General features: G+C 41.8%; 2 protein-coding genes and 1 pseudogene across 7 annotated transcripts; 1 reads left to right on the top strand and 2 right to left on the bottom strand.

The window, feature by feature from the left end:
* Positions 1–25,914: 25,914 nt before the first annotated feature.
* LOC308242083 (peptidyl-prolyl cis-trans isomerase A-like) lies at positions 25,915–26,409 on the bottom strand (annotated as a pseudogene). Its single transcript has one exon. The product of its transcript is annotated as a peptidyl-prolyl cis-trans isomerase A-like (transcript).
* A 20,165-nt stretch (positions 26,410–46,574) lies between these two features.
* On the top strand, positions 46,575–66,742 carry BTG3 (BTG anti-proliferation factor 3; the record flags this gene model as incomplete). Of its 2 annotated transcripts, XM_080655022.1 has the most annotated exons (5): positions 46,575–46,777; positions 50,952–51,129; positions 55,645–55,782; positions 61,310–61,517; positions 66,072–66,742. In XM_080655022.1, exons 2-5 carry the CDS (start codon positions 50,957–50,959, stop codon positions 66,312–66,314), a joined length of 762 nt encoding a protein of 253 aa, XP_080511148.1. In that variant the 5' UTR covers positions 46,575–46,777; positions 50,952–50,956. The 2 variants fall into 2 exon arrangements, with proteins under 2 accessions (XP_080511148.1, XP_080511147.1); XM_080655021.1 differs by lacking the exon at positions 55,645–55,782 and having other exon boundaries at positions 46,587–46,777; positions 66,072–66,314.
* On the bottom strand, positions 65,618–124,179 carry CXADR (CXADR cell adhesion molecule). Of its 4 annotated transcripts, XM_080655018.1 has the most exons (8): positions 123,632–124,179; positions 96,975–97,141; positions 92,119–92,323; positions 85,826–85,981; positions 84,869–84,991; positions 83,583–83,721; positions 81,853–82,036; positions 65,618–67,441 (listed from the first exon to the last, which is right to left on the bottom strand). In XM_080655018.1, the coding sequence occupies exons 1-8, from the start codon at positions 123,672–123,674 to the stop codon at positions 67,400–67,402; spliced, it is 1,059 nt and encodes a 352-aa protein (XP_080511144.1). In that variant the 5' UTR covers positions 123,675–124,179; the 3' UTR covers positions 65,618–67,399. The 4 variants fall into 4 exon arrangements, with proteins under 4 accessions (XP_080511144.1, XP_080511143.1, XP_080511145.1 ...); XM_080655017.1 differs by lacking the exon at positions 65,618–67,441 and having other exon boundaries at positions 80,549–82,036; XM_080655019.1 differs by lacking the exons at positions 65,618–67,441; positions 83,583–83,721; positions 84,869–84,991 and having other exon boundaries at positions 80,556–82,036.
* Positions 124,180–144,179: the final 20,000 nt, after the last annotated feature.

The raw sequence follows: 144,179 nt of genomic DNA, 5'->3' as shown, positions 1-144,179 counted from the left end.
CTTAGGTGACCCAGCTAGTGGTTCTCAACCTGTCGCAACCCACAGGTTGAGAACTGCTGCTGTAGAGCCTAAGACCATCGGAAAACACAGATATTTACATTACGATTCATTAACAGTAGCAAAATTACAGTTAGGAAGTAGCAACGAAAATAATTTTATGGTTGGGGGTCACCACAACATGAGGAACTGTATTAAAGGGTCGCAGCATCAGAAAGGTTGAGAACCACTGCTCTAATTCATTGTTTCCCCACAACTGTGCTGAACTGGGTATAGAAAAATTCCGTGGAAAACTTAACATACATATTTCTGGGGGTCAGACCTGGATAATGTGATTCAGACCATTTGCAATGGATCCCTGGAACCTTCCCGAAAAATCCAGGATGAGCTCAGGCTGGGAACCCTGGCTGTAGAGAGTCTTGCTCTTCTTAGTCTTGCTCTGCTGGTGTCACCAAGATCTAAAATTGGTCTATTCCGCCTCGGAGAGTTTACGAACAGAAAAAGAGGTAGTTTGGTTACCCCATACCCATCGGAGAGTGGGCTCTGGGTTAATCCTGCTGTTATTAGCCATGGTCCAGTGTGCCTGGGCACTCAATGTCCACTAGGCCTCTAGCCTTCTCCCACCTTCCCCCTCTGCCCAGTGCATAGAGCTGGACTTCTGTCTCAATGTCCTCCTCAGCAATGCAGTTTTCCCACAGACTTACAGTTACTGGGAGAATCCACATTACCTGATTGAGGTCTGACAACCTACCAACCCTGAAACTCGCTTCTCTGTAGGGCTGGATCCTGACTGTTATGAAGGTCACACGTCCAAGCAAAGAGAACTCCAGAGACCCTGGTCCTCCCCGGAATCATCAAAGCTTGGCAAACAAAGGTTTTCAGCAGGAGGATTGCATAAGCTGGTCTATGTTTCAAGAGGATGGATTCCAAAAACGAGGGGCATAATGCAGGAAAACTTTTAGAAGGCTGTTGCAGTAGTTTAGGGGTTGAGACAGTGAGGAATTGTGCAAACAGTGTCAGAGAAAATAGAGAGGAGGGGACTGAGAAGGTGGTCACAGATTAGGGGCGGAAAGAACAAAACCAAAGATGATGCTAAGGTCTCTAGTGTTATAAAGTGATATTCTAGCTATATTAGCTATTTGCTTCTAAATCACTTCCTACCTATTTTTAAATCATATTCAAAGTTTTTACTGCGGGAAGAAGCACCACTACTAAAAGATGTCACAGTGTGTCACAACCCATTTGCAAAGAGCACTGTAAGTACCACAGCGTTGAAAGCCCATCTCCTGGCTTGAACTAATTTTCTCCGCCACAAATATCGGAAGTTCCTGGAAACGTACAAAGTGATCATTTTCAACCACTAGAAGTAATGCTATTCTCCAGACCCCCAAGTAATCCCTTGAAATATTATTTTGGAAAAATAAAAAGCATTCATAGTTGACTTTCGAGAGGAGATTCTTTTTGCATTTGAGGCTGCGAACCTGAAAAGAAAATAATATGAGTGACAGGCCACTCTTTTTTTTTTTCTTTTCTTTTCTTTTTTTGTCCTGTGAGTATTTTAGCTTTATTTAACTATTTTACTTTTGATTAATTTTAACAATGCGGTGCTCACTTTGGTAGCCCATTTACTAATTCGAACAAATGTGCCCTGCCTTGGTTATTTGGCTTGAAGAAGATTTTTAAAAAAAAAAATGTAGTCATGTTTTGTTTTTGAACAAACATTTTGAAATATTTGTTTTTCCAGAGATTCTGAGAGATGTTCATAGATTTAAGAGAGCAAGTTAAACTTTAGATTTACTTATGGACCTTAGAGGTGTCATTCAATTTACAGCACCCTAACAACCACTCTCTAATATTCAAATGCCGTCCAATTGCCATATCTTGGTTCCTTGAAAGATTACAGCTGCCTCCTTTATTCTGATGGAAGTTGCTAAGTAGAATCCATAGTGAAATGAAGCGGTAAACCGCTGATGTAGGATTCTTCCTTCCTAATTGGGCTAATGCCCAACTCTAAATTAGAATACAATAAAACCCCCAGGCTTACTTGAGAAGAACTTGACTCAAATGTTGAGTCCACACACTCCTGAAATGTCGATCTGCCTTCCTGACTTGCCAGACACACACACTGGAGAAGCCACCATGAACTAGTAAATTACAGCAAGATAACAAAATGATTGCCAAACTCCACTCTGTTCTACAAATCCTTCCCGACCAGGCAGGGGAACTTTAAAAACACACACTGGGGAATTACTTTCCTCCTTAATGCGTTTGTTTCAGCCTCCTGTGTTCAGGAAGGAGGCACAACCCCTCTTCCCAAAGAGCCCATGAACAACAGCTTACAAGTAAGGATGGCGTTCCTGGCCAGAGGAAGGGAGTTGCCAGCTCCCTCCTTTGCACCAGGTCCTGCTTGCCAAGTAACAATTGGTAGGCTGCCTCATGATTTTCCACACTCCGGACTCTGAGGAAGGGCTGTTTTCTTTGTTCAGATAAACAGGAGAAAGGGGGAAAGAAATAAAAAATAAAGGAGCAGCAGGTGTGGCCCAATTTACTGCCACCTGAACTTCTAACAGAGAAGCAAAACCCTCCTATACCTGCATGTAAGAACAAAGCTCAACATCCTTAGGAATTTGGAAGGGAAAGCCAAGATACCAGCAGCAAGAGCCTGACGTTGCCTTAAGCCAAGCAGCAAAGAAAGCCAGCCCAGGCGAGAACATGATGGGGCACCCCCTTGGTCCTTCCTCCCCTGCTGCTGTGCAGGAGTAGAGATGACATGAGCTGAACCCAGGGTTCTCAGGAAATTTGAGAAGAAAACCTTCTGGGGAGCAAAACTGAACTTACATATCTTCTTAAAAATGTTCTCAAGCCCTGGCAGGTTTGGCTCAGTGGACAGAGCATCGGCCTGTGGACTGAAGGGTTCTGAGTTTGATTCCAGTCAAGGGCACGTGCTTTGGTTCGGTTGCAAGCTCAATTCTCCAGGGTGGGTGTGTGAGGCAACCAATTGATGTGTTTCTCTTACATCGATGTTTCTCTCTCTGTGTCTCCCGCCCCTCCCTTCCACTCTCTCTAAAAGTCAATGGAAAAATATCCTCGGGTGAGGATTAACAAACAAACAAAAATGTTCTCCCTTTTAGTAAAATTCTATGTACTGGTAAATGGAGCAAATCCAGCTATATTGTCCCATGAAGAAAGGGGAGAGAATGTAAAAGAGCTGTTGAAAAGAACTCTCTAGGCCCCAGAGGGAGCCAATCCTGCCCCAAGTGCATGTCAGCAAACCAAAACTTAGACCATTTTCAGGTCCTTTAAATGTTCCTGTGAACAGAAGCAAAGGATATCCTGTCAATCAGTCCCCAAACGCCAAGCCAACTCTGGGCCTTTTCACCTCAAACAAGGGTGACTATGTGGCCCCAGCCAATCAGGTATTTTCTGTTTGTCTCTTCCTTATTCTTTATCCTTCATTGCATAAAAGCTTCCTGATTTCAGCTCCATTTTGCAGTTCTCTGAAAGGAGCCTGTCCACTTAATGAAGAGTTAAATAAAGTTTGTTTGTATCACCTAACTTGTCTTCTTTAATCGTATTTTTCATGGAGCCCAAAACAGACATACTCCAAGTCTGACAGAGTCACATCGGATGTCCAGTCCTTCCTGCAGGGGCGAACCTTGCCTCCGTGTAATCGGCACTGTAGCTGAAGTTTGGGAATGTTACATCACCAGCTCAAGGACTTATGTAAGGCCTGAATTTGAACCCAGCACGGCCAAACTTCAAACCCAGAGTTCGTTCTTTGGCCTAGTGGTTCCAAAACGCCAGACCATGGTCTGATGCTCACAACACCCACTGGGCCGTGTTGTCAAAATGCTTGGGCCACAGGCTTGAGAAAATCCAACCCAATAGGTCTGGAATGAGACCTGAGGAACTCTTTTTAAATCTCCTTGATAATTTTCTGGAGCCTTGGAAACCACGGTAGTGTAAACTCCTCTTAGCTTTTCCCCCAGCAATTAATTAATTGATGTCATGGGAATCGATTTGCTCATTTCACAGATCAAAGTATGTGCATCAATCACTCTTAGGGATTGCATCTGATCTTTCTAGGAACCGTAACATATATTTTCCAAATACATAAAGTGTTCCTTGAGTTGGGACTTGAGATGGGCTGCTTCTTTATGTTCAGACAATTAGGGTGCATCCTTGGGGCTAATCTATCACCCACAATTGTTCTGTTGCAAAACTCTCCAGTTTCCTGCAGGGTTCAAAATTTTTCTTCTTGGTGTTTAAGAATGCCAGGGCTATAGATGCTCAGGGCAAACACCCCATCTCTTAGACAGTTTTTTATTTTCTGCACCCTCTGAGTTTTACTTATTTTAGATGTTTCAATCAATTTTCTAAAATACACTTTTTCTCGACAGTTTTTCTCTTGGCTCCTTGCTAAGGACTCTATTGAGCATCTCTTGAGACCTGAGGTGAAGCTTTTTATATCCTATGCTCTCCAGTCAGAGATTTCTTGTGTGCCCCTATGTCCAGGTCTCCAACAGTTATTTCTCCTTCTCACTCACCCCTTTTCTGTGAAGGGGTCCACAGCTAGACTGAAGCAGGATTCAGCCAACTACAGTGCTGAGGCCAAACCTAGCCTGACATCAGGTTTTGTAAACAACATTTTATTGGAACACAAGCAGGCCCATTCATTTGCAGCTTGTCTATGGCTGCTTTCACGCCACAGTGTCAAATCGAGTAGCCAGAAGTAGATAGAGACCATATGGTCTGCAAAGCCAGAAGTATTTTCTGTCTGGCCCATCACAGAAAAAGTTTGCCAATCCGCGGACTAAGGGAACATTTCCAGTGAAATTATTTATAAATTTTCCTCTGACCTTAGAAGTATCACCCCAAACCACATATGCTGAGTGGATTTTGTTGTTTACCTATTTTTCTTTATTTTTAATCTGTAGCTTTAAGGCACAACATTCTTTTTTCAATCTCATGCTACAGTCTAAAAATCATAGATAGCTTTGTAAAAAAAAAAAAAAAAAAAGGCCATGCTTCAATATATAATAAATAACCTCATTACATGTGTGAGGAGATGAAGTACGGAGATTATTTGAATCTATTAATTTGTCATAATTCTCTCCACTTAAACTTTTCTCCAGCTGCTAAAATGAACCCCAATTTCACCAATTTGTAACTTGCATTATTGCTGGTAAGAAAAGTTTTTCTTTTAATTTTCCCCAAATCAGCATAATAATTGGTGATGGACAAAGTATATATCTAATAGAATATTAACCCAGAAAAATGAATTTTTAGAAAAAAAATTCATTCCTTTCTATGAAAATAAGAAGCAATGTGCCTGAAAAAACCCTCATTACTCTTTTCAAATCCCACAAAAGCTACTAAGAAAACCCTCCGGATTTGATATTTAATGATTGCAGGAAAGCAACTGGCTTGGAGCTGACGTCCACATCCTGTCTTGAATTGTGGTCGCTGTGCCGGCAGCGTCATTGATATTTAAAAGTACCAGCGTGCCCTCTTGCGGTGCATTGCAGTTACTGTTCTTTTCTACTGAGAACTTAGGCGTTTGGATCCGACCATTAAATTTTATGCAATTCATTTTACAAGAGCCCACTCTGTCTTTCATTTCATCTGTGATTGATTCATATGGAACAATAATCAATAATATATGCTGGGACTTGCAGAATGAACTGCTAAAATTGTCCTGGACTGTAATGAAATATGACTATCACTGCCTGACACCCAGGCTGAGTTCCCAGGAGCAGTAATAAATCTGCCATCCTTCTCTGGTTCATAGGACTACCTTGTAAAAGAGAAAAACATAAAGTCTAATATTATCATATTCTTGCATATAAGGTGTTTTCAAGAATTTCTACCTACTCTGCTTTCCAATTTGAGGATATGGATATACACAAAGGGCACATGAAAATCCACCTACATAGAACAAAAAGGGTTTATGAAAATCAAGTCTACATCCCCATTACTGGTTGTCTCCTTTCCAGGGGAGCTTTGGGTACCTGTTCTGGCCACTTGACGTTGTGAATTCATTGGACCACAGTGCAAGCCCCATGGATGTCCTAGATTGTATTTTGGCACTTGTGAGACCAACTACCCATTATAAATCGATCCTCTTGACTTCTTGGGCATGTTGTGGTGGTGGCTGTTTTAAAATATATACAAGTCCCACCGCTATACTAGCTTAATTGGGATCCCCTGAGCAAGTTACTTTAATGCTATCAGTCTGTAAAGTGGGAAGATTAATAATGACAACCTTAATATAGTTGTCATGACAGGTCACATAGGAAGAGCTTAGTACGTGTAACTATTAGTATGACTTTGAAGTTCCTTAACATACTCTAACACTAGGATCTCTTCATATTCCCTCTCTCCTTTTGTCACTCCCCACTTTTCTGGTGTATTTTTGGTCTGTTTTATGACATTTTTTGTGTGTTTATGTTTACTTTGCTTGCTGTGTGATAATGAAAAAGCTCGGCTTAAAAGTGTGTGGCTATTTCACAACCCTGCATGTCAACGGACTCATGACTATTTCGAACACAGGACGACGGCCCTACAGGGCCAATACCTAGAAATGTAAATAGTGGACTATCTCTGTGGAACTCAGGTATGAGTCTTTGGACACTGTTTTTGTTGGAGAGCTGGAATAGGCCTCCAGAAAAATATGTTTTTTAAAAAGCCTAAAGAACAATATAATGAAGTGCTATACTTACTGCTTGTCCTTTCAGTGGTCAGGGGGTTCTTCTGCATGTATCTGGAAGTTTTGAATGCAAGCTTTCATGAGAGAGAGAGAAAAAAAACAACAACTCCCAATTATGGATCTGTCCATTTTAGAAAAAGAATAAACATTGACTATGAGCCATTGGACAGAACAGATGCTCCAACTACTGAGGGTATTTTTTGTCCACAGCTTCATTAAACATCAAGAGTGATTTTCTGGGTCAAATCCAGCTGAAAGTACTTATTTTAGAATCCTCATTTTTTGTTTCCCTAGCAATGCTGTGACATCATGTCAAGGTTCTTACACTCCAAATTAGGGCCTAAACATGCTTATTGATTCTCCTTGTATAACTTGTATTTGAAGGCATTTCAATCTCCTCATTCACTGTAGCAAGCCTAAAATACGCTGGGGGTGGGGAGCTTTTCAAACAGATAATATTTAATAAATAGAATTTTTACCTATGCCCACCCTGGTATCCACGATTGTTGTCTGTTACCTAGGGGTTAAATGTTGAGTTGCAAGGAATGATCACTATAGTAACTAGAAGGACACAGGGAACGTTGGAAATGTGGGAAGATGTTAAATTTAGATCAAAGTGAGTATACGTGACATTATCAATCCTATTTCTAGGTGCTAATTTTCTTCAACAGATCTTCCTTACACATCACATGAAAGGCCCTTTTTGGTCCTTTGTGCCAATTTTCAAAACCGTTTAAATTAGCAAAAAAGAATTTCTTTGGGTGTTCAGAAAAAATTGTTTTTGTTTTTTCAAACTATAACTTAATCATGTCCCAATTCTATTTAGTTTTCATTGGATCATAAATAGTACAAATGTCTTGTGTTTTCTAGATACACACTTTCAAGTAACCCTTTTATTTATTTATTTTTTAATACAAGAAATGTACCATCTGACCTGCATTGTGACTGCTGTGAATCACTCAGAGCTGGCGTAGTATAGATTCCAGTGCTTTTTGTGGAATTAACTTCCCAGCCCACAAACAAACAGCCTTGAAAAGACCCAGATGAGATCAAACGGTGGATTTTCCTAGGCATCAGAAAGAAGAATTCAATCTCACCACATTAAATGCCTTTAGGAGAAAAAAACAGTTACCCTGTCTATGTTTGACATCAAAGACAGAAATATCTTCCATCTCTGTGTAGTGTTCCCAAACTCCAGGCAGCTTTTTTTTTCTTTTTTTTTTTTTCTTTTTCTCTATTCTCTTTCCCAACTTTCTGTCTGAATTATAATTAGGAACCTGGAGGAGAGATTTGACCTTCACTTGTGCTCATTTTTAGTTAATATACAAAGTCTAACGAAGGACTGTTCTACTTCTTCACAAATGACTGATTCTGCTTCTTTGGTGTTCCCGGCACAAATCTGTGGGGTGTTGGCAATTGTCTCACCAACGGTAAACTCCAGGACTCCGTTCCAAGTGGTACAAAAGTTTGTGTTGTTAGTTACACGTCCTGCTTTGTCCATCATCTATTGTTGTCTAAAAATAACAAGTGCTCATGACTCAGCTTTTTACTAAAACTTTCAGGATCAGTTGACCTTCCTTGGATTGGTTCTCTGGAAGAGACTGAATTTTGCTTCCAACCAGAACCCATGATAGACCAGGCACCTCCCATTTGTCTGGACTGAGGAGTGAGTGAGAGGTACAGTGTTTCCATGTTCCAACATGACCAGCTGGATACAGTTCATAACAATGAAGATATATCCCTCTCTCTTCTGCCCAAAAGTCCGAGGAGAATGAGGTATAGTTCATTACCAAAGAGAAACAGTTCTTCTAGTAACTAGTCCAGACCCACAAGGAATCCAGAGAATGTCCAGAGGTGAAATACTCATTTTCCAGTGAGTTGCCAGGAATCCCTTTTCTCTCAGGCTCCTTTCCCTCCTTCCTTCCCCAATGATGCCTAATCCCCTTCCCGGGGTGCTGGCTCCATCTTGGATGTGGAGAAGACAGTAAGATTCCTTGAACTCATGATGACCATTTCTCCTACACAACTCAAACTTGGTTATACTTACATTCTCCCTCATAAGAAGAGCCTTGGAGTTTCAGAATCTTCTGATTGGAGCATTTAAAACAAAAACAAACCCTTTTCTTATAATATTGGCTATTGCCATAGCATCATGTTCAATGTGCTTACAATTTCTTTCACTTATATAATAAGTCTATATTACAAACCGCCCTCCTCCATCAGAGGTAAAGAAAGAAGAAAAGATTTAAAAATATATATATATCCACTCAAGAAGTTTAAGCATCAATTAATGCCTTCTTTGAACCAGGAATTGTAGTAGGGGCTGGAAGTACGGAATGAATAATTCATAGGCATAATCTCAGTATCCAAAAATTAACAGGGGGTGGGGTAGGAGTGGTAAACAGACATATAAAAAATTAATGGCTGTGCAATCCTGTAACAACTTGCATCTAGATATGAACAAAGTGTTGTGTTAGCTCGGAGGAAGACGCTCGTCTCTGGGAAAGCCTGGATGTGTGGGAGGCAGGCACAAGAACACAAAGGAAAGCACGTACCTTGATTCATTTTCCTGGACTTAGCCTCCCCAGAGCCTTTTCCAAGGGGGACACATGTGGGTTCACATTCCACACTGCTGCTTAACTCCAGTGAAACAGCCACAGCCACAGACTGCCGAGTGGAGATGCCAGGAGGAAATGGTGACAGGGGTTTGAGTAAACTTTTGAGGCTCAGAACACTGTAAGGTATATTTGTTTGCTAGAGCTGCCATAACAAAGTAGCACTGACTAGAGGGCTTAAACAACAGGAATTTATTTCCTCCCAGTTCTCAAGACTAGAGGTTTAAGATTGAGGTGTTGTCAGGGGTGGTATCTTCTAAAGGCCTCTCTCCTTGGCTTGTAGATGACTGTCTTCCTCCGGTGTACTGATATGGTCATCCCTCTGTGTCTTAACCTGCTTTCTTATAAGGAAGGACACCAGTCAAAATGAATGAGTCCAACCATAGGACCTCATTTTACCTTAATCACCTCTTTAAAGGCCCTGTCTCCAATACAATCACATTTTTAGGCATTGGGAGCTTAGACTTGACAAAGATTCTTTCTTTGACCAACCGTTGGTCCAGCTCTTCTGAGCTCTCTTTTGACTAGCCCTGACCTTGGGCTCTCATGCTCTTCCTAGTAAAGCCTATTTCTAGCAAGAATCCTGCTAACTCCATTTGGGCAGAATCCTCCCTTTCCCATGATGTTTCCTCTTACTAATTTTCCATCTACTGACTCCCCCCTCCTACTTCTTGGCTACAAATTCCCATATTTCCTTGTATTTGGGGTTGAGGCAATCTCTCTCCCCTAATACAAAATCCCATCATAGTGGTCCTTATTATCTATTGTGATAGTCCCCCTGAATAAAGTCTGCCTTACTGTTGTTTAACAAGTGTCATGAATAATTTCTCTTTAATAGACTTCAACATAGGAATTTGGGGGAGGGGACAGAATTCAGACCATAATGTAAGATCTTAAAACTTAAGGAAAGGTATGGTAAGGAAGCTCCAGCCATAAGCTTCTCCTTCAGAAAACAGGGAGAGAGAGAGAAAGAGAGAGAGAGAGAGAGAGAGAGAGAGAGAGAGAGAGAGAGAGAGAGAGAGATTCCTGCTTCTTAGAGCTCTGTAGGAGAACATCGATTTGTTGAACAACCTGGAGTTCTGCATTGAGGAGTAAGGAGGGGAGAAGGGAACAAAGTATTTGTTTGTCATCCTATAGGATGACACTTCTGTTTAGATTAGGAAAAATAAACCTAAAGTAAAAACAAAATCAACAAATGTTATGGCGTTATGCCATATGTATTTCATAGCAATTGAAACTCCTACTACCATTTCACCACCAAAGAATCATTTTTGTAATTATTATTAGTTATTGATTGCCTACTCGTTCAGCCCAGCAGAGAAGTTAAGGGCAAGGACACTAGAGTCAGAAATTCCTTACCATGTGACCTTAAACAATTCAATTTCTCTGCACCTTAATTTCTCATCTGAAAAATTTGAATGACTGTGTCTTCCTTAGAGGGCTGTAGTGAGGGGTATATGAGACCGTAAAAATTATTGTTATTAATCTTTTTCAGGGACTAGATATAGTAGGTGTTTTATATATTTTATCTGTTTTAATCTCCTAAAAAAGTCCTGTGGGGAGACAATAGGACTATCACCAGCCCCACAGCCTCCCTGTATCCCACCTACTCCTACTATCAGTGACGACAATTTCCATGAGGAGATTCGTGAGAGCTTTGCTCCCCCGAACTAATGAAAAGAGTAGCTTCACGATGATTGCCTTCCTCTCTTCTTTGGATGGTGCGTTCTATCCTGTGCGTAGCTGCTCTCCTGGCACAGTTTCTATGACAACCTGTCTCTGGGATATTTTTCTGCTCATCCATAGTACTCATGGCTCTTCTTGTTACAAAAATAAATAAATAAATCCATCAATAAAGCCTTATATCGAGGTTTTGCTCCTGGGGAATCTCAGAAAGGATCCATGATGCTGCATCAATCAAGGAAGTAATTGCTTTCAATTGTTCTTGTGTAAATGTTATAAAGCCCCATATACTCTCACTCTCTCCAGACAATAACTGGAAACATACAATTAGATCTCATAGTTACTAATACAACACAAAGGAGAGGTACAGTTTCATTCTGATGTTGAAGCTTTCTTAAAATATTTTTCTGGATGTTTCTTTTGGTTTTATTGTTTGTTGTAATATATTTTACAACACCACAGAATGTAAACACTGGGAACTTGGTGCCTACAATTTCACTCTAATCTACACCCTAGGAATCAATAAGCATATGAAGTGGCTTAATACAGTTAACACCCTAAGAATTGGCCAGGTGGCATTCAAAAGTATTCTTGGCAAAATCAATACCAGAAGTTCATTATTTATCATGTTTCAGGCCAGTAATTCATACCAGAGGGACAGCTCCTAAGACCCTGTACCTCTCCCCATCAGTGGACAATCTTGTGATCTGGTCTGACTAAAAGGCCCGATGCTCCCTCTATCAGCACACGCCTGTCTTCATCTTGGAGAGAGCCTTTCATAAAGGGCTGGATATTGTGTCAAGTTTTGAGACTGAAAATATTCCAAGTATACACAGCAGGATGATTGTTTTGTGCCTGGCTGCTAACAAATATTTGTCTGCTTAGAACATTATGGTCTGCAATGTGCTTTTGCTACAACTGCCTGATAGAAAGATGGTAGGTTGGAAACACAGAGTTGTCACCCCCTCTAAGTGCTGGAGTGTTCTGATGAAGTCCCAAAGGATCTGACATTCATGGAATGGCAAACTGGGTTAAGTTGGTTCAAATTCTCATCCTCTGTTCTTTGATATATACCTCATAATAATCCTGTGTACTTGAATTGCCTCCTGCCACACTAGCATCTTCTTCATTAACAGGCTCATTGACCTTTATACAAGTACAGTCTACTGGTTAGAATACCATGTTCAGGCAATGCGGAAATGCTCTGGTTTCCATAACCACCACTCAGGTACTGAGTCATAAATCCTCATGTTGGCTCCCAGATTCATCTCCACCCCCCTCCTTTAAATAGACTTTATTTTTTAGAGCAGTTTTAGGTTCATAGCAAAACTGAGTGGAAGGTCCTAAGATTTCCCATTACCCTCTGTCCTGGCATATACATGCAACCTCCCCCACTATCAACATCCCTCACCAGAATGGTACATTTGTTACAGTTGGTGAACTTACATTGATACATCATTGTCATCCAAAGTACACAGTGACAATAGGGTTCAGCCTTGGGGTCATATAGTCTATGGGTTTTGATAAATGTATAATGACACATATCCACCATTACAGTATCATACAGAATAGATTAGATTCAATGGCCAAAAAGCTTCTGTGTTTCACCTATTTATCCTTCAATATATGAACTGGGACAGGGGATGACCTCCCCGGACCCCCTCTCCCCAGCAACCACTAATTTTGTTGTCTCTATAGTTTTCTCTTTTCCAGAATGTGATGTAGTTGGAATCACACAGTGTTTAGCCTTCTCAGATTGACTTTTTCCACTTAGTAATGTGCATTTAAGGTCCCTCCATGTCTTTTTATGGCTTGATAGCTCATTTTATTTTAGTGCTGAAAAATATTCCATTGTCTGGATGAACCATAGTTTGTTTTTCCATTCACCTACTAAAGGACATTTTGGTTGCTTCCATTTGTTGGCAATTATGAATAATGCTGCTACAAACATTCATGTGCAGAATTTTGTGTGGACAGAGTTTTCAGCTCCTTTGGGTAAATAAATTCTAAGGAATTAAGGAATTTGATTGCTGGATCATATAGTAAGATTATTATTTAGTTTTATAAGAGAACTAGAGGCCCGGTGCATGAAATTTGTGCACGAGAGGGAGGGCCCTCAGCCCAGCCAGCACCCTCTCCAATCCAGGACCCCTCGGGGGATGTCCGACTGCCGGTTTAGGCCTGATCCCCAGGATCGGGCCTAAACCGGCAGTCGGACATCCTCTCACAATCCAGGACTACTGGCTCCTAAACGCTCACCTGCCTGCTGACCTGATCGCCCCTAACTGCCCCCCCTGCCAGCCTGGTTGCCCCCAACTGCCCCCCCCCTGCTGGCCTGGTCACCCCATGCAGCCTGCTTGTTCAGTCATTTGGTCGTCCCTCACTAACCCCCTTTGCCAGCCTGGTGGTAGGCAGCCATATTGTGAGGGCATGAGGGTCAATTAGTTATTGACTGCCTACATATTACCTCTTTATTATATAGGATGCCAAACTGTCTTCCAAAGTGTCTTACCCTTTTGCATTCTGACCAGTAATGAATGAGAGTTCTTGTTGCTCCACATCCTTGCCAGCATTTGATGTTGTCAGTTTTATGGATTTGGGCCATTCTCATAGATAGGTAGTGGTATTTCCTTGTTTAAATTTACATTTTCCTAATAACATATAAAATAGAGGATCTTTTCTTATGCTTATTTGCTATTTGTATATCTTCTTTGGTGAGGTGTCTACAAGGCCTTTTGCAATTTTTTTTTTCAGTCATGATGTTTGTTTTCTTATTGTTCAGTTTTAAGAGTATATTTTGAATAACAATCCTTTATCAGATGTGTCTTTTGCAAAGATTTTTCTCCCAGCCTGTGGCTTTTCTTGTCACTCTCTTGACAAGACTAATTTATTTTTTATTTTTTTTATTAAATCTTTATTCAGATTACAATTATTTCTCCTTTTTCCCCCCATAGCTCCCCTCCACCCAGTTCCCACCCCACCTTCTGCCCTTACCTCCCCCTCACTGTCCTCATCCATAGGTGTATGATTTTTGTCCAGTCACTTCATGAACCCCCCCATACCCTTTTCCCTCTGAGAATTATCAGTCCACTCCCTTTCTATGCCCCTGATTCTATTATATTCACCAGATTATTCTGTTCCTCGGGTTTTTAATTCACTTGATTTTTAGGTTCACTTGTTGATAGATATGTATTTGTTGTTCATAATTTTTCTCTTTACTTTTTTCTTCTTCCTCTTCTTTAAGAATACCTTTCAGCATTTCATATAATACTGGTTTGGTGGTGATGAACTCCTTTAGCTTTTTCTTATCTGTGGAGCTCTTTATCTTCCCTTCAATTCTGAATGATAGCTTTGCTGGGTAGAGTAATCTTGGTTGTAGGTTCTTGCTATTCATCACATTGAAAATTTCTTGCCACTCCCGTCTGGCCTGCATAGTTTCTGTTGAGAAATCAGCTGACAGTCGTATGGGTGCTCCCTTGTAGGTAATTAACTATTTTTCTCTTGCTGCTTTTAATATTCTCTCTTTGTCTTTTGCTCTTGGCATTTTAATTATAATGTGTCTTGGTGTGGTCCTCTTTGGATTCCTTTTGTTTGGGGTTCTGTGCGCTTCCTGGACTTGTAAGTCTATTTCTTTCACCAGGTGGGGGAAGTTTTCAGTCATTATTTCTTCAAATAGGTTTTCAGTATCTTGCTCTCTCTCTTCTTCTGGCACCCCCATAATTCTGATGTTGGTACGCTTGAAGTTGTCCCAGAGTCTTCTTACACTATCTTCAACTTTTTGGATTTTTTTTTTTTTTTTTTTGCTTTTTGCTTTTTCGGTTGAGTGTTTTTTGCTTCTTTGTGTTTCAATTCTTTGACTTGATTTTTGTGTTCCTCTTGTCTGTTTTTGGGTCTCTGTATAATATTTTTTATTTCAGTCAGTGTATGTTTAATTTCTAGTTGGTCCTTTTTCATATCTTCGAGGGTCTCGTTATATTTATCAGCCTTTTCTAAGATATTCTTAAAAAGCCTTATAACCGTGGTTTTGAATTCTATATCCAGTCGTTTGTTTTCCTCCATTTCTTTCGTTTGTGATCTGATTCTTGGACGCCGCATTTTCACTGCTTCCCTGAGTTGGTAAGGTAGATTTGTGTGCTAGGTTTCCAATATGGCCCAGTGGGTCTGCCTCCCCAGTTAACCTGAGGTGGACACTCTTGGTGCACCCCTTTGTGGACTGTGTGTACAGCCTTGTTGTAATTAAGTCTTGATTGTTGTTGGTATCACTGGGAAGAATTGACCTCCAGGCCAGTTGGCTGTAAGGATCAGCTGTGTCTATGCTGGGAGAAGTTCGGTGCTGGAGACAGCCTTATAGGATTAGACTTGCCAAATTGCAATAGCCTCTGTGCTCAGCTTGGATGGGGTGGAGTCTCAGTCTTGGCTTCCTGTCAGCCTTACCCTTGCGCGCACGTGCGCGCCTTCAGACCTCCACCTTCCCTGGCTCCTGAGTCTCTGCCCGAGAGTCCAGACTCCCCCCACAAGAGCGTGGGTCCCCAGGGGCTCGCCTGGAACCGGGGTTCAGTGCAGTCAGAACTGGGGCCCAGTGGAGTCAGGAATCTCCGACTCCCTTCCACTAGGGAAAGCCTGTGGCAACCTCCGCAGCCTTTGTGCGCACTGGCACATGCGCACTTTCAGTCCTCCGCCTTCCCCGGCTCCGGAGTCTCCGCCCGAGAGTCCAGACTCCCCCCGTAAGAGCGTGGGTCCCCAGGGGCTCGCCTGGAACTGGGGTTCAGTGCAGTCAGAACTGGGGTTCAGTGCGGTCGGGGGCTTCCTTCCCCCTTCCGCCAGAGAAAGTCAGCCAGGCTCTCAGCCGCCCTTCCTCTCTGCGCTCACAAAGACCCTTTGCCGTACCTCCAATTCTCTGTGAGCTTTTATCTTTCCTTCTAGTTGTAGAATTTTCACTCAGCCAGCTTTCCTGTGGTTCTAGATGGTGTCCGTTCTGTCTTTTAGTTGTAGTTTTGAAATTGTGCCAGGCAGCAGTTTAGGTGCTTACCTATGCTGCCATCTTGGTTTCTCCTGTCAAGACTAATTTTTAATGTAGTGAAAATGCACATATTTGCTTGTACATGAAACTTACATACATTTATTCACTCTTTTATTCATTCAGCATGTATTTGTTAAGCACCTGCTAGAATGAGCACTGTGCCTGGTATGAGGTAACCAACATGGATATGGGGTTGCATATGCCTCTAAGACATAACGGCTTATATTTAAATCTTCAAACTTGTATTCATGTCCTTTGTAATTTAGCCTCTGAAATATTGTGGAGCCTGTCCTCTCCTCTTTATTACCAGAGACCATCCTGATTATTCTCCTTATCATGGCAGATGATCTCACCTAACTGGTCACATTTTTCAACCAGGTCTCCCCCTTCCAGTTCCTCCTCTACATAGTTGATAGTTAGCCTTCTAAAATTTAGATACAACCAGGTTATATTTCTGGTTAAAAATTGTATATGACCCACAGTTGTAGCGGATATCAGTTTTATTCTGCAACAATAGAGTGCAGAATACATCACTTCTCATAACTTCTCTAAAATAGTTAAATTATACTGAGTCCTCTTCTATTTAGTCAATGAAAAGCCCAATTTCAGTCTTTTTATTGGGCTCCTTCCATCCACCAAGGATCTTCTGAAATTTAGAGGAATCTTATTCAGAATATTCAAGAACAGGCTCTCGGGTCTTAGTTTACAATGCTTACCTCTGATCTTCACCTTGACTGTTATCCAGGTGGTCCTATGAAAGTAGATAATGCCAAGCCTGCCTCTTTGGAAATATTTGGTTTCTGGCCACCAAAGCAAAAGAAACTGAGACATGGAAAAGCAAAAGTTAGGCACCTTCTATAGTGGTAGAAGTTTAAAAATATGTATAAAACAAGAGAAACAAAACCATTAGGTAATATTTCAAATTATCCTGCTTCATGGAGAGAGTCCAATTCCTTAGCATGGCTATAGGACACAGCTACACTTCGCACTTTCACCTTCATCCCATGTTGTGCTGCAGCCGGTGCACGCCAGCTCATGAGAGCCAAGTGCTAGATTTTTAGAAATGTCGTGAGTCAGTTGTTAAGCATAGCTCTTATTACAAATTAAATAATATACATATCACTTCCCATCTCCCTAGAGAGCCTTGCCATCCCCATTCAAGCTCCCAAAGCACTTTGTAAGTATTTGTATTACAACACATCTGACATTGTTCCGAATTCTTGTTTTTACTAAAATATCCCCAGACTATGAGCTTGTCAGTAAGGTATTTCATTAGGAATTCAATAATTGTTCGGTGAATGAATGAGAGAATGACTCTTGGAGGTTAAAACCTAGTTCCTTCCTGATATCTTGGGATTACCTTCTGCCTAGCATCACTCACAGTTTCCCAACGCAAGCTTTACGTACCTAGGACTCAGAGTCCTTCCAGTTTTTGATCACTCATCCCAGGAAAAGCTTGCTTTCCCTCCACGAGATATGTGACTTTCATTCTCCAAGGCTTTTACTCTTGGGGAGGATCAAAATGTGATAAAAAATATAAGTAGTAAAGAAACAAAGAATGTTTAACAACTCACTAACGTAGAGAAAGCAAATTACAAGTCTCCACATGCATATATTAATGCCCTGTGGTATATGAGTCTAAAATGAAATGTCCATGTGGCTGGTTGGTGAGCCGGCACAGGGCTCTCTGCAGCCCAATTGGTATTTCGGAGGCACAGAGCGGATATGCTGAAAACTGTGGGACTGGCTGACAGGCAGGTGGTTGGGCAGGGGTGTAGATGGACAAAATGGCCAGAAGGGCTGCTCGTCACATAGACATACCTGGGAAACATCCTTTAGAAAAGAATGTCATGAACAATCTGGAAGATTTGGGTCAGAAATGTGTCAAAGACTGGACAAAACAAAGGTTGAGAACCATTGCTTTTGATTTTAGGCTACACCACCTCGAGTGTGGAACCTCTTAACCTAATTTCTGATGCCACAAACAGCTTTGGGGAAATCGTCGTTGCTTTGCCCTAGTCTTCCCAGAACAAGAACCAAACGTCCCTGGGGACACCAAATGACACCGGCACCCCATCGCCAAGCTGGCACCGGCAAAGATGAAGACTATTTGCAGAGAGCACACCGCCTCTGCTGTGAGTGGGCAATAAACTACCAGGAGATGCATGCTGCCTGCCTGGAGACAGGGTTGCTAGGTGCCTCTGAAGTAGTGAGACCGAGAGGTGTACATTATTTCCCCCACACTTCTTATTTTACACAGTGACAGTGGTAGCCTGGAAACAGGAGCGAGCAATAGCATCTGTGGTATTAGAAATAATGGCCAGCCAAGGGCCCTACGGGGCAGAAGGAGCAGGGCTGAGGCTTTTATCAAGAGCAGGAGAAAAAAAAGTAATGTGATTTGGTTTCACCATAATTGCTTAAGCAGCCTGGGTGAGAACTAATTATGAGTTCATCTGGCTCCGGAGAAACCCCCCTTTTCCCTTCTCCAGGATGGTACTAAAATATCAGCATTGCGTCACCAGAAAACACTCCCATTGGTGGCCTTTCTTAAGGAGAGCGGCGGCTCAGTGTCTCTGAAAGTCACTGGAATCTGAGTAGACCTGGGAATTTATAGCTTCCCAAGGCAAAGAAAATAGTCCTGGCACTCACTTGTCACTTGGAAACTCAGAGTGCTTACCCATTATTATGTCATAGAGGAAGTTTTGCTTTAAAAATGTGGGAGCGATGAAATGCAGAGAAGAAAAGGAAGAAACAAGTTCCAGGCCCCACGTCACTGCAACAGCCCTGCCAGCATTAGACTAGGGGGAAGTACTGGGTTTCAGAACCAGGCTGTTCATTGATGATATCTTGACACTCCAGGGCTCTCGCCAGGCTCCAGTGGCCCCAAAGAGACAAATATGTCTGCTCAGAAAGTTGGTCGCCTGCTTCTCAAAAGTGCAGAGCTAACATTGGAAGTCAGCAGGACAGAACTTGAATTCCACCTAGGTTAGTAGTCCAATGACAAACCTAGATGAAAGCTAAGTAATGATGCTCTAATATGTTCATTTGGACTCTATGTGAGTTCCGAGAATAAGGTGAGTTGAATTGGGGTAGCAGGAAGAGCATGGGTCTAAATCCAGGTTTAAGTTGGGTTCAGACGCTTAATAGTTATTTGTAAGTTACTTGCCTTCTCTGAGTGTCTGATTCCACTGAGAAATGAGGTAAAAATATCAGTACTTTTGCAGTATCTATGTAAGGATGAGAAATATTATGTAAAGTGTCTACATGGCACTTGGGACAGAGGGTGTACAAGATAATGGCAGCATATGTCTCAATTCTATCTCAATGAGAAAGCTAACCTGAGTGTCTCTACAAGAGTGGGCATGTGCAGGTTACAAAGACATACCAGCCCTGGTTGGTTTTGCTCAGTGCTTAGAGCATCACTCCCCGTGGACCAAAGGATCTTTGGTTTGATTCCCGGTCAAGGACATGTACCTCAGTTGCAGGCTCCATTCCTGGCCCCTGGGTAGGGGTGCATGTGGAGGCAACCAATTGATGTGTCTTTCTCACATCGATGTTTCTCTCTCTCCCTCCTCCCTCTCCCCCTCCCCCACCAACTCTCTCTAAAAATCAATGGAAAAAATATCCTCGGGTGAGAATTAAAAAAAAAACAAAAAACAAAAAAATAAACATACCAAACATGACTTTTGTCTTCTGAACCATCACAATTTAGTTAGATGAGGAGGGCAGTGGAGGTGGAGGGGAATTAAAAACTGTCTGAGGCAAGCAGCAGCAAAACAACACTATAGAATTAGATTCTAAATCATGCGGTGCAAATTCCACGTGGGGTAGGAGTTCAGGGAAAAGGAAGAACAATGTGGGTGGAGCAATAACTTCAACCAGAACTTGAACAGAAAAATAGACACAAATGGGATTTCCCAGCCGCTAAGATTTACACACAAATCAAACTGTGGATTTAATAAAAACAGAAAACCAATCCACTGAGAAGAGACTCATTTTAGCATCCAAAAGACTGTCTAGGCTCACCTGAGGAGCCGTCTTTATTTTGCAAGAAAAGTCAGCTACCTACTGTTAGGAAATGAGGAGCAGAAATAAACCATCCAACTCCATAAAAAGCCCAAACTGTAATACAAGTTTAAAATGTATGACTTTATAACTAAGTTAAATGGCTTACTCAACCCATGACTGTGTTGATCTCCCTTGTCATAGATTCCTTTAAATACATATTGGGCTTATGCCCAATTCTATCTAAACATGGATGAACAGTAAATAGCACCTGATTTTCTGTAATTCATAGTAATTTGAATTTGCACCCCCAGGAAAATCCAACTTTCATAGTTTGAGAAAAGGAGGGAAAACACAATAGCACTGATTATGTATTTAAGTTACACCCATGCTTTATATTTTGTACAGATTTGCCTAAATACCATCTGAACTTGAATATAAATGATATTTTCTCCAAAAGTTATGCCATAGAAATAAAAATAATTGCCCTATATTTGAATCTTTATAAAGTCTCTCTTATAGGAGGTCTATTCAATTATTTTGAAAAGCTAATTGCATATATCTAAATAAAAGGTATAATTGTTCTCCAACTTTTTCTTAAGAGCTAAAAAGGCTCACCTTATATTTGAACCTGTACGTCATCTCTCCTGTTATGAAAGGCCTATTCAACTATCCAGATTCAGTCTCAATAAGTGCAAGTTCAAAAGCTTGTAGAAGTCAGCTAAAAAAAAAGACAAAAATATTTTATATAGATTTGAAATTATTGCTAAAGGTATGAATTCTAAATAATAACAGTTGGGTGACACTGTAAATAATTCTTTTAAAAATCAACTTAAAAAGTAGTGTAGTAGCCCTAACCAGTTTGGCTCAAGGGATAGAGCCTCGGCCTGAGGACTGAATGGTCCCAGGTTCGATTCTGGTCAAGGACATGTACCTTGGTTGCGGGCTAGATCCCCAGTAGGGGGCATGCAGAAGGCAGCTGATCAATATTCCTAACTCTATCCCTCTCCCTTCCTCTCTGTAAAATGAATGTTTAAAAAAAGCAGTGTAGTAAGTAATTAGATTGGAAAGATTATAAATGTAAAACCCATGGTATGGACTGAATGTTTGGGTCTCCCCAAAATTCATATTTTAAAATCCTAACCCCAAACATGATGGTATTAGGAGGTACAGCCTTTGGAAGGTAATTAGGTCATTAGAGTGGAGTCCTCATGAACAGGATTAGTGTCCTCATCAAACACTAAATCTGCCAGCACCTTGTTACTGAACTTCCTAGCCTCCAGAACTGTGAGAAATAAATGTTGGCTGTTAAACCATTCAGTCTAAAATATTTTTGTTATATCAGCCTGAACAAACTAAGACAACACACATATGAAATAAACTAACTGTGAAGTAAAGGTTACTGAGTGACTGAAAAATAGTCATTTGTTTTTATACTTTTCTGAAACCCCATAAAAACATGGTAAAGAATTTTTGCCCCCAGGACATCAAATAATGACAAAAAAAGAGGAAAGACAAGACAGCCTGAACATTTGAAAATTGGGAAGATTAATGAAAGGTAACTGATGTGCCAGAACCCAGAGTGATGGGTCCCAAGGTGGCAGAGAAGCTGAGAAGCATTTGATTACACAAGTCTTGAGAGCTGGATGTACTAGGCAGCTCAGGAAGTGGACTGAAGGTAGAATAGAAACCAAGAAGCAGTTAGAGCCTCAGATCTCCTCTCTACTCCCAGCAAAAGCCTAGAAGTTTATTTTTTGAAAAAGCTAAAACAGAGGGCTCTAGGAGAGCTGAGGGGTGGCAATACAGGACAGAAAATTAAGATTAGGTGGGTGTTGGCACATTGAAAATAAAACTTATCCCTGCCCCCTTCTCCTCTTCCTCTACCTGGTTCTCAGAATGCTAGCAATTTGGCCAGAAAGCAGCTCAAAGCTATTTCTCTAATGAATTCAACCAAATTCACACACACACACACACACACACACACACACACACACACACACACTTCAAAAAGAAAGCCTGGACTTGCATTGTTCAATATAGTAGTGAAAGGAATTTTAGAGATAGGACAGGCAGTATCAGGAGATAAGGAGGGTCCATGGGAGAGGAATGCATATGTGAAAGGCAAAAATAGCTCTAAGACACCAGAATATTTTAACAGAGGATAAAGAAAAGTCACAGGATACCGGGAAGAGGGAAACATGTTTTCACAGAGGATAGAGGAATGTTGCAAGATAAGGGGGAGAGAAAGATGAGGGCACCACATGAGCTTTGAGCTTTGAAATTGATACTATGTAGCAGAGTGACCAATGAGGAAAGCATGGGGATCCTAAATTAAGGAAGGGTCCAATTAGAAAGGGTCATGTTCAGACAAAGAGCTACAGCCTTTATAAACCCGGAGACAAAGAGACAAAGAAAAACTTTTGGATTTAGATTTTTTCCCATTAGAGAGAGAGAGAGTAGGTTTTTCCCATTTGGGGACCCTTCCCCAGAGAGTTTGTATACACTTACAATAAACTTCTACATTTTTATTAAAGAAGCCTTTAGTCCACGAATTTATTATTTAACTTCATTGGACAAGGACCCACAAGAAGAATCTGCACCCCAAACCCTATGTTTCAGTAGCAACTAGCTACCTGTAGTGATTTACATTAAATTTTGGATTAATTAAATTAACTAAAATTGAAGCATCAGTTCCTCAGTAGCACTAGCCACATTTCAAATTATCAACAGACACATGTGCTAGTGGTTATGGTATTGGATAGTGTCAATATATAACATGCCCATCATTGCATACAGTTATATTAACACTGACCTAGACAGATCTCCCTACGTATAGCCAAGTCAACAATATCCATTCTCACACTCTAAGCATGCCACATTCCTAAATATGTGCAAACACAGAGGATCACCAGATATCTTAGATACCGTTTAATACAAAAAATAAAGAACTGAGTTACAGTTTAAGCAAACTAGAATAACCAGAGACAATACAGAAAGAAGAAAATATATTATCATTGGTATATTTATGGAGGTATGAGAAGATATTGTTTCTATGAAACAAGTATAGCCTGTTGTAAAAAAAAAAAACCAATCAATCCATAGAACTGTTAAAAATGCAATGGCATAAATGAAAATGTCAATAGAAGTGTTAGAAGATAAAACTGGAGAAATTTCTCAGAAAGTAGAGAAAAAAAAAGGATTCAAAAAATGGAAAAGAGGAGAAAAAAATCAGAAAATTAGAGGACAAGTTCACAAGTTCAACATTCAATATAAGAACTCCCCAAGAAACACAACAGAGAAAATGAGGGAAGAAAATTATTTTAAAAACATTTAAAGTAATTTCCCAGAACAAAAATGACCTAATATCCAGTGTGAAATCATGTCCCAGGTAATGTTTGAGAATGAACCACACCAAAGTCACATCATTGTGAAATCTTAAAACACTGGGACGAAGGCAAGCTTGAGAGTAAGGATGCAGGAGAGGGGTGGGGAGATGGTCACCTGAAAAGATAATCTGAATAGCTTTGGATTTTTCAACAGCACACTGGGAATAGAAAAGCAATACCTTAAAGATTATGAAGAAAGTATTTCTCAACATATATGTCTATATTCAGCCAATCTATCAAATAAGTATGAGGGAAGAATAAGGACATTTTCACACTTTCAGGGTAGCAACATTTTTACATCACCTGCAGCCTCTCAGATAGCCACTTAGAAATTGTGCTTCACAGTGATCAAACCAAGAAAGTGGAAGACAAGACCTTGGAGACAGGAACTCCACAGGGGAGACAAGGTGGAGAGAACCGCAGAACTCTGGTTAAGGGCAAGTCTATGGTCACAGCCGTGTGGGGACCCTGAGGATAGCCTTTCTGGAGTAGGGCAGTTTAGCGTGCTTCAGGAAACGCCAGAATGCCTTATGTGACTGGACACAGCAATAAGAGATCTATGCAAATGGCAAAAAGTTTCAATTAGGAATATGTAGAAAACTAATCAAAAAAAATTTTAGGACAATTATTTAATCCAAGAAAAACACATTTGAGAATGAGAGGAATAATCTTATTGTATAAATCACTGCATTCTACAAGGCATAGCTATGAATAGTATACACCGTATTTTTCCATGTATAAGATGCCCCCATGTATAAGACACCCCCCACTTTTCCAACCCAAAATTAAGAAATCAATATTTTAAACATTTTGCTAGTTTTCCTCTTAAGGCCGTCTTCTTTTTTGGCATCTTAAAAAGTTTTTTTCCTGTTTTCTCCACTGTCTGATCATACACTCAGTGGGAGAAGGTCCAAATTGTCTCTCTGCAGCTCTATCTCCATGCTCTTTTACATAGCTGATTGCCTTCAGTTTGAATTTTGCAGAGTCAGACAATCGCTTACCAGTATTTATCTTTTTATTTTTTGACACCTTAATGGGCTCCGAACGCTCTGGTCTCTGTTGTATCTGCACACTCTCCACCTCCACCTCCAATTACAGCATCAGCTGACGTCAGTAACAATAAGGCTCATGATTGGAGGAAGCCTGTTTGACAAGGTATGGGCAGCTACACACCCCGCAAGGCTCCCTCCTCGGCTGATTTCCGATTTCCGTGTATAAGACACCCCTTGATTTTTAGTCTAAAGATTTTAGAAAAAAACTGTGTCTTATACATGGAACAATAGGGTATGCCATCATAGTAACAATTTTTCTCTAACCTAAATTATAAAATAACTATACTAGAAAGATGGGGAGCAAAAAAGGATGCATGTGATGGGGTGTGGTGTAAGTATGAAGACTAAAGAAAAATCATATCCCAAAATGGAATGACTGAAACCAAAAAATCAAGAATGAAAATTTCACCATAACTCTGGGTATAAGAAATATCACATTTCTTTCTTTTGTTTTAAACAAATTGAGCTCTTAGAGCAGAAAAAATGCCTGGCAGGAAATTCTATTTCAGTCATTTCTGGACTGCCCTCCTCCACTCTCATTTCCAGGTGATACAAAGGTTGAGCATGGGGATGTATTCTGCATTCTAAAATATTGAAAGGAAGGCTGTGGTCTCCACCATGCCTACTGCCTTGTTCATTGTCCAGGCCATGATCTGGTCCCTGAGGGAAACTGTACTCACAGCTAAACTTGAACAAGGGTCTCTGTCGTTTCAATTCCTGAGACCATGGCTCCTCAACGTCCTGTAGGAATCTACTCAACTGAAAGGTAACAAGCACTTCTTTCTTTGGAAACCACCCAAACTCCCCACCTTCTGCTCATCTGAAGGAATTGATTGCCAGTAGACAGTTTTATTTCCACCTCCACCCTCCAAAAGCCCTCATCTTTCTTTCTTTCTTTCTCTTTCTTTCTTTCTTTCTTTCTTTCTTTCTTTCTTTCTTTCTTTCTTTCTTTCTTTCTTTCTTTCTCCTTCCTTCCTTCCTTCCTTCCTTCCTTCCTTCCTTCCTTCCTTCCTTCCTTCCTTCCTTCCTTTTTTTTTTTTGACAGACAACTGTTTAGTTTTTATTTTATAATCATAAACTTACCTCTGCAATCCAGCTAGACTGGGAAGGGGTAAGGAAATTATGAAACCCAATGAACCGTGGCAAGAGCACAAGAATTATAGAACACTAGAGGCCAGGTGCACAAATTCGTGCACAGGTGGGGTCTGGCCGACCCGCCCCAATTGGGACCAAACCAGCTGGGGGGGGGGGGGGCCCGAGGGCAGTTGGCCAGTGGGCCCCTCTCCCTGGTTGAACTCCCAGTTGAACTCCTGGTCAAGGGGACAATTTGCATATTAGCCTTTTATTATATTATATAGGATTCCAAGCAAATCGGAGTGAAGGGGTGCTCTCCTGAGCTACAGAAGGAATGGTCTGGTGATTAATATAAAAACACCAGTCAGGTTTATTAGAGTTGTGCACAGTCAGCAATGGTGATCTTCTTGCTGGTCTTGCCATTCCTGGACCCAAAGCGCTCCATGGCTGTCACAATATCCATGCGTCTTTCACCTGGCCGAAGACCGCATGCTTGCCATCTAACCACTCAGTCTTGGCAGCGCAGATGAAAAACTGGGAACCAGTTTGTGTTAGGTCCAGCATTTGCCATGGACAAGATGCCAGGACCTGTATGTTTCAGGATGAAGTTCTCATCCTCAAATTTCTTCCCATAGATAGACTTACCACCTGTACCATTATGGCGTGTGAGGTCACCACCCTGGCACATAAATCCTGGAATAATTCTGTGAAAGCAGGAACCTTTATAACCAAATCCTTTCTACCCAGTGCTCAGAGCACGGAAGTTTTCTGCTGTCATTGGAACTTTGTCTGCAAACAGCTCGAAGGAGATGCGGCCCAAGGGCTTGCTGTCCAGGGAGGTGTCGAAGAACACGATGAGGTTCACCATAGCTGGTCACGGGCGGCTCTGGGACCTCAGCGGCTGCAAAGCCAGCCCTCATCTTTCTTCTCCTCCACTCTGGGTGATGTGGCATAATCCCCACAATGGGCTAGTGTTCCAAAATAGAACCTACAAAAAGGAATGACGCTGTCCTCTGGTGATATCTGCTTTGCATTCAAGCAACCTAAAGTCCCTGGGGCAAAGAAACATAATGGCGTGGCTACTTTCTTGGAATGGAAAAGGGAAAAATACCTTTAGCAGAGAAAACCAAGTGTTTTCTTTTTCATTATAGAGCAATAAAAATTAAAAAGCCTGCCTTCAATAAAAATACATATATACATATGTAGTATAAAGAAGCAGCTGTTTATATAATGATATTTATAACATACACAGTTGAATGAATGCCTGTGTGAAAAGAAGACTTTTACTGTAAAAGCAGTAACTTTTATTACAAATGACTTATCTCATCTAGTCTTCTACTATTGCCTTTGAGCCACATTCCAAACCCAGGAAAAAAACATGTTTATAAAACTGCAAAGGTCAAGGCCAGTAATGGAAATTGATTTTACATGCTCAGTGGAGTGTTTTTAAAACCATGGAACAGTCTAAGGGAAAAGAAATCTATTTAATTACTTGACAGTCTTTTGTAGTCCATTAAAAAGGCTCCACAATTGTCTACCTCTCCTGAACCAACTTAACATAAATCCCTCCCATTAAAGAAGCACTTCTTAGAAATTGCCCGGAATGTGCCCTGCTGAAGGGGTGAAAACTCAGAGGATGAACTCAAACTGAGAATAATGATTCCTACATGAAGACAAGCTGCTTCTTTTAAATGTTTTTAATGAGGCAGAAATTTTCACTCAAAGCTCCTGTCCAATACCTGAGCAGCTAGTCCCTCTGAACTTGTATTTTCCTCTCTTCACTTTCTGTTTGATGAGATGATGGGGAAGAAATCAATAATAGACTCTACTTCAGGAGCAATTATGGTACATTTTTGGCTTTTTCTCTTTTTGAACTTCAGTCTATCATGGTCAACACTAAAAATCTTTTCCCCACATTTCAAAGCAAATTCATGATACGTAATACGAAATATGATTTTACTGTTATTAACAATTGATTGCTTTTTAAATTTTTATTATTTTAGATGAGAACTAAAGAAGAAAAAGTTATATAAGTTAGATTTATGGAGCTGCATATCTGAATGACTACTTGGTTACACAAGCAAGTGTGCTTATCTTAATTGGTCAGTGGTCAAATGAGTCTCCTGGAACAATTTTTCTCCAGCTAGGGGAAACCAAACTGCAAGTCTGTCTTAAGATTATTTCCTTCATTAGATCATTAATTCAATTGATTCTATTTAATTAAAGTTCCTGAATAAGGGCATAGTCAATCACTAGTATCTGGAATTTTAGTAGTCTTTTAATTAATTAATGATGCATTAACTATACCGTATCTATTCTAAGATAGTGATTTGGAAACCATGATAAATGATTTGTACAGTCACTGTTAGTTTAAACAAGTTATGTTTCAGATTGATTTATAGTGCTTACTAACAAGACTTCACTATAACTGCTATATCAAGGTAGGTACTCATCTAAAGCCACTTCAACTTTCTTGTCTTCCCTGAAATTTAGCTTTTTCCTGATTCCTTCCCTTGCAGCCCATTCCATGACAGCTTCTTCCTTCTACTAGTCCTCAGTCTGTAAGAGCTGCCATTTTTATTCTTCTGAACTGGGTTTTCCAACCTTTAAAAAGTTGAAAACAAAAAAACAAAAAACTACCTCAATAATTTCCATTGCTGTCCAGGCCAGCTTAGTTCAGTTGGTTAGAGCATCATCCCAATATGTCAAGATTTTATGTTCAATCTCCAGTCAGGGCATGTACAAGAATCAATCAATGAATGCATAAGTAAGTGAAATAACAAATTGACCTCTCTAATAATAATAATATAGTAATAATAATAATAATAATTTCCATTGTTTGTTTGAAATTCATGTTTTAGCTTATATTAGCTATACTCATCTCAGCCAGTTATCCATGACCTTCCATAACATTTTGAATTATGAGGTTAGTTTTCTTCTTCATTTATGCTAAGCTAAGAAATGAGACCCCAAGATACACCCATGCCCTAATCCCTGGGACCTGTAAATGTTACCCTATTTGGGAAAGGATTTGATGTGATTAAATTAAGGATTTTGAGATGAGGAGATTGCCCTGGATTATCTGTGTGGGCCCTAAATGCTATGACATATGTCTTTTAAAAAAAAGGTGTTAGGGGGAAGGTTTGACATACATATCAAGAAGAAGGCAACGTGAAGACTAAACAGATTTGCAGATTCTGAACTGGAAAACTGAAGTGATCCCAAGGTAAGGAATGCCAGTAGCAATCAGAAGCTGAAAGAGAAAGATAATTTATTCTCCCTTAGAACCTCTGAAGGGAGCACAGCCCCGCAGATACCTTGATTTCATTCCAGTGTTACTGATTTTGGACTTCTGGCCACTGTAACTGAGAAAGAATAAATAATCCCTATTGTTTTAAATCACCAAGGGTGTGGTATTACAGAGCCATAGGGAACTAACATACTATCTGATTCTTTCCTTTCATTCTCTAAGACTTCACTATCTACTATAAAGCCAAGAAGTCATATAGAAAATCAGTAGTGGATTCATAAAAGTCTATACATCGTCTCAAGTACAAGGTAGTAAACAACATCTTTAAATATTACCAAAAGGTTGAGATAAAGATTTTAATACCTGTTGGATTAGGGAATTATGAAGTCTTCAGTAATATGGTGTAAGGGATGGCAGTCCATATCTAGTATGCAGTAGATTGAGTAGTGAATGGGAAGTCAGAAAGATAAAATCAATGACAGACCGGATTTTCAAAAATCATGTTTGTACATAGAGAAATATAAGGCAATTGTTTAGAGCGGAATATGAGACAAAGATAATTTTTTTATTCTTAAAGGGGAGACTTGAGGATATTCATAAGAAAATAGCCAGCAGAGGAAAAAGACTGAACACATAAGAAGAGAGATATTTGATAAAATGAGGTATCTGAAAGGCTAAGCACAAGCTAGCTGTTACATTAAAAATCAACTGTGAACAGATAGATACCATTTCCTCAGAGATGGGAATGAAGAAAGTAAAAATGGGTATAAAAGCAACCAATTTTACATATGGCAGATTGTATTTTCCATCCATATGCTCTTCAGTAATGTAATTGCACCACTCCTCCATCAAAAGATGGAGTCTTTCTCTTATCCTTGAATGTAGGTTTTTCTTAGTGATTTTCTTGACCAATAGAATGCAGTAGAATTGACATACTGGGACTTCCATGGCTTATGACCCAGATTTGGAATGCTTGCTCTTGGGCCTCTCCCTTTCAGACTCAGCCACCATGGAGGCACATAGAGAGGCTGGCCCCATATAGGTACTCTGGTTGACAGCCCCACCCCAGCTCCTAGCTTACAGCTAACAGCAACTGCCAGCCATGTGGGAATGGCATCTTGAGTATCCAACTCAGTCAACTCTTCAATTGTCTATAAGTCAAACTGACTGTAGGTTAAGCTGCAGTCACACGACAGACCCAAAATGAGAACTGCCCAGCTGTGCCTGTCAATCCACAAAATCTTAAAAGAATAATTTTTGTTTTTAAGCCACTGAATCTTGGAATGTTTTGTTACCCAACCAAGGCTAATCAGAATATGGAAGAATGGAGAGTTAAAAGAGTGCATGCTTTATTTTCTCTTAGTTCAATAGAATGCTAAATGATTTGGAATAGCAAACATGAGGAATGAACAGATAAGTGATCAGGAACATGTATAAAAATAGTTAAACATATTGAGGGCCCAATTCATGTCATGAACCCCTTAAATTGTGATGGCACCAATCTTCTTTATAATTTTTCTCTAGTAGGGCTCAGAAGATTAATATAGGTTTGAGGTTTGGCAATACAAAGACACAGAAAAACAAGGGGCCAAAGAGCAGAGGATGATGTTGATTTACTGCTTTGACCATTGAGAAAGTGGTCAAAGCAGTAAATCAGTGCCTAGGAGCAGGGCTGAATGATGTTTAAGCCACAGAGCTTTAGAGCCCACAAAAAATGTTTTAATTTTCTTTTAGAAACAGAAGAAAAATAAACTTTAAGGCAAAGAAAAGGTTAAATATATATATAAATATATTTATCTTTATATAAGTGCAATTGTAAAATATAACTTAATTTTTTATTGAGCAAGAAGCCAATGGAGACAAAAAAATGTTTAGGGCTCATGAAAATCATTATGTGGTCCTACCTAGGAGGGGCAGACAATATAAGAAAAAAGGGAGATATTAAGGGCCAGAGATCTTGATAAAACTATTATAAACTTGCAATCAAATTAAGGGAGCAAGGATCCTAGAAGGACAAGAGATCATAATGAGGAAGTGAAATGTGAGAGTTTTAAATTTTTGGAAAAAGAGAAGGGTCTCATAGGTGATGAGAAGTTCTGAGATATGTTAAAGAGAGATCTGAAGGGAGGTGGCTATCTGAGTAAGGGAGATCAAAGATGGTAGTGGGTAGAAAGGTGAGAAGGTCCTTTACACTGAAGTGATTCCCCCATAGTGGCAAGAGTTAGAAAGACTAGAATTCTATATGGACCAAAGATTTGTGTCTATAACTAAACACATAAAAATTGAAGTAATAGATGAAAGAAATTTTTTCTTAGTTGACATTTACTGACAAAATTCAGTGGAATTTTGAGAAGCTCCTTAATCAAGTTTTAAAAAAATGAAATATATTTTAAGTATTTCTTTTCTACCAAAACTCATGTGAATTTCTTTTTCTTTTAATTGAGATATAATTGACATATTGTAAGGACAGGAAAAAGGCCTTTCTTTTTCTTTGCTGTGGCCTTCCACAATTTATGAGAAAGCCACCTGGCAATTAAACCCCAAGATTGTTAGTGTTATGCCCAGATTTCGTGATCCGCAAAGACCACCAGGGAGCCGAGTCCGATGCAAAAGCAAAGAGCCTTTATTTGAGCTAGTTGAGCTCCCCGTCCACCACACTCACCGACACAGCGGCAGGAGGCAGAGAGAGAGCCCCAGGCCCCAAATGCGCTGATTTATAGGGGGTCTGGGAGAGGTAAGAGGGGTGAGGTAGTGTGGCCTCCGCTGATTGGTCGGGGTCAGGTTGCACATGGGGGCAGGGCGTGGCTTACTTTCCTCTTGCATTTCTATTGGCTAATTTAAAAGTGTGGGTTGGGCTCTTGGAGAGGTTCTAGGGTGGGAATCTAACTCCATGAGGTGGAGGACATGGAACAAAGGGAACATGGAGTCGGTCTCTCCCCGCCCTTTCAGTTAGCTCCTATGGTTCAAACAGCCTCTCTGTTCAAACTGAGGGACAAGATAAACTATTCTCAAGGCTACATTCTTACATCCACCTCCTCCCTGCTATTTTCAGAACTCAGGGATAATTCACACCAAGGAGTCTCTAGTTAGTATAAAGTTCCCTTCCTTACCACCCTTTCAAACAAGCCTCTTTTAAACTCTTCATAACTTTTGCTCTAAGCATGTTTTACAGGCTTGCGAAAATACTGATAAGACACCTCCCTAGGACATCCTAAGGACTGTCTCCTGAAAAACAAACAACTCAACTTCAGCACCCAATCCTTCTCCCTTCCCCTCCTCCTCCCTAGAAACAGCAGTTAAGACTCTTTAAAAAGGAAATCTGCTTTTTGTTTCTTGCCCTGTATTGATTAGCAGTACTTAGCCCTTTCCTTTTGTGGAAAGGACAGTAATCTTCCTCTCTGTATCTCTTCTTATAGTTGTGAATTCTTTCACAGTCCCTGTCACCAGTCAAACCCTAACACATATAACATTACTCTAATTTATGGTATAAAACATAATAATTCAATATTTATATATGTTGCAAAATGATCACCACAAGCCCAGTTAATGTCCAATTTTTTTTCTTGTGATTCAAACTTTTAAGGTCTACTCTCTTAGTAACTTTCAAATATGCAATACAGTATTATTAACTACTAGAGGCCCGGTGCATGGATTCATGCACTGTTGGGGTCCCCTGGCCTGACCTGCGGGGATTGGGACAAAACCAGCTCTCTGACATCCCCCAAGGGGTCCCGGATTGTGAGAGGGCGCAGGCCAGACCAAGGGAACCCACTGGTGCACCATTGGGGCCAGGGAGGGGAGGGAGGGCTCCAAGGCTCTGTCCGGTCCATCTTGCCCAGTCCCAATTGGCCAGACCTCAGCAGCAAGCTAACCTACTGGTTGAAGCATTTGCCCCGTGGTGGTCAGTGTGCATCATAGCAACTGGTCAAACAGTCGAACCAATGGTCGGACACTTAGCATATTAGGCTTTTATTATATAGGATAGTCACCATGGAGTACAGAAGTTGTTTAAATCATCTCAAAATAGGGGAAGTATAGGTGTAATATAAAATAGAGATAGCAAAATGGAAAGACTGATCAATGAAACAATATCTAAATAAAATGGTTCTACACAAGAAACACCAAAACCAAATGGTGATTCAACAAACTAGGAAAAAATATATTGCACCTCACATTTCAGTAGAGGTCTATTTTCCTTATTATATAAAGACCTGCAATAAAATGAGGAAATAAGTGAATTCTAACATGTGGCACACCATACCACCAAGCAGTTCCCTGACATCTGCTGTGTGTTCCATAGTTCAACTAATTCTGACATTATCTATCCAGATAGGGCATCAAATTCCACAGGTTAAGGGCTCAGTCCCACAAAACAGCCCTCAACTTCAAATGCCAATCACAAGCTTAGCTTTTATTCATGCTTCTGACCAAAAAGCTATACATCAGGTTCCCACAACCTCCTTCTTGGGTTCAATTAATTTGTTACAGCAGCTCACAGAACTTGGAAAACCTGTTCACTCACTAGATTATGGGTTTATTACAAAGGATATTAAAGGATACAATTAGCATCCAGATGAAGAGATACATAGGGCAAAGGAGCTTTTTCTGTCTTTGTGGAGTTTGCGGTCCAGCACTGTGGCACCTGGAAGAGTTCTGGTTCAGCAACCCAGAAACTCTTCAAACCTTGTCCTTTTGGGTTTTTAGTGGAGGCTTCCATAGGCATAATTGATTAAATCATTGGTAAGTGCTGATTGATTCAATCTCTAGTCCTTTTCCTGGGCCCTCCCTGGAGGCCTGGAGGGGGTGAAACGCAAAGTGTTTGGTTCTCCAGGCAACCAGCCTCCAATCTTAAGTGCCAAACGTCACCATTAACATAATAAAAACACATATTTTGCTCTTATCGCTTAGGAAATTCCAAAGGTTTTTGGGAGCTCAGTGCCAAAAACAGGAACCAAGACCAAAGTATACATTCTTATTATAAATCACAATATCACAACAGGCAAAGGAGATGGCTAACAATTCACAGAAAAGGGAATACAGTGTTAAACATTTGAAAAGATGAGCATCCTCACTCAAAGTAGGAAAATCACAAATTAAAACTTTTATGAAACATTTTTTAAATATCAAATTGGCAAAGGTGAAAGAAATGAATAAAATATGGTGTTGGCAAAGATAATTGGAAACTGACTCAAACATTGCGGATGGGTGTAAATGAGCACACAGCCTACCAAGAGCAATTTCGTCAATATCTACTACAATGTAAAAAAAGTAAATATCTTTTGACCCAGCAATCTCACTTCTAAGAACTGATGCCACAAATAACTTGCAAATATAAAGGATGACATAGGTAAAATGTTATTTTAGGCAGCCTTATTTACAATGGCAGAGACTTTTTTTTAAAGGAAAAATTTGAGCCTCGTCAGTGTGGCTCAATTGGTTGAACATCATCCAATGCACCAGGAGGTGGCCTGTTTGATTCTCAGTCAGGGCACATGCCTGGGTTGTGGGCTCAATCCCAGTAGGGGACATGCAGGAGGTAGGCGATCAATGATTCTCTCTCATCATTGATGTTCCTATCTCTCTGTCCATCTCCCTTCCTCTTTCTGAAATCAATAAAAAACATATTTTAAAAATAGGAAGATTTGTATGTACTGATAAGAAAAATTATTCTAAGTATTTTGTTAAGCAAAAAGAAAAAAAAGAAAGGATTCAGAATAATGTATAGAATATTCTACCATTTGTGTATATGAATAAATTATATGCCCATGATTATATTTGCATAAGATATCTCTGGAAGAAATAAAAAAAAAAATGGTGATTATAGTTGTTTCCAGAAAGAGGTACTGAGAGACTGGAAGACATGGGGAATCATTTTCATTTCACATTCTTCTTGTTGAGGAACTACTTGTCATCATCCTCAGTGATAGTGAAAGTGACCAGGTTAGTTAAGGCAGAGTTGTGGGTGTTAGAGTTGGGTATCATACAACTCAAAGAAAGAGATTTTTTGATATGACTGGAAAGTCAAGGTTTGGAAGTGACAATGAAGGTCTAAGTGAATATCATCTCCTGGCCCAGAGATACAGATGAAGAAAGAATGGTGGGCATCTTCTAAAAAAAAGCTGCCTGAGAAGTAATGGTGTCAAGGAAAAGCCAAGTCTACATTGATACAGGAACATATTGAGTTCTGAAAAGAGGCTGAGAATGTTGTAGAGATTAGAATTAGATTGCCAGAGAGCAGTTTTTTGTGTTTTTGTTTTGTTTTGTTTTATATTTTTTAAATGATTTTTAGAGAGAGAGGAAGGGAGGTGGATAGAGAAATAGAAACATCGATGAGAGAGGAAGATCATCGACAGGCTGCCTTCTGCACGACCCCTACAGAGATTGAGCCTGCAACCCGGGCAAGTGCCCTGACCAGAAATCAAACTGTGACCTCCTGGTTCATATGTTGATGCTCAACCACTGAGCCACATTGGCAGGGCACCACAAAACTTTTGCTGAGACTTCCAGGAGAGAGACACTCTTTTCTGGTGTCCTTTCATGTGAGAAGTCATAAGATCTGGAGCTGCTGGCTATTTTTACCATAACAAGAAGAGATGATGTCTAAGAATGGTGCCAGAAGCTATAGATCAGCGATCCTGGGAGATAGAAACTGGGCCCTGATGGCATCACAAGTCCCTGAGCACAACTTTCAGTTCCATGATCAAATAACCCCCTTTTTACCTTAGCCATTGTGGTTTCTTTCTGTCCAAAACAGGAAGGGACTCAGGTATTACTGAACATTTTATTGAAAAGATAATACATCAAGATTGAAGAACATAATTGATATAATATTTTAATTATTCAATTTGTGCCAAGCAATTACTTTTGTAGTTTTCATATTACCTCAGAAAATACAACTAGACAGGAACTTTCTCAACCAGATAAAAAGCATGTATGAAAATCCTAGAAGCTCTGATCAAGATGGTAGCATAGGTAAATATGCTACTTGCATCCTCCCACAACCACATCAAAACTACAATTAAACTACAGAATAACCATCACTCAGAACTTCCTGAAGTCTAGCTGAACAGAAGTCCTATAACTAAGGAGATACAGAAGAAGCTTCATATACAAGGAGGGGCAAAGATGTAGAATGAGCTAGTCCCACACCTACATGTGGTAGATAAAATTCAGGAGGGATATATCAGCTGTGACGGGCCCCCTGAGGAGTGAGGGGGTCCCCAGACCCCCCACTAGGCCCTCAGCCCAGGGTTCCAGTGCCAGGAAGAGAAGTCTCCATAATTTCTGGCTATAAAAATCAGTGAGGATTGTGACTGAGTGAGAAGAAGTTCTGCTGGAGTCTCAGACCTTCCTCTTAAAGGGCCCATGCACAGACTTACTTGAACTCACTCACTCTGAGATCCAGTGCTGGGGCAGCAGGTCAGAAGGTGCCAGGAATATACGGGAAGGAGCAGAATTGTTTGGCTTTGGCGTGAGACTTGAAGGGCAGCTTTCTCCCAGAGTGATGGCAAAGGCCATTGTTCCTTTGCTGAGCCCTCCCCACAAAGAGCCAGCAGGTGTGCCCCATATCTAAGTCTTCCATCAACCTGGCTCACACTGTTTACCCCATCCTAGTGACAAAAACTATAACAACAACAACAAAAAACTCCAACATGTCCCAAATGAAAGGACAGAGCAAAACTCCAGAAAAAGAACAAAATAAAATGGAGTCAAACAATTTACCAGATGCAGAATTCAAAACACTGGTTATAAGGATGCTCAGTGAACTTTGGGGAAGAACAGATGAACTCAGTGAGAACTTCAACAAAGAGATAGGAAACATAAAAATGAAGATAGGAAACAGAATCTTTGCAGGCCAGAAGGGATTGACACGAAATATTCAAAGAGATGAAAAGCAAGGACCTATAACCAAGATTACTCTACCCAGCAGAGCTATCATTTGGAATTGAAGGACAGATAGTGTTTCCCAGACAAGAAAAAGCTGAAGGAATTCATCAACAAACCAGTATTACAATAAATGTTAAAGGGTATTCCTTAAGAAGAAGAACAAAAAAAGATAAAAAAATATGAATAATAAAATGACAATAAATATATATCTGTCAACAGTAAGTTTAAAAAGCAAATGGATTAATGCTCCAATTAAAAGACATATTATGGCTGAGTGGATAACAAAACAAGACCTTCACATATGCTGTCTACAAGAGAGTCACTTCAGCTCCAAAGACACATGGAAAAGATATTGCATAAAAATGAAAAGAAAAAAAAAAAAGCTGGGGTAGCAATACTTATACCAGACAAAATAGACTTTGCATGTATATTAGCATAACCAATGGATATAGACACTGAGGTGGTGGGGGCTTGCTGGGGGTGGAAATGGCCTGGGGGGAGGAGGTCAAGTGGGGGAAAAAGGAGACATATGTAAAACTTTAGACAATAAATAATTTTTTTAAAAAAGGCTATAACAAGAGATCACAAAGGAACCAGCAATCTACTTCTGGGTATTTATCTGAAGAAACCAAAAACACTAAATCAAAAAGGCATATGCATCCAAATGTTCATTGCAGCATTATTTACAATAGCCAAGATATGGAAGCAACCTAAATGTCCATCAATAGATGAATGGATAAAGAAGTGGTACCTATATACCATGAAATATGACTTAGTGATAAAAAAAAAAAAAAGAATGAAATCTTGCCATTTACAACAACATGAAGGACATAGAGGGTATTATGCTGAGTGAAATAAGTCAGAGAGAGAAAGACAAATACCGTATCATAAATTTAGCTATGACAGAATGTGGTACCCCTACCTTATTCTGCCCCAGGCAGGTATGGCAGATCCTCCTTATAGGGCTCCACTCTTATGTCGAGTTTAAGAGAGATAGAATCTCTCCTCTGAAGATAATACTCTTGGGTTCATGAACTTTTGACATTTTCTTCCTCTTCTGTTCACTTTATTGCAGAACATACCATCAGTCCAAAAGACCCACTAATCTTTACTCGTGTGTGTGAGGACATTTCGAAATATAAGCTTCATAGAGTTAAAGAAAAATTCCAGGTGTAGTCTCATAGTATACAAACACCTTAGCCTAGGTCTAAAAAATTAGATTTAAAACTTGCAGCCATCTTGACCGTTGTTCAAGGCAGAATTTAAGCTCCCTTCTTCAAACCCTTCATACCTATAGACACAGGCTCTGACCCAAATCTATTCCCTTTAGTTTTAAGTAGAAGTTATACTACTTAATGACCACCTGAATTGCCAACTTGGTTTGTGTCCCTTAAATGTTGCCTTGACCAGTTTGTCCTAATCCCTTTTTAGCTGAGCCTCCAATACCAATAGGCAACTCTGTAATTCTGCATTCTTTCCTTATCTGTTTTTTTTTTTTTTTAATAGTTCTTTTCATGGTTCTTCCCATTGTTGAACTTTCCTAAGGCTGTTAATTCACATTGTATTCTCTTAAGTTTCCCTCTGAACCCTTAAACTTTATATTTCATAGATTTATTAACTCAGGCCCCAACCTTAACCCACAGACCCTTTACTCTTGGAGAGATGTGTGAATTTTGTTAACTTCAAATAGTCCACTCTGAATCTGGAAATATGTTAGTTATTTTTACCCAAATTCAGACATTTTTAAAATAGTGTACAATAAATCTCATCTTCCCTTTGTTGTTAGCATAACCAATGTGTCTAGTCTATAGTACCAGGGTGGCTGGGCAACACAAACAAATGTCTTTAATTTATAGTGTGTCATAGATGGCAGTAAGGTGGAGAAATATGTAAAATGATAATCTGTAGAGAACTGTATAAAATAAAAACAATACCAACTGTGAATATTTTAAAAAAGCTAAAATTGTTAATACTATCATGTTGATCCCCTAAGCTCTTTGAGAATGGATATTTGATATACTTGAACTGCTGCTGGCATCTGCATTTATTAATGTACACTAAGTTTTTCAAGGTAATTCTGGCAATATTTCAGTGTATTTGGAATTCGTGGAAATTATTTCATTAAAAAAGAATACAAGTTGACATCTGTGAAGATAACTCACACTCAAGTAAAAACAAAGGCAGCTGCCACCTGGCTGCCGCAGTACGTTCATTTGACACTTTCAAATACTTGGCTTAAAATGAAGTCGTGTGCTGGCCAACAAAAAGAAAAGAGCGTGGAAAGCAGTGGGGCAATGAAATTGGGTAAGAGCATGACATTTTCAGTTCAACTCTTTTCTTTTATAACCTAAGATTATAAAAGCAACAAACTATAAAACTATCCTAAACCATTTACCACTGAATTCTGCATGATCCTACATGTCATAATCTTCCTTTCCTTAAGACAAAATTGTCAGTTCTATATTTCAGCTCAATAACCTACAATGCCAATGTAAATCTATTTAGTGGATTAATACATTTTACTTTTCATATTCATATTATGCTCTTACTATAGTTTTAGTTTTTCAACAAATGTCTTAATGTCTACACGTGATGTCTCCCTTTTCTCAAATTCAGTTCACTTCAGATTCAGCAGAAGGGAAAATCAGAGATTCCAAGTGTGAGAAGAATACCATGCGCTCTTGCTGACTCTGAAATGTAAGGTCCCATGAGCAAATCCCAGGGAGAGGGCTCTGGAGCTAAGGACAGCCCCTCGTTGACAGCCAGCAAGGAAACAGGGATCTCAGTCCTACAAAAATCAGGCATAGGATTTTGCCAAAAACCTGAGAAAACAGCCAAGCCAACCTAACTTCTGACCTACAGAACTGTGGGATAATAAATTTGTATTAATAATAAATTTGCTTAATTTGTGACAATTTGTGGTCATTTTTTATGGAGCAATAGAAAACTAATGTAAATTATGACACCCGATTGAAATGAGAGGAGAGTGTAATAGGATACCATGACAAGAAGTGAGGAGGATGGATTGGAAGAAGGTAAATGAGTTGGCAACTACTGTGTGGCCTTGCAAAACATCACATGGCCATTTGAGTGGGCCAGAAACAGTGGAAAATCAAAAGCTGAGTCAAAAAGATTTGTTCATCGATGGCCTGTTGGGTGTTGGCAAAGAGAGGAAGGAGTTTGTTGATTCCAAAATCATTGGCCTGAGCCAAGGGTAGAAGAGTTGTACTAAGATGAGATAACAAACAATTAAGGAGGAGTACTAGTACATGTAGGGCATGTTGAGAGGCGGGGGCGAACAAGGGTTCATCTTGGGACATGTGATGAATGAAATGCCTATCAGACATCTAAGTGAAGTTGTGTATTAAGCTGTTAGATGCACAAGTCTGGGGTTCGGAGAATTATCTGGAGCTGGAACTATTAATTAGGAAGTCCGCTCACATAAGTGTTCAAAGCCAGAAGATGATTAGTTTGAACACTGAGGAAATGAGTGTGAAGAGAGAAGACCAGTGCTTTGTGGCTTACTCCTTTTTTGAAAGTCTCTCGTAGATTTTTTTTTTTTCTGATTTGTAAATACAAATATATGAAGGATCCCATTAACCAAATATTTTTAAAATATTTATTTATGAACTTAATGAGTTACCTGTCTTAAAAATAACAAAATCGAATGAAATCCATGCTATCACCGAAATCCAAAATAAAGAGTTATCACTAATGTAAGGTCTTCCGAATTAAACACAGATCATATAGTTGAAAAAGCCCATTGAAATTTGCATAAGTTATGCACCCATATCAAAAGACTAACGAATTATATTCTTCCAAAAGTAGTTGCTCTGAGATATTTTAACATCCTAGAAATATATATATATATATATATATATATATATATATATATATATATAAACATTTATGCTGAACATCTTCCAATTCACTTTGGTTCCTCGACACTATGAAAATTCAGTATTTATATGTCTGCAATGTAAAACAAAGGCAAAACAAAACAGAAAAATACGAACACAAGAACTTTGTTCTACTCTGTTTCCTTCCACACATACTGCCCCATTGTGTTTCATTTGTTGCTACTGATATGAGCCATAGCTAGTTTATTATTCTTACCAACTTTCCGTCTGAAAAGAAAGAAGTACTTGTGACTGTTTTAGGCTAGTAAAAAAAAAAAAACTACTAAGAAAAAAACCCACCTCTCTGTCATAAATCTCTCTATATATATGCTTTTTGTATCACACAAAAAAGTAAGAGTTGTTGAAACCTTCCTACAAGGTGGAGAAAAACTTGACCTGCTGCAATCATCTGCTTAAAGTGAGTACTCCTGTAAACACAATGACAAACTATTTTTGCCAACCATATCACAAATAATTATTAATGTGGTAACTTTAGCTCCATGTTTTGAGTTTCTCTTGGGCCAGGTGTGGGGTGGGAACATGCTCTTTACGGCAACACTTGTTTGGATCATCTGCTGACAAAGCAGATTTTTTAAACCTTATCCATAATCACCCTAATTAGGCCATCCAGTGTCAGGACTTGCTGTGTGAATTTGATTAATTCTAGCCATCTCTGTGGTGCAACTGACATTGTCCACATAAAAAGGAGTGACTCTGCCTTCGAAGCAATTTCCTTATGCTTATGTCCTCTCCCCCTCTACCTGCTTGTATTGAAAAAGTACTAAGGAAGGTTTGCAATGCTGTGCTCACAACTTTAGGAAACTTCCTTTCAGCTGAAAGAAAGTTTTTTATATAACTACTAGAGGCCTGGTGCACAAAATTCATGCACGGGTAGGATCCCCAGGCCTGGCTGGTGATCAGGGCCAATCTGTGGGGCAACTGGTGGGGCGATCTGGGGATCCCCGCTGGCACCCACCTTGGCCAGCCTGGGGCCCGCAGGCTGGGGGCAGCTCCTTTGTGTGAAAGTCTGCCCCCTGGTGGTCAGTGCACGTCATAGCACTGGTCATTCCACTGTTCGTTCTGCCGTTTGGTCGATTTGCATATTAGGCTTTAATTATATAGGACAACACTCTTGTCTTTATATCTTTTTGTGGCACTTAATTAATAATACAACTTACAATATGCAGGTCGTTCACATCTCTACCTTCCAAAGATTGTGAGCAATATTTGATCATTGTTTGATCCTAATAGATGCACTGTTCCCAATGCTGTAGCACAAATATTTGACATGGTTATGCAGAAGAGGGTCCCTGGAAACTGATATATAGTCCTATCTCCCCATCACCACCCTTCCCACCACCACACACCTGAAGAAAAGTAAAAACAAGGGGACTTGTTTTCTTAATGAAAGCATGCTATATGTTGTTCACTAGGGGGTTTATATATTTAAACCTACTTATTTTGTGCCTCTGAGGAAATACGATTGCATGAATGTTGCTGTAATGGTTAATTTTATGTGTCAACTTGGGCTAGAGCATGGTGCCCAGTTGTTTGGTCAAACACTAGACTAGATGTTGCAGTAATGGGTATTTTGTAGATGTGATTGACATTTATAATCAACTAGAGGCCCGGTGCATGAAATTCGTGCATGGGGGGGGGGTGATACTCAGCCCAGCCTGCACCATCTCCAATCTGGGACCCCTCAAGGAATGTCTGACTGCCCTCTCACAATCCAGGACTGCTGGCTCCCAACCGCTTGCCTGCCTGCCAGCCTGATCACCCCATAACCACTCCCCTGCCAGCCTGATCGATGCCTAACTGCTCCCATGCTGGCCCAATTGACCCTAACTGCCCTCCCCTGCAAGCCTGGTCACCCCCAACTGCCCTCCCCTTCAGGCCTGGTCGCCCCTAACTGTGCTCCCCTGCAGGCCTGGTCACCCTCAACTGCCCTCCCCTGCAGGCCTGGTCATCCCCAACTGCCCTCCCCTTCAGGCCTGGTCGCCCCTAACTGTGCTCCCCTGCAGGCCTGGTCACCCCTAACTACTCTCCCCTGCAGGCCTGGTCCCCCTCAACTGCCCTCCCTTGCAGTCCTGGTCCCTCCCAACTGCCCTCCTCTGCCGGCCTGATCACCCCTAACTACTCTCCCCTGTAGGCCTTGTCCCCCCCAACTGCCCTCCCTTTCAGTCCTGGTCCCTCCCAACTGCCCTCCCCTGGAGGCCTGGTCACCCCTAACTGCCCTCCCTTGCAGGCCTGGTCACCCACAACTGCCCTCCTCTGCCAGCCTGGTCATCCCCAACTGTCCTCCTCTGCAGGCCTGGTCCCTCCCAACTTCCCTTCCCTGCTGGCCATCTTGTGGTGGCCATCTTTGACCACATGGGGGCAGCCATCTTTGATCACATGGGAGTGGCCATCTTGTGATGGCCATCTTTGACCACATGGGGGCAGGATCTTTGACCACATGGGAGCAACCATCTTGTGTGTTGGAGTGATAGTCAATTTGCATATTACTCTTTTATTAGATAGGATAGGCTTTATATAAAGGAGATTACCCTCAATAATGAGGGTAGGCTTCAATCTGTCGAAGGCCTTAAAAGCAAAAACTGAGGTTTTCTGGGGTAGAATGAATATTACTTCATTAAGATAGTAAGCAAAATCCTGCCTATGGATTTTGGACTCAAGACTGCAACTTCAACTCTTGACTGGGTTTTCAGCTTGTCAGCCTGCAAGCCTGCCCTATAGATTTCGGACTTGCCAGGTCCCATAATTTCATGAGCCAATTCCTTAAAATAAATCTCTCTCTCCATATATGCATCCTATTGGTTTTGTTTCTCTGGAAAGCCCTAACCATTATACTTCAAAACAGTTCTTTCTGTTATAATATTTGTGAAACTTTTGCTAATTGAATACAATTCTATTCCCAATTTTGTTACATGGAATAAGGGTAGGAATTAGTACACTACTTGCTAATAGAATTCAGTTTCTCTGCTGGTTTGGAGTACAAGAGAGTATTATCGAAGGAACTCTACAACAATGGTACCTCTCCTAATCAGCAGGGACATTTTATAACCGTTTTTAATATGAAGCTCTACTTGAGTGTTCAGCCCATCTATACATTTTCCCAATCTAGTTCACACAAATGATCAAATCCTAACCAACTACCAAGAAAAAATCTGAAAAGCTGGATCAACACATTTTCAGAAAAGGATGGGACATGTTTGGGGCACATTTGGGGCAGGAAGGAGTTTCACCGGTTAATACAACTCAGAATAGGAAGTTAGTGTGTCCAATTTCCATTGCCTCATTCATCAAGAGAGTTTGTGTTTTGACTTTTGGAAGTCATTTCATTGCATGATGTAATGGAGAAAATAATGAAGATTTCAAATTTTCTTTATGCTTGTTTTTTTTTTTTTTTTAACCACTGCCAGTTTATGGGTATTTAAGAAATTGAAACAAAGAAAATAGATTCGATTTATTCTCACTTAGACAATTGGTTAAGTCCTGGAAAACTTTGAAGAAATATAGTGTAATGTGTTTAGAATGAAAAGGTTTCAGATCCCACGGTCCCCAAAGGCTGCACGCTTTTCCCTGATGTTACATAACAGAACTCTGTCCAGATTCCAACTTGACATGTGGATTAAGAAGATGGTACCTGAGATTATTGTTTTTAATATTGAACTTCTCTAAACTTAAAGGAATAACAGATTATAAAGAGTTATTGAAAGCTATTCTTAGTTTTGGAGATTGTGTGTGAATCATGACTTTGGGATACAACCACAAGATGTGTGTGATTGTAAAGCCCCTGCCCTATTTAAGGTGGCTCATTTTAGAAATAAATCACTTATGCTAAAAGCAAACTAGACCTATTAACACAGGATCTTGGTGAACATTTAGAAGGAATCAGCTGCGAAAGGAAAAGTACATATTATTATGTAATTATTTGTATCAAATCTGCTTCTCTCTTCCAGCTTCCTAAAGAGGAGGGTCCGGCCTTGATAAAACAATTCTTTGGGGCTTTTGTGATTCCGACTCAGAAGAAGAGAGCTGGGGGAAAAGATCTGAAGCACACAGCCAGGGCTAGAGAACTGGCCACATTTTGTAAGCACACAAGCAGTGACCTTGTGTGAGAACAGTGGAGGAGAAAAAAGAGAAGTGTTTAAGATGTGTTGTTATTTATCTGCTTCACAGTGTTCAGGATATGAGAACTTTAAAAAGTTATTTGTAATTAGATTTCAGGTACTTGCCTGTGTGGTGTTTTTGTTTTTTTTGTGTTTTTTTTTTGGGGGGGGACATGGTATTGATCTAAGTCTGGACCACGTGGGTCACAGATTTCTAAACTTTACACAAAATAGCAATCTTGAGCTATAGGAATTTCAGAACAAATTTTGAGTAATATTTGTGGCTTCCTAGGTATTTTATGACATTGGAGCGATAAAAGGCTTCATCAGTAAAATAACTTCAATCAGATTGTTATGAGTTTAGAATGAAAGCACCCTCACAGCTCCTAGTATATTCCAGGGTATAAATATCAGTACTCTCTTTAAATTGACCAGTCCAGTATCCCTAGGTAGTAGAGTATACTTTTAAAATACACACACACACACACATATATGTATATGTATATATATATATTTCTTTATTGATTTCAGAGAGGAAGGGAGAGGGATAGAGAGATAGAAACATCAATGATGAGAGAGAACCATTGATCGGCTGCCTCATGCACGCCCCCTACTGGGGATCGAGCCCACAACCCAGGCATGTGCCCTTGGCGGGAATGGAACCTGGGACCCTTCAGTCTGCAAGCTGACGCTCTATCCACTGAGCCAAACCGGCTAGGGCTAGAGTATACCTTTTAAAAAAATAAAGTTTATTGTACTGGTCTTGGGATTGCCTATTTACGTTTGCTTTAAAAAATATTGTTTTGAATTGCTAATAGGCTATAATCACTAATATTAGTAATAAAAAATTTAAATATTCCTAAAAACTGGGTTGAAAAACATGCTGAGGCCTCCTGGGTCGTGAGGAGTCTGGTCAATGTATAACTTAATCAGGTCTTGAGTAATTTACATGTTTTAGTCAGAAAGAGTGAAAACTGGCTTTCTTTTAATAATAATTTTTAGAAAGTAGAAATATCTTGTATTTGGAGGGGGCCTGTTTGATGTACTAAAGTTCTTTCACAAAACGAATACCATGCTGCCAATTCAATATACAAGGTTGAAGAGATGGTTCCTCCTTTCCTTCAGAAAGTTACTGCACCTTTTCCACATTTGTGTTTGCTCAGAGATTAAGCTTCGTATCTGGGAAGTCCTTGAGTGGGAACATCTTGTTAGCCAAAAGCTGGTCTCTCAAGGATTCGTTCTTCCAGTCAACATCCCAGGAGCCCCTCCTTCATGCAAGACACTGGGCTCAGTGCCAGGTGGGGAGGGACACACCAGTCAGCAAGAGGTGGTCCCTGCTCCGAGGGGGCCACCTGTCCAGCCAGGGAAGGGCCCAACCGACCTAAAATACAGCACGACGAGCCTGCAGTTACTGCGATGGCGAGAAGGTCGAGGACCAGAGCCCATCACTGCATCTCCCTTCCGTCAGGCCCCCGTGGCCCCTCCGCCCCCCAGCAAGCCCTGGGTCTAGAGACATGGAGCCCTGCAGAGCTGGATGCAGAACTCGCACTCCCAACACAGAAGATGTCAGGGCGCAGGGGGGCCAGAAGAGAGCAAAGAGGGAAGCCGATGGCCAGGCAGCCCAGGGGCGAGGCCCCACGACCCCTGTAGGGTCCACAGCAAATAGGAAGGCGGCGGGGAAGAGCTCGGCCCCGAGAACAGGTCTCACCAGGGGCGCGGGGCGGTCCTCGCCGTCGGACCAGGTCCGCGCGGGGCGGTCGAGCCCGGGCTTCGGGGGCGTGGTCTCTGCGAAGCCCCGCCCACAGACCCCGCCCCCCAGGCGCGCGAGCCCGTCCCGCTCGGCGCCAACCCTTTCCCGGGTCATCGCCCCTCCCCTCTTCCGGCCCGCGAGCCCCCGGCGCTACCTCAGGCTGCGCTCGCCGCTCGCGCCCGTCAGCCCGCCCGACGACACGGGAGCCGCGCGAGCCGGACCAGGCTTGCTGCGCTTCTGGCCGCCGAGAAGCGGCCCCCTGAGGCGGAGCCCGTGGTTCCCCGCCCGGAGTTGGTCGGGGCCGCCGAATCTACGGCCCCAGAGCGGCGGCGGCGGTGAGGAGACCGGGCCGGGGGAGGCGGGCATATTGGGGCTGAGGGCTTCAGGGTGAGGGGGCCCGGGCGCCCCCGCGGCCACGTCGATGCCTCGTTGGGGAGGCGCGCCGGGGAGCCGGGAGGAGTGCGGGATCGAGCCAGGTTGCATCGGCTCCTCGGCGCGAAGCAAGGGTTGGGGGCCGCGGGGGCGGCCGGCGAGGTTTCCGGGGGCCCTCGGCGGGATCGGGATCGGGACGGAGGAGACGCCGCCTCCCCGCTGCTGCCACGTTTCCACCGCGCGGCGCCTTCCTCCTCGGGGCGAGCGGCCGCCCTGCCCCTTCCCACCCTCTGCCGCCCCCTCCCGCGCCCGCCAGTGTTCTGGAGCCCGAGACCCTTGCTGTCCCAAGGGTCGCGCCTGAGGGGAGCCCGGCCCTCGAACCAGGCCCCTCAGAGACCGGACCCGGCATGGGGGCGGACAGGCCTGGGGGCGCCCCCTGCCAGGCTCTTTGGGGGATGGGGCCCTGCCCCCTGAACTCGGGGGAAGCCCTATTGCAGAAGTTGGACGCGCCAGCAGGCCGGTCCCTGAGGAGCAGGAGGAGGTGTTGGATGCCTCGGCACCTCACACCCAGGGGACTCGGGCGGGGCGGGGGGGCTCAGCTGCGGGTTCCGAGGGGTTAGCCAGCCCCCTCCTCCCGGCCTGAGGGGGGCGTCCCGTGCCGCCGCCTCAGCTCCCGGAGTCTCCGGGCGCCTCCCCCCTGCCCCCCCGCCGCGGCCGCTTCCTCCACCTTGGGAACGTCCAGCAGGAAAGATACTGTTTCCAGAAACGGACGCGATTAGCCTTTCGTTACAAGGGAGGGAAAAGTACGAAGTTATCAACTCCGGGAGGGGAGGGCAGGGCGGGGCTTCCCTCGGGTGCCGCGCCGCCCCTGCGAGCCGAGGACCCCGTGGAACAAAGTGCAACTTGCGGAGCGGCCGCCGCGGTGACGACGTCCCGGGGTGACATCACCGGGCGGTATTGAAAATGGAGCTTTGCGTTCGAGTGTGGGAGGAGGCATTGCAGCCACGCCACCTCCTCCAGGTGCCCGGGGTGGAGGGGCCCTGCCGGCTGCTGGCTTCTCGCTCCCTGACGGGGTGACCCTCCCTCGTTCACCTCCTGGTACTCCCCAGGAATACTGACTGGTGGGGGGGTTCATGTTTCAGCTCTTCCAGGCATCGCTCCTTCAAACTGAACCCGAAAAAAAGTAATTCCATATGACTCATCCTGTGTTACCACCAACAGCAACCACTAAGTGGTTATTTCCTTCCTTTTATTTTTGATATGGAACCGAGCAAAAATAAAAGGGGAAAACAAAAATCCCAAGCTCAGATATGTAGAACCCAGTTGGCCAATTTAATGAATGAGGAGAATGATCTAAGTTACCAATTCTGTACATTTCCCGAGTGTGGTTCCTTGTTTTGTTTGTTGGGACCAGAGGCTAAGGTGGTTCCATCAGCAACTTTTATCCCAAACCATATATTAAACTGCACTGGGTTTTCCCTTCCATCATAACATGGGTTGTGTATAAATAGAGTTTTATAAAGTGGAAATGGCTCCCATTTATATGTTTCAGGAGGAGGCTGCCCAGCAGTGGTGGAGGGCTGGGTGGATGTGTGTGCCTGCACCTGGGGCCTGGTGGCTGGCCACAGAGAGTGGATTTGGCATTCTAGGGTTCCAGGGCTTGGGTGTCTTCCCATCCAGGATCAGGGTGGCTAAGGCGCCAGCACACCTCTCAGATAACTATATAGCATTTATTTCACAGTGACATCCCTTGTTTGGATGTGCACAAGAAGTAAAGGACTCATATTATGAAGAGGGACTTTTAAGAGCAGGTTTAAGAAAAGAAAAAAGGAAGCTAACAGAATCACCTTTACTTTTTGAATGTGTGAGAACACAAACTATCAGGTTAGTCGGGTTTTATATGAAACATAGCAGAGGCTGTAAGTCTTTAATAACTGGCTACTTAGTAAATGCAGCATCTGAATAACTCCAGGTTACTTACAGCAGCCAAATGAATGAGCTCATCGCATAAAGACAGAATATACATTGAAACAACCCCAGGACAAGGTTGTTTTTGCCTTTATGGATTAATCAATGATAAATCAGATCTGCCATTTAAAGACTCCTCCTTGAGGCACTTCCTAAATGCAGCTAAATTTCTGATTATTTTAGTTTGATTTTCTATAGATGATCCAGAGTTTTCATTCTCTTAAATATGTTCTGATAGACCCACTCTTTTTTTTTGTTTTGCATATCATTTAGATTCCTAAAAGAATGCTTACAGACACTCCATACTGAATTTTTTTCTTTAGTATAGCAGCTTTATGGAAATATAATTCACATACAATTCTTATATTTAAAATGTACAGTTTGTTGGTTTAGTATATTCAAAGTTGTACAGCCATTACCACAGTCGATTTTAGGATCCTATATATTAAAGAGGTGATATGCAAATTGATCCTCGCACCCTCACAAGATGGCTGCCTACGACCAGGCTGGCAGGGGGGTTAGTGAGGGACAACCAAATGATTGAACAGCAGACTGTGTGGGGCGACCAGGCCGGCAGGGGGATGCAGTTAGGGGTGACCAGGCCAGCAGAGGGGGGCAGTTGGGGGTGACCAGGCCGGGGGGGGGGGGGGCGGTAAGGGGTGACCAGGCTGGCGGGGGGGAGGGGCAGTTAGGAGTGACCAGGTAGGTGAGCGATTAGGAGACAGCGGTCCAGGATTGTGAGAGGGATGTCCAACTGCCGGGATTGGGCCTAAACTGGCAGTCGGACATCTCCCAAGGGTTCCCGGATTGAAGAAGGTGCAGGCTGGGCTGAGGGGACCCCTCCGCCCCCCACATGCACGAATTTTGTGCACTGGGCCTCTAGTATTCTCATAACCTCAAAAAGAAACCCTGTACTCATTGACATCACTCCTCTCCCTCAGTCCCTCATGCCCCTAAGCCACTAATCTACCTTCTTTCTATATAGATTTGCCTGTTCTGGACATCCTCCTCCTATCTAATAAAAGAGTAATATGCAAATTGACCATCACCCCAACACACAAGATGGCTGCCCCCATGTGGTCAAAGATGGCCACCCCCATGTGGTCAAAGATCCTGCCCCCATGTGGACACAAGATGGCCGCCACAAGATGGCTGGCAGGGGAGGGCAGTTGGAGGGACCCAGGCCCGCAGGTGAGGGCAGTTGGGGGCGACCAGGCAGGAAGGCAGCTAGGAGTGCGGTTGGGAGCCAGCAGTCCTGGATTGTGAGAGGGATGTCCGTCTGCCCGTTTAGGCCTGATCTCTGTGGGATGGGGCCTAAACTGACAGTTGGACATCCCCCAAGGGGTCCCACATTGGAGAGGGTGCAGGCTGGGCTATGGGACCCCTTGGCCGCCTCCCCTCCCCCCCCCCCCATGCATGAGTTTTGTGCACCGGGCCTCTAGTTTGATATAAATGGAATTATACAATTTTGTTCTTTTTGACTTGCTTCTTTATCTTAGCATAATGTATTCAAGGTTCACCTGTGTTGTAATGTATATCAGTACATCATTCTTTTTATTGCCAAATAACATTCATCAGTTGATGGATGTTTGGGTTATTTCCATTTTTTGGCTGTTATGAATGCTGCTACGGGCATTTGTATACGAGTTTTTGTGGACATACGTTTTCATTTCTCTTGGGTATGTAGCTAGGAGTAGAATTGCTGGGTCATATGGTAACCCTATGTGTAACCTTTTAGGAATGCCAAACTGTTTTCTATAATGGCTCTACAATACCGAATTTTAAAGTAGTGTGTTTCAAAATTCAAATTATTTCACAGACTTTTAAACTTATTGCAACTAAATATTGACACATTGAGTAAAAACTATATAGTTGTATTATTATAGTCCCTCTCTTTGATATCTCTGATTTTATTTTAACCAATAGGAATAATTTGGTGTGTTCTCTTTACTGAGTTTTTTCAAAGAACTAAGTAATGATAAGATTTTAAACAGTATTTTATAAGGTCTTTATGGCATAAAGTAGTGATTGTTCTCTACTCCAGATATGAGCCAATGAAATAAGATAAAATTGGAAGGAGGAAGGGGAGCTGCAAGGAGGGATATTTTGCAGAGCTTTATTTTCCAGTGTTTATGTTTTGTTTTGAGAAAAACTATTTTATCTTTGCAGGAAAGATGAAGAACGAAATTGCTGCCGTTGTCTTCTTTTTCACGAGGCTAGTTCGAAAACATGATAAGTTGAAAAAAGAAGCAGTTGAGAGGTTTGCTGAGAAATTGACTCTGATACTTCAAGAAAAATATAAAAATCACTGGTATCCTGAAAAGCCATCAAAAGGACAGGCCTACAGGTAAAGGATTAGACTGGACTAAGTGAAGAAGCTGATCAGCTCCTGAAATGAGTGCAAAGCCAAAGGACTGCAGGGTGTCCAGTACATGCCTTTCATAGTTTATCTGCAAAATACAGAACTCTGAGGTGTCTTGGTATTTTTTTCTTTACTTATTTGAAAATATATGTATTTGGTTGGACTCCCCCTGCCTAGACTTGGGAGCTCCCAAAAGTTAGTCTACCAAGAGTTAGTCTTCTTGTAGTTATAGTTTGCTCCTGATTGAGTGTGTCCTCTATATCACAGGTACTTGGGGGTTTTCACAATTCTGGGGACCACCAAAACTGTCCTCCATAAAGGTGCATGGTAGGAGTTGAGGGAAATGAGTCTCCTTGAATCTAAAAGTAAATTATATGTTACATGTTTTTTCAAAAAATAAATTTTATAGCAAATGGGAACTAAGCTTATTAGACACCTAATTCGTTCTTGATACAGGAAGAATTGCACTTATACTACACATAATTTTTTTTTCAAATATATTTTATTGATCTTTTACTGGGCGAAGGACAGGGAGGGGGACAGAGAGTTAGAAATGTCAATGAGAGAGAAACATCGATCAGCTGCCTCCTACACACTCCCCACTGGGTATGTGCCTGCAACCAAGGTACATGCCCTTGACCAGAATTGAACATGGGACCCTTGAGTCCGCAGGCCGACACTCCATCCACTGAGCCAAACCGGTTAGGGCACTACACATAATTCTTCATTGTAGAAGCCAGTGTAACTATTTTATAGATGAAGGTAACTTACCTAAGATCCATAACTGTTAAATATTAGCTCTGAGACTTGAACTCAGGTCTAACTGACCCTAAATCCTTATGGGCTCTCTGTATACCACAGTGTGACCACTACCTTGGCTCTGAGGGAGAAGGTAATTTTCACTTGAAGCTGTCCTTTGTACTTGGGTTTGACGTTACATTTACAGCTTAAAGTAAAGAAGAGCAGACTCCTACAGAACATGTCCTAGCATGCTCACTCCGTAGTATTGATGTGACCGCTCAGGAACCTAGGTTGAGAATGTCCTGCTAAACTCGTCTGCCAAAACTTGCCCCATTTGTGGATGTGGCCACAAAAAAGAAAAGTGGAACAGTTTTGGCTATCATGATTTCAGAAATTCTTTTACTTATGCATATTGCTGCCCCCAAAGTTTCTTCCACAAATCAGCACTTCTTTGATGTAAAAATTGAGTTCTTGTAAGTACAAGACTATTGAAAGAATCAACAAGGGAAGTGAAAATATGATTTGTTTATTTCTCATTTGCTAAAAGCCAGATGAGACTGTGTTCTATCGAAAAGAAAAGAATCAAAGTGATCGATATATTTTCTCTTTCAATTTTACCCAAAGGTTTCCTAGTAAATTGGAAAATGTGTTAAGTTAAAGTACAAATGTGGATGTTCTATATAAAGTAGACTCAAGTTATTTTTTATCTTGTTACTTGATTCTCTTAGTTGTTTTTTGCACATCTTCATTATTGATAGAGTGAACAGCTTTTGTGTGTTAGAGCTGTTGAGGCTTACACTGGTGTAATTGACATTGGATGAAGGCATATGGAAGTGCCAAGCCACCATACTATTACTGAAAAAGGAGACACTGTCAAGTAAATGCTTAAAGGTCAGACAGTATATAATTTCATTTCCATTACTTCTAAAAATTTGAGGGAAAAAAGTTAGCCAAACAGGATTAAATTGGCATGTTATCAGAAGTGTCATTACTAAGTCATTTTTAAGCCATCTTTGAAGTAGAAAACTATTAGACTTAATGGTGGGTCGTTACTATTATAAAAATGAATAGATTATAGGATTAAACCAGAGTTTGTATACTCTTCGATCCACCGAGTAGGTTGGACATGTTCTTTTTCTTCTAAAGTGCTTATAAATTAAAATTGTTTCTCTGTAATATATACAAGTATAAGATGCTTTTGGAGGACAATTTGGCATTATCAAGATCTGGAAAAATATTCATACTCTTGAACAGTGTCTCCTATAAATGTATTCTAGAAACATAATCAGAAATGTATACAAATATGTATGAATATGGGTGTTTCTTAAACTTTATAATTGAAAACGAAATTGGTAACAATGAGTAATTGATAGACTATTTTTATGCAACTTTAAAAAGAAATCCTGTATTTGAAGAGTGGTTAATGGATATGTAGTCACATATATAGAGAGTGAAAAACAGCAAAAAATATGTAAGATATGTAAATTTTGTTGAAGCAGAATCTCTAAGCTATATTTACATATATGTTTTTTTAAGCTTAGAACCTATATCACTCTACTTGTACATAACAAAAACACATAATTATCTAAGATCTCTCCTTACCCTTAACTCCCTTTGATGCTAGAGCACATGGGACTTTTGAATAAACCTAAACATTAGAATGTATAACAGACCATCTTGCAGAAAGGAACAAAGAGCATCTTATATGCTGTAAAATATTTTTTTTTCACTTTAAATTTGCTAAATTGTTAATGATGTTAAGATAGGTACAGACAGAATAGGGTGCTATTTAATAAAAATGAACTTTGGAGTCTGGTGGTCTGGATTAACCATTTTTTTAGCTGTGATGTTGGGCAAGTTACTCAAATTCTCTTTGCCTCCTTTCTTAAAATGGGGAAAATAGTATCTAACTCAGGGAAATTATGAAAATTAAGAGTTAATACGTGCAAAGGATTTAGGAAATTGTCTGTTGCATAGTAAACCTTCAGAAAGAGTTAATTACAGTTGACCCTTGAATAACAGGTGGGGTTAGGAGTGTTGACCTATGCAAAGTCAAAAAATCTGTGTATACTTTTTTACTTCCCCAAAATTTTAAGTTGCCCCTCAGTGTCCCTGGGGGAGGGGTTCCAGGACCCTGCTCAGATACCAAAATCTGCAGTTGCTTAAGTTCCTTATGTAAAATGGCATAGATCATAGCATACGGTTGGCCCGCTTATCCACAGACTCCCAACCACAGATCGAAAATAGTGTACAGGTACTTACTGAAAAAAATTTGCATATAAGTGGACATGAGCAATTCCAACCCTTTTTGTTCTAGGGTCTACACTGTATTGTTATTTAGATATGCATATTAGCTGTTATCAACTGAGAATTTTTTCACTGTTTAAAGGGAAATACAAATCAACTAATAATTTCTTTTAAAAACTTTAAATGGCACATTATTCTATTGATGTCATTGCATTTGTGGTATAATTACTATTTGTCATTTACATTGTATTTTCCGTATTTATTTATTTTTGGTTAGTCCTCACCCGAGGATATTTTTTCCATTGTTTTTCAGAGAGAGTGGAAAGGAGGGAGGAAAAGAGGGAGAGAGTGACAGAGGAGAGAGAGAAACATCAATGTGAGACACAGTGATTGACTGCCTCCCACATGAATCCTGGGGTGGTGATTGAGCCTGCAATCCAGATATGGGGAATTGACCAGGAATTGAACTGTGACCCTTTGGTGCCCAGGCCAGCACTCTATCTACTGAGCAACACCAGCCAGGTGTTGTATTTTCCATATTTAGAGCTTTGGGTCTGAGGAGGAGGTGAAAGGACTTAATCTAAATTCACCCAATAAATAAGTTACTAGCACTAATACTAAAACCTGGGTTATCTTAATTGATTTCTTAGTTGTTGGCAATAAATACTTTCATTGTAGCTACCTTTTTTCTGTAAGCAGAATGTTTATTTTAACATGTATTTTTGCATTTGTAGTAGGAGCCATCTTTGAACATTCTGTTCAGTAGATATATTTGTTAGGTTAAAAAATAATGGAACAGAGACTCTATTATTTTAGAAATCCTTTCACTTATTTTGACAGCTATTAAAAATAAAGAAAACCCTTGCATAATAGCAGTTAAATGAAATAAGCCAATAACACTTTAGTGTTATATTTTAATATTAAGTATGTGATATGAATGGTTCATTGTCCTTGACTGATTCTATTTATATAGAAAAGTTACAGGTAAGGCAAAGGACATAATTTTTAACACTTATTTTATTAACTGGGATGTATAAGTAAGATCATGACAGATCAAAATTTGTCATAAGGATTTCTAAATATTATTTGAAATATTGGTTGAGATCTTTTGTTGTGAGAGGTTTTGCTAATATGTAAACTGGGCCTATTAAAACTTTTACCTTCAAAGCTCTAAATAATTTCATGCAACTTTAATACTCCTTACTCATTTAATGTACATTTTAGATTAGTGGTTTCTAGTTAAAATGAAGTAGAGCCAGTTCTAATGATTTCCCTGGGCTCACACAGATGCCCTTTTCTTTTTACCAGGCTGGGTAGTCTTGTTTATGCTCCCTCTTAATCTTTAGTTCATATTTACTATCTGTGTAGGATACACACACTATGGAGTTCTCCGCCAGGGTTTTTTTTTGTGTTTTTTTTTTTTTTAATTCATGTTGGCAAATACTAAAAGATATAACAAGGCTTATGATTATGATTTGAGTAAAGCTATAACATTATTCCACTTCGTTGTAGGTGCATTCGTGTCAATAAGTTTCAGAGAGTTGATCCTGACGTCTTGAAAGCCTGTGAGAATAGCTGCATTTTGTACAGTGACCTGGGCTTGCCAAAGGAACTCACTCTGTGGGTGGACCCATGTGAGGTGTGCTGTCGGTGAGTTTTTTAATTTGGTGGCTGAACTGATTACCATGCTGGAATTGACATTATGAAATTCTTTCAGATACTGCCTGCTTGTGTATTTTTATGGCCAGAAGTCAGTTGCTTGGCTTTTCAGATGTGGATTTTGTAAATCTGGAGGTGATAGTGAAGGACTGGTTACATTATTGTTTTGTAGCTAAAGAAACTCATAAACTGATTGGACAGGGTTTTTCTAAAGCTTTGCCAAGAAGTTTATTATAGATCAAGAAGTAAAATTTAGAGACCTAGAATCCTGAAAGTCAATTATTGTCTTCTTTCATTGGTGGTGCCCTTGTCTTTCCCCTCTTCAAATTAGGAAAGGAGCTAATCCCAAATAATACTGGATAACTTTTGGTTGGTCTCTGTTTTTGTTTGTTTCTACTCTTGCCTCCCTTTTTGATTTTTAAGTGATATTTTCATGGTTTTGTTTTCATAATGGAAATTATTTTTTGTACCCTAATGAGCAGAATTGTAAAAGGTGAGTGTTAGGTCTGAAATTTAATTGTACTTTGTTCATTCTAAAAACATTCATTGTGAGCCAGGCATTCTTAGTGGTGGTTTTTTGAAAATGAAAGTGGCATTTGTCTTTCAGGTAGTTAAAAGTGTAATAAATTAGAAGAAAGAATAAGCAGCTTACAACAGTATGGTTTGTGCTAAAATACAAATATGTACAAAATGCAGTCAGTTGATGGCACAAATGGAGAAAATTACTGCTCTGCTGAATGCTGAAAAGACTAGTGAGTAGGTGATACTTGAGCTGATTGGGGAAGGATGAGTTGCAGTTGACTAGATGACAAGGTGGGAAGGACATTTCCAGGCAGGAGGAACAGGATGAACAGATGCTTGGAACCCTCTGCGAATAATTTCCTACAGTTGTTCCTTTAGGGTATTTCTCTTTAATTTTGAGGTACAGTTCACCTGTTGACTGTAGTAGAGATGCTTTATGATGCAATCCTAATAAATTTCAAAGATACATATTAATAACTAGAAGCTCAGGCACGAATTCGTGCACAGGTGGGGTCCAAGCCCGTCTGCCCTGATCAGGCCGGGCCTTGCCCGGGGAGGGGCCATGCGCGGTTGTCTGACTGGCCCTGCCCCCTGGTCAAACTCCCAGTCGAGGGAACAATCTGCATATTAGCCTTTTATTAATATAGGATAGGATACCTTTGACCTGATCTCCAACAGTGAAAGTGGAGATAAAGACATGTTGTACCAAAAAAAAAATACATGGTTTTTCTTTCACTGAATTGTCTGGACTGACCTGGAGCTGCCTGTTTATAAGCTACTGTTTTGGGAAACCAGGCATAGGTAGTAGATTCTCTGACACTCCATTCTTCTCAGTTAGGAAAAGGAAGAGCAAGACATCTCAAATTTTGATCCAAGAAGGTCAAACAATTTAGATTCTGGGACTAAATAAGGACTCAAGTGAGGCCAGGGTCAGACTTTAAAGACTGGCCACTGGACCCTTACAAAAGAGCTCAGTATACAAGAAATAACTGTCACAAAGTTACTATATTGAGTTGCTTGCATTTTTATTAGGCCCACATTTAGATCCTGATTGACTCTTATTTTACCACAGTTCTTTAAGTAGTTGTGTAGTTTTTAACTAATAAATTATAAGCATCATTTGGAAGGTTATTCATACTGTTGAAGCTACAAAAAATAAAAAAGGTCATATAGTTTAACAGGCGGAAGCGAAAAAGCTGAAGAGTTAGTACAAATGTATTAAATGAATGTTTAATACAGTGATCTTAAATCATTAGGGGAAAGTTTCTATGTCCAAAGATGTTTAAGAAGTCCTGTAATTATATAAACATTTTGGACATAATTATTTGAAATGTTTAAACTAAATCTTGGCACCTGAAGATAAAAGCTTTAGTTATGTGGACATTCTGCTTAAGTGGGTACTTCATTACTTGGCCAGATAATGAAAAATTACTATGCTTTCATCTGGTTAATATAAGAAAATCTTTACATTCAGTAGCCTTCTAATTTATATATGATTAAAATTTTGCCAAATGTTGGCTGTGATATGATTTTTTTTTCTTCACTTCACCTTCAGAATGTGGTGATTCAATGATAATAGAACTCCCAAAATGAAAGATGGTTAGTGATTGAGTAGAAGTTATACTGTAAGTTAATAGAGAAGAATGTTTATTATAGATCAAGAAGTAAAATTTAGAGACCTAGAATCCTGAAGGTCAATTATTGTCTTCTTTCATTGGTGGTGCCCTTGTCTTTCCCCTCTTCAAATTAGGAAAGGAGCTAATCCCAAATAAGACTGGATAACTTTTGGTTGGTCTCTGTTTTTGTTTGTTTCTACTCTTAGTGCTTTTGGACCAAAACTGGAAAGAAATATTCTGAAAATTAAAACACATGTGATCTAGCAGTTAGTTATATAATTGAATAAATATGATTCATTAAAAATTATTAATAACTTAATAATAACTAGAGACTAGCTAAGGTTATGAAAAAATTGAAATGCACTGAAAGAGAACATTCTTCATAGTCTGAATTACTCCATCAGGATAAAGTATTGGAAGGGTGCCAAGTGTTATATACTTAAAAAGGTTATTACTTAGTGAAATATTTGAGAGGATACAGAATACATAACAGTTCTTTCCAATAAGGAGAATCTGGCAGCTTTATTATCTACTCAGTATATTTCTATACCTTTAAAAAAATAACAGAGTGCAGAATCTCAGAGGGAAGGTGGGGGGGTGGGGTGGTAAGCAACCAAAGACCTTGAATGCATATATGCATAACCCAGGGACAAAGACAATAGGGTGCTGAAGGCCGGAGGTGGGGGGCTGACGGGGTCAATGGGGGGGAAGGGACATATGTAATACTTTCAACAATAAAGAATTATTTAAATAAATAACTTGGTGATGAGATAGAGGTAGAAGCAAAAAAATGATAATTTCTATGATCCTTTCTTTTCCTGATAAAGAGCATTGGATACTATTGATTTGTTTCATATTAACTAAATTGGCCTTATTGTTTTAGTAGTGTGTCATTGAAAAACGGAAGGTTTAAAAATTGTTCACTACTAATTCTAAGGAATTAACTACACATTCTAATATTACTGAAGCGACCACTCATACTGAAAGTATATACTACAAAGGGAAAGTTGCAGAACCTAATTGAAATTTCATGTCAAAGAAATCTGAGTTAATACAGCTGATCCTTCAGTCATTAGATGTCTGCCCTTGATTTAGGTTTCTGCTTCTACAAAGACAGATTTTTCTCCAATTTCCTGCCTTTCTGTTTTGCTTGAATTTTGACTCCATCAATGGGCAAAACTGAAGGTAGGCCTAAGTCCATTGTTAATATTGACATTAACGTATGAATTAACCTTTGATTATATCAAGATTTACTTAATCTTTAAATGCTGGAGAGGGCAGAAGGGTAAATTTCCATTGCTAAAACCCTATGCTAAATAAACCTGTGAAATTATAATAGATGAATTCTGTATTATGAGGAACTTGGCCCAGCTGTTCAGGCATATTTATACTAAGAATCACCAGCCCAAGATTAACCAATATCCAACCAGCTCCAGTTTCCTGACCCAGCAGATAGGAAACTGAGGCCTAGAGAGACTAAATGACTTGCCTGTAGCCACAGAGCTAGTTAATGGCAGAGCCAGAACCAGAACGTGTCCAATGCTTTTTCTGCCATCCTGTAGCGCAGCTCCTTTTATGAGGTAAACTGAAAAAGAATAGAAGGAGTTATCCACCATAGTTAGGTAGTATTTATGGCTCAACTCAGTCTGTGTGAATAGAAGATAGAACAACTATATAAAGACACAGAACTCACCTATAAGACTACCTAATTTCTATACAGACTTTCAAAGGCCTTTTACCTTATTATAGACTAGAGGCCCAGTGCATGAAAACTCATGCACTGGAGGGGGGTCATTCAGCCCAGCCTGCCCCCTCTCACAGTCTGGGAGCCGTCAGGGGCAGGAGGCGACCCGGCAATCAGGGGAAGGCGATGCCCCATCACACCTCTGCTACTGCCACTGCTGGCAGCACAAGCCTCGGCCGGCCCTGGTTACCTGAGCCTCGGACAGCCGGGCAGCCGCCATCTGAGGCTTGCCTGCACCTCAGGCCCTCCCTGGGTGGCTGGGCAGCCGACATCCAAGGCTTGCCTGTGCCTCAGGCCAGCCCTGGAGGGGCTGAGGGGACTGTGGGACTCCAGAGGCAGGCGCGCGGGATGGGCCCGGCCATGCTGTGCACCTGCCACCCCTATGGGGCTGAGGGGACTGGGCATCACCATCTTGTGGCTGTGGGCGCCGCCATCTTTGAGGGCGTGGCAGTCAATTAGCATATTCCTTCCTTATTGGCTGTGGGCACCGTCTTTGTGAGGGCATGATGATCAATTAGCATATTTCCTCTTTATTTGATGGGACTAGAGGCCCGGTGCATGAAATTCCCTTGGACTGGTTACTATAGTAACACCTGGGCTCAAAGGTTGAACCTCACATGGGACATGTAAGGTTCTCCACCCCCCCCTTCCTTATTGTTTTCCTATTCCCTTTGGGCTTTCTTCTTCTGGATGAAGGGCTTCCTTCTCTTTACTTTGTAAATATAGACCTTTTGCTGTTCACAGCTCCCTCATTCTAGAGAAATGTACCTGTTGCACCTTTTCAGCTCCCCTATTCTATGGAAATATACCTTCTGCTGCTCTGCAGCCCTGTGCTGCTTCCATGGTCCCCTTGATTTCTAAAATTTCCTAAAACCTGTCTTTTCACCCCTAAAAATTCCTGTTTCAGCTGGAACAAGAAATCATTATTTCTCCCTTCCCCTCTCTCTAAGACCAATCAATAAAGGAATTTTTTTTTTAAATAATGCTTTGGAAGGATAAAAAGACTTGTTTTACTTTTTTTAAAAAAAAACAAACATGAAAATGAGTGGTGAGCAATTATCATAGGAATCTGTATGAGGTAAGTAGTAGAATTCAAGCAAAAACCCTTTATTTCCTCAACAATAGGTGTGTTGTTTTTTGTTCTTTTTTTAACTTCAACAGTTGCCTCAGTTCTTATTTTTGTCAGTGTGGATATAAGAAACACAGGCCTCTTTTTTTATTAATCATGGTATAATTAAATCTCATAGGAAATGTCTAGTTGATTTCTGACTTGAATAATTGGGAACCACATTACCAGGGGTCAGTTAAAAATACATTGGAAGATTTTACTGTATTGCCACTTTAATGGTACATACAAAATGTAATCAAAACAATGAATTTCTCTTAACTATTTTCATTAGGAGGCAATAGAAAAGAAAATTGGGTAAGAGAATAGACCAGGAACAGAATTGTGGCCTGCCTGTTGGCAGGGATCTGGCTTAGGATACTATATATTTAGGATCAAGTTCTTAGAGGGTTCCTTTTTTGCATTGGACCACTGACATGTCCAGACTAGTTTAATTGTTTTTATGGATATTTCTTGCTTTGTTGTTATGACTTCAAGCTTTTGTAAGATTTTTATTTTTTTAATTCTTAGGTATGGAGAAAAAAACAATGCATTTATTGTTGCCAGCTTTGAAAATGAGGATGAGAACAAGGATGAGATCTCTAAGAAAGTTACCAGGGCCCTTGATAAGGTTACCTCTGATTATCATTCAGGATCCTCTTCTTCAGATGAAGAAACAAGTAAGGAGGTAGAGGTGAAATCCAGTTCGGTGACTGCAACTCCAAGCCCCATGTACCAGGTAATCATGAAATAGCATATTGAAGGTCCCTGAGCAGGGCCTGCCAAATCAATCCATGTTGCTCTGGTTTCTCTGATTTGAGATGCGGAGTTCTTGCCTTTCCACATGAAGTAGCTCCTCTGAGATATAAATAGGCATCCTGAGTCATTTTATCAAAGGTCTGCTTTACTATTCAATAAGTCAGATAAACATGCTTCAAAGAGTATGGCAAAGAAGAGAAAAAAGAACGTGGTGATAAAACATTCTGTTATTTTAAAAATTCTTATATTAAAAAATAACCACTCATTTTTTGTAGTCTTTAACACTGCCAACTTGTATCTTTGGGTTTAACTTTCTTGTTCTCTACTTTTCCATAATTTAAATTATATTTCAGTTAATTTTTCATTCAAGCCAAAACAATATCTCCTTCACTTTAAGTTGAAGAGTTACATAGCTACCATGCATGCACTTATAACATGTTTAACTATTTACTATTTATACCCTACATGCCAAAGAACATTTAATATATTTATAAAAATTATAACAACAGTACTTCTCAACAGAAAAAAAAATTTTTTTAAGTAAAAAAAAATCATTTGAGTTGAGCCTTATTATGTACATGAACATTTTCTAATTTTGAGCACAGTTGACCCTTGAACAACATGGAGATTTTTTTCTTTTTTTTTTTTTAATATATTTTTATTGATTTTTTACAGAGAGGAAGGGAGAGGGATAGAGAGTTAGAAGCATCAATGAGAGAGAAACATAAGTCAGCTGCCTCCTGCACACTCCCTATTGGGTATGTGCCCATAACTGAGGTACATACCCTTGACCAGAATTGAACCTGGGACCCTTGAGTCCACAGGCTTTATCCACTGAGCCAAACCGGCTAGGGCAACATGTAGATTTTTTTCAATAAATGCCCATACTGTTTTCAATCCGAGATTGAGAGTTAAGAGGATGTGGAGGGCTCACTATGCATTAATCTGCACTATTTTAGATAGAGGACTTGAGCATCTGCAGATTTTGGTATCTCTTGGGGTCCAGGAACCAATCCACTGCAGATACCAAGGGCAACTGATGTAGTTAAGCTTTTGGGGAAGTCAGAAGTTAATAAATCGATTTTTGAGTGGTCGGTGCACCTAACCCCTATTGTTCAAGGACTAAACTATATGCCTTTATTTTATTATTATTTTTTAATATATTTTTATTGATTTCAGAAATGAAGGGAGAGATAGAAACATCAATGATGAGAGGGAATCATTGATTGGCTGCCTCCTGCATGCCCCTACCGGGATCAAGCCCATAACCCAGGCATGTGCCCTTGACCAGAATTGAACTCAGAACCCTTCAGTCCACAGACCAATACTCAATCCACTGAGCCAAACCGGCTAGGGCAATTGTATGCTTTTAAATATACATATTTTTATTAATTTGGTCTTAATTAGACTTAATGAAATATACCACGTTCGCAGTAGAGTCAGATTTGGACTGAAATGAAAATTTAGACCTTAAAGAGTAAGAAATCAGAGTTTTTGAGTTTGAAAAACTAAACCTTTAAATTCAGCATACATTTATATAATGAACATTCTTTCAGTATAACTTAATTTTTTATTTTGTATTTTATTTTTCAGTTGAATTATCCTTCCTAGGTTTGAGAGGAAGAATAGTTCTGAAGATTATTACATTTTAGGGACATACGTATACATGTGTATTATGAGTTAACATGTGCACCTGCTTTTAAAAACAACGAACAGTATAAGAGTATAATAGTGACAAGTCTTTCTTCAACCACTAGTCCTGTGCCCTCCCATGGAGATACTCATTACCAGTTTTGTATTTTTTCTGAAAGATTTCCTATATAGATAAGTAAATGTAATAGCTGTATTTCAGGGATCATTTCTAAGACCTTTGCCTTAAATATGTTGGGCATTTTTTTCTCTGCATGATATCCTATCTAATAAAAGAGTAACATGCAAATTAATCATCACTCTGCTACACTCACAAGCCATGCCCACCAGCCAATCAGAAGCTACTATGCAAATAAACCCAACCAAGATGGCTGTGGCCACGGAGTGAGCAAGAGCCTTGGGTTTCCCCGGCGATGGAGGAAGCCAAGCTTTCTGCACACCCTGGCGGGCCCAGGCCTCCACTCAAGGCTACAAAGTTTCAATTGTAGAAGATAAATAAATCCCAGATACCAGGGCCTCCGCTTGGGTCACCAAGGGGCGTGGCCGGCCTGCATACCACCACAGGCCCCTTGCCCAGGCCACCTCATGCCCCAAGGGAACCCCCACCCTGATCTGGGACACCCTTCAGGGCAAACCAGCTGGCCCCCACCCCTGCATCAGGCCTCTATCCTATCTAATAAAAGAGTAATATGCAGATTGACCATCACTCCAACACACAAGATGGCTGTCCCCATGTGGACACAAGATGGCCGCCACAAGATGGCCAGCAGGGGAGGGCAGTTGGGAGGAACCAGGCCTGCAAGGGAGGGCAATTGTGGGCAATCAAGCCAGCAGGGGAGGGCAGTTAGGGGTGACCAGGCCAGCAGGGGAGGGCAGTTAGGGGCAAATAGGCTGGCAGGGGAGCAGTTAGGCATCAATCAGGCTGGCAGGGGAGTGGTTAGGGGGTGATCAGGCTGGCAGGCAGAAGCGGTTAGGGGCAATCAGGAAGGCAAGCAGGCGAGCAGTTGGGAGCCAGAAGTCCTGGATTGTGAGAGGGATGTCCCTCGAGGGGTCCCAGATTGGAGAGGGTGCAGGCTGGGCTGAGGGACACACAACCCCGTGCACAAATATCGTGCACCGGGCCTCTAGTATATTGTATGCTGTAAATTACTGTTGTTAAATTACTTGAGGTTCATTCAAATATGTAGCAATTTTATATCAGAATTTTGTTTGTTGTTACTCAACCAAGCAAAAATGTAAGTCTCAAATTGAACTGATTGCTTCTAATATTTTACAAGTAAGTTGACTTTCAAATTTTATTTTAAAATCGTATTTATTTCCTCCATGTTGAGAGACTGTTAGGATAAAATTAAATCAGGATATGAAAGTCTCTTGCATTTTAAGTAAAACATTTCTCTTTGACATTGTATCCACTAACAAAAAATTTCATGAACAGAGAAGCCTGTTTGTACACCATTGTAGTCAGCTGGTGCAAGTGGCCAATTTTAATCTTTCCTTCCTATCTACTTTTTTTTTTAATCAATTTTTTATTCATTGATTTGAGAGAGAGAAGAAGGGGGAGAAAGAGAGACGAGAGACAGACATCAATTTGTTGTTCCACTTACTCTTATGCATTCATTGGTTGAGTCTTGTATGTGCCCTGACCGGGGGTTCAACCTGCAACCATGGTGCATCAGTACGCCCCTCCAAACAACTGAGCCTTCCCTTATGTGCCCTGATGGGGTTGAACCCTCAGCCTTGGTGTATTGGGATATGATGCTCTAACCAACTGAGCTACCTGCCCAGGGCCCTATCTACTTTTTCATCTTGAACCTGGCATTGCCAAGAACTTTAAAAAGGGATTTATTAAAGTAAGGACAATAATTCTTAGCTTGGGGTCTTTGTTTCTGAGGAGTCTGTATTTTTGAAAGGTACCTTCAGTGATAACTCTCCACTAATTAAGAAGTGAAGATTATGTCATTTCTCCCCAAATCGATCTATAGATTCAACTCAATATCATTTTGAATTCCAAAAGACAAATAGATACTAAAACTTACAAGAGAATCAACTTGGAGGCTTCACATAAAGCCATTGTATTTATCAATAAAGCGTGGTAATGTTTTAAAGATACACAAATATATTCATATAACAGAATTAGAGAGTACAGAAATAGACCAACAGATGTACAGTCTTTTTAAAATAAAAGTGCCAAAGCAATTCAATAGGAAAAGTATTTAAGAACTTAATACTGAAACAATTGGATAATATATATATTTTCTTAAAAAAAGAACCTAACTGCTACCTGACATCATACATTAAAAAATTAATTTGAGATGGATTATAGACCTAAACATAAAAGCTAAATAAATGTCTCTGTTTTTAGAAGAAAATATAGGGAGGTTTTAAATTTTAAGGAAGTCAAATTTATCAAAATTTTTTCTTGTGTTTTTTGTGTCCCCTGGAAGAAGTCTTTGCCTGCCCCAAATAATAAAGATACCTCCTTACAACCTTCCATTCATTCTGTGTTTTGATTTTTTCTGGTTGCCTCAGAGTGCTGTGTTTATTAATTAATTCTCATTTATTCAGAAAACACTTATTAATCACTTATCATATATAAGGTTTTTAACATACAGGGTTGGGCCAAAATAGGTTTACAGGTGTTCATACTGGAAATAATGCAATAATTAATAAGTAATACAAGAATAAATTCGGTTGCATACTCACAACTGTAAACCTTCTTTTGGCCCACCCTGTATTTAGACTTGACCATAGGAATATCATTCTTAGGGTTGTGGGTGAGTGATTTTGTTTTTCTTTAATGAAGAATCTGGAAACTCAATTAGTTTTATATAACACATGACTAATTTTTCCTTTGAATTAACTTAGTGTTTTTTCTTTCCTGCAGATTTCAGAATTGATATTCCCACCTCTTCCAATGTGGCACCCTTTGCCCAGAAAAAAGCCAGGGATGTACCGAGGGAATGGCCATCAGTGTCACTACCCTCCGCCTGTTCCATTTGGTTATCCACATCAGGGAAGGAAGAATAATAAACCATATCGCCCAATTCCAGTAACATGGGTGCCTCCTCCTGGAATGCATTGTGACCGGAATCACTGGATTAATCCTCACATGTTAGCACCTCACTAGCTGCTTTTGATTCTATTGGTGTTGAGAGAAGGTAGAATAAGCCTGACTGCATATTAAAAGTTCATACTCATAGTAGTAAAGTTAGATGGGTTAAACCATCAAACTTATTTTTATAGAAGAAGTTATTGAGAATAATCTTTCTAAAAAATATATGCACTTTAGATATGTTGGTATAGTTTGAGAAATTTTATTAAAGTTAGTCAAGTGCCTGAGTTTTTAATATTGGATTTGAGTATTTATATATTGTGCATCAACTCTGTTGCATACGAGAACACTGTAGGAGTGGGCGATCTGTTATAATAGCACCTTTGAGCATTTACTTTATGGAGAGTATGTAAGTTATTTATACGCAGGGAAATATATTTTATGTCATTGTTTAGAAGAATTGTGTGAAATCATGTAGTTGCAAATAAAAAGTAGTTTGAGGCATGACAATGTGTGCTTCTGTTCTGTGCATAAAAAAGAAGGGAGAAAGAGTAAAGGTCATGTTTCACTTCACTGTTTAAATATTTAGCAAAGAAAAAAACTAAAATTTTTAATTTTCCTTTAAAAAATCAACTTTTAAAAACCATACTTTTCCCAAAGTCTACAGTGACAAAATATGCATATAAAAGAATAAAATCCGTTAGTAGTAGCTCATTGAAAATATAAACAATAAAACATCTTTCAAATTATTCAAGTCACTATACATAGGACTTTCCGACCCAAAGATTTGGCCTGTACTGGGGGGGCGCGGAGAGGAGAAGATGGGGGTGGGAAAAGGAATATTCATCAGTTGCCTCCTGTACCCTGACCCAGGATCGAACCTGCAACCTGTATATGCATCCTGACAGGGAATAGAACCCACCACATTTTGGTGCACGGGACAATGCTCCAACTGAGTGACATTGGTCAGAGCTGGCCCGTACTAATTTTGATAAGACATTTGACTTATGTTTGTAATGCCAGTGCATAAAGCAGGAATGTCCTTTCAGCCACTTAATTTCTGTGCCCATTTGCTTTTTTGCAACACGTTAGTCTTTACTAGAGGTCCAAAATAAAGCCAAATAGAACAGTACTTCAGATTCTTCAGCAGTCCTTCATATTTACACCACTGTAATGCCATCAGTCTTGTAAGTGTACTTGAACTACAAAAAGAGAAAAGGAGAAATAAGAATTTGGATTTTTCTCCCCCAGGATACATTTTAAAGAATTAAGATCAATACTTTTTCCCGTTTTCCACATCTTTAAATTATTTAACATCAGAAAAAGTCATAACTTGCTAATAAATCATTGGATAGCCTTGGCTATTCTAAATTTCTGTTGTCATTTTTTTCTGATAAATTTTGTTGACATAATATCAGAGAAGTGCACAAACATTAAGTCATAATCATAACTCAGATTTGAAAGTATGGAAATTGAAGTGCGATCTCAACATAAAACTTATTTTTAAACCTTAGATACTTGTCTAGTTTTAATGTTATTGTATTCTTTGATAAACCATATACAAACAACCTTTAACATACTTCCAAACTTTATACTTTTTCCTTCGAAAAACAGGGATTGGCAAAAATAGGTTTACAATTGTGGGTACACAAAAAATTTATTATATTATTATTGTACAACTATAAACCTACTTTTGCCTACCCCTGTATATAGTGAATACCTATTCAAACTTAAGTTTATTTTTCTAGGGGTAACTGGCATCACAAGGGAGAGTAGTTTTACTTAAGTCTGAAATTTTTAAAAACTTGCTATTATGGATAAGAGTTTTGTGTGACAAAGGGAGGTTTGTGGCAATTGTAAAGGTGACAGGTTTTAGGTATTTTTATCAGGGAGTTAGCATTTGTCCTGTTAATTTGCTCACATCCTATATAATAGCGGGATATGCTAATTAGCCTGGACACCGTAACAGTCACGACCGGTCAGGCACGGCCTGCGAGTGGCCCCTGGCAGAAGCAGACACCAGTGGAGGTGCACACAGGCCCGCAGCACCCCCAGCACGGAGACTGCCCAGCTGGGGGTCGCAAGCAGGCATGCCACGCCGTCTGGCCTGGGAGTGACCACTGGTGGGGGCGCGTGCAGGCCTGCAGCACCACCCAGTCAAAAGGCCACCCGGCCGGGGGTCCAGCGGTCCTGGATTGTGAGAGGGATGTCCGAGATTGGAGAGGGTGCACACTGGGCTGAGGGATATCCCCCTCCCCCCCATGCACAAATTTTGTGCACCAGGCTACTAGTGTGTGTGTGTGTGTGTGTGTATATATACACACACACACATAGATAGATAGATAGATAGATAGATAGATAGATAGATAGATAGATATACATATATACACACACACACACACATATAGATATATATTTTATTTTTTTAAATATATTTTACAGAGAGGAAGGGAGAGGGATAGAGAGTAAGAAACATCGATGAGAGAGAAACATTGATTAGCTGCCTCCTGCACCTTCCCCACTGGGGATGTGCCCGCAACCAAGGTACATGCCCTTGACCGGAATCAAACCTGGGACTCTTGAGTCCGCATGCCGACACTCTATCCACTGAGCCAAACCAGTTAGCTCTCTCTCTCTATATATATATATGCCTAAGTGACCAGAACGACTGGTTGCTATGATATGCACTGAACACCAGGGGGCAGAGGCTCAACACAGGAGCTGTTCCCTGGTGGTCAGTGCACTCCCATGGCCAACCTCCCCTGACCCCTGGCTGGGATGGGGAACTGGGGTGGGTGGTGGTGAATGCGGCCCCAGTGCCAGGGGGGCCGAGGGCCGGCTCCCTCCTGTGCCCCGTCCCTCCCCCTGGCTGGCAGGCCCTGACCGGCTCACCACTGGCCCGCCCAGGGGCAGTGCTACAGCGAGAGAAGGAGGAGGGGGGAGGCAGGGAACCGCGCAGTGGCGGAGCACCGACGGTGGTGGCATCAGTGTCCAGCGTCTATTCCTTCTGCGCCTGGCCCGGTGACTGTCGCCTCCTCTCTGGCCTGGCCCTGATTAACCTGGCCCTGATCAGCCCTGATCGCAGGCCAGCCCTAGGGACCCCACTTGTGCATGGATTTCAGGCACTGGGCCTCTAGTTGTAGTTATAAGCTTGTTGGGAAAATCCAGAAGTATACTAGCCATACTGACAAGGAAGTAATTTTGGCATCCCCCTGGTAATTGGACATTTCTTTCCACATTAGGTCACTATAAAATCACCTAAATTTCTTATTCATTCCTGCTGACAGCAAAATGGCAGAGTGCTTTAGGGAAAATGCTAATTTTGAATTTGTATATTAGAGGAACTACCTGTAGAAGATTTGTGATTTGATATCCACCTCCCACCTTGTTCTAAAATACATTTAAAGCAGTGGTTCCCAACAGTTTTTTTGGCCATGCCCCACCTAAGCATCTCTAAAATCCTGATGCCCATCCGCCCCCCATGACATATAATTCTTATTATTGAAAAAGTAAACTATTCACATGAAGGAAGCCTAAAAGGCCATTAACGGTCTAAACAAGCTTCCACAGAACATGGCATCCATCAAAGAGAAAAATAAAAGAACAAAAGGACAGTTGAAGTACTAAAGAAGAAATCACTAAGAAATTATTTAAAAAATAATATGAAGTGATATGAAAAAATAGCAAATAAGGTTTCAAAACATAATAGAAAACTAAAATACATAAATATTTCACAATATATATTTATATACTGTTCTGATTTGGAATTGAAGAAAAAGACAAGCTGCATATTAAAAGACAAACTCCAAAGAGGGAAAAATTTTCCACAAAATGTTTAAAAGAAAATGAACTAACGTTCTTTATACAAAAAACTCCTACATATGATTAAATTATTTAGCAGAGCCAAATATAAAGAAATACAAATGGCTAAAAACAGAAGATGTGCTAATGGCACACTAATGACAAAGGAAATAAAAGCTAACACCATGAAATAACCATTTTTCACCTAACACAGTGACAAACATTGAAAAGATTGTGGTTTGGCATTCATTGTGGAAGGCAATTTGACAATGTCAAAAAATTCAAATTCTACTAGTATATATCTAGAAGATAATTGGAAATACTTCTGAAAATTTATAAATCAATGTGCAATTGATGTATTGTTTGCCATAATAAACATAATTTATACTACGTAAGAGTAAGGCCAATACAAGAATTATCTGTGACTACTGATGTGCAAAGCTGTCCACCATACTGTGTGAGTGGTGAAAATAGGTGCAAAAAATGAGGCTAATAATAGAACTTAACAGGGTTATCACTGAAACTGAGTCTCAGAGTATGCAAGTTGCCCCGGGTGATCTAAACGTCTTCAAACCCAGGAAGCGTGCTTTTAGGAGTAAGAGAGATAGACTAACCCCTTAATAGTGGTTACCCTTAAAGTGTTAATAATAGTGAGTGAGCATTATTTGTCATTTGAAAAGCAATAGAATAGATATTTTGTTCTTTTCTTGGTTTAGACAGGATTTCAATGAAAAGAAACAAATCACCTTTGAAAAAATTTTGGCCACAAGAGGGCATCAGATAATCTTTCAACTTCCAGCTACAAGTTATATTTGAAAATAATTTCCCTTCTCCATGAAAAGCATTAGCGGTTAATTTAAATCACTGCTTTTCCTATGGATCTACATGTAGAAATTATCATAGGTAATGAAGAACTTTAAGTATGCCATAATTATTATACACAAGATATTTATTAGAATTATTTTTGTTATTAAAACAAATGTCAATTTAGGAAACAAATAGCTAAAAGCAGAGGAAAGATCATTAAAATCACCCGTAATCCCTCTAGCAAAGATAACCACTGTTAATATTTTAGTGGATGGGGAATATTTAAAAGAGGGAACTTTTAATTTATATTCTCCCATACTGCTATATTATGACATGAAATATATTCATTTTATGGTTATGCAATTGGAAAATGTGGAACATTTTATTATGTCACTGATTTGTTTTAAACACAGGTTTTAATAGTTTCATGGTATTCATACATATGTGCCTTGATTTAACCCATCTTTATCATTAGATATTAAGCTACAGATCTCTTTTGGAAGGCCTTCAGTCATATATCTAGATATAACTACCTTTGTTGAGGATGGGATGGGAGAAGGATAATTTTCAAGTTCAGAAATAAAGACAAACACAACTGCCAACTTTAAAAATCATACACAGAAAATTATAGATGATATATTTTTTAGAATCAAATTGTTATGTAAAGCTGTAAAGTTCAACAGAAAACAGCCAGCATGATTGACTATTTGTTTCACTAAATTCAATGGAAGAAAAACTGTTTTTGTATCTTATAGATCATTCATCAAATGTTTTTTCTAAAGAAATGAAATAAAATTTACTAATTAAAAATGAAAGTATATTTAAAAATTTTGAACTTTGTCTAAAGGGACTAACATGAAAAATGTAAAACTCACTTTTGTCATCTGAGTTATTACTAAGTAAAACCTCACTATTTAATGTTTCCTAATATTGCCCAATGATAAGACTGACCACATTTAAAATCTGATATTGCCCTGGCCAGTTTGGCTCAGTGGATAGAGCGTCGACCTGCAGACTGAAGGGTCCCGGGTTCGATTCCAGTCAAGGGCATGTACCTTGGTTGCGGGCACATCCCCGGTGGGAGGGGTGCAGGGGGCAGCTGATCGATGTTTCCAACTCTCTATCCCTCTCCCTTCCTCTCTGTAAAAAATCAATAAAATATATTAAAAAAATAAAATCTGATATTGATAGCTAATAAGATCCTTTGGTAAATAATTTTTAAAAAATGACAGTTGTGTCCGGCCAATGTAGCTCAGTGGTTGAGTGTCGACCTATGAACCAGGTCATGGTTCGATTCCTGGTCAGGGCACATGCCTGGGTTGTAGACTCAATCCCCAGTGTGGGGCGTGCAGGAGGCAGCCAGTCAATGATTCTCTCTCATCATTGATGTTTCTATCTCTCCCTCTCCCTTCCTCTCTGAAATCAATAAAATGTATTTTTTAAAAAATACCAGTTGTGATGCTTGATACTGAGAAATGTGAAGAGGAACACACACACACACACACACACACACACACACACACACAGGATCTTGAATAGGGATTTGGTATGCAAATTTACAGTAAAACTCCTCTTCCCTGACATAATTAGGAGTGCCAATCAAACAAATTTAAATGGAAAATCATTAAAGATTATATATCCCTTAAACATTTTTAAGCGTTTAACATAGATCAATATACATTCAGTCACCAAATTTTTGATGTGGGATTAAGAATTTTCCTTAGAATATGGGTCTATTGCTAGGAGTGTCTGCTTTCCTCATAACATCCATCCATAGTATACCCATCTTGATGTAAACTGTGTTTTCTTTGCAGTTTCTTGCATAAATAGGCTTGGCACCAAACAAAGCAGACTCTTGTCCATCATACACCCCACTGGGGCCACCACGGGCACCCTAAGAAGAGTGCAGCTAGCGATGCTCAGTGTGCCCTGGGTACTGATGAGCCCTTTGCAGGAGCAGAGGGCACTGGTGAGGCGAGTCTGCTCTGCTTTCACGGGCCTTCTCCCAGGCTGGTGTTGCTGGGACGGAGTGAGAGGTGAGAGCTGCACACTCTAACCCTCCCCTTCTTTCCTTTCATATAGTTCACTCGGGGCCGGGACTGCCAAGGACTCAAGGTTCCTAGAAAAATACTGGGCCAGGAACCAGGAGACCCAGATTCTGTTTCTAACGGTGGCCTTGGGAAATCAAAACCTTTCTGGATCTTGGTTTTCATAAAATGATATTGAACTAGATCACATAGCCTATGGACATTTTGTTGGTTTTGTTTTTACAAAATTTGAACTGCTTTGTACATTTTCACTTAACAATATCACAAATCTTCTGCCCATAATATCATTACAAAAAGTTTAATCAAGCCCACATAAACATACTCATAAAGCCCTACTGGGCTAGTGTATAGTGAGTGCATCTTTACCTTGTCCTGGACATAGCACTAGTATCTTTTATTTATATTTTTATTGATTTCAGAGAGGAAGGGAGAGGGTGAGACAGAAACATCAATGATGATGACTGGCTGCCTCTTGCACGCCCCACACTGGGGATTGAGTCCACAACCCAGGCACGTGCCCCGACCAGGAATCGAACTGTGATCTCCTGGTTCACAGGTCTACACGCAACCACTGAGCCACGCCAGCCAGGCGCAGATAGTATATTTTAGTTGGAAGGGCAGAGATTATGTTTCCTTTCACAGAATTATTTCACTTTGTGTTGCTTCTATGAGCGAATAAAATGTCCCCTCCTTGTCACTAGATGAAAAGACTGGTGGAGGTTGATGTTGGAGGACTATATTTCCCAACAGGTTGCAAATTACTGGCATGTGCTGTTATCATACTTTCTCCTCTCAGAACTGCAAGGTCATTCTACTGTTCCCTGGAAATGTTCTCACTGTTGACAGTTCTGGGCCTACATGAGAGGGGAAATGTCCTACTTAGCAACATTCAAACAGCACACTGCCGGCAGCCAACATTCAACTTGGAATAGTGGGTGACAGCTGACCTAACACATGACCTAGACACATCTTGTTTTCAAGTGCAAGATAACTGTCTTCATTACTTTAGTTTGTGCTGATTCCATAAAACTGCTTTGGGCAAAAACTCCAGAAACTTGAGGAAAACAAAGATAAAGAAACACACTGTGATGGAAACACTTGTGGTGATGGCTGGACTGGAACACAGCCAGAACGGCTGCAATTATCAGCAAAGATTACTGAGAATCTATTGCATCCAACATTGAGATGTAAAGATGCTCCTCTGCCTTTGAGAAATCACATCTGCGTAGGAGGAGACAGCACAGGAAGAGACAGGCGATCCTCAGGTCCCCTTCAGGAACAGTTTAGGGGGGGATTAGGATTGCATGGTCAGCAGGAAAAGACCATAAACAGTCAAAGAAAAAGGATAACCTGGCCCCCCAAAACCAAACCTTTTATTTTATATCACAAAAGGCTAATTTTATTATATTTAAGAGCTCCAAATTAGCAGAATCTATAATAATAAAAGCATAATATGCTAATTAGACCGGACATCCTTCCGGACGACCTTCCGGACGAAGCTGGGCTGCGAGGGAAGCCCGGGTCCCGGGTGCCAGAGGGAAGCTGGTGCCGGCAGCCGGGGAAAGGAAGGCTTACTCTTGTACAAATTTCGTGCATCGGGCCTCTAGTAGTAATATAAAAGAAAAATGGGCAAAGCACACGAACACAGTTCTCAAATAGTTTTTAAACGTAAGATGGTCAACTGGACAAATAACAAGAGAATTTTAAACCATGAAATAATTTTCTTCCCAGAGACCAAAAAGTTGGATAAGAGTATTGGTGAGGACTGGGGGTGAGATAAGCACTCATCCATTGCAGCATAGGCTGCTACAACGTGTACAAAGCTATTCTAATAAAAGCTATCAGAATACTCTACAGTCAGCACTTCCCTTTCTAGAAATGTAAAGATACATATACACATATACATCGTGATGTATACAGGAACACACCTCTTGTAATTTTACTCATTATATCTAAAACGATGGGATCAATTTAAATGGGCATCAATTGGAGACTGTTTAAATAAATTACAGAGTATCACTTTGATGTAAATATTAGTTTTGAAAACAAGTAAGAGTTAGATAGATGTATAGATGACAGAAAATAGATAGCATAGATACAGAATAATCTAAGAGGATTTGTTAAATGAGAAAAAACATGTAGCCCAGCTGGTGTAGCTCATTGGTTGAGCATCGACCCATGAATCAGAGGAGGTCACCGGTTCAATTCCCAGCCAGGGCCCAGGCCCAGATGGTGGGCTCGATCCCCAGTAGAGGGTGTGCAGGAGGCAGCCAGTCCTCATCGATGTTTCTCTCTCCCTTTCCTTCGTCTCTAAAATCAATAAAAACATATTTTTAAAAAACCTGTATGTATACACCAGTGTAAGTATGGTAGTGGAGGGCTAGTTGTGAAAGTCTGAAACCTAAGAGAGAAACAGTCACTGACTTCACTCCAGACCTACTCGGAATCTGCGGGTTTTAGACATTTCTTTTACTTCTACAGGTTTTTATAAGTAGGAGATGGTGACTTTTAAGTTGACTCCTATGGAGCCAGGTCACCCCGTCCTGTATTTATGCAAATTAACTTTTCAAGTCATGTGCAGACTTTCTCACCACATGCGCCCACTCACTTTTTTTTTTTTTTTTTAAATATATTTTATTGATTTTTTACAGAGAGGAAAGAAGAGGGATAGAGAGTTAGAAACATCGATCAGCTGCCTCCTGCACACCTCCTACTGGGGATGTGCCCGCAACCAAGTTACGTGCCCTTGACCGGAATCAAACCTGGAACCTTTAAGTCCGCAGGCCAACGCTCTATCTACTGAGCCAAACCGGTTTTGGCGCGCCCACTCACTTTCTCTGTTTTGGGAAGAAACCGGACAAGTTGTCTTGCAGAACATAGGACGTGACCTTACTGAACGCATACTTGGCCCTAGTGCCATTTCTTTCCTAAAAATTCATTCAGTATGTACTGAGCAATATGCCAGAGTTAGGAACTGGGGATATTGGGGGAACAAATGAGGTTTAGAACCACAAAGGGGATCTAGTAAACATGTTAAATAATTAGAACACAAAAGGTTTTGTGCCGTAAAAGACATGCACTGGCAATACTGAGGGCCCAGACACCCCTCTAAATTAGCATGTGAGTGAGGGGCAGGGGTGCAGATCAGGAAAAATGACTCAAAGGACAAGTGTTTGGATTTACACGTCTAGGGCAATATGCACTGGGCAAGTAGACAAGGAGGGGCTGTTCTCTGGCTGAAGAAACTGCATGTTCACAAAGGTATGAAACCCCAGGCCCCCAGCAGGTGTGTAGAGGTGCAGCTAAAGGTGTGGAGAAAATAAACCAGGGAGAAATGGAATGGACCACGAGATTATGATGGCCTGGATTTTAATATGGTCATAGTTACATTTTAAGAACCAATCCACTAGGACCGGGGTCAGTGACTCAGGGCAAGACAAGACCACGCTGGCTTCTAGTACTTTGCTGGGGACTGACATCAGGTTTTACTTCTGTGATTTCCTGCACCTTCTCCCACCCTCTCGTTCTCCATCCGAGTTAGAATTTTCACAGCTCAGCAGTGAAACAAGATGCAAACTCATCAAGGAGCTAGTTCTTGGTTCACTAGACCAAAATTTATTTCTTGGTTCTTTCATTAACTCCAGGAATTCTTCTTTTTCTGTAGTTACTTTAGGATAATTTTCCCCCCAAAGTTATCAAAGTTAGAAAAGTCATTTAAATAACAAATCACATTTGATTTATACTTCAGAAATACCAGCAAAGAAAAATGGAGCTGAGTTGGGACTGCCTTCCTAATCTCTCACTGTTGCCTTCATTGCATTTAGAACTTACATTTGTTTATGCCTTAGACTTTAAACCACTTTTATTTAATAACAATTGACTTATATTCAATTTTGTGTCATCAGTTTTGCCATTTGGTATTTAATTAACCTAGAAACATGATGTGGCCTTTAGAGCTGCAAGATTAAAATATGGTCTAAATGAAAGGCATTAAATTATACTCAGTAGTGTCACTTAGCATATTTTATTGTAATCTTGGGTCCTTGAAAATCTGTGGATCACGATCAGCATCCCAGCTACCAGGGACAAGTGCAAAGCCTTTTTCATTGAATCAGTTCTAGTTCTTTAAAAGCTTCCAACATCCCCTGGGACGTAGGAATGTGTGTCCCCATTCTAAAGCACGAGGAAACAGAAGCCCAGTAAAGTATTTGGTAATGAGTGATGTTCAAACACGTCTGACTCCTACGCTCTTCTCCTTTAAACTTCCCAGCAGAAAACTTCATGTTAGTATAAACCAGTTGTTCTCAACCTGGGTGGGGGGGTGTTGTCCCCCCGCCCCAGTGGACATTTGGAAACACACTGGGAGACAGTTTTTGGTTGTCACATCTGGGGAGGGAGGAGTGCTGCTGGCACCCCGTAGGCAGAGACCAGGGATGATACTAAACAGCCTACAATGCACAGGCCGCTCCCCCACAACAAAGAGTTACCCAGCCCAAAGTGTTACAGGTGCCGAGATTGAGAAACTAGAGGGTAAACAATATTCCTCAAAGCCTTACAGACCTATTACTAACCCCATGCTGTTTTTTGTTTTGTTTTGTTTTCTGAAATCAATGTTTAGGGTCAATGAAAATAGCTTTAAACCAGAACCAGATGTGTTTAATACATACATGCATGCACGTTTTTAAAGCAGCTGAGAAGTGCTTTGAGTTTATACTGTAAAACACTGTGATCACAGAACTTTGGGTGGGGAAACATACATGTATGTTTCATGTTTCCATTGATGTGTGCTTGTCCTGATCTTTATTCTGTTTTAATAAAGGATGTAAGTGGTGTGGGGAAAGAAACCTTGACTCGGAAAGCATGAAGAAAAATCATATTGAAGCTTTATAAAGTAGACTTTTTTTTTTTTTTTTTTAAGCACAATGAAGCCACACCATAAGGCAGAAAACTACTTTCTTAATTTTATTTGAAAAGTACACAAGGTCACAACGCTAGAGCAAGTTCTTGCTTTTTTAACCAAATTTGTTCTTACAAAGTTCAAAATCTGCACCATTGGATATTTAAGCCAGAAACTTTAAATACAAAAATCATCTTTGAAACTGACACTATCAATTCTCTATTTGCATATGTGAAGTGTCAAAATATTTCTTCTCAGTAGTACAAGTTTATTTATAACAAATGTTCACAGTAAGGGATGAGAATAAATGAATCAGTGAATTGTGGTTCGCTTGACACTTGTGTCATTAAATACATTAGTACAAAAATGCAAAGTTCTTCCTTGATTGGAGCTTTTAGTGTTCATGACCAAAACCAATCCCAACAGGTACTTTCCACACTCAAATTACAAATCAGCGTACTTTGTAAAACTTGATTAACAGTAAGAAGCCAGATACAGAAAATATTTGCTGGTGTTACTATCCTTAAGATAACGTATTTGCTGGTGTTACCCATAAGATAACATATTTGCTGGTGTTACTATCCGTAAGATAAGCAGAACTGCAATTCACAAATTTATTATTCTTCCCTGCTTCCATAACATGAATAAGTAGAATCTGTGCTCAGTTATGGACCATATTTTAGTGTCAAAATAGGCAAACAAGTAAAAAAAATTCAACTGCAGAACATGTTGCCTTTATTGCAAGACTATCCAAAGGCATTTGAAATATTAAAACTTGCCCAGAACATTTATACTACTAAACACAGAATATTACAAAGATTTATGTACATATATATATATATAATATAATGTCACAAGCCACTAAGAAGTTAAAATGGTGTCAACATTTTCTACAAACTACTCCTTGCATGACACATCAAAGCATTAAGCACATAATCTGGACCTTTTCTGTTCACACTGGAATAAGGGGTCTGAAAGCCCTAAACACTGTGGAGGTGAAGAGATTAGGAAAAACTTGAAACATTTACATAACTTCAAATTTACATGCTGCACGCACACAGAAAGACAGAGAATGGTTATTTTAAAAAGCCATCCATTATAGAGTTTGATGTATAACTTCATGCAACGAGTTCTTTTTATATTTAATAAAAATGTTTATTTGCCCCTTTACTTGCTCCTTATTTATGAAACTCAATCTTGGAAATTATCTTTTTAATAAAAATCAGATATTAATTCATACCAATAATCTAACTGTGTTTCTTGAATTAACCTCCCCCTACGACACACTCTGGCTGTATTTCCATTGTAACAACTCCATGGCAGATTTCCTTTTTTTTGGCCTTCTAACAGGGGAATATTAGAATAAAAGAACACCCGTAAATTACACGTTAAAGCACAGAACTACATCCTCTAAGGTGCCATTACTTCTCAGGTTATCCTGTGTAACTCAACAAAATGGTGCTGAGCCTCTTAGGTGTAAAGTGGAATCGATTGCTTTTGCCTCGAAGATGCAGTGCTGTCCTTGACTTACGTAAGCTCCAATGGAAAGGCTCAAACAGCAAGTTTTGTTGAATTGCTTGATGATTACCAATAATTCCAGAATATATGATCTCTGGTTTAAATGAAATTATCAGTGAAAATCCCTTCATGGGTCAATCAGAACTATTTGATTTTTAGGTTAACTGAAATTTACAATGAGAGTAGCTGAGGACAGTCTAAAACTGAATTCTGTCCTCTAAATTCCATCACGCCCAATAGGTCAGTACAGGATACACAACTGATTTTTTGTGAGCTCGTTTCTTAGGGTGCAGGTGCTTCTGGAAGAGATTCTGACTTATTTGTAGCTAAATCCTTGACCAACTACAAAGTCTAAGGCAAGGAAAGCCTTACATGCATCCATTTTTTTGTAGTAATTTCTACTTAGGTTGATAGCATAATCTTCAGTGCATGAAAACTAGTAAAGACCCATAGTTGTTTCTTAGAGTTTGTGCTGGTATTTCTTAGTAATATTGTATATAAATGTATTCATATAAAACAGACCAGACATCTGGAGTTCAAAAATAGTTACTATTATAAAATCAGAAACACAGCCAAAGAGTGTTGGGGATGCTGACATTTTAGTCTGTTAATTTGCATCCAAAAAGAACAGAAAAGAGGAGGCAAGACTGAAGTCTGAGGATAGAAAGGTGTCACAGTGATGAGTTTTTAGAACAGTACCTTCACCTCTAAGCACCTTTCAGGTGATAGCCAGCTCATAGGCACCAGAAATTCATAATAAAAATTAAATTACCCAAAAGGCACAAATGAAACTGTTAACACAAGTATAAAAGCAATATTGTGTAAGGTTAAAACCCTATTTAAAAAAGTCTTCCGAATATGTAAAACTATACACTAATCCATTACACAGACATTCCGCTTAAATTTACCATTAAAAAGTGTACACGATACTCTTACTAATCAGAAAGTCATGCCAACATTAATTTCTAATGCAGCATGAACCACCACAGCACCCAAAGAGATGAACAGAAACCAACTCCCTACAAAAGCGAGGGAACAGGTTTTAGAGCTAGTGAAATAATTTATTGCAGACCTTACTTACTATAAAGAAACTGCTGGCTCTTTCTACTATATCCACACTCCCTCACAATCTTAAGGGAAATACAATAAATTTACTTTCTTCTACTAACACAGTATTTTAACACATTTGGCAGTTGGGAGTATTCAGTTTACTCCCTTTCCTTTCTTTCTTTTTTTTTTAAAGAATAAATCACTTTCACAAAACTAGGACTCAAACTTTTCAAAACTCAACTGGATTTTCTGCAACTGCACAGACACGTTGGCAGTGGAATAGCAACTGTGCATCCTCCCCAGTCTGGAAGACAGAACCGTGGAGGACACTGACTAGCTTACAATGCGCTCCGTCATTCTGAGCCTGTGAAGAAACATCCTCCAAGAACTGCATTCAGCAAGGTAGACTTAGGATTACATGTTTCCAGAACATATAACATGCAACACCATCCAAAAACGACAACACCAAAACGCTGAACTGGGGGAAAACTTTTTAAAATTTGGAACCAATAATTAGGGAATTTCAATCTGTATCTGTCAAATAATAAATGTCATAATTTTTTCTTATTAGAAAAATATCACCTAACGCAGAGAGCCATGTGGTTGGGAACTGCAGGATTCTCCATCCTTGCTCTGGCGGGTCACCGTTCTGGAGATCACCCCAGATTGCTCATCGCTGAAATCCACCCTCACTACTGTACCTAGTGTCATCGCTCTATGTAGTGAGAGCAAACTTGCTAAATAAATCCATAGGTGCTCCTTTACTTTAGCACATAAAAGAGCTTACTATGCCTCTGTTGCCTATAACAGTCTATCAATCAAATACTTAAGCAATCATTCCATAGACAAGGCTTATGCATGACCTGAAAGTAGAACTAGTAATTTCTAGAACCCTGTAGAGTGTTTTTATGTTACTAGAGCTATTCCAAACACATTTAGAGTTTTCAAAGAACAAACATAAAGGACTATAATTTTTGCCATGAATGCATCTTTGCCAATTTTGGGTCATAAATTAATTGAGAAAGGCATCCTAAAAATAATGGCAGGAATGAAAAAATACTACTTTTTAAGATGATTCACGTATCAGCTTGGTGTACATGTAAGTTCACCAATATCTTCTCCTATGATTTCATATCCAAAGTGCTACATATTACTAAGTACTGGTAGTTAGAAACTTACAAAATCAACTTCTTTAAGAAATCTTTTTCAGATGGCAAATTTGTCTTTAGTAACTTTAATGCCTTTACTATTCCGATATAAACAAACACAACTTTTTAAAGTATGTTTCTTACAGTTTTTGGTTTACTTTTTGATCTGTTGAGGCTGGTAGCAAAATTTAGAACAAAGTGGGTTTTCCTATTTCAAAAGAAGAAGAGAAGTGTGGAGCACGGAGGTGAGAGGTTTGGAGGCCCTATACTATAGACCCGTCCTTGCTCTGGGCTGGAATCATCACCGGCACCGCTCCCATCCTACTGAGATTAGGGGCAGCTACCTTGGCGGGTGGGAGAGTCGGACTCTGAGGAGCGCGTTCAAAATCTTCGCTTGGTACTTGGTTATACTGAGTCTTGGAATAGCCCTCCATGTTGGAAGGAGACATGGACCCCAGAGATGAGTGATTGCTGCCGATGTAGCTTCTGGCCGTGGACGTCCGGCTCTTGGGGGGAGGCACGTCTTCCCTGGAAAGCAAAGATCCCAATATAAGAATGAATGAGTTTCTAGAAACCTACAATTGTGTAGCCTATGACTCATGGGTGGGGCTATTTAAGCACTAAGTATATAAAAGTGTGTGTGACATACAAAAAAGCAGGCACAATCTGTATATATAAAAGCCTAAGTGATCGTTTCGACTGGTCGCTATGACGACGCACTGACCACCAGGGGGCAGACACTCAACACAGGAGCTGGCCCCTGGTGGTCAGTGTGCTCCCACAGCCAACCTCCTGCGGCCAGCCAACCTACCGTGGTCCCTTCTCTTGGCCGGCCCCAATTGGCCCCCAATAGCTGGCCAGGCTGAGGGACCCCAACAATGCACGAATTCGTGCACGGGGTCTCTAATACAGTATAATGTCACAAACTATGTATTTGTTTCTTAGTTACTATTTTCAGAATATAGATCTTCTCATATAGTAAAAGGCAGTGTTTACAAAAATTTATGTTTTTATAATGTCTTACAAGGAACAAACCTCAAATAAGTTCATATTCCAGTACAACTAATCAAGATAATCTCATTACAATCATGTTAACACTTTATCCTATGTAATAAAAGGCTAATATGCAAATTGTCCCCTTGACCAGTTCTACTGGGTGTTCGACCAGGGGGTGGGGCCGGCCAGCCAACCACCTGTGGCCCCTCCCCCCAGCCATCCCCATTCCTGATCGCACTCCCCCTCACCCCAATCGGGGGCAGGGCTGGCTGGCCAACCGCCCATGTCCCCTCTCCCTGGCTGGCCTGGCCCAATCGCTCCAATCGGAGCGGGCCAGCCGGACCCCACCCATGCATGGATTCGTGCACTGGGCCTCTAGTAGTTACTAAAGCTCTAACACCTACAGATATATTTCTACCAAAAAAAAAAAAAAAAATCCTTTTTGCTATTAAAGTTACTGATCTAAGACCTTAGCTGAAAACAGCAGACTCCAGTCTGCAAAAAAAACAGGGATTCAGGCAGAAGAATTTTCACACCAAGGACTGAGTTACATCTGGTGCATTTTAAAAATGCAAGTGCCCAGACCCTACCTCATACCTACCAAATGTCAGTTTCCTGGGTGTCATTTAGTCACATGTTATTATTTCTTAAAGTTCAATAATCAAACATACAATTCTAGTTAAGATCTCCTGGTTTAGAATATTTTGTTAAAAATCATATTACCAATAGTTCTGTCACTTGATGTAATTAGGTCTTTTTTCTTCCTTTTTTTGGGGAATATGCCATACCTGTACTTGATTTAGAGAGGGTGAACAGTTTTGAGATAAACTAATTTGTAGTGGTTCTTAAAATAGGATCCAGAACTGGAAAGGGACTGGGGCACAGCCTAATGGAGGTTGATTGAATCTACACACTTGCCAGGGAAAGTAAGAGCTTTCAAATGTGTTGAAGGGAAGAGCTTTAGCTTTTATCCAGTTCTCACAGGGGCAAATGTTTTGGATGGGTAAGAGAAGTAATGCTTTAGACATAATAAATTTAGTACACTACACATCAATCAACTCTGGTGTCACTGAATTACCTGATATCATGATGAACTTCCTTTTCATATTTTTCCTCTCTGCGCTTTTTATGGCAGCAAAAGATGATCACGCAGATGAGCATGAGAGCAAGCAGAGTTCCTATAATAGCTCCTGCAATTGTTCCAGCTCTGTTTGATGCTAGAATAAGATGTTCATAAGGAAATAATGGTAAATAACAACACCATTCTATCTAGTCATATTGAAGGTAAGGATACACAATGACAGATTGATCTCATTGTATACAATAACTATAAGAAACTAATTAGCTTTTTGGTCCAAGGGGAAAATTCACTAAAAGAACTTTCTTTTGAACTGTATAATCTATTTTATTTTATGTATTAGTTTTATATATATCCTATATAATAAAAGGGTAATATACAAATTGACCCTAAAGGCCGAACGACCGGTTGCTATGACGCTCACTGACCACCAGGGGGCAGACGCTCAACACAGGAGCTGCCCCCTGGTGGTCAGTGCGCTTCCACAGGGGGAGCGCTGCTCAGCCAGAAGCCGGCTCATGGCTGGCCAGCACAGTGGCGGTAGCGGGAGCCTCTCCTGCCTCCGCAGCAGCGCTAAGGATGTCTGACTAACAGGCGGACTAAGCCAGCAGGTGGACATCCCCCAAGGGGTCCCAGACTGTGAGAGGGTGCAGGCCGGGCTGAGGGACCCCTCCGAGTGCACGAATTTTCGTGCACCAGGCCTCTAGTATGTATATATATTTATTGATTTCAGAGAGGAAGGGAGAGGGAGAGATAGAAACATCAATGATGAAAGAGAATCATTGATCGACTGCCTCTGGCACACCCCACACTGGGAATCAAGCCCATAACCCGGGCACGTGCCCTGACCAGGAATCGAACTGTGACCTCCTGGTTCATAGGTCAATGCTCAACCATTGAACCACGTCGGCTGGGCTGTATAATATATATTATGCATAAATGTGATCAAACCAGATTAAAAGATTTTAATGTTCCCAGCTTTCTGAGTTGGCATATAAGAATGTTCCAAATAGCTTATCCTTACAATGGCTAAATATGGTATATGAGTTGACTTGACAACTCTCATGTTCTTCATGTTGCTACAATAATGAAGGTTTTTCTAATAAAATGTAGTTTTTTTTTCTTTCAGTGACTCAGGAAAGCTACTAACCAAGCCACAGAGTGCTCTGCTCACAGTTTGCATCCACATGCCCTCAATACACCCTTGCTGACTGAATGGGGGGAGGGGGGTTGCTGTATAAAGACAAGGGGAGCAAACGTTATCACCCCCGACAGAAGGTACTTACGAGGAACGACATCCAGGCGCAGCAGGCACTGGTCAGAGCCCACTCTGTTGCTGACTGTGCACTTGTACGTCCCAGAGTACTCGGTGGTGGCATTTTTTACAGTGATAACAGAGGAAGTCATTTCTATGAAAAGAGATGTGGCAGAGGGAAACCCAGTTTTACAGGATTGCTGAGATTGCAGTAAAGACAAACTCTGCTAGGCTTGACAGTCCAGGCAAAAGCGAGAGGCTGAAGCTGGGTGCGGAACCAACGCCAGGCAGACAAGGCACGTGCAGGTCTCCAGAAGGCAAACCACTGCGCCTCTGGTTCATTTGTGCCATAAGATTTGCAAAACCCATTCCATCCACCCCGCCCCCCAGACGGAAGAAACAGACAAAAGAAAGTCATAAGGGGCCATACAGTTTACTTCTTAATTGGAAAAAAGAAAGAGAGGCTCAGAGAAATCCTTCTTGGAAGGTGGAGACCAGTTTGAATAACAGGTCAGTTATAACAAAGCGAGCAATTGGATTTGACCAGTTTGTAACTTTCCAGTTAGTGCCACCGAGGTGCTTCTGATTTGTTTTGTAACAGACACACCATGGGTAAACTGCAGTATCTCCAACACTAATGTAGGCTCATGAAACTTTCAAGATCCAACTCCTTGTAACTTATTCATCTAAGATCATGAATGTTTTCTGATAATATTATCATCAATTAAAAAACATACCAAAGAAACCAACTAAAATATCTCAAACAGTGAAACTGTTATAGAAATATATCTATTTATACTACATGACAGTAAGTTGTCTTCATAAAACACTGAATAAGTCCCATGGAATCCTGATTGTTCTGTATAGAAAAGGGAGGGTGTCTGGGGATATAAAACACACACACACACACACACACACACACACACACACACACACGAGTTAAGTCCACATCTATGGCACATGGTACAAACTGTCTAGTCAGCGGTACCTGTTATCAGTGCCGAGGGCAGTTTCTGTGAGTTGGACAATTTCTGCCATTCATATTGTAATGGAAGTGAACCTTCCTTTGGTTCACATTTCAGTTTAAAGTCATTCCCAATTTCTTCTGATCCATCCACATAACATCTTGTACCCGAAGGCTTAACTGGGAAGAGAAAATAAATTGTAACTTTATTCAGAAAAACAGACTTTCTGTTTACAATGATTCTTAAACACAGAGCACGCTGCACAACCACTGACTATGATCACAAGGTTCTGGTTCAGAGGTGACACAACTGAGTAACTACAATCTGTTATGCAACACAAAACAGGCAAGACGGCTCAGGGAGCAGCCGTGCCAGGGAGGTCTGGCCGCATGAGGCCCGGCTGTGTCCCTTATTCCACGGGGCACACCTGGAAAAAGCAAGCACCCCGTGGGCTGCACCTCTTCAGACTCAAGGAGGCGCCCTCCTCCACTCCTAAGCTCCTCCTCTACCCCATGCCGGGCATGGGAGTACGTGTCACGTCACATCCTTCTGGTGCCACTCAGGGGATTATAATAAAAAATGCTGGCGACAGGGTCAATTCACTTGGTACATTACATTAACCCCAAACCACCCAGGGAGCACTGTTATAGATAAAAAGGTAAATCTGAGGCTATATTCCAGGTCTCCCTGGGTAACTGTTAGAGAAGCTGCTAACCCCATTTCCCGAAATTCACCCCAACACCGAATTAACACCCTGGTGTTTCATATTCTCTTGGTGAACTTCACTAAAGCATAATACACAATAAAAGTAACACATTTTAATAGTGTGAATTGATCATGTTCAACGAATGTGTGTGCACACAAACACACACACATACCCTCCCCCACACGCGCCACCCCCCACACACACATGCACACACCCTGTTGAGCGCCACCCCAATCCGCTCCCAAGCCAGTTCCCTTGTGCTGGGTTCAGTCATCTCACTCTAACCCTGGCCCCAGACGCCACTGGTCGGACTTCATCAGTACAGGTCAGTTCTGCTGCTTCTAGGGTCATGTTAATGGAATAATACAGTACACATGCTTTAGTCCTGCTTCTTTATTCACTGTAAGGCTTCTGACATCGATCCATGTTTTAAAAATCCATTCCTTTTCACTGCTGAGTTGTATTCCACTGACTATAACAAACGTAGTGATCCATTCCTCTGTCGGTGAACGTGGATTCCAGCTTTTGGGCTCCTGTTAAAGCCTAACTCCCTAAGATCACCAGGAGCAGGGTGTCATCTGTCAAAATCAGACTGACTGGCCAGTGAGGAAGGCACTGGTAGAAGCTGTGGGAGGTCACTGGACAAGAGAGGAGGGATTCTGAAGGATTCTAGGGGAGTCTCAAAGAAGAGAGATCGGTTCTGAATCCAATGCCTTTTCTTTTTTGAAAATATATTTTATTGATTTTTTACAGAGAGGAAGGGGGAAGGATAGAGAGTTAGAAACATCAGATGAGAGAGAAACATTGATCAGCTGCCTCCTGCACACCCCCTACTGGGGATGTGCCTGCAACCAAGGTACATGCCCTTGACCGGAATCGAACCTGGGACCCTTCAGTCTGCAGGCCAACGCTCTATCCACTGAGCCAAACTGTTTAGGGCTCCAATGCCTTTCCTGAGGCCGGTTAGAACCAGGAATTAGACTGGTGACAAGGGCCCTTTAGCAACTGCGTGCCCTGCTCAGTAAAAGATGGGTGCAGGGGCTGGGGCGACAACTGGGGAGGCAGTGGTAGCCTATCGTTCACTGCAGCTCCACGGCCTTGGGAGGAACAACGTCCCCTCTAGGCTCTGCAGCTGGCTGTCTGGACCTGTCCTCCCAGCCTGATAGATGGCAGGACTGCTTTTTTCTTTTTTTCTTAGTCTGAGCCGGCTTTCACTCCTCCACTGCTATGAATAAACATGAATGGGTTTTACAGTGGTACACAATGATGAACAACACAGCTTGAACACTCCTGTAAATGCTGGTATGTTTTCCTTTTCTCAGTCATTGCTGGATCATCTATGGTATGAATATCGTTAACTCCAACTGAAACCGTTTCTCAAATTTGGCCAACAAGATCTATCACTTCTTGATAATTTGATGGTATTTCTCTCCTTCATCTGTTACTACTTGTACTGTTTTCTAAGGATCAATAGATGCATTTGATGGCATTGCTGATTTCCTAAGCAAATCTGTCTCCTTTTCAGATTGATCAGTTGCCCTGGAGACTGCATGAATTGGACATTGAAAGAGGTTTTGCAAATTATTTCATCCTGTGAGTCTTAAACAAGATGAGCTTTGTTCCTCATTTCTTTAAACTACCAATAAATCCTTTATTACATAAACTCGCAGTGGGACATGAAAGCAATGCTTTGTACACCAGATATCTACTGGTAATACAGCATACTAACCCCAACCTTCATCTTTCTTACTTACGATGGCCCTTTCCCATGTACCAAACATACCCAATAATGAACAGTGATTTAAAGTGGCTGCTCAGGACATCCCAGGCCCCAGTGGGTTTGAGATCTCAACATCCTCCATCCACAATAGAACAAGATTTTACCAACAATGGTTTTTGAGTGTCGCCTAGGAGTGGCCCACCTACTTTCTGTCCCCAGTCATGACACCACAGGGAAGATTAACTCTTTGCCCATGGCAGCTGGCTGGATCGAAAGAAAGAAAAGCACACAGGGACACAGATGAAGTTTTATCCCCTAATGTTTCTTTGGTCTGGGATTCCAGGGTACCTGGCCATTTTCTTCAGGATATTTGCAACCACGATCATTGGCAGAGCTACTTCTTCTCAGGTAAGGGTACATGATCACCATCCATTTGTAGGTGGCCAGTGTCCCACCAACTTAGTATTGCTGTGCTCCATATATGTTCTGCATCATTATCCCTCCATGCTAAGGGTACATGTGTCCCACCAACTTACTATTGCTGTGCTCCATATATGTTTTGCATCATCCCTCCATGCTAAGGGTACATGTGTCCCACCAACTTACTATTGCTGTGCTCCATATATGTTTTGCATCATTATCCCTCCATGCTAGTGGCCTACCTCAGTCTATAGGAAACACACACTAAATCCCCGTAAGGAACAGGATATACAGGGTGTGGCAAAAGGGTTACAGTTCTGAGTATGTGGAACAGAGTTTATTCTTATATAACTTATTAATTATCGCATTATTTTCCATATGAACAACTGTAAACCTATGTTTGCCCCACCCTGTATACTTTCATTACCATGTCATCCATCCAAAAATGCTCATTTTGCTTGGTTCAAAACACCAATTTCAGGCAAAATGCACGCAAAGTTGCTAAAAATCATTGGCCAAAATTTGAGAAGAAACGAGATATTTGTATATTCTGAAAGTGGCTCCCCAAGATTTTTTTTAATTACAGAAGGAAAAATCGTAAGCTTTCAGTAGAGAAACCCATCAGATAAAACGTAAACCTAGTGATCATGACTGTCAATGAGACATGACATCACATACCCTTGCACGACCGAAGGAAGCTCAGGAGACATACACGCATGTGCATCTTAGACTTGATCCTAGCACAAAGGGACTTTAGTAGAAAACTGTGAGATTCAAATTAGGTCTGTAGTATAGTTAATGGTATTGTCCCAACATACATTTCTTGGTTTTGATAATTGTACCATGATTTTGTGAAATGTTTAATATCAGGAGAAAATAGACGATGGGTTTGCTCTTAGGAACGCCTCAGTATTTTTGAAACTTTCTATAAAACTAAAGTTATTTCAGAATAAAAAATGAAAAGAAGTCCTGCCCTCTACTAATGGCTTCCACATCCCAGAGTTGACTGAGCCACCAAATGCCCAGGAAACTGTTCACTGTGAATGTTCTGCTCTTCACAACCCAGCCTGTTGACTCCAAAGGTCTCAGTGACAGGCCCTTCTGGAGTTGTGGGGAAAGGCTCTGGTGTGGCCACAGTTCTGGTTCATGCTGTGGGTCCTCCATCCACTCCCCTTTCAGCTCCACGACTGAGCTGCATCCACACGCACAGCTGGTGCATCTGACAGAGCAGGGTGGGCCCTGCCCACACAGCACGGCGCCCCTCACCCCCAGGCAGCCGACAGTCATCCGGCTCAGGTCCACGCAGCGCACGGAGCTCCACGAGGCAGCCCTGGTTACTCTGCAAACAGCACAGGGCATCTCCAGGTTTCCCACAAACGTGTCCATGTTTACACAGGGCCTCTCACAGGGAACCAAGCCAGAACCCCACTGGGTTTCTACCGGGTCTGGTCCCTCGAGAGCACTTCTCTTTGTCTTTCCTCCACAGATCGTCTCAGCAGGACTTCAGGAAAAGCTAACAGACGAGCATCTGTCCAACTCTCACTTTCAAAGAAAATTCTAGTGGTTTCTCCCACAGCGTGACTCATCTGACAACACGGAAGGGAGCCCCACAAGGAGCTGTCCTCTGACTCAGACACACTCACGGGATCAGAGCACCAGTCATCAGCACTCACTTCCTGCTTCCTCCGCTCACCCTGCATTGAACCCGGGCTCCCTCCCTAGTTTGCATTCAGGGTCTAACTTGGCCCTGGTGACTCCTCACAGAGCTAAGGAGAGAGGTTGCTGAGTCAGTGCCTCTCGCTGATCCATTCCGAGGAATTCAATTTCCAGGATGAGACTTTTAATGGAAAAGTGTCATTCCCCCTTCCCCACAGCCATGGCTGCTGTCCTCAGTGTGCTTGACCGTGCTATTGTCCAAGCTGGGCTCCGTCTGGGTTATGTGCAGCCTGTCCTGTAGAGAATCTTTCCATGGAAACCTACAAATTCAACCCATGACCTGGTCCTACAGAATCAATCTCAACCTCTCTATCAACCTCAACCTCTCCCCCTCTCCCCCCCGCCACACACACACACACACACACACACACACACGAGCTTGTCCACACCTCTTCTGGGAATACATGCCGATCACATCCCTCCCAGTGTACCTGCCCCATCAAACAGGGACTTCACAACAAAAAAATTCCAACAGTCTGATTAACTGGTATACTCTGCTTGGGACACCACGAACCAGTTAAAATTCCATATACATCTTAACTCAATGTTTTTTGGAGAGTAGGGCTAAGAGAAGATATACAGTCAGGGTTATAATCTCGGGTATGCCTGGGTGTGAGACATGAGTTCAGATTTCCTCAACTTTTACCTGCTTTCACATTTATAAAAAAGGTAACTCCGTGTTTGCTGAATGTAGACACAGAAAGCTACAATTTCCAACGCTACCAGCGTCCTTTTTCCTGGTTCCTCATTCAGGTTCACTTGCTTTCGTACCATAGGAAATATTTCGAATGGGTGCCATTTAGAACTAAGTGCCTTTACCACCCCCGTGTGCCCACTCAATGACGCTGCCAGCAGACAGCCCCTACATGGCCACCGAGTGCACGGAAACCTGCGTTCTTGTTCCTGCTCTGAAAAGAGTGATGTTCAAAATGAGACTGGAACCCAAGACACTTAACCCCTTACTAGTTCTCTAAAACAAAGGGAATTTCGTTTCTCATGTGAAGGGTTAAAAGTGCTGATGCATGATCACATAATCTAGAGAGGGATGGTAAACTTGGCAGTCTTGAACAGCTTGCAAAAAGTTTACTTATCTCCTTCTTAACTATCGGAGAGAGAGCAACAAGACATCCAAGTGACCATGTGGCTAATCCCCTCCTTTTGAGGATGGAAAAACTGAGAGGCTCAAGGAGTTAAAAGGCTCTGATGTCTAAGGGTCTAATCCCAACTCAATATTCCTTCTACCATCCTCCATCTCCTCCATTCTAAATACTCCAATTCATCATCATAGAAACCTCACTGATTTGCTGGGTAATGTAGTTTGAGAAAATTTACAGTACACATAACAATTTTGAACTGAATGAGATCAAAAGAGGTTTAATGACAATTACAACTCGTAATGTTTCACAGAGGTCGGCTAGAACCCAGGGAATAAAGATGCTCTTCAATTCTCAGGACAAATCTGAGGACAACACCAAAACCAAAACAAACCTGGATCCCCTAACTCCTGGCGAGGGGTTCTTTTCCTGTATCACAGAACCTCTTCACTCACTTTCAAACCCCTTTATGAATTTCACCAAGAAACTAGTCACTTATTTTTCTATCTAAAAAAGAAGGCTACTGTTATTTGAGGATAGAATTACTTCAAATGTTTCAAATTATTACTCCAAAAAACTAAGCTTTGTCTCACATAAATGCTACTCTCCTACTGTGACAACTCACCCTGTGAACAAGTAACATTAATAAAAATAACTTACCAAGAACTTTCAGCTGAATCTTCTTATTTCCAACGCCAGGGGCTTTTTTCACTTTGCACTGATATGTGCCAATATCTGACAGCTGTAAATTGGTTACATTTATTGACGCATCCCCAGCTTTGAGGTCACTACTTGTAAAATGCACTCGTCCTTTTAGATCTGGATAGTAGTCATCGTAAATTTTGTCTCCAGAATATAAAATAATCTAAAAGAAAACCAAAATAAGACAGGAACACAACAACAAAGCAAAAGCTGTGACATTAAAGGAGCTCTAGATACACCAGGCCACTGCAGGGCCTCAAAAAACAGTGAGAACACACATACGAGGAAACCACAGCGATTCAAAGTACAGATTAAAAAAACGGAGAGCGACCAATAGGATCCCGAGTGTGGTCACACACTCTCATTTTAAATGTGGAAACGAAGACCAAGCATGATTAACATAGTCCTGTATTAGGGCTATGTGTCAGTGAAACTGGACAAGAACACAGAATTGTGAATTTCTATAATATTTCTCAGCTTCCTCCGAGGCTGCAGTAGGTATGCCAATCAAGTGTATAAAATCAAGCACACACTATCACCATTCCCAAAAAAGGGCTTATGATCAGTTACCTGTGAAATCTAACAAAAAAACAAAAAAGACATTTTTGTCTTAATACTAAGTTGGAGGATTAATCTATACTAATAAAGGGGTAATATGCTAATTAGGATATCTTCCAGACAAAGCCTCAGTGGCTGTGAGGGCTTGGAGCCGGTGGCACGGGTGGGCAGCGTGCGCAGGAGAGGCGGGCCAGCACCGCGGGCCAGTCCAGCGCCGCGGCCCCTTTTGCAGAGGCCCGGGGTGGCAGCAGCAGCAGCAGCAGCAGCAGCAGCAGCAGCGGGGTGGTGGGGGGGCGCCTTCCCCGGATTGGCCTGGTCGCCTCCTCCACGGGGAGCGGGCCTAAGCCTTTACTAGGACATCCCCTGAGGGCTCCCGGACTGTGAGAGGGGGCAGGCCGGGCTGAGGGGACCCCGCCCCAGTTCATCAACTTTCGTGCACTGGGCCTCTAGTGTTTAATAATTGAGGGTTCTAGACTCTAAAATAAAGTCATAAAATAAACCTCTTAAGATGTGTGCCCAGGGTAACAGGATCTTTCACTCTTCTATCAGAAGAGCAAAGGCCCTTTCCTAATTCCACTGAATTTTCTGAGTTTAATGGAAATACCTGAAGGCTAAATTCAGTGGGAAAATAATTTCTCTTGGAAGAGAATTATAATAGTCACCTCTAACTGTAACTAAAATTAATTCAACACACTTTATACTTTTTCACATGTGCCAGAAATCCTTCATTCAGGTCATCTGAGACCCAAGGGCCAAAGAGCGGTGGTGCCAAACTCAAATAATAACCAGAAACATGACTATGGTCTATATTCTGCAAATAATTTTTTATCTGATATGTTAAATTATGTCAAAAGAGTACAATCAAAAGAAATGTCCTCTGTAGGGCTGTCTTGAGGGCAGAGACGTGGGTTCCTTTCTGTATTATCACCTTCCTACCATGTTGACCCCCATGCTAACTCACTAAAGATCTCTTATTTATATATTCAGTGTCTGCTTCGAGGAAGCACTCAATCACAGTAGACAGCTGAAGGTGCACAGCCGACTTACTCTGTACACACGGCCATTACTTTATTTGCTCCATCTTCTCGCCACACCCACGTGTCAACAGCATTACTAACCCCTCCAACGAGGCTGTCCTCGTATGTTCCTTTGTATTTAACCATGGACTCCCCAGAAAGTTCAATGTACAGTACTTTCAATCCCACATTTTGCTACTCACACACTTTAGTAGTCTTAGTAATCTTTTGAAGAGGGGCTGACAAATAAGATGTGTCCCCACTGGTAGCGACTTTGTAAACTATCGTAGTCTTCCCACAGAGACAAGGTTATGAACGGCAGTTAAGAAATGGGGAATTAACTAACATTTACCAGGCAATGTTGGTTTCTCTTCACAATCCTGCAGGATGGTGGTCTTACCCACATTTATCCTTTCGCTGCAGGAAAGCTGTGACCCTCCCAGATCAGCTTTAACAAAGTCACACAGCTAAGATGCACACCAGATCCCTTTGAGCTGGCACAGTATTTTATTAACATTTCCGTATGACTGCTAGGCTTGCAACACTATGCATACAGTATTTCAGAAAACTCTCATTACAATCTTGAGAGGTAGGTATATTTGTTCCCATGTTACACTTGAGGAAACAGAGGCTTCTGGAACATGGGAGGCAGTACAGGATGGTGCAAAGGATACTAAGGTGCAAAGGGGGACAAGCCAAAGACCTGGCTTCAAACCCCAGCGGCAATGTTGCCAGCCATGTGGCCCTGGGAGTGTTCATTCCAATCTCCGGGCCTCCGCTTTCTCCTCCTCGTGTGTACAACAGTAATTTTCATTTTAGAGTGCTGTGTTAAGGCTTAAATACATATAATTAAAGTATATGAAATTCCACAGAGCACAGAGTAAGTACACAGTCCATGGCATACTGTCTACTGCCTAAAGAGGTCACACAAGGAGTACGATGGAAATTTCTCCAGCCCAATTTCTGCCTGCTAGTATAAATAAATTAAAGGGCACAGCTAACATATAATGTAGCTGAATTCTATGTAAGCATCCTCTTCTGCACCAATCTCCCCTAACCCTTCTAGCTTTCTTTGGGCCTGATTGGACTGCGTTACACTCCAAGGCTAGTTTTCGTAACCCACAAGTGGATGCTTAAACCCTGGTTTCCTGCTATCTCACAAGTCCTGCAGGAAGCAAGGCTGTGCCTCCCACCCCTCCCAGGAACAGACACACACGACTACGGACACACACCAGGCTTCTTGGTCTCTAGAAGCACTTTGTTATGGCTTCACTTACACGTCTTAGGCCAAAAGCACTTAAGTAAGACCCGCACTCCCCCCATCCATTCATCCTAACCACGAGGGCGGAGTCCTGGGCTTGAAAGGGAGATGGGCACTGTGCTGCCAGGGCCGTGAGGGTACGCAGGACCTCAGGTAGAAAGAAGCCTGTGTTCAACGGTGCTGGCCCTCCATGGAAAAGGGGTGGGAGGGCACAGGGCATCTGGGCTGAGCAGACAGAATGAGTCCATTTCAATTTACTTTGCTGAGGGAGACAGAAGGAATTTCCAGTAGCAGAACCAGGGCAGAGGTGTGTCCTTGGAGGGAGTGGCCCTAGTCATTCTCAACTTGGGAAAGTACCTTAATTATTTCCTTCACAAATACATCACGGCAAACTGCCTGGATTTGCTAGAAATAGTAATTACCTTACTGCCCTGATTCAGCCATTAACTGGCTGAATAACCCAGCCCTTCTTTTACATGGATCATAAGTAAAAATAAAATTTCTCTTCTAAATATGTACATAGTTGACCCTCAAACAATGCAGGGTTTAGGAATACCAGCACTCACCCCACCCCAAGTAGAAAATTTGCATGTAACTTTTTTTAATCCTCACTTGAGGATATGTTTTTATTTATTTTAGAGAGAGAGGAAGGGGGAGAGAGAAACATCAATCGGTTGCCTCCCTTTACGCGTCCCAACCGGGCATTGACCCTGCAACCTTTTGGTGTACGGGACAATGCTCCAAACAAATGAGCCACCCAGCCAGAGGCTACATATATAACTTTTGACTGCCCAAAAAGTTAACCGCTAATAGTCTTTCACTGACTGAAAGCCTTCCCAAGAACATAAATAGTCAATCAGGACATATTTTATATGTTATATGCATTCAATACTGTATTTTTTTTTTTAAAAAAAAGTAAACTAGAGAAAAGAAAATATTAATTCATAGAGAAAATACATTTAGAGCATTTATTAAAATAATCTATGTATAATGGAACTGCACAGTTCAAACTTGTGTTGTTCAAGGGTTAAATGTATTACCATATTCCTCCAATATGTGGATTTATTTCCCTCTCCCTGATCTAATATATAAATTATTAACATTGACTTTATTTTTTATTATATGTGTCAGATGAAGCTAATATGCAATATTCTAAATTAAGTGAAACATTTTGGTACCATTAAAAGGTAAAGCTTGATTGATATACATATATATTTATTTAGAGATGAGATTATAACAATATTTTGATATTTAATTTTTTAAGTTTAATGTTAAATATTTTATAAATTGCTGTTTTGCTAGGAAGATTTTGCTTTGCTTTTAAAGAAATTCATTATATAGGATATTTACCTTGGAGAAATATGGAGAACAGCCCTGGCCAGTTTGGCTCCGTGGTTGGAGCATTGGCTCACAGACTAAAAGGGTCTCAGGTTCGATTCCCAATCAAGGGCACATACCTCAGTTGTGGGCTCGATCCCTGGCCTGGGTCAGGGCACCTGTGGGAGGTATTAATCGATGTATCTCTCACATGAATGTTTCTTTCTCTTTCTTTTTCTCTCTCTCTCTTCCCCCCACCGCCACACACACACTCTCTGAAAACCAATGGAAAAATATCCTCCAGTGAGGATTTAAAAATAAAGAAATATGGAGAACAGATTCTGTAATAATATGTAACTGTATTATACCCTGCTACACTTGATGACCCTTATACCGGTATCAGAACTCTCGTGTTAAAGTTAGAAACTCAATCCTATCAACTTTTCACAAAGTCTAACTTGCTTGCCGACCCTTAACACACACTATGCACATTTCTGCCACGCTATTATGCCTGCTCCACTACTTCCTGACTCATCCACACTTTCCAATCCAGATTTTCAGAGGTTCCCGTGCCCCCTACCCTATGTGGTCAGCGCAGTGATGGGCACCGAAGACAAGTTCCACAGACAGCTGCTGAGCGAGTGAGCACTCAGCACACTTACCACTTGATCCACCTTCTGATTATCGGCTGGGGACAGCAGCCACTCGATGTCCAGCGGTCCCTGGTCTTCCGGACCTTCCGTAAATTTGCAGGGCAAATAGGCAGTTTCCCCTTTGGCCTTTTCAATCATGTGGTCAGGACTGGTGATACTCAAACTTCTGGTGACATCTGGAGAAGGAAACACACACGCGGACTAAGCATCTGAACCCTCGGCCCACCCAGCCGTTCAGAGGGGACACAGGACGCGGTGGAAACAAGATGTGATTTGGGACCAGAGTAAGGGAGTTCAAACTCAGCGGTGCCCGGTTTTCTGTTTGTGCCTTTGTAAAATGAGAATGACAATATAAGGTCTTACTCAATATAATTTCCTTTAAGAGCTTGGTGAACTTCCTAACTGTATAGAGGGTGTTTATATCCAAGCAGATGTTTAAAACTGAACTTAGCTGCAATCTCTGAAAGGCCAGTTGTGTCATACCAATTCAAGGCCACATCAGCCATGCTGCCCTGGTGCCACCAACACAATGGGCATTCCTTATCGCTGGGACGCACGCTGATGAATTCTGACACCTTTTTTCTTCTTTAATTCTAAGGTGTTGTGTTTTTTTTTTTTTTAGTTTTGATTCCATAACTTTTATTGAATGCTTGAAAATATTTCTAAGCTAAGTGGGTAGATCCCAAGAGTTCTCATCACAAGGAAAAAAACATTGTTTCTTTTGCTTTCTTTTTTTTGTGTGTATCTCTATGAGCCGATGGATCTTGACTAAATTTACTGTAGTAATTATTTCACACTACGTGTGAGTCAAATCATGCTGTACATCTTAAACTTATTCAGTGCTCTATGTTAATTGTATCTCAATGAAACTGGAAAAGAAGCCACCAAAATAAGATGCCCTGAGCCCCAAATGTCCAAGAGATTCTGCTGATTGAGTTTGTCAAAAAGAGATGGCTTAACCCTACTGACACATTGCAAGTACAAAAAAAAAGTATCCTTCTTCTTGAGTTGGGGTTGTGAACACAATACAATATACAGCTGATGTATTACAGACTTGTATCCCTGAAATCTGTAATTTTATTAGCCAATGTCACCCCAATAAATTCAATAAAAATAAAGATAAAGTATCTTTCTTGCTGCTAATGGTTTACAACAATCTTTTACATGCATAAAAGGTAGAAATAACCTCTGAGCAAAATGGCACCACTTCTTAATCTATATAAGAGTAAAAATACCAAGTTCAATCAATTCACATCTTTCTTTTTTAAAAAAGAGCGATTTTGTTCATATCAATTTCACACACAAAAATAGGTCTGTTCACTACTCATGTCTTATGAAAGATCAGTTTGAACAACCTAACAATTCAGTATAAATGCAGATTTAGTCTGTAAATGAACTACCACACAAAACTTAATTTTTTTATTATTTACACTGTAAAAGATTGCACAGCACTGGTTTGTCAATCTGTGTTTCCCTTATGACATTTTCTCACATATAAATTTAAACATCTAATGTATGCAGAACCAAAGTTTCAACTGAACAGCAGATTTCAGCAGCTCTCCCATCTAGGCCTCTCCACCACCCACACTAACTTCCCTGGCTGGATTATGACCCGGGAGAGGCCCGAGGCACTAAAATCATGCATGGTCCATGGGTCCTGGCTTCCTCCCCTTCTCTTCCCTTGCTCCCGCCATAAAAATAAACACATGTGAGAAAAATTAGAGTAAATCCAAATCCTAATTCTCCATAATGAGAACAAACCAAAAATGAGGACTTAGCCATCCCATGGTCCTTTCCATTCGCACATTGGCTATCACTTGTAATAAGATGCTAACAAAGCTGAAGCTAAAAGGTTGAGAATGAAAGAAAAGCCAGATTACATTTAAGACCATTTATATTCAGGAACCATCCTAAGCGTTTTATCACATTTAAGTGCACTCCTTAAACAGCAGATTAAAACTGAACACAGACTCTCTGCTCCCTTAAGTCGGAGGCTGGCCTAATACCGGCCAGTGGAAAACGGCTCGAGTGCGGCTATTCTGAGGTGAGGCCTCAAAAGACCCTGCTGCTCCCACTCTCGCCCGCTCAAACCCCTGCCACCTGCCACCGAATGAACAAATCACATAGAAGAGAACTGAGGTGTCTGACCAATAGCGGCAGCTGCCCACCATGCAGGCCCCCTAGAATACTGGGCCGCAGTCCAGACCAGCTGTCGGCAGCCGCCGTGAGCTTCCCCTCCGAGCCTAGCCTAAACTGGCAACCCATAGGATGAGGAACAAAGACATATTTTTGTTTTTAAGTCTCTACAGAGTTTGGGCAAAGATTGATGATGATACACCATCCAAATCCACTAATTCAGCCCAAATAGACTGCTTAATATTGCCTCCAAGAAGTCCATACTACTCCAATCTGCATTTCATATCTAACATTTCTATTTAAAACTATGTGATTTGATATTTATGTGTGTGATCTCAAGGGTCTCTCCGGAATTAAGATTCAATGCTCAAACACTTCCTATCATCTATCTATATAAAAGCCTAAGTGACCATTACGACTGTACAACCGGAACGACCAGTCGGCCGGTTGCTATGGTGTGCACTGACCACCAAGGGGTAGACGCTCAACGCAGGAGCTGCCCCCTGGTGGTCAGTGCGCTCCCACATCCCATAGGGGCAGTGCTGCTAAGCCAGAAGCTGGGCTCAGGGCTCATGGCTGGTGAGCTGGTGAGCACTGCTGGAGTGGCGGGAGCTTCTCCGGGATGAGTGCGAGCAGTGTGGCGCTGGCTCAGGCTCCTCCCTGGCCACACTGCTACATCCCCCAAGGGGTCCTGGATTGTGAGAGGGTGCAGGCCAGGCTGAGGCCGGCCCTCGAGTCCCCCCATCCCGTGCACTGGGTCTCTAGCTTCTAATAAACCCTGTTCCATTCCTACCTCATTCACCAAGGTAGCTCTCTACCTCTTAGCCTAGAATGATTTTTTCTCTGTTTCTCTACAAGTGCTCACAGTACTTTACTTTCTGCTATCTGTATCACCCTTCTGGCCTCAGCATATGGTATCCTGGAGGTTTTTCCCTGGTAAACTTATTGTGAAGTTGACTAAAGTAGGCTCCATGGTTTTGTCACATCTTCTAGATGAGCTTATGTTCTGCCCATACTTCCTAGTGCTTTCAACTGATTCTTTAGAATACTGATTTACCATTAAATCATTAGTTCCATTAGGGTTGGGAGAAATTACAACCTCTATGTCCCGTTGTAGTTCCTTGTACATTAGTAGAAAAGAATTGGTGACTAGGTTATAAATTTGATCAATTTTAGGAACGCTGAAAGAGCATTAATCTGCAGGTGAGGATGAATCCTGCTACTTGAAGATCTCCTTTCCATAGCCACTACAATTTGTTGCCTGTATTTATCTTGGTAGTAATACTTTAAGTGTTGAGTAAGACAAAAACAATCTGAGTACAGCCCAGAATGAAACTTCCATTTCAAAACGAATCAAGACACAGCGCCAAAATACAGGGTAAAACTATGAGAACGAAAGTCTACTAAAAACAACAACCAATAAAACTTCCTGATTACTCTGTGCTTTTAGGGTTTTTATTTTATTAAAATAAAATTGAAAAGTTAAATAACATCAGCCATACAAATTTTTTTAAATTCAAATTAGAATAAAATACAACTTAGTTTTTGTAATAGAGTACCTTAGAAAACAGTTAATGAGAGAAAGCACTGGGAGAAGCGGGAAGTCCCCACTGCGGAGGACATGTATTTGTGGATGCTTTCCCACCTGAAATGCCCACTTTCTCCCACTGACAGCACCTGGAGCCACTTATCAAAGGACCGCCACCTTTCGCCTCCTCTCAAAGGCTCTCCCCACCCCCAGAGGCAGGCAGAGTAAACCACTTCCTCTGGTACACAACACTCTCTCATAGGTAGTTGTTTGCATGCCCTGCCCTTACTAGTAAGCAAATAGGTTCACTCACTGAACAGATTTTCTTTGGAGGGTATATCCCCAAGCCTTATTTAGTAAGCCCTTTGGGCCTGTGGTTACACAAAGCTTATTATAAAACTGAGAGTGGAGGGCGGAGCTCTGAGCAGAGGGAAGGAGAAGGAGTGATGATGGTAGAGTGGACCACCAGACCTTGTGGGGAAAGCAGGAAGGCCATGGGAAGATCCGTATCCAGGGAAGCAAAGGCGTGGAGTAATGAAGCCCAGACAGCAGACAGAGCTCAGAGGGAGCTGAGCAAGCCTGTCCCGTGCTGATGGGAGCAATCCATTGCTTATTACTTTACTATCCATATTACAATAAATGTTAGCAAATCTGGGTTAAAAAAAAACACACGAACACGATCAGCCCTAGCTAGTTTGGATCAGTGGATAGAGCAGTGGCCCGTGAACTGAAGGGTCTTGGGTTCAATTCTGGTCAAGGGCACTTTCTCTCATATCGATGTCTCTGTCTTTGCCCCTCTGTACCATTCTATCTAAAAACCAATGGAAAAAATATCCTCAGGTAAGCATTAACTAAAAATAAATAAAAAGCTAGTATGAGTTCAGCTTTATATGCAACTTTATGTACAATTATATACAATTATGAGGGAAATACAACATTAAGAAAAACTTTTAGTTGTATCTATTCTAAAATCACAACTATGGATAAAGAAAAGCTATCTCTGAGCTATCTCTGGAACAACATCAAGCAGAAAACTATTACCACTGATAAGTGGTTTCTCAGAATTTCTGGAGTCATTCCAAAGATAGTAACAAAAAGAGAAAAATTAGAAATGAAAATAAAAATTCAAGTTTAATTCCTAAAGTCCTGTATATTTCTTTAGTTTCTTGGGAGGGGGTATATTATGACGACCTTAAATATCAGCTGTGATGAAGAATTTATTTGACACTGAGATTTTTTGAGAAATGTCAAAGAATGTCATAATGGCTTAATATTTTAAACAGACAAGACACATTCATTCCATTAGATTGTTGAGTTCAGATCATAAAAGTTAGAAACCTTACATAGGAACACTAGTTAAGCCCTAGCTGGGTTGCTCAGTCGGTTGGAGCATCATCCCATACACCAAAGGTTGTGGGTTCGATTCCCAGTCAGGGTGTTATAGGCAGTCAGACATGAGCAGAGCAAAGATGATGGGCCAGTGACAGAAACTCACCACACGCCTAGTTGCAAGGGGCAAAACTGGAAGACAAGAACCTCGCCCTCAGGGTAACCTATCCTTCCCTATCATATCACTGGTCATGTGGTTTGTAACCTCTGATTTTTCCTATGGACAGTCATGCAGTTTAGTCCCCCTGACCTTTTCCTCTCTAAAGATAAGAGAGAGGCCTCGGCCAAAACCAGTTTGGCTCAGTGGATAGAGCGTCGGCCTGTGGACTGAAAGGTCCCAGGTTCGATTCCGGTCAAGGGCACGTAACTTGGTTGCGGGCACATCCCCAGTAGGGGGTGTGCAGGAGGCAGCTGATCGATGTTTCTCTCTCATCGATGTTTCTAACTCTCTCTCCCTCTCCCTTCCTCTCTGTAAAAAAGCAATAAAATATATTTAAAAAAAAAAAAAAAAAAAAAGAGAGAGAGAGGCCTCGGTTGTATTTCAGCTCCAGGCTCAGAAAAGCAGCAAAATCAGACAAATGATGGCTTGGCTGCCTTAAGACCAGCTGCATTGACTGAAGACCCTTGCCTGGTGCTGACCAGCCGACCAATCATCAGAGACCATGACCCTCAATAGACACACCTAAAAAGCTCATAGATAATCTATTGGGATCCTCCTCTGGGGCCTCCCCTAATATTTCCATCCTTAAAAGCCCTTAGGCCAGAGGACCCTGTGCTCTCCCTCCCAGGAGCACACCCTTGCCCTTCCCTTCCCCTCATCTGCCTCTCTGGGGCATTACCTGTACCTTCCTCTCTCCTTCCCTTTCCCCTCCCAGGGGCATTAATTACCTTTACCTTCCTTATTCCTAACCTCCACGGACACCTGTTTCCTGAGCACATTTCTCCTACCGCTCACTTCTTTGATCTCTGTGATTTTCTAAATAAAATGTCTCTTATAGTTTGGGTCTTGGCTCTGAATTCTTTCTTAGCCAGAACTCAAGTACCGAGGCTGCTGAAGCCAGGTCTGGTCTGACCTCCACGGTCTAACACCACGTGCCAGTCTAGCACCTGCTGCCGCTCTGGCCTCGCCAGCACAACCACCGTGTGATCTGGATCCCTTCCCTTCCCTCTTCACCAGATGTTAATTCCCACCTGTGCCTTGCTTCTCGCCAGGAAGCAGCCTTGGGATTAGCGATATTTAAAAAGTCACCTAAATAGTGTTTCTAGAAAGCAAAAAGAAAAACGCTTTACAAAAGTCAGTTCTAGTTCCCTACTCCAGCTAGGCTTTTAACGTTGCTGGGGGATTAAAGAAACACTTAAGGAAGCTAGAAATTATGCTCTTCGCTATCCAGTAGGAGTACTGGTTGTTTAACTCCCACGTGTGCTACTCAGTACAGTACGTTAATATGTATATAGAACTAAGAATAGTTAGATACGTTGAAAACGAGAAATGACACTGTGGATGAAAGGGGCCACATGCTGACCTGACAAGCTCAGGGGAGGCCTGCATGGCGGTCTTACAAACTCAGAGACCTAAAGTCACCACAAAGGACGGTCTGAAATTAAACTTTAACTAAACGCAGTTACGGTGGGTGGTTACATCCTAGGCCGGTATCTTCACTGACAAGGTCAACCTTTACCTTAACCGAGCCTATCTGTCTTTTTGCATCTATGATAACATATCCTTTGAAATGTCTGGGTAACTTGTAACTTCCCTTTTTCTGGACCCCTTGGGGCACAACCTAATATGCTGGGCGCCAGGACAGATACCACAAATTCCTTCATTATCATGTTCATTGTTCCTGCACCCACCTAAGTATGTGTCCATCATTTTACTTTTCATCGCCCCACCCCCCGCCTTGCTTTATCCCACCTCCCACCTCCCACATCTATCACCAGTGGATTTCCTGTAACTCACCTACGTTCCTTTCCTTTGATTAATACAGATGTAACCTGCCATTCTCCGGAGCATTATCTCAATTTGTTGAGGTTCTGCTTCCTGGCATATGTCAACAGTTTGGCTCAAATAAACTCACAAAAATTCTTTACAGGTTTCATTGGTTTTTTTACGTTAACATTACTAAGTATACTTATTTGCTTTTCTATGCAGTTTTTAAAAAAATATAAATTCCCAGCTCTCCACCCACAAGGAGAAATGGAAAAGCAGGCATCCAGGAAATATCTAAAAGGAAATGGAAATCATCTTCTTTGACAATAAATAGTAACCAACAATGACTGAGGCCAGTCACTTTTCAAAATACTTCAAACATATTAATTCTTCCAATTCTCATAACAGCTCTGAGGGAGGTACTACTGCTATCCCCGCTGTAAAATGAAGGAACGGAGACACTGAAAGGGGAACAAGATACAAATGCAGGCAGCCTGGCTCCAAGCCCCACTCACCCGGTAAGTAGCGGTCCACCAGTAAACACCCCTGGACACAGAGGATTCATTTTTAAAATCACTATAAACACAGGGTGTTATCAGACCCATTCCAATCACCATGGTGGGTGAGGGCCTGGAATTTATACTATTCTTCTCCTTGACACATTTCTAGAGAGAGAACATTTCAGGAGTTTGGGTGAACCTTTTTTTAAACAGAGAAATAAATACTAGACTAGGAATCCACTGTCAAAGCTTGATCATTTTGGACATGTTGCTTCTCTAGGGCTCAGACATAAATTAAGGGTGTTGAACTCAATTATCTGTTGCAGGTCTAAATACGTCCTGATTTTAGACCATCCATCAATCAACCAACAAGAAGCCTTCCCCTGACATCCACCACCTCCTCCCCCAACCACAACTCAAAAAGGCAGGAGCAGCAGTTCCGAGTTCACCGCACCAGTGCTGACATTTCTGAGCCAGTAACATACTGAATTAGGGAAGCAGTCCTGCCCATTAATAGTGTGGGCTCTAAAGTCAGATCAGGCCCAGCTGGTGTTGCTCAGTGGTTCAGCATCGACCCATGACCAAAGGTCCCTGGTTCCATTCCCGGTCAGGGTACATGCCAGGGCTGCAGGCTCGATCCCCAGTGGGGGTGTGCAGGAGGCAGCCGATCAATGTCTCTCTCTCTCATCACTGATGTTTCCGTCTCTCTCTCCCTCTCCCTAAAATCAATAAAAATATTTAAAAAAAATAAAATGGGAGTTAATAGTAATAATGCCTACTTCATTGTAGGGGTTAAATAAAATAATGCATGTAAAGCATTAGAACAGTTTCAGCATGACCTGGTATGATCTTTTCAATAAACAGTGTCTAGTATGACAGTTCACTGACCTCTTATAACCCTGTCACTTCTACTAGGAAATAAACTCCCGTAGTATTGGGAAGGTAACTTACAATTTTTTATCCCTCACACTTAGTCCACAGAGGAAGAACTCTGAATCTGTTAGGGAATAAATGACACTGAAATGTATCCACTAGGTTTGGCATTCAGAACATCATTGGTGACCTAGGCCTGAGCCGATTTACTGAAGGCTTTGTGGGGTGTTGCAAAGGGATGTATCTGACTACAGAGGCTGAGGTTTATGAGTGAAAACAGAAGTGACTGACTACTGTTCTGCGGAACATTCGAGGCTCTCGAGGACGGGAGAATACAGTGAGGTGTGATGATCAAAGAAAGTTTGTTCTGAAATGAGAAATGTAGAGCATGTTTATAAGTCAAAGGAGAGAGCAATAAAATGACAGCAGAACACATATAGTGGAACAGAGACTTAAGGATCAAGATCCCAGAAAAGGAAGATACTTAGAAAATGGGAGGTTAGACACCTTTAAATTAGAATGGAGGGGTCCTGGCCGGGTAGCTCATTTGGTTAGTGTCATCCTGGTACACCAAGGTTGTGGGTTTGAGCTGTGGTGAGGGCACATACAAGAAGCAACCAATTAATGCGTAAGTGGAACAAGAAAACAGATGTTTCTTTCTCTCTCTCTTTCTCCTCCTCCCTCCCTTCCTCTCTCAAAAATCAACAAATTAGAGGAGAAACCAAGATGGCGGCATAGGTAAACACCTAAACTGCTGCCTCGCACAACAATTTCAAAACTACAACTAAAAGACAGAACGGACACCATCCAGAACCACAGGAAAGCAGGCTGAGTGAAAATTCTACAACTAGAAGGAAGGAGAAAAGCTCACAGAGAATTGGAGGTACGGCAAAGGGGCTTTGTGCGCGCAGAGAGGAAGGGCGGCTGAGAGCTTGGCTGACTTCCTCTGGCGGAAGGGGGAAGGAAGCCTCGGACCGCGAGCTGGGAAAGGCAGAAGTCTGAAGGCGCACACGGGCCAGTGCGCACAAAGGCTGCGGAGGTAGCCATAGGCTTTCCCTAGTGAAAGGGAGTCAGAGGATCCTGACTGAGCCCCAGTTCTGACTGCAGTGAACCCCGGTTCCAGGCGAGCCCCTGGGGACCCACGCTCTTGTAGGGGGAGTCTGGACTCTCGGGCGGAGACTCAGGAGCCGGGGAAGGCGGAGGACTGAAAGTGCGCACACGCGCCGCGCCGGTGCGCACAAAGGCTGCGGGGGTTGCCACAGGCTTTCCCTAGTGGAGGGGAGTCAGAGGATTCTGACTGCACCGAGCCCCAGTTCTGACTGCAGTGAACCCCAGTTCCAGGCGAGCCCCTGGGGACCCACGCTCTTGTGGGGGGAGTCTGGACTCTCAGGCGGAGACTCGAGCTGGGGAAGGCGGAGGACTGAAAGCGCACATGCGCGCAGGGGCGGGGCTGACAGGAAGCCAAGACTGAGACTCCACCCCATCCAAGCTGAGCACAGAGGCTATTGCAATTTGGCAAGTCTAATCCTATAAGGCTGTCTCCAGCACCGGGCTTCTCCCAGCATAGACACAGCTGATCCTTACAGCCAACTGGCCCGGAGGTCAATTCTTCCCAGTGATACCAACAACAATAAAGACTTAATTACAACAAGGCTGTACACACAGTCCACAAAGGGGTGCACCAAGAGTGTCCACCTCAGGTTAACTGGGGAAGCAGACCCACTGGGCCATATTGGAAACCTAGCACAAATATCTACCTTACCAACTCAGGGATTCAGTGAAAATGCGGGGTCAAAGAATCAGATCACAAACGAAAGAAATGGAGGAAAACAAACGACTGGATATAGAATTCAAAACCACGGTTATAAGACTTTTTAAGAATATCCTAGAAAAGGCCGATAAATATAACGAGACCCTCGAAGATATGAAAAAGGACCAACTAGAAATTAAACATACACTGACTGAAATAAAAAATATTATACAGAGACCCAGAAACAGAATAGAGGAACACAAGAATCAAGTCAAAGAATTGAAATACAAAGAAGCAAAAAACACTCAACCGAAAAAGCAAAAAAAAAAATCCAAAAAGTTGAAGATAATGTAAGAAGACTCTGGGACAACTTCAAGCGTACCAACATCAGAATTATGGGGGTGCCAGAAGAAGAGAGAGAGCAAGATACTGAAAACCTATTTGAAGAAATAATGACCGAAAACTTCCCCCACCTGGTGAAAGAAATAGACTTACAAGTCCAGGAAGCCCACAGAACCCCAAACAAAAGGAATCCAAAGAGGACCACACCAAGACACATCATAATTAAAATGCCAAGAGCAAAAGACAAAGAGAGAATATTAAAAGCAGCAAGAGAAAAACAGTTAATTACCTACAAGGGAGCACCCATACGATTGTCAGCTGACTTCTCAACAGAAACTATGCAGGCCAGACGGGAGTGGCAAGAAATTTTCAATGTGATGAATAGCAAGAACCTACAACCAAGATTACTCTACCCAGCAAAGCTATCATTCAGAATGGAAGGGCAGATAAAGAGCTTCACAGATAAGAAAAAGCTGAAGGAGTTCATCACCACCAAACCAGTACTATATGAAATGCTGAAAGGTATTCTTAAAGAAGAGGAAGAAGAAAAAAGTAAAGAGAAAAAATTATGAACAACAAATACATATCTATCAACAAGCCAACCTAAAAATCAAGTGAATTAAAAACCTGAGGAGCAGAATAATCTGGTGAATATAATAGAATCAGGGGCATAGAAAGGGAGTGGGCTGATAATTCTCAGGGGGAAAGGGGTATGGGGGGGTTCATGAAGAGAATGGACAAAAATCATACACCTATGGATGAGGACAGTGAGGGGGAGGTAAGGGCAGAAGGTGGGGTGGGAAAGGGGTGGAGGGGAGCTATGGGGGGAAAAAGGAGAAATAATTGTAATAATCTGAATAAAGATTTATTTAAAAAAAAATAAATAAATAAAACCTAATGAAAATCTAAAAAAAAAATAAATAAATAAAAATAAAAAAATCAACAAATTAAATTAGATAATAAAATAAATAAATAAATAAATAAGAACAGAGGGACGGACATAAAATACTAATATTTTTGAGGATGTGGAGCAACTGGAACTGTCATAGCCTATTGGTGGAAGTGTCATGATTAACTTTGGAAAACTGGCAGTATCAATCACAGCTAAACATATAACCTACAGGACCCCAGAAACTCAATTCATAGGTAAATGTGTGCACATGTGCACTAAAACCCATGCCTGCGAATGTCATAGCAGCATCTTCACAATAGCAAAAAACTGAGGGAAAAAATGTCAATCAACAGTAGAATGTGTAAATCGATTGTGGTATGATCGAACAATAGAATCCCACATAGCCATGAAAATGAATAAACCAAAGCACAACGTGAATAATCTTACAAGCTTGATAGTAAGTGAACGTCACACAAAAAAATATACTGTACAATCCCACTTCTATAAGGCATTTGCACTACTCTAGGCTGTTGAAGAGTGAAGGAAGTAACTTGAGGGAGTATGAGGGGACTTCTGAAATGCGGGTTATTTCTATTTCTCGATCTGGGTGATAACTACATAGATGTGTCACTCTGGGATAATGCTGTCACCTGTACACGTATAAAGAATGCTCTAGAGACTGCCTACTTTCCTATGTATGAATGTCATACTTCAACTAAAAGGTTTATTAAAAATAAGTTTTAAAAGAGCTGAAAGAGTAAGTTATTTTTATTTGTTAAAAACATACTGTCCTGGTGCTTCATACATGCACTTTAAATTACAATAAAACTAGTCTCCCCAGTGTACGCAGCTGTGCCTTAGCTCTCTCTCTCCAGCTGTGCACCCGTCCTTGGGCAGGAGCAGAGAAACCGGCCCATATCAGGGATGGGAGCTGCCGTTTGGCCATGGGACCCTGGGATTGGTGAAGAAACTCTGGTTTTAAAGCAACCAGAGACCAGAGCTGGTGGAAAGGGGTAAGGGCCCAGAGATCTCACTGAAGCAAAAAACGGCAAAAGCTCAAGCTAGCTGGGAGACAGTGACAACAAAGTTCAAGATTTCAGAGGAAGATGACGTATAAGGAGAGAGTTGCCTAAGCGAAATGGATAGAAAATCGCTGTATTTTACAGGTCAAGGAACTGTAGTGTAAGGGTGTTAGAAAAATGAATTGTAAAAAAGTGAAAATCTGAAAATGCCAATATAATGCTGTGATGGAGTTGGGGGAGGGGATGGGAGTATGAGATATAGGGGTTCAAAACAAGTAACCCCAAGATGTGCCTCTGTAGTATGCAAATTATCTTGAGCTAAGGAAACCAAGACCTTTTGGACTCAAGAGGAATAGAAGAATCTGAATTAAGGGCCTTGTCCATACTAAGCTATAGGACAGCAAACTACTCATTACTGAGTATCTGCTCTTCTTGTCATCCTGCAATGACCGTGTGAAGCCACAAGGCACCTTATGTCATCCTTAACTCAGACTGCCATCTATACATCACTTTAACTCTCTGTCCCCGAGACTCACGTATGTGGGGTTCTCATGCACACATATGTATTAAATTTGGTTTTCTCTTGATGTAATTGTTAGACCAGCCGAAAAAAACCTTTGAGGACAGAGGAACGTTCCCTGCTCCCCCACAGTGGCAAGACATTTCTTGGTCAATGCGGAGAAGCAACCAGAAGTCTGATATAAGCAGGAGACTCAAGGCTGAAGGGCTGGTACACAAGGTGGAGGGGGAAATGGTCTGGAGGAGAGAAGGATCAGAACACCACACATCTTTACACTGCCAGCACATCTGATCTTGTTAGCGCGGTTAGCTAGTTATAATAAAGGAGGGGAGCAAAGGGAGTCAGACATTAAGCCTAATGAACTAGGGAGCTGAACTGTATACATTAAGCCCACTTCACTAGGAAGTTGCAGCACTCACAGGCTCCCCAGGAGACCACCCCATCCTCCACCCTCGGGACCTAGTCTGAGAAGGGGACAGAAAAGAAATCTCCCCGGAGAACAGCTGGCCTGGAACCTGGACTACTGGTGAGGGAGGGGGGAAATTCCTTGGCTGGGCACATGTGCAGTAGAGGCCAAGAGCACAGGGGGTGGTCCTTCTACCGTGAGGCATGTGCAGTAGGTACCAAAAGTAGCAGCCAAAATGGCAACAAACAGGGGTGAAGTCTGGCCTTTGAAAAGGATCGGACTGGATGAGGGCATGGCACCCTGAAGGTCTACGAAAGGGATTGGTTAAGGGGAGGGCCCAGCACAAGCCTGGGAAAACCTCAGGAAGTAGATTGGATAAGTTGAAAGAGAGCTCACTCATTCGGAAAACCAAGAAAATACATGGATGATTCTTGGGATTCTCAGGGCTGTGCTGCAAGAGCCCGTCTGCCCTCTCCATCCCTGAGGGTGTGTTACTTCCCTTCACTCCAGTAAATCTTACCACTGTGTTTAAACTTCCCCAGGCACGTGCCCTTTGACATTAATTTCTCATGACACGCCGAAACCAGTTTGGCTCGGTGGATAAGAGCATCGGCCTGCGGACTGAAGGTCCCAGGTTCAATTCTGGTCAAGGGCATGTACCTTGGTTGCGGGCACATCCCCAGTGGGGGGTGTGCAGGAGGCAGCTGATCGATGTTTCTCTCTCATTGATGTTTCTAACTCTATCCCGCTCCCTTCCTCTCTGTAAAAAGTCAATAAAAATAAAAAAGTGGATTCCTTTAAAAAAAATAATAAATAAAAAATAATTTCTCATGACACGCAAGGACCCATTTTCACCAGCAACCATCTGACCGCCAGCCCGTTCTGCTGTCTCCTTCCTCCAGGTGCAAGCTTGCTGAGAGTATCACAATGATGTCTTCCTCATATCTCTCAGAGCACCTACTTCAACTCCTCGCCCATAGGTACACATTATTTATTTAGCTGCAAACTTCACCCACAGAGATTGAGGTGTTCTATAAGAAACATTTAACATATAATTTATAAATCAGGACCAGGGAAAATATCCTATCCTATATAATAAAAGCCTAATATGTAAATTGTCCCCTGGGGCAGTTGTTCAACCAGGAGTTCGACGGCTTGCTATGACGTGTGCTGACCACCAGGGGGTGGCATGGAACATGGCAGGCACTGGCAGCAGGTGGCAGTGGAGCGATGGGCCCCGATGAGAGCGGAACCAGTGGGATGGTGGAGCAGGTGAGCGGGCGGTGCCAGGCCAAGGTGGGTGCGAGCAGGGGCCCAATTGCCCTGAGACCAGCAGCGGCAGCAGGGGGCGGAGCCGCCACCCGGCTCCCAGATGCTGAGGGAGCCAGGCGGGCGGCGGGGGGGGGGGGAGGGGGGGGGAAGGATGTGGGGGGGGGAAGGAGTGAGGGGGGGGCGGTGCCCCAATCGATCACCCCGCAGGCAGGATGGTGGAGCAGGTGAGGGGGCAGTGCCAGGTGGGGCTGGGAGGTTGGGGTGTGAGCTGGGGCCCTGATCTTCGCAGGCCACCCCGGAGCCCCACCTGTGCACGAATTCATGCACCGGGCCTCTAGTAAATTATAACTGAAAGCCAGACAAGGGGAGTTCAGAAGGTAGACATGCAGACAGATTTTAAGTATCTGTTGTCCTGGATTGGGATCCACCCCTTCCCATTCCCCTCACCCACACACACTCATCTCAGGAAATCATTCAAAATTTTTTGTTATTTCTTTTTTCTTTTTTTTTTTAGCATTCAGATTTTAATTCTGATCAAAATTAAGCCTCAGCCCTTTTTCAACTGTGTAGCATATTACCTTCCCCGTGTTCTCTAATATAGAGATACTAGTTTCAGAATTCTCTAACAAATGCAAATAGGGTATTTTGCATTACGGGTAAAGCAGATCCGTTGCCATGGTGAATATTTTCACCACCTTCATAGAATAATCTGTATCGCTCCATTTTAAGCAATCTGCCTTTGCTTCCTTGCTCATAAAAACCTCAGGCTCTCTTCCTTTAATTAGCATGAGACAGGAATAACTGAGTACTTGGTGCAAAAAAAGAAAAACTCGGGTGAAGTGTCTTATAAAGATGAGATCACAGAAAATAAAAAAGCAAAGAAATAGACATAATACCAAAATGAGTAAATAATGTTATCTCTATGGAAAATCCCGAAGTTAATAAAGAAAGGGTTAGTTACAATAAGAAAATCACCCCTGTTATAATCATGTCTAACTTGATTGCCTCAATCTTGGCATTAATTCCTTTCTAATATCCCAAAATGAATTCCAATTTCCCTAGTAACATCACCAGGGGCCATTCTATTCTTATTCTCTCCATAAATGCATTTATTCCCCCATAGGCAAGCTAAAAATGTGACTTTTGTGAATACATTTGTTTTTTTTATGCCTTATACCTAAAATATAAATGCATATAACTACTGAAAATGGACAGCTGATATAATTTTGTGTGTAAGTAACAAATGCTCTAATGTTATAAGAAACTAAATAAAAAACAAGGGATTTTATTTAACTAGTTGCCAACAGGAATACCCTGTAATACAAATAATTATTTTCTAGTTAAAATCTCACGAAAGCAATTCCAAAGGCAGGTTCCATCTGACAAAGCTATTTTGATGGCACACCACACCCATGCTTTTGTTAGTTAATAGATGTTCTAAGACTAGATATGGTGGAATGTAACTGGAGTTAAAGCTCCAAGTTCTAGACCCATGCTGACCAGTGAATAGAGTAGGTGCTAGCCACATATGGCTACTGAGCACTTGAGATGAAGGTCAATTAGAGATGAAGGTCAAATATTGACCAGATCTCTAAAAAGAGTTTACCTCATTAATGTTTAATTAGATCACATATGAACTTATTTTTTGTATTTTGGGTTAAACAAAATATATTCCCCTCCCTCCTTCCCTTCCATCTTTATTATTGAAAGTATACATGTGTCCCCCCCATTTCCTCCCATTGACTCATTTTAGTCCACCCTTACCCAAGCCTTCCCCACACAATTGTCTGTATCCATTGGTTATGCATCTAACCAATGGTTGATCTCTTCCCACCCACCCCCATCTTCTGAGATTCTACAGCCTGTTCCATGCTTCTGTGTCTCTAGATCTATTCTGTTCATCAGTTTATTTTATTAGATTCCACATATGAGGGAGATCATGTGATACTTGTCTTTTTCTCTAACTAGCTTATTTGGGTTAAACAAATAGAATGTTTCACAACTCTGGCCTCAATATTCCTACCAGGTATAACTTGTTGGGGCTGAGGAGGAGCACGAGAGCTCTGATTCCATCTGAATCCCACTGCTCACATAACATCTGCAGATGTGCTTAAGGAAGACCAGAAGAAAAGTCCTATCTAATAAAAGAATAATATGCAAATTGACCATCACTCCAACACACAAGATGGCTGCCCCCATGTGGACACAAGATGGCCACCACAAGATGGCCAGCAGGGGAGGGCAGTTGGGAGGGACCAGGCCTGCAAGGGAGGGCAGCTGGAGACGATTAAGCCTGCAGGGAAGGGCAGTAGGGGGGAACCCAGGCCTGCAGGGGAGAGTAGTTGGGGGAGCACCAGGCCTGCAGGGAGGGTAATTGGGGGAGGGGGGGCAGACCAGCAGGGGAGAGCAGTTAGGGGCGATGAGGCTGGCAGGGGAGGGCAGTTAGCAAGTTCGGGGTGACCAGGCCTGCAGGGGAGGGCAGTTAGGGGGGACCAAACCTGCAGGGGAGGGCAGTTTGGGGGGACCCAGGCCTGCAGGGGAGGGCAGTTTGGGGGGAGCATACCAGCAGTTAGGGGCGATGAGGCTGGCAGGGGAGGGCAGTTAGGGGTCACTGGGTCAGCAGGGGAGGGCAGTTGGGGGGGACCAGACTGGCAAGGGAGGGCAGTTAGGGGTGACCAGGCTGGCAGGGGAGGGCAGTTAGGGGTGACCAGGCTGGCAGGGGAGGGCAGTTAGGGACAATCGGGCTGGCAGGGGAGCAGTTAGGCATCCATCAGGCTGGCAGGCAGAAGTGGTTAGGGAAATCAGGAAGGCAGGCAGGAGAGCAGTTGGGAGCCAGCAGTCCTGGATTGTGAGAGGGATGTCCGACTGGGATTGGGCCTAAACAGGCAGTCGGACATCCCTCGAGGGGTCCCAGATTGGAGAGGGTGCAGGCTGGGCTGAGGGACCAACCACCCCCCCCCCATGCACGAATTTCGTGCACCGGGCCTCTAGTTTTTTAATAAAAAAAAGTAATATGAAGTGTTCTTCCTACCCCAAGGTTGTCAGGAGAGTGGATTCAAAGGACATACGTGTGACATTGTCTTAAAAACTAAAGTAGAGTCACTTTTCTAGCCCAGAGTTACTGTAAGAATCAGGTTTCACATTGTACAACCAAGTAGGTTAAAAAGGCTTCTCAATTCTTACTGTAGAAGTGCCCCAAAACAAAGCACTAGAGAGTTTTTGTCTGGTCTATTGGAGAAAACACCCAGGGGAATCCTCTGGCATTCAGGAGTTCAAAGCTCTCTTCACTGGGGAATCGGAGACTGAGGGGGGTCAGGTAGAGTCACTGTAACAACTTAACAAAGACACGGCTCAGCACATTGGGTTCAGTGTATCTGAATGTTCCTTGAGAGCAGTTCACCTGTGCAGCCAAAGCATCCTTCCTCTGAAGGGACCTCTAAAACTCACAAAGAACATCCATCGACCCCAGTGATTTCCAACCTTTCTCATCTCATGGCACACAAACTAACTGCTATCATTCTGCAGCACACCCAAAAATATATTTTTTTGCCAATCTGACAAAAAGAAAAGGTATAATTTTGATTCATTCATTCATAGTGTTGTGTTGTCGGTTTTTTGTGTTTTTTATTTATTTATTTATTTTTGACAATCTAAGGGAAAAGAGATTGTGTGTGTCCCTGACTAGAGCTAGAGTCAGGTATACTGCATGTTTTCAAGATTCTTGCAGCACACGGTTAAAAATCTCTCGTCTACCCTATGGGAAGGTGAAAAGTAACCACCATTAGTTATGTTGTTTCTACTCAAAATCTATACACATTTTTATCTCTTAGAAGTACATGGGGCCTGGCTGGTGTGGTTCAGGGGTTGAGTATCCACCTATGAACTAGAAGGTCCCATGGTTCCATTCCCAGTCCAGGCACATGCGGGGCAAGACCCCCAGTGGGAGGTGTGCAGGAGGTAGCCAATCAATGATTGTCTCTCATCACTGATGTTTTTCTCTCCCTCTCCCTCCCCCTATCCCTTCCTCTCTGAAATCAATAAAAATATTTTAAAAATAAATGGAAACAAATATCTTCAAAAGGCTCTAGCCGTTTTAGCTCAGTGGACAGAGTACTGCCCCTCAGACTGAAGGGTCCGGGGTTTGATTCAGGTCAAGGGCTCGTACCTTGGTTGTTCGATCCTGGCCCTGGTTGGGGTGCGAGCAGAAGGCAACCAATCAATGTGTCTGTCTCACACTGATGTTTCTCTCTGTCTCTCCCCCTTCCTTCCACTCTCTCTCAAAATCAATGGGAGAAAAAATCTTCAAAAGAATAAAAGCGATTTAACAGTTTCCAAAGAAATTTGCACTGTCTCAGTATGTAAACACACTGGTTAATTTGACCTGTAATCCTTTTTCTCAGCAACTATCAAAGGGCAACCTAAACCAGGCCATTGATCTCACACCTACCCTAAATATAGACTGTTATTATCTCCTTCCCTCAGTCTTTTGTTCTAAGCGCGTCCTAACAGTGAAAATAAATCGCAAATACTGCTGAGTCAAGTTAAGGCCTTTAAGGCTTACACTCTAGCTGGCTAACTCTTTATTAGAAGCCAGGGGTGAGGCAAGAAAGTCAATGAGATGGGAAAGCATAAGAGAGATAAAATGTCTCTTTAAGTCACAAGTTTGCCACTGAATGTAGAGACATTTTCAACTTCCCTCCCACTTTCTTTTACGTGGAGATAGGGATGGATTCAACAAATTGTATAAATTACAAAGAAATAACACTAACAGAGCCCCAAGAGAACAGCAAAGTAGATCCTGAACGCTGCTGGCTTCCGGTGCAGATGGCTTCGCCATGCCCAGGTGGCCTTCTCCATCCCCTCACACTCCTCCACTGCAATCTCAGGACCACGGAAGAGACCACGCAGACAATGAGGGAGGGAGCCAGTCCTAGAAAACTTTACTGCTTTTTACTTCCACTTGGCACCACACTCATTAACAGGAATCAATGTAATTCCAATACCAACCTAACGATTATTCTAGAATATTAGACTTGTTTTCTTAAACAATACCAGACAGGTGAAAGACAGAAAAATAAAGGCATAAGATTATTTTAGTTAGGTAAATTTTAATTATTTTCTGGATTACTTTAATAACTTTTATTTTTAAACATAAGTTGTTTTTTAAAAATATATTTACTGATTTCAGAGAGAAAAGGAGAGGCAGAGAGAAACATCAATGAGAGAAATCATTGATCAGTTGCCTCCGGCACACCCCACACTGGGGATTGAGCCCACAACTCAGGCAGGAATTAAACCATGACCTCCTGGTTTATAGGCCAATGGTCAACCACTGAGCCACATTGGCCGGGCATTAGTAACTATAAAGTTCACATACATAACTTGCTGGCTACCAATCGAACCAAATGAAAAATTCACAGTTTCACCCTGGTTGGGTGGCTCAGCTGGTTTGGAGTGTCCCGTACACGAAAAGGTTCGACTCCCAGTCAGAGCACATACCTACCAGGCTGCTGGTTCAATCCCCGGTTGGGGCATGTATGGGAGGCAACATCAATGTTTCTCTCTCTCTCTCTCTCAAATCAATGAAAACATATCTTCAGGTGAGGATTAAAAAAAGAATCTGTAGTCTCTATTCTCAACTTGATTTAATTATACCTGGTAATGATTTGTGTGGATGAGGAAAGGCAGACACTAGAAGGGGGGTGTAACAGGCTACGAACAAGATACAAATGAGACTGGGGAGGTGTAAATTCTGTCCACCACCGAAGGTGTGGCTCGTGGCAAAGCTGGCGCACCTCGCTGGCCTGTGCAGGATACTGGGCCCAGCCCTGCTCACCTCCTCCACGACGTACCTATTCTTGATCTTCAAATGCTCCCTCCCTTCTAGGTCTTTTTCTCAAGTCAACAAACACGAACTCCTGTCTAGTACACCTTTCCCCGTTTATTCAATTAACATGCACTGTGCCATACACTGGGAATGCCAGGGAGAATAAACAGACAATCCCTGACCTCATAAAATGTACAGCCTGGCGAAGGAACACCATCGCGATAAAGGCACACCTTGTAGGTGCTGCACATGCCGGGCAGCGGGAAGTGCCCGGAGCACGGGGTAAGCTCACGTAGTAGCACGCCAAGGACGAAGCTATTTCAACAACCATCTTAAGAGATACTGATATAATCTGGAACAGTGGCTGGGGAGATCCACGTGACTTGGAAACTGACTGTATGTAAGCAAGTAAAAGAAGAGGAAGAGTCAAGTAAGATACCCAGATTTCTGCCTGGCCATCTTGATGGCGGAAAATGCCATGGAATGTGAGAGGCCGCAGTGGTATGTAGACAGGTTCGACCGGAGGTGCCTGTGGGGAGTCTGAGCTAAGATGTCAACAGTGGGTGGTTCGAAATGATGGGCAGAGCTTGGGAACAGACTAGAAACAGGCTGGAGGCTGTGGAGACTCACATGGTAGCTGAAGCCATAAACTGAGGAACCCCAACACTGAGGGTACAAGGAGGAAACTGGGCCCACAGAGGGAAAGAAAGGAGAACCAGGTTCTGGGTCTGGGTGGCGGAAAGTTAAGGAGTCCTTATGGGCTGGCTTCTACCTTCTCCCCTGGGTCTGCTACTGACGCATGAAATCACGGCCATGAGTCACGGCCGTACACTATCAACACAACTGCAAGTGCACAAATTTCTCATTCCACTCACCTGAGGCCACTCCTACCAGTACACCTACTACAATCTGGCTTTACTCTCACCCCTTACAGAAACTGTCCTCCCTGTGGAACCCATTAATTTCCTGGAATGTTCTTAATAATCTCCTAATGGTAAGACCCACTGGCCTTATTTCTGTGACCGTGTCTGAGACCCCCGCACCCTCTAGTTCTCCTACATTCCCTGTCACTCCTCATGGTTCACCCTGTGTCTACTTGCCAGCTGTTGGTGTTCCCCAGTGTCCCATTTCACCTTCTCCTCTAGTCAGTCCTTCCTGCCTTTCCTGATTACCCTCACCCTGATGCCACCTATCAGCGGTGATTCCAAGTCTCTATCACTAATCCTCGCCTCTCTCCTAAGATCCAGACCTTGGTTTAAATCTCCTTATTGGATCTTTTTCCCCTTCATCCCCTCAGGCACCTCAAATACAACCAGTTCAAACTTCAGCTCACTGTCACCTCCCTAAAACTTGTTCCTCTTTTCTTTTATAGGTGGGGACATCACCATTCCCTCAAGCCAAAAATCTTACTGCTTCTCTCCAACCTCTTCTAGCCACTCATTCAACCAGTTCCACCGCAATTCCCTCAAAACCACTTTCCAGATCAAAGAGGAAGCCCGGCACCACGCTGCTGTTTCCACAGAGACTGCTTCTGTCTGGGCCATCTCAGATGGAGTCCTGCGTTGGCTCTATCAGGTCTGCCTGCTTTGGGACTGCTGCAGAGTTCTGCATCATTCAAGAGAAGGATGTCAGTGTATACCCTCACTTCTTTAATGCCTCCACGGGCTTCCTGATGCCGCTGTAGGAGATCAGGGGTGAGGGGGTGCACTTTATCTTGACAGATGCCTAGCATTTCTCATCTCCTAATAAGCTCTTGGAAAAGCCTTTAGATTTTTGTCCACCCAAAGTGTGGTCAGCAGTGACATCACGGGGAGCTTGTTAAAATGTAGAATCCCTTATAAGAATGACTCAAGTGCACATCAAAAGTTTGAGGAGTGCTGGCTAGATGCTTTATATCAGTGGTCGGCAAACCGCGGCTCGAGAGCCACATGCGGCTCTTTGGCCCCTTGAGCGTGGCTTGGCGTTAGAACCACTTCTTCAAAATAGACTCGCCCAGGCCGAAAACCGACTTCTGCGCATGGGCCATGAAGTCTCAATCGCACTGTACGTGCGCGCCCGCACGTGGTATTTTGTGGGAGAGCCACACTCAAGGGGCCAAAGAACCGCATGTGGCTCGTGAGCCACGGTTTGCCCACCACTGCTTTATATGAACTGAATTTCTCAACTCCCAAGACACATCGTACCATTTCAGATCTATGTCTTTCAAAAGCAGTACCATCTTCTGGGAAGGTCCTATCAAACCTTCTTCACCTTGCAGGCCTACACTAACGTAAGAGCACCTAGCGCAAGACAGTGCATCATAGTAGGCCAGAAACATGTCACTGGATCATTTCATCAGTTAACAGATGAGTCTCAGGTTCTGCAGTGCATTCAGGTAGAAGTTGAATGTTAGGCAGTTGGAAATAGAGGCCCAGAGTTCAAAAGAGAGGTGAACTGAGCTGGCAATCTTTTTAAGTCAGTAGCAAACTATTTCAGAGGTTACAGTAATGAATAGGTAAGGTCACCCAGGTTTAAGATGGAGACTGAGAAGACGACTATGAGCCAAATCATGGGAGGGCTGACATTGAAGGGACCTATTGTAGAAGGCAGTGTAAATCAGGTTAGCAGGGTGGGAAAGGACCACAATAGGTGTCAAGGAGCTCCCCAAAAAAATAAATGGATCTGGCACCCATTATTGTTACCTTTGGCAATTGAAGCTGGGGTGGGGCTGGGGGTGGGGTGGGGAAGTGGAACAGAACAATGAGAGCAGAGAGAAAGCAGATGCTTAACTTCTTTAGCAGAATAACTGAATGGGTCAGGGCTAGTGAAAGGATCACTACAAGGACCATTGGATGAGAAGGGAGAGAAAGAGAAATGCCACTGACGAGAGCTACATCATATACATGAGCCTACTGGCAAAAAGAGGTTAAAAACGTAGTCACGCAACATTTGCTGAACACTGGCTATCTGCCACGAGCCACAGGCTAACCCTGGGACTTTAACAATAAACAACACAGGTAACGCCCCTGCCCTCTGACCTGGTGCAGTGAGATAAATGGGTCATTGATGGAGATACCATAACACATAGGTGAAGGAGCCAATATAGGGTGGCTCCCCTTGAAGAAGAGGCAGTACAATGGCAGGAATGTAAATGTTGAGAGGTCTATGGAGGGATAAAGTTCACATCTAATAATCCTTTATTTATTTATTTTTTTTATGTAAAAGAAAAGACACCAGGAAAACAAAAAAGAAATGTTTCACTTGGCTCCTCAATAACTCTGAGATAGTAGGATCCCCATTCTTGACACATAAAGTGAGTGAGGAAGACAGAGGCCTGCTTCATCAAGTGGCTAACGGGTGATTGGGAGACCAGAATCATCGACCGGTACATTTTTAGTTCCCCTCACGCTGACAGGGTGGAACACAGCAGCACCCAAGCTTTAACAAGACGCCCAGGTGCTGCTGCTCTGCCGGGACCTGAGCCACATTAGTCTGCAACACAGACTAAGCCCTGGATCCTCACGTTTTCAACAAAGATAAAGGACTTAAAGGGCTAATAATAAAAACCTCCATACTTGGCACACAGCCAAGACAATAGCACGTTCTTAATAAATGACTAATAACCAGTAATATAAATTAGGATGTGGATTAGAGTAATCAAAGAAGAAAGTATGCCCTGGCCGGAAGCGCAGTTAGTTAGAGCGTTGTACCAATACAGGGTTGTGGATTCGATTTCCAGCCAGGGCACATACAAGAATCAACCAATGAATGCATAACTAAGTGGAACAACAAATCAACGTTTCTCTCCCTCTCTCAAATCAATCAATAAAAAATGTTTAAAAGAGCGAAGTAGCTGCTTTTAGAGGCGGAATAGCATAGTTACGAGAGCAAGAATGAAGAAGGAAATGTGTGATCTTGGCAAGTTACAGAACCACTCCGTGCCTGTTTCCACACCTGTACAACAGGAATCATCATACTACATACCCCCTAAGGTTGCTAGATAGACATGTGAAGCCTGGTATTTAGTAACTGCTCCATCGAGGCTTTAATTTTATTACCATTGCTACTGCTTTACTACTAGTGCCACTACCAGTGCTGTGGTATGACTTGTTGCTAGTGTGGCAATTAAAATGCATCCAAAGGAGTTCTACCAGCAACCAGAGTATGGCACCAAACTCCTTACAACCCATGCAGCGACAGCGAGCTCCAGAGGAAGCTCTACCACTCACCGCACTGCAATTTTTAAAACATATTCAGTCCCCACCTTGTTTTGCCAACTGCAGGATTATGCTACCACTCAACCCGAGTTCTTAATAAATTCCTGAAGTGGCAAGAAGTAGCTGAAGAAATACCCAAAACCATACATCAGTTACATAGTTTTTGAGTTGTCTCCTATGCTGGAAAATTAAAATTAAAAATAGTTGTCTGGCCCTCGTTGGTTTGGTTCAGTGGATAGAGCATCTGCCCCCCGGAATGAAGGGTCCTGAGTTCAATTCCAGTCAAGGGCACATACTGTGGTTGCAGACTCCTCCCCCGCCCGGCAACCAATCGATGTGTTTCTCTCACACAGATGTTCCTCTGTCTTTCCCTCTCTTACACACTCTCTAAAAAAAATTAATGGAAAAATATCCTCCGGTGAGGATTAAAAAAAAAAAAAAAATAGTTGTCCAGTTTAGCTAGATGTTCGCAGTACCCTACTGTACACTTGATGAGCAGAATGGCCTGTGTGTCAAAATACCCTTGTTTGTGATTGTGCCTATCAAAGTGAGGCATCCAGAAAAATCCAATTATCCAAATACCCCTGAAAAAAATATTCTCCCGCATGGTTTGTTCTTCTACTTTTCTGGTTTAGATGCAGCCTAAAATATCTTTTCCCCCACAGAGAACACAAACACCGTGTGCTCAGCTTCAACTTCAGTTTAGCCCTTGACAAAACAAAAATGGGAATGGACCATGGAAACTGGTTACTGACCCTTCATCTTTTCCAGAAAAGCTCTACTTTGGAAATTTCAGCCAAGGCTAAATGATATGTATCAAAAAGGTGGGGGTAGTGCTATAGACTCACAACGAAGATTAGACTTGTTAATAGAAGGTGGATCCCATGAGTAATGCTCACAGCTGTGGCATCCAACAATGGAATTAACATTTCAACAGGAAGTAGAGAGCCATCCCAACAGAAAAGGCCACCTGATCCTGCTTTTGAGCACTTACAAAAATTATCCTTCCAGAGGCTACACAACGTGTGTCTCCTAGGGTCCCACCCATAATTTTTTTTTAAAAAAAATGAATCATTTGGTTACAAAATGAGACAAATGCTTATTTTGACAACATCAGTTGGTTAAAACCCCGACAAGGAAATAGATCCGCGCTTTCCAGGACCAATTAATGATGTTTCCTAATGGTACACAATTTTTAAAATGCCCTCTTCTCTTTTCCGTCCCAAGAAAGGCACAGCTGAAAAATATACTTGGCAAATCCTTTAGGAACTGCCTGTACTAGTCATCATCCCATCTTATCTTCAAAATGAGGTTGATCATGAGGTTATGAATTTCCCTATGCACTTTGCCCCGAGACTGCGGAGAGCAAGACTGCATTTTTGCAGGAACCTACTTTTGATTTCCCACCGTCTACTCCGAGGAGTGACCGCCCAGTGCACAGCGCGCGCCGGGCTCGCCTCGGGGACCAGCCCGAGGACGCTGGGTCCCGTGCATTCAGCGCCTCTTTCCTAGAAGAACCACCTTGGACGATCTCGGGCTCAGTGTCCATTTAATCATGGCGTTTGTAATTCGGTCTCCCCGGTTGGACGCTTCCACACCTGAACACTCGCCGCCCTGGGCTTTTGAAATCGGGTAATCCTGGACGGACACGACACGGCCGCCAACGAGGGAAGGGCACGAGCAAATAAAGCAGAGCCCGCACCGGCCACAAAGAACGGAGCGGGAGCAATGCCGGGCGCAGACCCAGCGCGCCGCGCCCACCCACCCGCGGCGCGCCCCGGGAGCCCCTCCACCGTGCCCCTCATCCTGGGGCTCGGATCCCCACTCCGCCAACGCCGCCCCCTCGCCAGACACCCCACGCCCCCGCATGGCTCCCTCCGGAGCCCCTCCACCTTCTCCGCTCGCGCACCCAGCCCGGCAAAATCACCCGGTGCGGTTCCACTCGCACGGCCACCCGTGCCGCAGCGCCCCCAAATCGCGCCCTCCCCCTCCCCCACGCCTCATTGTTCCCGGGTGGCCGCAGGCACGAGCGCCCCGGGGCTGGCCGGGCAATGGGGACAGTAGGCACCGCACCGCCTCCACTCACCAGCGACTCCGCACAGGAGCAGGAAGCACCGCAGAAGCGCCATGGTGGCGGCCGGGCCGTGCGCGGCGACTGCAGGGGTAGGGGCTGCGGCCGGGGCTGCGGGTCTCCCGGCGCCTCGCGCGCTCCCGACTGGCTGCCAGCTGCGGCACCTCTGCACCTCCGCGCCACCCCGCCCTCGCTCCGCAGGTGAAACGCGTCACTTCCGGCCGCGGCCGAGTCCCGCGGCGCCGGCGAGCTCCGCCGGGCGCGTGGGGTTGCCATGGCAACCGGGTGCTGCGTGCGGCGCTCGGGCTGCACCCGATCTGCTCCAACCGGGAACTCCCGGGTCTGCAGCGCTGGGCGTAAAGGGGCGCTGGCAGCCACGCGCCCCAGCCTGAGCCGCGGCACCCGCCTCCGTACCTTCGGTGAAATCGGGATAATCGGGATTTGTGCACCAGGGTGGGGCCGGCCCCTCTCCCCAGACAGCTGCACGGTGGTCACGCCCTTGCTGCAGAGGCGACCGCGCGCCACACTCGCCCGCCCGCCCGGGGATCTAAAGCGCCGCTCCTGCCTTCACCCTTCCCCGCCCCCTCGGGCAGGAGCGGGTTGGGCGCCTCCGGCCACGCGTCCCACCTCTGGTGCTTCGCTGTGGGGCGGGAGCTCTCGCCTGAGGCTCTGGGAAGCGAACTGGGCAGCCCCAGCATTTGTTCCCGGCTCCGGGAGTTGGGTGGGTTGATAGAGAAGGCTCGGGAAGGCTTTTGCAGCTACGGATTGGAGAAGTACCCAGACTGGCTTTCCCCGCCTGGTATTTCAAGGTTGTTCCAGCCCTGAAATGGGCCAACAGAGACTAGTGAGCTTGAGGAGTGGGGCTAAGGAAGGGTGGTTCAAAGGCTTGGGGCCGGAGGGTCGGAGGGCCCGGGAACTGGGCCTGTTGAGTTGCCAGGTCAACCCTGCACTGTCGCTTCTAGCTCCCGGCGTGCTCCCTACGTGTTCCTATCTCACGTTGCCACCTGTTCTCAGTTGCTATTTTCAGATAACGTTTGTCTATAGCTGCTGGGACATTGGTGTTCCCAGCAGTTCCACATCAGGAGAGAAGCAACGTTGCGCGTGGGTAATTTCCTGGGCTCCGAAACGGGGCAGTCACTGGGCAAGTTACTTAGAAAGTTAGCTCCTACCACAGTGGCAGCTAGGAAAGTTAGATGAGATAATGAAAAGAAAAGAATGCTTGGCACCGTGCCTGGCACAATAGTAAATACTTCGTAAAGTGGAAGCTAATAAAAATAATATTGGAACATTCTTATTTATTGAACCAGAAAAGAGAAGTCAGCTATCAGGAAGACCAAAATTGCCTAACTGCAATTTAGCCTGGTGGTTTGCAACCCTGACTGCACATTAAAATTATCTTGAGGACGTCCACAAAAATAGCAATGCCTGAGCCCCACTCTAGAGATCCTGATTTAACGTCTCTCCAGTGGAATCCTGGCTGATGTAAGGCGAGAGAGTCCAGGGTAACCATTAGGGACTTGCTGTTAGTTGAGGAAATAGGAATTCTACTGGATATAATCGAAGGTATAAAATATATGTAACTTGAAATTTTATGACATTATGCTTTATGAAATTAGAGATTAAGTATTAAAGTTGCTCATATCTATTTCAGACTGTTTTATGGAAACTTTTCTAGTATTAATTTACTTCAAAGAAGCACACATTTGCTATAAAGTTACTATTCTGAGTGTCTCCTCCTTAAACATCTTTCAGGGATCATCTCAACCATTTATTAGAGGAAATATTTACAGATCACCTAGGATTCTCATCTTAATCCTTTTGCTCTGGTACTTTAAAACACACACACACAGTCCTATCTTTGGGCTCCTTTTGTGGTAAGCATTCTCATAGCTTTCAATCACTTCTCTTACTCTGAATATTTCCAGGAGGCCAAAAAGGCACATTATTTATCTTTGTCATTCTTGGAAGCACAGCCCATTATAGTAGGTTCCCTAGTATTTGTTGAATTGAATATATTCAATTCATATAGAGGGTGGGCAAAAGTAGGTTTATACTGTTCTTATGGAAAATACAATAATGAATAAAATAATACAAGAATAAACTGTTTGCTGGGCTGGTGTGGCTCAGTGGTTGAGTATCAGCCTATGAACCAGGAGGTCACGGTTTGATTCCTGGTCAGGGCATGTGCCCAGGTTGCCGGCTCCATCCTGTGTGAAGCATGCAGGAGGCAACTGATCAATGATTCTCTCTCATCCTCGATGTTTCTCTCTCTCTCTCTCTCCCTCTCCTTTCCTCTCTGAAATCAATAAAATACATATATTTTTGAAAAAATAATAAGAAAAAATAATAATCTGTTTCACATACCATTCAAACTGTAAACCTACTTTTGCCAACCCCTGTATTAGTATATCGAAAAAATATCCATGCAATAACTCACAAATTATTACATCTTAATTTATCTTTTTAGAATGTACTGAAAATGTGTATTTTGCAAAATTACTGTCTTATACTTCAGATTAATGAACACATCTTTGGTTTGTGACTACATTAGTTCATGTAAGCAGTAGCTAAAATTATGCAGTTATCTGAAACTTCTTCAGTGCTACCTTAAAAAGCCTTTGTAAGCTGTTATCAGCTTAGAAATGATGTCTCTTGGAAATTGTAATGAAATAATTTCATTAATTCTGGAAGATACATTATTGATGGTTTGGTATCCTCAAACCAAGCTAAGAAATAGCACACAGAGCCCTGGCCAGTGAAGCTCAATGGTTAGATTGTTGGTCCGAGCATGGAAGGGTCTTGGGTTCAATTCCAGGGCTAGGGCATGTACCTAGGTTGCACGTTCCATCCCTGGCCCCAGTCAGGGCACTTACGGCAGGCAACCGCTCTCACATTTATGTTTTTCTCTTTCTCCCCCCCTCCCTCCTTCCCTTCCACTCTAAAAATCAATGGAAAAAAATGTCCTCTGGTGAGGATTAACATCAAAAACAAAACAAAAGAAATAGCACTCATTAAATGAATTACCCTGTCTTAGTAAAACACCAAGCACTGCACGTTGTATAGCCGCTAAACCAACAGAAAGCTGATTCCTGGCCATCGGAAGGTGATAATTACAGAGACGTAAATAACTCTGTCCTTCTAAAGATTTCTCAGCAGTAACGGATTTTTCAACACACCCACAGGTGATCCAGGTTCTGATTACATTCAGAAGTTGGCTTGCACTTAAGAATTAAAGGATTTTTCACCTCTTCTCAGCCTGGAATATGAAGGTATGAGAAGCGAGAAACTTTCATACCTGACACTGATGATTTTCATATTTTCTAGAAAATGATAGTGCTGTTCTTCACAAGAAATGAAGGTTTCTCACAAGTGTGTTCTACTTATATTACCAAGAACATTGGTTTTATGGGTTAATACCATCCAAGTCCTCTTTTTACGCCTAAGCAAATGAACTTGTAAATACATACATTTTTAGTTTATGGCAGGTATATTTATAAATCAACCCTTAGCCAGTGACCCAGAATTTTTTCAGTTCTTTAATAATGTAGATTCCAAAATGAATACGCAAAAGTGATGTTTATATAGACCAAAACTGAGGATTTTATTGATGGCCTTTTAAAATGCTCTTATCTGGCCGAAACCGGTTTGGCTCAGTGGATAGAGCGTCGGCCTGCGGACTGAAGGGTCCCAGGTTCGATTCTGGTCAAGGGCATGTACCTTGGTTGCGGGCACATCCCCAGTGGGAGGTGTGCAGGAGGCAGCTGGTCGATGTTTCTCTCTCATTGATGTTTCTAGCTCTCTATCCCTCCTTTCCTCTCTGTAAAAAATCAATAAAATATATTTTTAAAAAAATTAAAAAAAATAAAATGCTCTTATCTGCCCTAGCTGGTTTGGCTCAGTGGATAGAGCATCAGCCTGCAGACTGAAGCATCCCGGGGTTCTATTCCTGTCAAGGGCACATGCCTGGGTTGTGTGTTAGATCCCCAATGGGGGGTATGCAGGAAGTAGCCGATCAATAATTCCCTCTCATCATTGATGTTTCTATCTTTCTTCTTCTTTGAAATAAAATATATATATACATAAATAAAATGCTCTTATCCAAGAATAATGTTCCTTCTAGTTGCTTTCTTCTTTGTTTTGATCTTTGTCACTTCATACCAGTTGCTTTCCTCCAATGTCTGCTAATTCATGATTTTTCTGCTTAAAGATTAAAATAGAACAGAAAATAAGAAACATATTGGAAGCATGTTGAAAGTTCTGAATTGTGGAGGTGATACTTTCAATCATGGTCTCAGGTTGGGTCAGTTTGGGGAGATGCCAAATAAAATTACTTTTATAAAAGTCCAACATTCGGGCTTAAACCTAGGTAGCCAGCTTTCTAGAAGAAGGGTTGGAAAAGAACTGTAGTAGATAAATCCTTATATATATAATAGTATTCCCACCCTAAGCCTGCTTGATATCTCCTGTCCAAAGACCTTGGTTTAGCTCCAGTCTTACGCCATCTTGCAGAGGGATAAATGTGGGATCTCAGTGTTTAACTTCTTTTTAAACTAACTTTGAACCAATCGCCCTGTTTTTAGCCCCACCATCATTCCCCTCTCAAATGGGCCTGATGCCACCAAATCCTGAAAATCTTTGAAGGTTCATTTGGACCGCTCAGGGCTTAGAACTCAGCTTTCTTAAGTACAGTCAGTAAACTTTCATCCATCTGCTTTCCAGTTTCCAAAAATTTGGTATTGTTATCTCCTGTCCTGTTATCATTGTCCTTGTATCAGAAGGCCTTTAAAAATTCATTTACTGTCATTTTAATGTGGTTTTGGGGAGGAGTAGAGGCATGTGTTTAAGTCCCCACCTTTATTTTTAAAATCTGCCCTCAATGAGGATACAATGTCCCCATGCATATAAAAGTTTAGAAATATGAAGAAAACTAACATCTTTACTTTGCTCTTGATTAATACAAGGATCCTAGACCGGTTTAACTCCTATGAAATCCCTCTCCTAATTTTTATTGTAATTCAGTGTTTTTGTTCTGATCATCTTATAAGTTATACATTTTAAAAATATATACCAATGTTTAATTAGGTTTGTCTACATATCTTTGTTCACCATTTTCTCTTGCATCTCAAACTACTTCTGGGATGATTTGCCTCCTTCCAGAAGTGTGTTCTTCACAAATTCCCTTACTAAGTATCTCTTTAAAGTAAACTTGATTTCAGTGTATAAAAAAGTATCTATTTTTAACTTGCCCCTCATTCTTAAAAGGTAGAGTTCTTGGTATAGCATTTGGGGCTTAATGGTCTTTTCTATCAATGCTTTCAAAATACTATTCCAGTCTATAATGGCTTCATTTGCTGCCCCAAAGAAGGCAGTCTAATAATCCTTCTATCTGGCTATTTTTAAAAGATCTCTCTGATTTGTTGTTCAATTTCAATACAATGTGTCTAGGTTGAAATATATTTTTATTTTTCTAGCCAAGGATTTCCTGAGCCTGAAAGAATCCCTGTCATCCCTCAATTCTGGAAAAAAATCATAGTATTCAAATTCTTGTTCAATGTTGCTTTTCCCATATTTTATTAACACCTCTGAGATGCTAATTAGATGTATGTTATACCTTCTCATTTTGTCCTTCACATCTTATTCTCATATTTTTCATGTACCTGTATTTGATATTCTGGTCATATTTTTTAGTTTTATCTGTCAGTTAATAACTTTGCTCTTCAGTTGTGTTATCTACTACTTAGTTCTCCAAATGGTTTTGTGTTTTTTAAAAAAACATATTTTTATTGATTTCAGAAAGGAAATGAGAGAGAGAGAGAGATAGAAACATCTTCTATATATATAAAAGGCTAATATGCAAAGTGTCCCCTCGGGAGTTCGACCAGGAGAACAGTAGTTCGATCACTCGCTATGACGTGCACTGACCACCAGGGGAGCAGCGTGGAATGAAGGAAGGCTCCACGGCAGGCAGCCAGAAGGCCCCGATCAGCGGGGCCAGGCCTAGGGATCCTACCTATGCATGAATTTCGTGCACCGGGCCTATAGTCAATGATGAGAGAGAATCATTGATTGGCTGCCTTCTGCACACCCCACACTGGGGATAGAGCCCGAAACCCTGACATGTACCCTGACTGGGAATCAAACCATGACCTCCTTGGTTCATAGGTCAATGCTCAACCACTGAGCCATGCTGGCCCAGCTCCAAGTGGTTTTTAATTACAATTATTTTTTTCCTTTATACATTTTTTATTTAAAAAACACTTTATTGAGGTATGATTGGCATACAAAGAGCTGTACATATTTAATGTATATAACCATTTCACTATGTTAAGTGAAATAAGCCAGACAGAGAAGGTAATATTACATGTTACCTCTTACATATATGAAAAATCTAAAATAATCAAAGTTACCCTGGCTGGGCCTGGCTCAGTTCTCTCTCATCATTAATGTTTCTATCTCTCTCTCTCTCCCTCCCCCTTCCTCTCTGAAATTAATAAGAATATATAAAAAATAAAATAAATAATCAAAGTTAAAGAAGCAGTGTGTGGAATGGTAATTGACAAGGACAGTGGTGGGAGTTACGGGGGGAGGAATAGGGGAGTCAAAGTTATACGAAGTGAATAAATCCTAAAGATCTACTGTACAACATAGTGCCTATAGTTAACAATACTATACAGCATAGTTAAAATTTTTCTGAGGATAGGTCTTATGTTTGTGTTCATAACACAAATAACAACAACAATAATAAAATAATGAGGTTGGGAGGAAAGTTTTGGAAGCAATGGATAGGCATGTGGCATATCCATATCTATGTGTAGATATTTAATTATTTTTTTTTTACATCTGCTTGGTTCTTTTCTTCTTATAATCCCAATGATCTCTTATATTTCTGTAAATATAATAAACACACTTGATATATATTATGTGTGCAGTAATTACATAATTTGAAATCTTTGTATCTGATTTTATTTTTTTAATGCAGATTCTTGCTTATTTTAGGCTTCCTTTCTCTTGTGTTTTATTTTTTCTCATAAGCTCATATTTGTGGAACTGTGTCTGTGTAAATTACATAAGGGGTTTAAGTGCTTTTCTTGAGGGAGAATGCGTATGTCCTTCTGCTAGGGTCCTAGGGGTCTCTACCAATTCAGAAAAACTTGAAAGTAATTCTTTTTTTTAATATATATTTTATTGATTTTTTACAGAGAGGAAGGGAGAGGGATAGAGAGCTAGAAACATCGATAAGAGAGAAACATCGATCAGCTGCCTCCTGCACACCTCCTACTGGGGATGTGCCTGCAACCAAGGTACGTGCCCTTGACCGGAATCGAACCTGGGACCCTTCAGTCCGCAGGCCGACGCTCTATCCACTGAGCCAAACCGGTTTCGGCTTGAAAGTAATTCTTGACATTAAGTTTCTCAGATTACACAGTTAATGTAAATTTGGATCAGAAACCAGCATGAGGGAGGGCTTGTCCTTGTAAATTCTCAAATGAGGTTCATCGCTCTCCTCTCTTCAACAGCCCTCTTATGTAAAAGCGTACTCCCGTGCTCTGTAGATGCGCTGTCTAGAGCCGTGGTCGGCAAACTGTGGCTCGCGAGCCACATGCGGCTCTTTGGCCCCTTGAACGTGTGGCTCTTCCACAAAATACCAGGGCCTGGGCGAGTCTATTTTGAAGAAGTGGCGTTAGAAGAAGTTTAGTTTTAAAAAATTTGGCTCTCAAAAGGAATTTCAATCGTTGTACTGTTGATATTTGGCTCTGTTGACTAACGAGTTTGCCGACCACTGGTCTGGAGAAATCAAACCACGTCTCCCTTTCTTGCCCGCCTCCCCTCCAGGTTTTTTCACTTAGCTTGCTCCACTCAGTTTGTTAATCACTTGGAAAATATTATATTTAGTTGCTTTTGTGAGATTCCATAATATCTAGGTAGAATAACCAATTTGTCAAGGATTTTCTCAACAAGTTCTCCTGCCAATATCTACACTAAGGCCTTTTCAGAGCAGCGTTCTGACTTCAGGGGCCCTAGGTACTTTTGCATTTGTGGATCTCTGTCATCTCAAAAAATATTTAAAATTGCCTTTTACTAGTGTTAGTGTAAAGACACATTTAATCCACGCTGGATCATATTATTTCTTTGGATTTTAAAAGAAGTGAAAACATTTTTACAGGCTCTGGATACGTTGGCTCTGAGCATTGTTTGTCTCCCTCCCTCTCTCCACCCTAGTATAAGTTGTTGTAGTGATACCAGCAATATTAAGGGTTACCTTTGAAAGGGAAGGAAAGAAGTGAACTTAAAAATTTCCCTCTCATCTCTGTCTCTATTTCACCTCTTTTGCCAAAAGTTCCTATCCTTAGGGAATCTTCATCTCTGGTATCTTTGCTGTACTTTTCTTCTTAAATCAAAACAACCTACAAAATACCAAATTTGCCCTGTACTAAAGATGAGAAAGAGACAGATATTTACCTAGCAATACAAGTTTGTTGCTTATAAAATTTAAGCTCTTCCTTCATCTCCACAGTTCCATAGCTTGTATTTGGCTTTGAGGTTTTTGTTTTCTTGTTTGAATGGAAAGAAATAGGACTGGAGAATCAACCCCGAGAGTGTATCCTCTTTCTGGGATTTTACGCTAACTTTGGTGGTAACCTTTAGAAAGAAAATTAAACTCTGAACTCTATCATAGTCCTCAGAAGGAAGAATTATAATGGCTGGTGTTTGTGATGTGCACAGAGGGTGCTTGAGAATAGATGACAATGTTTGCATCGTGCTCTGGGCGTTTTAGATCAAAGATACTGTGCATACCCAGCATTAAACCCATTTAACTTACACCCAGGTTACAAGCTTAAATATTACAGAAGTGGGTGGAGCCTCCATATACTTTACATCTTGCTGGTTTCTTTTTGGCTGGAGACAGCTTTCTGTCCGATAGGTAATAACAACGCTTTACATTTACAGACCGCACATCTTTCATCCAAGGAGTTGAAAGGACTCAGCAATTATGACTCACTGTTCCTTAAAATATCTCCACAAAACTCAAGATGACGTGCATTGAGGTAAATGGGTTAGGAAACTACAGTCATAGAGGCGTTAAGGTGTTAACAAGGCATTTCAGGAATCAGAGATGGAATTCAGAATAAGTAAGTCCTCCTTTCTTTGGATTAAACCATAATGGGTGGCATATATTCCCTCCTCATGTAGATATGCTCTTCAGGGGCTTCAGTTGTGTTCACCATAAGGATAGTACTTCTTAACTACGAAGAATTTAGCTCTTATGCACCTCCCCAAGCTCATTTCATACTCCCTAACCCCTTTTGTAGCTACAGCCACTTTACAGATGCTGTCTCCTCTGCCTGGAATACTTGACCTTCTCAAGTGAGTATCTCCTAGCCATCCTTCCCATTTCAGATTGAATGTCCCTTCCTAAGAGAACTCTGATTAGATCAAATCCCAGAATTACAGTTTCTCAAAGTACCAGGCACCCCCCTCAGGCCACTTGCCACAGCTGCAATTTTATATCTGTATGTGTTATTTGATTGTTTGACTAATGCCTATCCCACTCACCCAATTGTAGGCTCCATGGAGGCAGGGAACATATATGTTTTTCCTTACTATGGTAGCCACAGCATCTAGTGTAGTGTGTGATGCTGGATATGGGCTCAAAACGTATTTGTTGACTGAGCTAATTCAGATTTTAGGAAAGGTGTTCTTTTAGCATGTGAACCCAAATCCTGAGCTTCAACTTGGAATTATAATCAGAAAGAAGATGGTTGGCATTTTACATGATTATTCTTACATGTTTGAATTGGAAAATATATAAAATGCCTTAATAATTTAATTAAAACCCCAACGCTTAAAACTCTAGTAAGATGAAAAGAGACAAATTAGGAAAATAGTGAAAGGAATAGAGCTCAGAAAAACTGTAGTTAAGGGGAGCTTCTGCAACTTACTACAAAATTTATGTCTGGTCTTTAGAAATGTGAGACTAGACAGGAAAGCCAGTGGTTATTTCTATAACAGGAGTTCCAACTTGAAAAAATGGGCTTCTCTCTTTATATATGGTTTCCAGGCACCTTCACATTAACTTGAATAGTCAGGAGGGATTTTTCTAGGGCATCTGAGGAAGCCTGAGAGAAGACTATGCATTTGACTTACCTATTTCCTGGCCTTATTGGATGCTTCACAGCTGAGACTCCTAGAGAGTTGCTGCCAGCAAAAGCCTCAGATGTGCCAACTGGTTGGTCAAGTATAACACACACTGGGCAAGAGTCCTTCTTCTTCGAAGTCAGGCCTTTTGATTTAACAGAATAGGGCAACCAAGGTGTGTGTGTGTTGTTGTTGTTGTTTAATAACAATCCCATCTGTGTTTTAGGGGGAAAAAGCCTGTAGAGGCAGTAACAAGGATGGATCTGATGAGAGAAGGACAAAACAAAAGGAAGGAGATCATTGAAGAAATTATTGTCACAGTTATAGTAAAAGCTGATGGGTTCTGAACTCAAGTTGTGGCGGTGAGAGAGGTTTGGGCGATATTTCGGAGGAAGAACTAGCAGGATTTGAGACCAGTTGGATGTAGACAAAGAGGAACAGAAAACAATCAAAGCCTTCTCAGGTTTCTAGGTTTGGGCAATCAGTGGATAAGGGTGCTATTAACTAAGTAGGGAATAGAGGACAAGCAGGTTTAGTGGAGTGTAAATGTTAGGTTTCTGGCACCTGAGGGACATCCACGTGGAGATGCCAGAAAGAGAGACGACCTGGCTGAAGATCCAGATTTCCGAACCTAGATTACGCTCCTTTGAGGAACTAGTTTGCTTTTTATATTGGTTGTAAATCTCATTGTAACCATGCTGTAAATGTGGCTAATTTTCCAAGGACATCCATAAACACCCATTTAGACTCTTGTCTTCCTGGTAGGGCAGGGTGAAATGTCACTCATGAGAAGGCCTCTTTGGGGATTTGCTTTACAGCAACTTTTCTCGCTCAGACATCCAATTGGGAGCCAAGACATCTTTGCCAAACCTGATTCTCTTCCCGGGAACAATGGAGCCTAGAAAGTTTAAGGGCAAGTTGCATACATTACGAAGTGAAACTAGTATTGTTTGAAGCTTTAGGGAAATGGGACTGTCTTTGTTTTTAAAGAAGTGAGAGGGAAAATTGGCAGATCTTTTGGGCAAGGAAGAGGGATCTCGAATGGAGAGACGTGGATGGGGACTCGATGGAAAGTAGGAGTGAAGGACCCTGGTTAGAGCTGAAAGAGTGAGTGGCAGGAGTGGTGAATCAGCAAGGATGGAGAGCCTGAGACCACAGATCCCAGGCGGCTTTGGTGACCTTATGAATGGGTTTGGGAAATTATCAGCTGTGATACTGTAATTTATGAGAAATGTATATCCTATCTAATAAAAGAGTAATATGCAAATTGACCATACCTCCGCCACACCCACAAGCCACGTCCACCAGCCAATCAGGAGCAAGCATGCAAATTAACCCAACCAAGATGGCTGTGGCCATGGAGAGAGCAGGAGGCTTGAGTTGCCCCAGGCGATGAAGGAAGCCAAGCTTTCCACCTGCCCTGGCCTACCTCGGCCTCCGCTCAAGGCTACAAAGTTTCAATTATAGAAGATAAATAAATCCCAGATACCAGGGCCTCCAGTTGGGTTGCTGGGGTGTGCGGCTGGCCTGAAAACCACCACAGGCCCCTCACCCAGGCCATCCCACGCCCCAAGGGAACCCCCACCCTGATCTGGGACACCCTTCAGGGCAAACCAGCCGGCCCCCACCCATGTACCAGGCCTCTATCCTATCTAATCCTATATAATAAAAGAATAGTGTGCAAATTGATCATCACTCCAACACACAAGATGGCTGCCCCCATGTGGTCAAAGATGACTGCCCCCATGTGGACACAAGATGGCTGCCACAAGATGGCCTGCAGGGGAGGGCACTTGGGGGGGACCAGGCCCACAGGGGAGGGCAGTTAGGGGCAAACAGGCTGGCAGGGGAGCAGTTAGGCATCAATCAGGCTGGCAGGGGAGTGGTTAGGGGCAATCAGGAAGGCAGGCAGGTGAGCAGTTGGGAGCCAGCAGTCCTGGATTGTGAGAGAAATGTACATCCCTCGAGGGGTCCCAGATTGGAGAGGGTGCAGGCTGGGCTGAGGGACACACCCCCCGTGCACGAATTTCGTGCACCAGGCCTCTAGTGTATACATATTTGGTTAATTCAGATGACCAACATTTATTTCTTATGTATGTATTTGGTCTGCGTTCATGGTTCCTGGCTCATAGCTCTCAAGACTCTTTGAATTTTTTCAGTGATAAGAACAATGGGAACATCTTTTGTTATAATATCTGGTCTCTTGTTTTAAGTGTCAGAAAAGCTTTAGAGCCATAAATATAAAATGGGTGTCTTATTATTTATAACAAGCTTCTTTTTCACCACCACTGGGCTTATGATAATGAGGTGACTTTTGGAAATCCACTAAAGATGGGGGCTGGTTAAGAACTAACCGAATAGAAGGGTGGGCCTTCCAGTCCCACCCCCTGATTTCCAGAGAAGGGAGTGGGGCCGGAAGTTAAATAAATCACCAATGACCAGTGGTTTAACCAATCATGCCTATGTAATGAGGCCTCCACAAAAGTCCAAAAGAAGGGGACTCAGAGAGCCCCCAGGCTGGTGAGCCGGAACTCTTCCACGTGCCATGGTGCTGGGCCCCAAACTCCATGAGGACAGAGCTCTTTTATTTGGGACCTTGCTCTGTGTATCTCTTCCTCTGATGATTGATTCGTACCCTTTCATATTCTTTGCAGTAAGCCCATAATCTAGTGAGTAAATAGGTTTCCTGAGTTCTGTGAGCCACTCAAATTAATTGAACTCAAGGAACCTCTGATTCATAGCGAGTGGGGCAGAAGTAACAGAAATACATATAACAACCTGGACTTGCCACTGGCGTCCCAGTCTGCTCTAACAAATTTAAACCCAGGAAAAGGGTCATTGGAGCCTCCCAATCTATAGCCAGTTTGTCAGAAGCAAGGGCAGCGGTGATAGATAATCTGGTCTTTCTACTGGCCTCTGAAGTGGTTTGGTGGGTGTTGGGGGGTGTCTTGCAGGACTAAGCCCATAACCTGTGGAATCTGATATAATCTCTGGGTAGATAGTGTCAGAATTGAGTTGAATTATGGGACACCCAGCTATTGTCAGAGAATTGCTTGGCACTGTGAAGAAACACCCTCCACCCCCACCCCAAAACATACATTGCAACTGGGGAGCAGAACCTTTATCAGCCATGCATTTACTACTTCTCTTCAGTAGTAAAGAAGAGAAGGAAGGTGAAATATGTGTGTGTCGGGGGGCGGGGGGAGGGGGGCGGGGAGGGGTGTCACGGGCACAAAAAGGCTTTCCTTGGACCATAAGGTGACTCCTTAGCTAGTTCAGCCATTCATGGGGATATTGGATATTTCTAATTTTAGATTACTAATAGTGAGAACATATTATCCCAATTCACAGTTCAAGCTTTAAAGGACTAGGAAACGTGTAAATCTCTGGTAGAGGAGAAACTTTCTATTGTGTGGATAGACATGTTATCAAGGTGATCTTACCTGTTCCTACATGTATAGGTTTAAGTCAACTAAGCATTCCTGATTCAAAAGCACTGGGAAGATTTAAGAAATTGCCCTTTATTAAAAGGCATTCTTACCCGGGCTGGTTTGGCTCAGTGGTTGGAGTGTAGGCCCATGGACTGAAGGGTCGTGGGTTCACGGGTTTGATTCCTGGTCAAGGGCACCTATGTAGGTTGCAGGTTCTCCCTGGCCCCTGCCGGGATGCGTGCCGAAGACAACTAATCGATGTGTTCCTCTATCATCAATGTTTCTCTCTCTCTCTTTTTCCCCCTCCCTTCTACTCTCTCTAAAAATCAATGGGGAAAAATATCCTTGGGTGAGGATTAACAACAACAACAAAAAGCATTCTTGTCACTTCTGAGCATTCTAATTTCACTTTTATGTAAACCTTTTTGCATATAAAAATAAACTGTGGCTGATTTCATGAGCTTTTGTTTTTCTATTTCTCTGGAGATGCTATTGCTAAGGAAGGAGGGAACATAGTGTCACTGACGGGATATTAATTTCTGTTGTGTCAGTGAGTCAGACAAACTTCCATGTGGCAAGAGGTGCTGAGGGGGAGTGGGAGTGGGGTGGCAGTGGACCCTTTGTAGAAATTTAAGAAAATTGAAGAAAGAACATTTAAACATATCTAATGTGAATTTTTCTTTTCTTTCTTTTTTTTGCAAAAAATATATATTTTTATTGATTTCAGAGAGGAAGAGAGAGGGAGAGAGAGATAGAAAAATCAATGATGAGAGAGAATCATTGATCGGCTGCCTCCTGCATGCCCCCAGCTGGGGATCAAGCCTACAACCCAGGCATGTACCCAGAGGCCTATGAGGGACCCCTCTGTATCCCCCTGATTCTGGATTCTGCCTGAGCATCTCCCTGAAACCACTAGGCAGACTTTCAACCACCCTGGAGCCCTCTCCCATGCCTTTGGACCAAATAGAAACCAAGTTTTTTTGCAAGAAACAAAAGGTACTGCAGCTTCTGTGCTGGTTGCAATCCCACGCTCTTGGACCATTCATTCTGAGGTAAGCCAGCTGCTATGCAAGGAAGGCCCAAGGAGATGAGGTACTGAAGTCTTCTGCCACCAGCCAGGGAGAAACAGCCTCTCACCAGCAACCACGTGAGTGAGCCATCTTGGGAGCAGATGTAGGCTCTGTCAGCCCTGGAGATGACTTCAGCCCTCGCCCATAACTTGAACAGGTTATCGTGAGATAACTAAGTAGACCCTCACAGCCAAGCCGCTCTCAGATTCCGGACCCGCAGAAACCGAACGATAACAAAGGTTTGTTGTAAGTGGCAAAAATCTCTAGGGATTTGTTACACAGCAATAGATAATTAAAACAATCCTCAAAAGGGGAAATACTGTGGGGACCAAAACTAATATACAGTGTAACCCAAGAATAATTATTCAAACAAGATATTGTTCAAGAAAAAAAGGAACAAGTAGATATTTTCATAAATTGAAAACATTAGGCAATGCAAGAGCCATTAAAAGAACTACTTGTTCAGAGTATACAACCAATAAAGAGATTAAAGCAAAGAATTCGGAAACAGAAATTGTGGTGAAAAAAAGTAATGACTGTTAAAGAAATGATATTAAGTTACTACAGAAATTTTGCTATTGACTGGAAAAATAAATGTGAAAAAATTATACAGTGTGTAAACTATAATAAAAATAATGTAAAAAACAACATTGAGAGGAACTGCAGGAGTGCTGACTGAGGTCCTACATTTTTTCTCAGCAGGATGTTAATTACTATCTGCTAAGCTGTAAAGATTTTATTTAAAAAATAAACATGACTCCAATCTCATTGTATTTTTCATAAATTGTTAACCTAAGAGGAATCTTTTAGAAACGATTGTCTACTGTAGTGAAGAACTATGTCCTGATTTTTAATTTCCATAATTTCTTTTGTTTCACTTGTTTCTTATAGTGTATATTAAATTGTATTTAGAAATAAGATTTATATTATTATCACATTTATAAAGTTTATCTTTCACTCTTCTTCCTTTAACTGAAAAACATCTTTTTTAAAAATTTAAATTCTTTATTGTTTAAAGTATTACCTATGTCTCCTTTCCCCCACATTGACCTCTCCCCGGCCACTCCACCCCCCAGCACATGCCCTCACCCCCCTATTGTTTGTGTCCATTGATTATGCTTATATGCATGCATACAAGTCTGAAAAATGTCTTAAGTGAGGTTCGCTACTGTGTTACATATTAATGAAAGAATGTGATTATTTTTTCACTTTCATTTTTATACTTTTCTGTATTGCATACATTCTTTAGAATATACATATATTGATTTTATAATAATTTTATGATAATGAGTAATTTCATTTATTTTTAATATATTTTTATTGATTTCAGAGAGGAGTGGAGATGGAGAGAGAGATAGAAACATCAATGATGAGAGAGAATCATTGATCCGCTGCCTCCTACCTCAAGCTTGCAGCCCAGGCATGTGCCCTGACTGGGAATCGAACCGTGACCTCCTGGTTGATAGGTTGCTGCCCAACCACTGAGCCACTGCGGCCGGGCAATAATGAGTAATTTTAAACAATTACTAAGATACACTAGAAGTAAATAAGACAATATGTTTCAAAATGTAAAATAAAACAGGCTATTGTGATTCCTATAGGAATCTTCGATGGCCTTACTGGAATCAAATCAAGGTTCACAATTCACCCAATTTGGGAAGATACTTCCTAGTTTGTTTGAGATGCCATAACAAAAATAGCATAGACTGGGGGCTTACGTAACAAACCATTCTGGAGACTGGGAAGTCCGAGATCAAGGCAGTGGCAGATTCCGTATCTGGTGAGGGCCTGCTTTCCAGTTCACAGATGGCCTCCTTCTCACTGTGTCCTCACATGGTGGAAACAGCTAAGAAAGAGGCTCTCTTGGGTCTCTTATTTTTTTTATTACTATTTTTTATTTTTTCAATTACAGTTGACATTCAATATTAGTTTCAGGTGTACTCTGGGGTCTTTTAAAAATATTTTTAATTAAATTTTAAAGAGAGAGGAAGGGAGAGGGAGGGACAGAGAGAAACATCAATGTGAAAGTGAAATAAGATTGGCTGCCTCCTGCATACCCACTACTGGGGATTGAGCCTACAACCCAGGCATGTGTCCTGACTGAGAATTGAACTGGCAACCTTTCAGCACACTGGACAATGCCCAGCCAAGCCACACTGGCCAGGGCTGGGGTCTCTTTTATAAAGGCACTAATTCTGTTCATGAGGGTTCAACCCCCATGACCTAATCATATCCCAAAGGCCCCACCTCCAATACATTCACATTGGTGGTTAGGATTTCAACATGTAAATATTGGGAAGGACACAAACATTTAATTTCTGGCAACACTATCCTTCAGTCTCTAGGTCTATCTCTGGCATAGCACTTTTATAATCATGTTTTAGTTATACCATCTGCTACAAGAACACCTCCCTCCTTCATATCTCTGAGTTCTGATAACAATGTCATCCATTCCTCCATTAAGAACATGGTATTTCAATATAACTGTGGACTCTATCATTCAGATCTCACAATATTTTCTCCCCTACTCCCTGTATTCACTTTCGAGCAAGTTAAGACACGGTAAACTTTTTCTATAGATCAGTATAGATCCCCAAAGACAGGGATTCTTTGACACCTCAGGTAGAACTTTTAAATCCTAGTAAATCAAAGGCAAAATCACTTATATATATGTAATCTTTTTTTTTTTCTGGTGAGAGGTTCCATAACTTTAATCAAATTCTCCATATGGTTGATAACAAAAAAAACTTAAGAACCATGTAGCAGATGCTGTAGGTGCAGGGTCCATGTTCAACTCAGCATTTACTGTTCCTGTGTTTTCTATGGGTAAGAACCAAGGACTGGCTGGCTGCCTGAGACTTTCTCCAACTGAAGGAGTGTGCTGGACCCCTAAAGAGGAGAAATGCTGGGGAGTTAATATCCCCAGGAACAGCCTTTAGCCATCAATAGATAAACACCCCAGCTCCTCGCGCTTCACATGGGACAACACCAAGACTTACTCTATGTAATCTTTTAGGATCTCCCACTGGGATTGACCCATTGCCCATAGAATCAATCTGCTCATCAACATACCTTCTATTGGCTTTCCTCCATGGTTGTCTCACTTCCCCATTTCTCTACTTGAGCTGCCTGGGATCACCTTCTAAATAAAAACATGCACTCAAATCTATACCTCAGCGTTAGCCCAAGTCAAACCCCTATCTTTGGGTTCCCTTGTAGGTCATCCATTCTGTGTCACTTAGGTCATCTACACTCTAATCAACCAATCTTAACGTCAGGACGGCTGTTAAATGGGCCCAATTAATATCCATCTTTGGAAACCACCTGGTTTCACTGATCCCTCCTGCAATGGTTACATTCAACCCTACTTTATACTCCGTACCAGACTACGGATAGCTTATGGAGAAAATACATTACTCTTCCTGGTATTTTAGGCTTCTGGGCCCAGCATTGTTACTTAAAAATTCTCAGCAGCCCTTTGGGGTCCGAAGGGGAAAATAAAAAGAGTGAAAAAGGATTAGACCTAGGCTATCAGGAGCTAAATGTGTATTTCCTTATTCTGTTGAAGATTACAACCTACTTTGGTTTATTTGTTTTTTGACTTGAATTGAGACCCTTCCTTCTTACTACCTTTACTTGACTCTCATCCTTTTTGAGAGTTGTTGGAGTCTTAGTAGTGTTCTAAGAAGTTGGCCCCTGGAATCTGCAGGCATGTCTTTAAGCAGATGGCTTTCGGCTGTTCTGCAGACCAAACCTCATTATCCACTTTGAGCCGTCATCTGAGTTTCTGTTTGAGTTGCCAATGTTTGTCCATTTGATTCTTCTCCTGTCCATTAAGCAATTTTTGTGTGTGAAGGAACATCTGCACAAAAGGAATGTCAGGAAGCCAGCAGCCATTTGTTCAGAGCCATATGGGATATGTTGGGATTACTCACCCAAAGCCCATTTCTTTCTTTAATCAAGCAAGTAGGAAATGTATAACAATGAAATAAAAAAACTCAAAAAATATATGGCCTAACACATCTACAGGACACAGTGTGGGGAATTGCTATCATGTTAACAGAGTCCAGTTATACACTCAGTGCATTTCTGCTTGGTCAAGCCAGATTGTACTTCATTTCTGTTGAAATTACACAAAAATTCAAATGCTACATTGGAGCTACCTAAATGCTGCTGCTGCTGCTGCTTTTTCTTTTTTGTTTGTTTGTTTATTTATTTATTTATTTGTTTGTTAATTCTCACCTGAGGATAGTGTTCCATTGATTTTTAGAGAGTGGAAGAGAGAGGGAGAGACAGAGAGAAACATCGATGTGAGAGACACACATCCATTGGTTGCTTCCTGCACGGGCCCTGACCGGGGCCCATGCTGGGGAAGAGCCTGCAACCAAGGTATGTGCCCCTGACTGGAATCAAACTCGGGACCCTTTGGTCCACAGGCTGATGCTCTATCCACTGAGCCAAACTGGCTAGGGCCCTTAATGCTTTTTTAAAAGAAATTCACATTAGAGCCCTAGCTGGTTTGACTCAGTGGGTAAAGCATTGGCCTGCGGAGTGAAGGATCCCGGGTTCGATTCTAGTCAAGGGCACATACATGCCCGGGTTGTGGCTCTCTCATTATTGATGTTTCTCTCTCTCCCTCTCCCTTCCTCTCTGTAATAAATAAAAATGTTTTTAAAAATGGGCAGAGCTACTTATTGCATGGAATATGAAGAGTGACATATTCACCATGCTTCTTGCCAATAATAGCAATATTATTTCATTGCTTAGCTCCGGCTATCGACTGAATGCTTGTGTCCTCTCAGAATTTCTATGTTGAAATCCTAACATCCAATGTGATGGTATTAGAAGGTGGGCCCTCTGGGAAGAGATTAGATCATGAGGGTGGAGCCCTCATGCATGGGACTAATGCACTTACAAATGAGACCCCAAAGAGCTCCCACACCCCTCCTATCATTTGAAGACACAGTGAAAAGGTTGTCTTCCATGCATCAGGAAGGGGGCTCGCACCACACACAAGGGGCTCTGCCAGTACCTTGAACTTGGATTTTCTAGCCTCAAGAACTATGAGAAATAAATTGTGTTATTTATAAGCCACCCAGTCTATATATTCTGTTACAGCAGCCTGAATGGATTAAGACAGTGAACTAAGCACTCAATAAACGTTAACTAAGTGTTTTATGTGCATTATATTGCTATTTAGTCATTACCACAATTCTATGAGGTGAGGGCTATTAAAATTCCCATCTAATGAATACTCGGATGTATGTCAATATTAATGTACCCAGTGGGTGGCAAAGTTGGAATTTGAACTGAGGCCATCTGGCTATTCATAGATCTGACAAAGGAAGTGTGGCCTTCTACATTAGACATTGGCCCCAAGATGACACACCTCTGAGTGTTCCACAGCAGTGGCAGCAACTTCTGCACACACTGGTGTCACAGTTGCTGCTCAGCAGATTGGAAGTGACTAGAGTCATATTTAATAACCGCAGTGAGCTGGAGTAGGAGAGGGAAAAAAATGGTTTCAAGAATAGACCAAGTTGCTCGTGGAAAATAGCCTCTAGTCCCTCCTGGAACAACTCTGGAGGAATATGAGAAAATTGGGAATTCCCACAGGATAAAAGGAGATCTGGGGAAATGCAAATTTGTGGTTGCCTTTGCCCATAGTTTTACCCTCGGCTTGGCTTACTTAAATGTAAATACATAGGAGTTCCTGATATACTTGAGAACCAAGATATTTTAGACTACATATGACCACAAAGGTTTGGGTAAGAAAGGGGTTCTACAGAACGAAATCTCACAGGGTAAGCTGATCATAACTCCCTAACTGGGCAGGTCATGGTGGGTAGTCACACCCCAGGCATATAACTTTTTTGGTAAAAGGTTTATCTTTGCCTTAAGCAAGCCCTGTCCATTGTTCTTGTG

Source organism: Plecotus auritus, assembly GCF_963455305.1.
Source record: "Plecotus auritus genome assembly, chromosome: 2".
In the NCBI taxonomy this organism is placed as follows: domain Eukaryota; kingdom Metazoa; phylum Chordata; class Mammalia; order Chiroptera; family Vespertilionidae; genus Plecotus; species Plecotus auritus.
This window is presented reverse-complemented; position numbering and strand designations above follow the sequence as displayed.

Bases quoted from the DNA above. Each gene is read 5' to 3' on its own strand.
- CXADR (XM_080655017.1), bottom strand. From the start codon at position 123,674: ATGGCGCTTCTGCGGTGCTTCCTGCTCCTGTGCGGAGTCGCTG. The intron at 97,142-123,631 runs GTGAGTGGAGGC...TTCCTTCTCCAG, and splicing joins GCTCCTGTGCGGAGTCGCTG to ATGTCACCAGAAGTTTGAGT. The intron at 85,982-92,118 runs GTAAGTTATTTT...TTCTCTTCCCAG, and splicing joins GATTCAGCTGAAAGTTCTTG to TTAAGCCTTCGGGTACAAGA.